The sequence below is a fragment of the Globicephala melas genome, chromosome 8 (assembly GCF_963455315.2).
Source record: "Globicephala melas chromosome 8, mGloMel1.2, whole genome shotgun sequence".
Lineage (NCBI taxonomy): Eukaryota > Metazoa > Chordata > Mammalia > Artiodactyla > Delphinidae > Globicephala > Globicephala melas.
In genome coordinates, this window is record NC_083321.1 from 2,151,421 (window position 1) to 2,265,848 (window position 114,428).

Genomic DNA, 114,428 nt, shown 5'->3' on the forward strand with positions numbered 1-114,428 from the left:
AAGAGGTGACGTTGAGGTGGGCCCCTCGGGGAATAGTAAGGGTAACAGGCACTGTGCCCTGGACCCGCATCAACCCCTCCTGCGTTCATCTCGTCCTGAGTCAGGGCCCTAAATACTACCTCGATGCAGAAGACGCCCTGTGGTACCCCCAGCTCAGACCCCACGCTCCTGCACCTGTGTGTGACCCACGTCTCCACCCCCTCGAGCACTGAGCCCCAGCAGGTTCTCCCCTCAAGATCCCACACTCACACCCTGGTTCCTTCCCGGCTGACGGACACCACCCAGACACTCCGTCAGCTGCTCCTTTCCCGGCTTTGCAGACTCTCCCGCTCTGCTGCCACCTTCTACCCAAGTCCACGTCCCCCCTCTCAGGACTGCAGAAGTGTCTCTACACTGGCCCACCCCCTTTGGTCCCTGATCAGCTAGAGGTTCCTTCTAGAACAGAAGAGCTTAGGACCCTGCCACAGCTCCACGGCACGCAGAGCCAGCCTACGTGCTTGCAATCTGTGTGTCATTTCCTTATGCGTCCCACGTATTGGGTTCTGTCTGCCCTCTCCCACACACGCAGACCCACGTGCACACACACACGCCTGTACACGCCCGTGTTGCAGCCCATCGCCAGGCAGTGGGTGTGTGGTGGTGGTAGGGGGGACTCCAGCCCTCTGGATCCTGCCAGCTCATCCTTAGGACTCTGCAGAGGTGTCACCTCCTCTGAGAAGCCCTCCTCCCCAGCCCTGCTCAGATAAGCCTCACCCAGAAGAACTTCAGCAAGTTTCTCTGAGAGGCTGTGAGTGCCCCGGGGCTGGGAGTGGGTCCAGGGGGAGTGCAGTTGCAGGGCTAGGAGAGCACTTTTCCCACACTCCCTGGGACCAGGAAGCTCCCTGCCCACAGAGCCTGTTCTGACAGATACTTAGGCTGGATCCCATTGCTTCTGCTCCAACCAGTTCCACGCCACCCGTAGGCCCTGCGTGACGCAGGGAGAGGTGAGTAACCAGCCCCTTCCTGCCCACCCCGCGCATCTGGACTGAAGTCTTCCTCCACCTCAGGCCCACTCCCCCTGCAGACTTAGGACCCCCTAGCCCCTCCCTGAAAGGCCCCACAGCAGGCCTGGGGCTTCTGCTGGACTTTGGCCTGCCCTCCCGGGCCCTGCAGGGGCGGCTCCGAGGCTGCCTGGCCCTCCTGTCTCAGGCTTCTCGACCCTGAAGTTAGAAAACTGGTGAGCTGTGGTTAGCACACGGCAGAGGGGATGTTGGTTTTGACGCTTGGCCTGGCTCTGGGCTGCAGGGCAGGTGGTGGAGTAGCAGAGTCCTGCACGGGCATCTGGTTACTCATCTGCGAAATCGTGCCTGGACCCAAGGGGGAGTCTGTGTGCCCCCCGGGGGGCTCCGGCAGGGGCTCTGGCTGGCTGCAAGGGGGCCCCGCCCGGTCCCGCGGAGGGACAGCGTGAAGCCATGTGAACCTGCATATCGTGGGGCTCTGATGGCCTTGAGCAAGCAGGTGAGGTCGCCGCAGAGTGAAATGAGGAAAACCAGCGTCTCAGGAACTCCCAGCAGCCTCCTGCTCTGGGGGGGAGGGGGGGAGGGGCCCAGGAGCGGTTCCCAGAAACGCTCTTCTCTCCCTGCCCCTCCTCTGGGTCTCTTTGCAGACCCTAGGCTGGGGGCAAGCCGGGGGGGGGGGGGGCAAGGCAAGCATTGCCCCCACCCCTCCCCTTACCTCCACCCCTCCCCCTCCCATCCTTCTTCCCAGCCTGTCTCGAGTCCCTCCGTCCCTCCCCCTCCCCACCCTGCCCACCACAAGCCCGGACCGGACACCAGTACTGCTCGAGAGATCTGAGTTCCCGCCTCCTCCGAGGGCCTGGGAGAAAAGCTGGAGGGAGCCGGTCCCGGCAAAGCCGGGCCGGGGAGGGAGCAGGCGGCGTAGGGTCCGGGGCCGCGGAGTGGGGCGGGGCCCTCGGGGGGCGTGTCAGGTTTGGCCAATGAGAGTGCGGAGGCCGGGAGGGGGCGGGGGTCAGCCTCTGGGACGGGGCGGGGGGGGGAGTTCATCCCTGGAGGATGGGTGTCCCAGGTCCCCCGGAGAGGGCGGGTGCCCGAGCCCTGCTCCGGATGGGCCAGGCCGGAGCTCACCCAGGAGGGCTCGCCTCACCAGGACGGTGCCCAAGCTGACCCCTACGAAGGCAGGTACCCGAGCTCGCTCCAGCAGGGCGGCCCCTGACCCACACCCCGCGCCGTGTCGAGCCCCTGCCAGCCGGGTGCCCCTGACCCGCTGCTCTCAGCCTCTGGCCCGCTCCCCGCCAAGCTCCTCGCACCCCGGGTCCCCTCCTTGGAGTCACCGCATCCCCACCCCTGGCCCAGGCTCTGAAGGCCGCCCTTTGGCCCAACCGTACAGCCGGGTGTTCATCTGGCAAAAACTGGAGGCCTCCGTGGAACCGCGGAATCTGGCGCCAGCCGATGGGGGTGGGGGGAGCAGACAGGGCCCTGCTGCCGGAGGTGAGGCGGAGCTGCCCTGCCTGGGGGCCTGCGAGGCTGAGCCGTCGCCCACCGCCACCCCCAGGCCACTCCAGAAGCCCCTCTGGTTCTGGCTGGGCAAAGTAGGCCGCACTCTGACAGCCGCTGCGTACTGGCGGCGGGAGGGTGCACCGTGGGCCTGAAGATCCCGCAGACCCCCAGCGTAGAGGCCCAGCCAGCCCCGTAACCACAGGAGCCACCTACCTGAGCCGCAGTCGGCAACCACTCTGGGCCTCTGTTTCCCTCTAAAAATGGGGCACTGAGACCAGCCCATGCTGGAGGGGAGGGTCCCTGTCTCCGGTTCCATGGTGGCTGTGTGCCCAGAGACCCAGAGTTGTCTGTCGTGGAGGGGGAGAGCCACTTGTGGTCTTCTCCAAGAGCCAGATGGGCCCTAGGTCGCACGGCGAGGGGCTGGAGATGCCCCGTCCGGCATCCCCGTCCTCTCCCACGGGCCCTCTCGGGGCCGCCTGCCTCCTGCCCCATGACTCAGCACCTTTGCCCAGCACAGCAGGACTTTTGCCCCCTGCCCGCTCCTCCAGCCTCCTGTTCAGATCCCTACGGGGTCTCCCAGCAACGCCTGCCCAGGATGCGGGAAGTCAGGGCCTCCAGGGGCCAGGGCTGGTCCCCCAGCAGGACTGGCACTCTGGACCTGTCCCGGGTCATGTTGCTCGTGTACGTGCTGGCAGCCCTGGAGCTCGCCTGCCTCTTCATGCAGTTCTCAGTCATGCCAGTGAGTACCCCTCCACAGGCAGCCTGGCCACCGGCGTGCCCTCGCCGCCCCTCTCACCTTCCATCTCTGCCCTGGTAACGGCCGGGGGTCGGGCCTCATGCTGCCCAGGCTCCTCGCGCTGGGGACCCCTTGCCATGCTGGAGCTAAGTTAAGGCACCTGGGAACTACGCCCCTGGACGGCCCCCTTCAGCACGTCCTGCGCTCCGGCTGCACCACCAGCTGTCCCCATGACAGCCCCCACCCCCCGCACGGCTGCCCTAGCGCGTACCTCCCGCCCCGCCTGGGGGCATTTGCCCTACGGATCTGCCACCCCGACACCTGCTCAGCTCACTTTCTAGTCCCACTCAGGCCTCTGCTCAGGTCTCCTCCGGGGCGGGGCCCTCCCTCCAACACCTGCCAGGTACCCGGGGTCACTTGCCCTCCCGTCCTGGCTGGTCCGTCCGCATGCAGCTTGCCCACACCCCACGTTGTACTTCATGGCATTAGATTATTTCTGTCTCTCCAACCAGGATGTGAGGGCAGGACTGATCCAGCTCATTCTATGCCGCCTCCCTGGGTCTGGAATTCTGCCTGGCCATAGCTGCCCCTTGGTTTAAGTGGCCATTGTGGCTTGCTGGGCCCGGACACCCACCCTCCTCCTCCGTGCACTCTTGTTTATTCATTCAACACCGCCCTGTGGGGTCTCACCCTCCTGGGGCAAGAGCACCCAGGGGACTTTGGAAGACCCAGAGCCCCAGAGATCCTTATCTGTCTGGTCCGGGTGGGACCATGGCACTAACCGCTGGCCACTCACCAGGAGATTCTGATGAGCAGCCTGGGCCCGGGGATCTGGGTGGGAGGGGGTATTGCCTTTGTCACAATTCCGGCCTTGGCAGGGCTCCCTGGCCAGACAGTGAGCCCAACTCCCCCACTTCCCAAGCCCAGCTCACTTCCACCGAATGGCTTGGTCTGAGCCCTTTCTCCTCTCCTTGGCAGCCAGGTACCTTGCTGTCCTCATCATAACATGGGTGACGGCCATCCCTCCCTTGGAGAGTTGGCGCTGGGGCAATGAGAGAACAGTTGAAATCCTTAGCACGCGGGACACAGAGCAGCTGCTGGTGCCACCTCTCCTCCCACTGGCTCTCCCAAGAGAGGCATGTGTTTGTTCAACCAATGCTCGCAGGTACTCTGAGCACCTGGTCTCAGAACTCTGAATACCGCAGACTGCAAAGTGCACCCCTGCCGCTGGTGGTCCTGGGCGTTGGTGACACCCACCGGCAGTAAACAGTGCATAGTTAGACTGTGCTGCAGGAAGGGCACTGGGGGTGCCGAGGAATGTGGCAGGTTCGGGGTCAGCAGGGCCTCCCTGAGAAGGCGACCCTGAGCGAAGCCTTAAAAGAGACATGGGAGTGAGCTAGCCAGTGCAAAGGCCGTGGGGCAGTAGTGGGACAAGTGCTGGAGAGGGGAGAAGGAGCTGAGCCCAGGAGCTGCTGATGGATGGGATACAGGTGTGCGAGAAATGGGGGGCTCAGGGATGACACTGCGGATTTGGACCTGAGCCCTTGGAAGGGTGGAAGCATCAACGGTGGAGCAGAGGAGCTGGTCTTGGAGGGAGACCGGGAGTCAGTTCTCGACGTGCTGAGCTCCAGGTGCTTTTAGACACCACGTGCAGAGCCAGAGTAGCATGGGATTTGCCGTTGCCCATCTGAGGTGAACCCCAAAGAGGGGAAGGAGGGGCCCGCAACTGCCTGCACTGAGTACCGAGTCCCTGGAGCCTGGACCCAAAGCCCCTGTTGGGCTCCCCGCTACAAGATAAGGTTACCCCAGGGCCGCTGAGTGCCAGGGCCACGGGTCCCCCCATGTGCACTGCGGAGTGGTCAGAGCCAGACCCTCAACCCCCTCCCACCCTGCTCAGGGCTACCCCTCCTACGCCCTGCCCATGGAGGACCCCAGATTGCAGATGCTGGGGTCCTTCCGGGCCCTTCCCATGGACCCCGCCTATGTTTCAGTACCTGTCCCGGAGGCTGGGCCTGGACTCTGTTGCCTTCGGCTACCAGCAGACCATCTTTGGCGTGCTTCAGCTGTTGGGCGGGCCCGTGTTTGGCAGGTACCATGGGGCAGGGAAGTTTGGGGGCCCTCACCCCATGATGATCCAGGCCCACCCTTTGGAGGTCACGGCCTGGGTTATGCCAGGTTCCCAAACCTCACACTGGGCCCCACTAGAGAGACGGCAGCCGCTGCTTCATGGACGGCCAGCCCGCAGCACAGAGCGGCTTTAGTCCCTTTAAGACTGGGTTAAGCCCCTGCTCCCAGGGTATCTCCACCCCTAACTTCCACGAATTCTGGTTTGTGGCCAGACCCAGAGAGAGGATTTAATTGGTGAGACCCTCATGGCTATAAATGCCCCGCCCCACTGAGCCGGGGGGTCCCACCAGCAACTTTTCTGGAAAAGAATATTCTGGGGACTGGAACCCCCCAGACTCCCGCTAGCCTCAGCGGGGGCGCTGGGCTCAGGGACGTGACAGCAGACATCCTCTTGCAAAGCCTGCCATGGACAGATCAACGTGGCAGGAGTCAGATTTCTAGAGTTACTCCACAGAAAAGAAGGGTCTCCAGACCCGGTAGCATCGGACAGAGCAGAGCCCCGGGGTGGGGGGAGGGGCGGTTTCCCAGGCTTCAGCCTGGGAAGCGCTTTCTGTAAAATAAGCACGTGCCCTTGGTACATTTGCATCCCACGAGTTACTCACACAGGCGTGGGAATGGCCGTGTGGGTCAGACCCCCCCGAGGTCACTGAAAACTGTCCCACTGGAAGGATGGAGAAACAGGCCCTGAGAGGAGGCAGCCCAGCAGCCCAGCAGGGCCCTGGGCGCCCCCGCCCACCCTTGCAGCACCGGGCCTCCCTGATCAGCCCCGTGGGGGCACTGCGGCCCGGTTCCCCGGCAGTCCCAAGGGGTTGTTGTGGGGCCGAGGAGCGGGAAGCCTGCCTCACACCTGTGAGGGTCACAGGTGTGGGGCCCCCAGGTTCGCAGACCAGCGCGGGGCGCGGGCAGCGTTCACGCTCTCCTTCCTGGCGTCCTCAGCGCTCTACCTGCTCCTGGCTGCCGCCTGCAGCCCGGCCCTGCCCGGCGTGCCCTTACTCTTTGCCTCGCGCCTGCCCGGCGCCCTCATGCACACGCTGCCAGGTAGGGCCAGGTAGGGCGCCTTCCGGCCTGCTGGAGGACTATGGGTGGGGGGCGGGAACGGGTCGGAATAGCCAGGGCCAAGGGTGGGACCGGAGGGAGGCGGGAGAGCTTGGTGTGGGCGTGGCCTGAGCCAGGGGTTGGGGCGGAGACCACTCCCAGGGTGCCGGTCTAGTCTGGAGAACAGGACCGGGATGGAGGGGTGATGCGGGGGCGTAGCCCGCGGAAGGGGGCAGGTCCGAGGTGAGGAATAATGGGGTGTGGCCTGTGCCGCGACCAGGGTGGGGAGCACGCGGCCTGGGGGCACGTCGGGGTCCCGCGGGTGATGTGGGGGGTGGCTGGGGGTGGGGGCAGGTCAGAGGAGTGGAGTGGTGTGAGGGCGTGGCCTGTGGCTTGGGTCTGGGGTGCGGGGATGGCGAGGTGTGGCCTGGGTCCGTAGGCCACAAGACGGTGGGCGAGGGGGCCGCGCTTGTCAGCACCCCCGTCCCACCCCGTAGCCGCCCAGATGGCCATCACGGACCTGTCTGCGCCTGAGGAGCGGCCCGCGGCCCTGGGCCGGTTGGGTCTGTGCTTCGGCGTTGGCGTCATCTTCGGCTCCCTGCTCGGCGGGACCCTGAGCAGCACGTGCGGGTGAGTGTCCGGGGCGGGGACCCGGTCGTGGGGGGGGGGTGGGCGGGCCGTCGAGGCGGTATGTGGGTACGGGTCAGGACGGCCAAGGCTGGGTCGGTTGTGCGCCGCGCTCCGGCCCTCAGCCCAGCCCCGCCACTTCTCCAGGCCTTTGTTTCCCCATGTGCACGCTGAGCGGGTGGGGTCCATGGGAGGGTGACCTGCAGGAACCTACAGCTGGGGGTGGCCATCCGGGGCGTGGCCTTGCGGTGGGCGGGGTCCGAGGGCTTAGCTAGGAGCGGTGGGCAGGGCCCCCGGCGACGCGGCCCACAGGGGGCAGTGCAGCCAGCAAATGAGGGAGTGGCCAGCAGGGGGCAGTGCGGTCGGCAGACGTGAACGTGGCCAGCAGGGGGCAGCGCGGCCGGCAGACGGGCGTGGCCAGCAGTGGCGTTGCGGCCGGAAGACGTGGGCGGGGCGGCCGGCTGGGGGCGCCGTCGCCGCATGCTGCAGCCGCACCAGGTCCGTGCGCTCGGGCTGCTCATTCCTGGGAGGTCCCACGCTGAACCTAAAGGAACCAGACGGCAGGCCTTGGGGGCGGGGTGATGGTGCCATCACCTCCCTGCGATGGGGATGCTGTGGGCAGCCAGACCCCTTGCCTCCGGAAGGAGCGAGGGTGGCTTGCGGGGATAAAAAGCTAGCGTGTGTGAACTAAAGGTCTCTATTGCCCTCACCACCCCCCCCCGAGTTTTGCGCACCCAGGGGTCCGGGGGCTAAACTCAACTCCTGCCCAGCGTCCTGAGAGCCTGTGGGCGGCAGCTCTCACATGTGGTCTGCAGAGTGGACCCCATTCCAGGGACAGACCCTGCAGTGGGGCTGCACAGAGCCGTCTGTTCCAGTGGCCCTAGGCGTGCATACCCTTGGACTTAGGACACCTGGCCCTGGAGAGGCCTTGCCTGGCCAGGGAGGAAGCTTCTGCTGCTTCCCCCTATGCTGCCCCACCCCCGTTCCTCCCCCAGGTGCTCCGACACCCACTCAAAACCAGCTTCCTACATAGGAATGGACTTTGCACCTTACCTTCATTCAGGCCCAAGACCTTGGTTTTGCTCTGGGGATCCAGGTGCCCGGCCCAGCTGTGGGTGGAGGCCCTGTGCCAGCTGGTGCCCCGCCCACCCTGCCTGGGCCTGGATGAGCTGCCCTGGGCCTCCATTCAGGCGAGGAGCCTTCCTGCTGTCTGAACCACACATGCATGCACTCAGCATGAGGCCAGCACCTGGCCCTGCATCTTGAATGACCCTATGCCGGGGCCCCTGGGGGCCTTAGTTTCCCCAGGTTCCCTGAGTGCCCCCAGACCAGCCCCAGACTTGAGAGCCGATGATGGCTGAGCCCCAGGGATTGGGGGACAGGAGGGCACAGTGGCCTTGTCAAGGCAGCTCCCTCTCTCGAGGGAGGTCTGTTCAAGGCCTCCGCCCCCCACCCCTCCCCATCATTTCCTCAGAGCTGGGTTGGGGGTGGCCGGCTCTGCTAAGTGCTGTGAGCAGGAGGGTGGGGTGCAGAGGGCAGGACTGCTTCATTCATTTCCCCCTCGATGTTTATTGAACACCTATTAAGTGCCCCTGGGATTCCAGGTTCTGGGATACAGTGGTGAACGCGACAGGCGAGTCCTCAGATGAAATGAACGTGATGTGTATTCCTATAACGTCAGGCTGGAGGACATCTGGGGAGGCAAAGAGATAGCAAGTGCAAAGGCCCTGAGGTTGGGGAAGCGAGAAGACCCGTGTGGCTGGAGTGGAGGAGAAGGGGTGGGCAGTGGGTCAGGCCATGGAGCCCTGGGAGGCATGAGCAGGGGCAGGGGATGAGCTGGCTGCTGTGTCGAGAATGTGGAGGCTAGGGCCACCTCAGGGAGACCAGAGAGGTGGCTACTGAATCAGTCCAGGTGGGAGAGGACGGCAGGGGGACAAGGGATGGCCGTGGTGGGGAGAGGGCAGGGGCAGGTTCTGGCTTGGTTTTGCTGATGGCTGGGGTGTAAGTGTGAACTCAAGGCCGTGCCCAGACTCCGGGGCTGGCCCTGGGGGAGTCGAGGGCCTTGCTGAGATCTGAGCTACCAGGGTGCCGGCAGGAGTTGGGTCTCCGTCAGGATGAGTGTGTGCTCAGCACACACTTGAAGGAACCCCAGAGTGGGTGGCTGGGCGGGGGAGTCTGAGCTGGAGGACAGTGGGGCTGTGTCCTCGAGTGGGTGGCTTCTTAGCGCTGGGAACTGCTTAAGATGGAGGCTGGTGCCCAGCACTTCATGTTAGAAGCCGGGGATCGGGAAAAGGTACCAGGAGGACCAGAAGGGAGGGCGATCCAGGGAGATATCCAGGCGTGTGGGTCAAGGATGGGACCCTGCGCCCGTGACGGATTCCGCCTGAACCAGGGCTGTCTCTCTCCATGTGCGATGAGGGCGGAACCTGCTTTGGTAGATGGACCAGGGTCAGGAGAAAGAGGACCTCTGTCCCCAGGGAGGAAAGAAAGAGGGTCAGCGGCTGCAGAGTAAGGAGGGGCACCAGGGGCGTGAGGAGGGTGCTGGGAAGGGAGCGACGACGCAGAGAGGAGCCCCGCTAGCTGCCCCGCACAACAGGGCTTTCAGCGCCCAGACTTGGAGTTCACCTCCCAGCTCAGCCACCTGCTACTGTGGGCCATGGGCAACCTTCCTCACCTTGCCAGCGCCCCTCCCGCCCCCCCACCACCACACACAGAGGCCTCCTCTGGCCAGCCCCACCGCACGTTCCCTCCTGCCCTCTGCTCCAGCCCAGCTGCTGACCCAGAAGGCACTCTCACTTCCCTCTCCCTCCCAGTAGCCTCCAGATTCACCCCCACCCCTGCCCTCACCTTCCTGAGCATCCCACTAGCTTCCCTTCTTTCATCCCAAGATCTAAGGCGCTGTGTACACTTCCTTAGACAGGTGGGGAGACCGAGGCCCCGGAGAGGGTAAGACTCCCCCATGGAGCTCCCAGTCTCCATCCGAGGCCCGGGGAAGGGGGGCTCCGGGACCCCGATGCCCCATCTCCCTTGTCCAGCCTCTCTGCTGGCCCACGGCCTGCTCTACCTCTTGGCAAGGCCCAGGCAAGATGTAAAGGCCACACTCCCGCCCCCCCGTTCTTCAATCAAAACTGAGGCACGGTGTGAGGTCTCCCTGCCCACCTCCACCCCGGCCCCCTAAAGGCCCCTGAAGTCCCCAGCCGTGCCCCACCCCCTGCTGGGAAGCAGGTGGAAGGAGGAAGCGGCCTCGGCTGCCCTGGGCTGGGTAGTGGTATAACTGGTTTGGGCCCAGTCTGGAGCTCAGGGCTGGGAGGCCTAGCTCCCATGGAGGACCCAGACCTGGGTCCTGAGTCATTTAGCAGGTGAGGGGGCAGCTCTGTGACTCATGTCCCCGAGCCTGGTGCCTCACAGCCTGGGGAGGCCTCTATCATCCCCTCCCCCAAGTGGGCCGTTTGCCTCTGGGGTGGGCGGCACCAGCCTGCTAAGCCCGCCAGAGTTGGGTCCCGGGTCGAGGGTGCTCAGGGATTTGAGAAGTGGGGGCCACCTGTCAGACGCCACTGATGGTGAAGTCAGACAGAGCCCAGGCCTGATGGCTGGACTTAGTGTGTGTGGGGGGGTCTTTGCAGGACCCCCTGCTCCTCTGAGCACTGAGGTGCTGCACACAGGCCACAGGTACAGCTGGGCCCGCAGTCCAGCCCCCAAAGGCTCTGTCCCCCGGAGGTGGCCCACCAGGGTAGCCGCTCCTTTAGGTCCAGCCACAGACCCTTGAGGTCAGGCAAACCGGGGCCTCAGTGTCACCGGCTGGCCCTCCTGGGCACTAACTGGCCGGCGTGTGGCCCCGCTCTGACTGCAGCCGTGCGCCGCACCCAGCAGGCCCTGGTGACTCGGCTGGTGTGACCCCGCTGCTTGTCTGGAGGCCTGGGGGGAGCCAGTCGACCCGAGAACCGTATCTCGGCCCTTGGTCCGGGCGAGGGAATGGGAAACCCTTATCCTGCTGACGGAAGGTTTCCGCCCCAGTGACACGGCAGTGTCCCTGGAGTTAATGAGTAGACATCGAGGGCTGCCCTGAGCGGCTCTGGGACGGGGTGACTCACGGGTCACCCAGGCTGCCTACCCCACTTGGTGCTGGAGGTGGCTCACCGAGGGTGCGCGGGGCCTCCTGGGTGACCCTCCACCCGAGGGTGTGGAGGTGTCCCCCCATCCCGGGGCTCGCGCCGCCCCTGCAGACAGAACCCGGGTGTTTCAGGCACTAGGAGGTCCATGGACAGGGCACAAATGGCTGAGAGCAGTGGGGCTGGGAACCTCAGCCTAGACCTGTCAGCTGGACAGTGTTCCGGGCAGAGGGGAAGCCCGTGCAAAGGCCCCGGGGCAGGAAGGAGGTTGGGGCTTGCCTGGAGGCCTGTGTGGGCAGATGCTCAGGGGACACAGAGGACTGCAGAAGGTTAGGCCGGACACAGCGTTAGGGCCTCTTTCTGGGACTCGGAAACCAGAGGGGGGCTGACGTCCCACAAGATGGGGTGGACCCACAAGGCGTCCATTTTCAGACACCGTCTAGCCACAGGGCCAGGGACTGTGGATCAGGGGAGGCAGGGGGACTTCTCCCCCGCAAGCTCAGGCTGGATGCCTGGTGCCTCTCAGGATCCCCGCACGGCCAGGCTTCCCATGAAGCCAGCTGACCCCAGCCTGCCCTTCAGTTTGGACAGGACAGGGGTACGCAGCCCGGGAGGCCCTGAGCCCCACCTACACCCAGGCCTGGGGACCTTGGCCGAGTGCCATCCCCTCTGGGAGCCCCGGAGCACGCGGGGAGGGAGGGCAGCTCCAGCTGCAGGAGGAGTTGTCCCCTCCAAGCCGGGCAGGAGAGGGACGGCGTCAGGCTCAGAGTCCGCACTGGGTGGGCAGATGGCCAGGCCTGCCACCCTCCTGATAACGTCACGTCGGCAACTTCCGGGACCTCGAGATAAGGATGAAAGTGGCGTCTGTGTCCGCTGCCATTTGACCAGCGCCGGTGGCAGCCGTGGTCAGTTCCAGAGGCCTCCCATCGGCGGGACTCGGGGTGGGCTGCCTCCAGGCTGTCCCGGCCTTGGCGTGGGACAGGGGGTCCCGGGAGGGTGACCCCTGTGAGTCTAGCCCTCATTTGCATCTGAGGAAAGGAGGTCACCCAGCAGGGTAGCTACAGAGAAGGGACAGAGAATTCGGGTGCCCTGAGTCTGGTCTGGGGCCCTTTCAGGGTGTCCATGGGTCCATCCGTCCAGTCTCCCATCCACGCATTCAACCAAAAATAAAAGGGGGTGGGTAGACAAAGACACACTAACAGTGCCTGCCTCATGGTCAGTGCCCAGTTTGTAAAAACAGTCCAGTGAGCCAGTGGACAGGTGGCCCAGAGCCCCATCCTGCGCGATTGGCGTCCCAGAGGTCCCCAGGGCCAGAGGCAGACTCTGGGGGTGGGCTGACTGGAGGCCCCCGGGGAGGGGCTCCCGAGCTGTGTCTCGGACGACAGAGCAGCAGTGGGTAGGGGCACGAGGCTGGAGGGCGTCCCCACCGAGAAGGCCCCCGTGTGGGACCCGGGGCTGCCACGCTTTCCTGCCGTCTGTCCACTTTCCTTTCTGCCATTTTGTCTGGGGGAGTCGGAGAGCACTGTGGGTGGGGAAGGACACCCAAGCCTCCCCTGGGGCAGCTGTGAGCCCCGACGCCCTCCCGGGGCCCCCGAGGGTCCCCGTGTCCCCTTCGGTTCACTGGCCGCCACACAGGGACAGGAGAGATCTCTGGAGAAGGGGCCTGGCTCCCTGCCACCGCCCCTCACTTGTCACCAGCCTCCCAAAATAGCCATCTAAGCGGCCGCCTCTGCTCTCACGCACTTCCGGGGCATCTGGCAAAGAAAGCTGGTTTTGTCCCTGCCCAGGCCGGCCCGGAGCAGTGACGTGCGGGCCTGTGAGGCCACAGTCCTGAAGAAAGGGCCCCTCTCTCTGACGGTGGCCTGTGGGGCCCGTGCCCGGCCTCATGCCTCCCCTGGGTCCAAGCAGAGCCCTCACTCTGGGGTCCAGTGCCCTCTGACCCTTCCCACCTGGCAGCCAATGGACTCGCCCACTTGTCCGGAACCCCTGCCGCCAGAAAGCCCAAATGTCCAGCATCCTGGGCAGTGGGTATCGGCTTGGGGGCCAGAGATGGGCCCGTCTGGGAGGGGAGAGGTCGGTGGCACGTGCAGACTGGACAGTGCCGGCTGCAGCACTGACCAGCTGTGTGAGCCCGGAAACAAGGGGCTGCCGAGGCCCATTCTCTGGTGCTGGAGTCCCCACTGGCTTCCCTGCCTGGGGTTCCCGCAGGAGCCATGCACGTGTATGTGTGCAGGTGCGTGCGCGTGTGTGCACCTGTGGTGGAGTGGGGGCGGGGGAGTCCTCTCTTTGAACTTGGAGGAAGGTCACAGGCAGCTTGTGGCTGCCTCACGTGAAAGTGCGGAGGGAGTCTCCCACGACACTGACAAGGTCTGGGGCAGGACTTTTTTCGTCCATTTAGTCCACGCTCTGATGCCCACTGGGGTCTCGGCACAGGGTCCCACCCAGGCCCACCTGCCCTCGGGGGCGGATACTGGCCCTGGAGTGGAGCAAGCCCTTCTCAGAGGACAGGGCACCCACTGGGGAAGAGGGGCAGGGCCTCACAGAAAGGGCCTTTGCAGGATGTATAGGAGTTTTCCGTGCTTCAGAGGGGCAGGGTGTTCGGCTGTGCACAGGTCTGGCGGTCGAAGCAGCCCGGCTCAGTATGAATCTTCTGTTTCACTCTTTGTCTTCCTCCAGCCCTCAGGGGGAAACGGTGACAATCAGAGGGGCCGGGCCCCAGTGCCTTTGTCCCCAGGTGACACGGGCTGCCTGGAGCTGGAGGCCGAGGTCTGCCCGTGCGGTCCAGAGAGGTCGAGGGCTGAGTTTCCATGTAGTGACTCATGGAGGGGAAATGCTCCCTCAGAAGTGACAGCTGAGTGCCTGAGTCACGACCCTTGGTGCCGCTGTGGGCAGGCGGGAAGGCACCCTGAGGGCTGTGTCCTAGGTTTATCGGGGGGCCAAACGCCCCCCTACCCCATGGGCCCAGCCTGCCCCGCCCCCTCCAGGAAGTGGTGGTGGGGTGCTCCTGAGGCCCCCTAAGTGCAGGCCTGCCCTCCCCCAGGAGGGGAAAGAGGCATGACAATGCCCAGGACGCAGATGGGGCTGCAGGGGGTCCCACAGTCTTCCACGTGGGTGCGTGGAGCTGAGATTCTAACCCAAGCCCCGGCCCACCGGGCACGTCAGCCCGGGTCTCTCCGGCCCCTCTGGGCACCCTGGCCCCAGTGCCATCTGGCATTTTGCTCACCGCGAGCCAGCACCCTACCTCACCTGAGTCACTGAGGGCAATGGTCACTTTCTCAGCTGCCCTCCTCCACCCCAGGCGGCCCCTCCAGTCCCACCAGAGGCCGGAGGACTGAGGGTTCTGGGGACGGGGCCCTGTCCCCCGGGAGCCTCAGTCTCCTGCTCCACAGGGTGGGGAGGACCCTTGGCGCTGCCAGGGTTGTCTGGGGAGCATCCTCCCTGCTGGTTCCAATTCCGCGGAACACAGCCCCCAGGCCTCTAACACCCCTGTCCAAGCCGGGAGCAGTGGGTGCACGCCACACAGCAGCCTGGTCCTTCGGGGGCCTTTCTCACCCCTCAGCAGCCTGGGAGCCAAACGTCCCCTGGAGAATCGCCACCCGCCCCAGGCCCCTGCCCAGCCCTTCTGGGGCTCGCGTTCTGGCTCCCACTGCCACCCATGCTCAGAGGCCGCCAGGACGCGTATGCTGTGTCCACAGCCCGAGGGTCGGGAAGGCAAGAGCTTCCTGTTTCTTCATCCATCACCTCATTGATGTGCCCTGAGGGTCCCGTGGCCTGGCCTCCAGTTCGAAGCCTGCGAGGACATGAGTGGGGGGGGTTTGAGCTGTTCTCAGCTGTCAGAGCCTGAGTGGGACTGAAGGGGCAGGCGGGGGAGATGCCGCAGGTGACACCTGTGCCCTGGGGCCTGAGCCCTGTGTGACCACAACTGTCGCTCACAGGATTCAGTGTCCGGTCATCGTGGCTCTTGTGGTCAGCCTCCTGGGAGCCGTCCTCAGCCTCACCTGCATCCCCACCAGCACCAAAGGGGCCAGCGCCCATGCCCAGGCTGCCCTGCCAGGTAAGCTGGGCAGACACACCCCACAGATGCACACAAGTAGCCCCACCAGGTACATCCCGCTGGGTCTGCCCTACCGGACACACCTCACTGCTTACACCCCACCGGGTATGCCGCTTCCGGATGCCTGGCCAGTGTGAAGTGTGAGCCCTCCCCTCCCGCCAGCCGGCACCCTGGACCTCAGGCTAGGCCTCCCCCAGCCCAGCCCACCCTTCAGGGAGGCTTTGCCGAGACCACGATGTGCCAAAGCATTGCCGGTGGCTTCTCACCCGCGGGGGCAGAGGGCTGAGCTCCAGGCAATGGGCCTGGGGCACTCGGGGCCACTCAAGCCCTCTTTTCTTCCTTGGGCCCCTCCAGGACGCTGGGCATCTCCCAGCTTCGGACACCACTGGAGCTGAGCCTGGAAAGGACCAGGAGGGGCCTGGGAGGGGGCGGGCATGGCGAACCAGGATCCCGAGGCCCAGAGCAGTCGGTCACTGTGCTGTATGGGGGGACGTGAGGGTGCCGGCTTCAGGAGCTCAGCTCCCGGGGCGGGGTGCCGAGGCGGGGGGCAGAGCACAGTCAGGTTAGAGCTTGTGGGCTCAATGTGCCTCCCAGGCCCCACGAGGAGAGGTCAGGGCTCGAGAGGGGGGTCCCCTCCAGGGTGTCCCAGCCCAGCCACTTTGGCCTGGCACAGAGTGGGACCCCATGCCTCCTGGCCAGGTGACCGAGAGCTCTGGAGAGACCCACCTGGGACAGGAGGCCCCTGAGCCCTGGCTGTGATGGGACAGCCCAGAAAGAGGCAAGAGGGAGGGCCTGGGTGGGGGCCTAGCCTGCAAAGAGACAGAGGAAAAGGGCCGAGGCGTAGGAGCACCTGGGAGAGGCAAGCAGGGGGGCACCGCCGCACCCAGCTGGGAGGCTATGACGAGGCACCCAAGTGGCCTCCGGATCAGGGTAAGGTGGCCGCTCCTGGCCGACGGCTGCCTCACCAGCCTTGCCATGCCGTCGCCCAGAGCCAGGGCCAGGCAGGCAGCAGCTGCCCGGTCATGCGGGTTTGGGGAGTGAGAGCCTCCACCACTTGGAGCCCGGGTCCAGGCCAGGCTGCCCCCTGAATTCAGAGGTCCCCAGGGTCAGCAGGGCCCGAGGCCCAGTCCTGAGTGTGATGAGCTGCCCGGGGCTCACCGGGCGGGGCTGGTGGGAGGCACGCTGAGCACGAGCTCACATCCCCAGTGGGTGTGGGGCGCCGGGCAGCCGGAGTGCTTCCTCCGCACCCAGTGGGCCCTGGGGCGCGGGCTGTCCGGTGCTACCGTGGCCTCTCCGGGTGCCTCAGGGAAACCCAAGGCCAGCGTGTTTGACCTGAAGGCCATCACCTGCCTGCTGCTGCAGCCCGGCGTCCTGCCGGTGTTTCTGGTCAAGGTCATCTGCGGCTTCCCCTCAGGTGAGTCCCGGCCGCCTGGCCAGCGTCCAGAGCCCGGTGCGGCTGAGAATTCGGGGCTGCGGAGACGGAGGTCTGCAGCCCGCGCGTCACCCCTTCGCTCTGCCCTGTGTCCCACGCTCCGAGACTCCACTGGGCCCTGTCCAGTCACATCTGTCCCAGAGAGGGTGACAGCCCACTGGGTCACGCAGATGTGGCTGCACAGGCCAGGAGGAGGAAGAAGTGAGGTTCTCCGTCCTTCCCTCCTGCCCCCCAGGGCCCTGCTCGGGCCCCAGTTACCCCTGCTCTACAGAAGGTCTCACTGCCCCGGCCTGTGGCTTCCAGGGTCTCTCAGGACAGTCCGGGAGGTGGGAAAGACGGTACGTCTGCAGGTGGACGCGCACATTCTCGGTGGAACTGAGGGCCTCCCTGACCACAGTCGTGCCCAGTGGCGACCGCTCTGAGCCCCCATCTGGGGTCCTCCAACCAGGGGAGCAGTGCAGAGGACAAGTCAGCAAGGCAGGGTTGACAGGCGCTCAGGTGCCCCCACACTGGCGCTAAAGGGTTAGTCCCTCAGCCCAGGAAGCTCTCTGTCCAGGCAAACTGGGCAACCCCCCGCCCAGCTCCATCTGTGACTCAGGATGGCGCAGTGGGGCACAGTGACGGGAACCCAGGTCACCGACGTCAGTTCTGGGGCCAAATCCTCCTACATTATCAGCCCAGGGTCCCCCATCTCCCAGCCTCCACCCCCAGACAGCCTTGGGCTGTGGCCACCCTGTGCATGGGGCAGCTTCCGGCACCTTCCTGTTCACGGCCCACAGCAGCCGCATGGGGTGGACCTGCCAGGGACAACCTCGGAGAAGGTTCACGTTGGTCTTCCCTGAGCCGGTCACCGCGGCCAAGCCCCTGGCACCGTGATGGTCACCCGACGGGGGGAGCAGGTGTGGGCACAGCTGCGCAGCCCTGACCCCTCACCCCTGACCCCCCACCTCGCCCAGGGCTCTTCATGGTCATGTTCTCCCTCATCTCCATGGACTTCTTTCAGCTGGAGGCCGCCCAGGCCGGCTACCTCATGTCCTTCTTCAGGGTCCTCCAGATGGTGAGTGGATGCTGGGCGCACAGGGTGGGCGGGGGTTCGGCACCCCACGCTCTGTGGGCTCCCTGCCCTCCCAGGGTCCTCTGGGCAGTCGGCCTGTGTTGGGGTCCCAGGACCTCACAGACCACCGGCACCCGGTTTCTCCGCGGCGCAGGTGCCGTCCTGCATGCCCGCCTTTCGGGTGTTGCATCCACACCTTAGCTTCTGGCTTGTTCTCCTCTCCCTGCTCGCGGCTCCCACGCCTGGGTCTGTCTGCCCGCCCATCTGCCTGGAGGTCCCGTCTGAGAGGGGAGAGGGGAGACTCATCCGCAGTGGAGGCTGGCGAGCCCTTGGCCTCCCATTGGGAAACACTGCGGAGGCCCATGGTCCGCCGCGTGTCCATCTGGGCGCCGGCGGTGGACAGGTCGGGAAGGGGGCAGACCCCAGTGGTGGGGCGCGTTACAAGGAGAATGGCCGGGCTCTGCGTCCCGCCCGCCTGCCCGCCGGTCGCGTGAGCATGGCGGGGACAGGTGGCGACATGCAGCCGCCACCCGGGACATCTGCCTGACAGCCGGAGCGCAGGAGGGGCTATTCCGGGACCTGCCTGGGCGGGGGAGAGAGCTCACGCTCTCCGGAAGCGGGTGGCATTCCCAGCACCTCCAGGCCATCTGCTGCCCGTGCCTCTGGGCCCAGGACTGGTCTAGACTCTGGTTCTAAAATAGCCACTCCTGGGAGGGGCTGGCCCCCCACCCCACCGTGGGCCAAGAGGGCCTAGCTGGGTAGGCTGGGAAGTGGCAGCCTGGTGGAGGAAAAGAGAGAAACAGAAAGCAACGGCAACGATAACAGTGCTCTAAATCGGGGGCCACTGGCGCTTCCTTCTAAACGGCTGCTCCTGCCTGCCTGGGACCAGAGCACCAGCCTGAGCTTGTCCTGGGCTCCCCGGGACCAGGAGGCCAAGCCTATACCCTGGCTGAAGCCGGCAGACCCCTCGAGGCCCTCAGGGACAGACCCTGGTAGCCTCTGGCCTGGTCAGGCATGAGGGTGGGCCTGCCCGAGACGGACCCGGGCTTCAGCACCTGTGAGGATGGTGGTGGACGGGGTTGGAGAGCAGCGGTGGGATTCGGGAAAGTGCCTGGGGGTGGGGGGCTGGGGACCCCAACACAGGCCGACCGGGTGGAGGAGCCTGGGGAGGGCAGGGAGCCCACGGAGCGGTGTGGGGTGCCAGGCCCCAGGCCCTAAGTCCAGCGGAGGGAAGGTGGAGGTGGCTGAGGGCCTGAGATGCGTCTGCAGGGGAGGCCCAAGCCGCCTTCGTCGGGTGCCTCCCTCCCCGCCCCGCCAGGGTAGAGCTGGGCACCGAGGGTCCGGGGAGGCGGCCCCGCCGCGGGGTGAACCATGCCTCCCACCTGGTCCCCCACAGCTGCTCTTGCACCTGCTGCTTCCGTTGCAGACCATTTCCCGCCCCACCTGAGGTGTGGTTGCCGCCGGATCCCAAGGGCGATCCCCCCACCAGCACCCCCTTCCAGCCCCCTGGGTACAGGGATCGTTGGGGTTGGGGTCTCAGGGGGTGGCAGCCCGGATGGTCCTAACACGAGGGCATGGTGGTCACCCTTCCCCCGGGGGGCTGGCAGCCCTCTGTCCCTCTAGGAGCCTCCTGCGAGGGCCCCCCCTCGGCCTTCATCTGGGCCCCAGGCACAGCACCGCTGCAGTGATAGGGAGCGTCCGTCGTATGGGGTGGGGGAGACGGAGGCAAGCCCCCAACCACTGGCGCATCTGGTGTGTCAGGGGCGACAAAACCTCAAAGGAGAATCAGGGCCCTTGGAGGGGCAGACATGCTGCTTCAGATGGGGTAAGGGTTGGGGTTAGGGTTAGGGCTGGTCGGCTCTCCACTGGCCCATGGAGAGGCTTGGAGGGAGAGAACTTCAGACAGGGAGGGGCTGCAGGTGCAAAGGCCCTGGGGTGGCTGGGCCGGCCTGAGGGGAGAAGACTGCCCCCTGAAGACGTGTGGGGCATGGTCTGCAAGGCCAAGAAGGACCCAGATTTACTCAGATTTACTCGAAGTGGGTGGGACCATTTGGAGGCTGGATGTGGTCTTACTAGCCCCCTGCTGGGGAACTGGGTGCTTGTGGCCGACGTGACCTCCGGGGAGGTGGAGGTGGCTCGGGCCAGGGCAGCGGGGAGCAGGACAGGTGAGCAGACAGGGTCTCCAGATGGGAGGGTTGGGAGAAAGTGAAATTTCTGGTGTGCTTGGTAGCTCTAGTTTCATGTAATAACACGTAAGGCACGAAAGCTTCGGCTTTGTTTAAGTTAATGGGAAAATGGAAAGACGACCCCAGTCCATTAGGGTCCTGGTCTCTGGCTCTGTATGAAAAGCTGAGGCAGGTTGAAATCTCCCTCCTGGCTTGGTGGTTTCCTCTCAGGGTGCAGGGCACTACAAGACACTTGCCAAGTAGATCTTCCCTTTAAACAAACGAAAACGAAGACAAGCAAGTGTGAGAGTAGGATTTTTTTTTTTTTAAAGAAGGACATCTTTGGTGCTCCTTTGAGACAGTTTCGTTTTGCCAGGCAGGCAGCTCGGAGTGGCCCGTCCTGTTCCGCAGGGGTGGGCCCGCCCCGTCACAGGGCGCAGCCCCGGCCTGACCCCAGCCCCAGGGGGTGCTGCTCTAAACCCACTGTGCCCCGGGCACTTCCTGTCTGCCTGGTGGAGGTGGCAGGGGACCAGGTAGGGAGCCTCCCCCTGGCCTGGGGATGGCCGAGGGCTGGGTTTGCCCTCTGAGTCACATCCGCAGCGTCAAGGGTGTCCCTGCTCTGGGCGGTTCCTCCCACCCCCACGAGGGCAGGAAGGGGAGCCTTAACCTTAACCTGGCTCCTGGCTGGCTGACCCTGGGGCCGGGGGAGGGGGCTGCGGCCAGGAGGACAGAGCTGGGAGTGGAGGGCGGAGCAACAGTGGGGGTTATCTGGGGAGACTGGTTGCCCCCTGCTTACCTGCCCAGGCTCAGGACAGGTCCACCGCCCTGGGCTCCAGCCCAGCCCCACTCCTGGCCAGCTCTGGGACCTCAGGCAAGTGCCATCCACCCTCTGGGCCTCAGTTTACCCAGTTGTAACTGGAGCTGTGGCCTCCTGAGATGTGGAGGACACAGGGCTCCTGGCCCAGTCCCTGGCCCCAGTTGACAGTAGCTGGTGTGCCCGCCTGCTGGGGCCAGGCCTCCATAGGGCCAGCTGGGAGGGCGACCCCACATGGGCACCAGGGCTCTGAGCTCGGGTCCCAATCCAGCCCCCCTCTCCTCTGTGCCCTGGTCTCCCCATCTGTGAATGGGGCAGGTCCCACCTCCCAGAGGAGACAGCCAAAGAGGGGGCTGAGGACGAGTGATTGGCCAGGATGGGGCACATGGGGGCCAGGTGACACGGTAGGGGGCTTCCCAGGGCCCCAAGGGTCCCCAGGGTTGGAGTCGGGGCCACACTGGGAGCATTTTTCTATCAAAGAAGCTTTTTGCACCGTAAGCCATGGCCTCCCCCACCCCCATCAGGAGTGAACCGGTCGTTTGATTAAAATATGTTTATCACGCCTGAAACTGCAGAGATTAGTTTTGAATGTGGACTCGGACCTCTGAGTGGCTGGCTATGCATGTGTGTGTGCGCGCAGGTGCATGTACGTGTGCGTGCATGTATGTGCGTGCACGTGCGTGGGTGTGTGCGTGCATGCGGGTGCACGCGTGTGCGTGAGAGGTGCCCAGGCTGCTGGCCCCGTCTCCCCTGGGACTTTGAGGCCATCGTGGGTACCACAGGCTCACCCCTGTGCCCTGCGCCTGGCGCCTGCTGTGGCTGGTGGCAGTGGCCCCAGGGGCTGCAGGTGGTGGGGGAGGTCCCGCGGCTGGCCGCAGCCCAGCCCCCTCCGCAGGCCCGGCTGCACCCACCTCCACCCTCTCGCCCTCACCTAGGTCTTCCAGGGCCTGGTCATCGGGCGGCTTAGCAGCCGCTTCTCCGAGGGAGCCCTGCTCCGGGCCAGCGTGCTGGCGTTCAGCGTGGTGGGACTGGCCATGGTGAGAGCTCCCGCCTCTGGCTGCCCCGCAAAGAGCAGGGTCCCAGGCCTGCTCCCCTGACCCTCTGCCGGTGCCCAGTTTGCACTTGAGCCCCTGGGCCCCCTGGCCCCCTCTACCCCAACCCAGGTCACCTCAGTGGGACCTCAGGGATGGGCAGTTCCACCCTGGTCCCACGAGGCCCTGCAAGGCCCCCGTGACCGTGACCCTGCTCTGCCCCTTGGCAGGCGCTGATGGCCAATGTCTTCCACTTGTGCCTGCTCATGCCCGGCCTGGTCTTCAGCCTGTGTGCCCTCAACGTGGTCACCGACAGCATGCTGACCAATGCCGTCTCGGCCTCAGACACGGGTGAGGGCAGCATCCCGGGCCGGGTGACGGACAAGCCCTGGGGAGACCCCGGCCCTCCTCTCTGGGAAGCTTGCTGAGCAGTTTCGGGCAAAGCAGCTGCCCTAATGTGGGACCTGCCTGGACTCAGTGGGCAGGATGGGGATGGTGGGCTGCAAGAGGGCTCAGGAGAGAATCCTGCCCACCACCCAGTCCAACTAGACCCAGCCAACCCTGCACCAGGCCCTGCTGATCAGCCCAGGGCCAGGCCTGGGGGAGGGGAGGAGGGCTTCCTGGAGGTGGCGTCTGGCTTGGCTCTGAAGCATGGGCAGAGAATGGCTAGAGGCCAGAGGGGGTGGCTAGCATGGGGAGCACCTCCTGTTCCCTCCCTGCGCACGGGATGTGCAGGTGCCTCCTGAGTGAACGAGTGAGGGAGTGAGTGCTGCCCCCGGGCCACCCAGTGAGACTCAGGCGCCCCCAGAGGTGGACCTGCAGTCCCCCAACTCTGCACCTGGCCTTCTTTCTTGAGGCCAAGGAGTCTCCCATCCAGACTGGGGGTCCCTGGGCCCGATGCTGCCCAGGCTTCTGCCCCCGTGCTGCCCCGGGCATGGTGCAGGTCAAGGTGAAGGGCTCCTGTGGGCCGGTTGAAGTCTAAGACCTCCCTCCCTGGCAGCAGGGCCAGAAAGTTCAGGGCCCTGGCTGACCCTCCGTCCATCTACCTGCCTGTCTGGGAAGGTCAGACTGAGGTCTAGAGGCCCTGATGAAAATGGGGAGGCTGCTGGGCAAGGCCTCTTCTCAGGACTGCCTTGGGGACCCCAAGGCCGGCCAGACCTGCGGCTCTGTGGTCCTGGGAGACTAGACTGGTCCTGGAGGGTCCCGGAGGCTGTGGGCTGGCAGGTGTGAGAGGCCAGGAGGAGAGAGGAGGGGAGCAAGGCCTGGAGAGATGAGGGCAGGGCCTGAGCGGGAGGAGGGCGGAGCCTGAGAGGGAGGAAGGCGGGGCAGATCCAGTCCACCAGGGCCCCATGTGCCAGAGGCACCATCCCTCAGCTTGGAAGGAGCCAGAAGCCGGTTCCCAGCACCAGCCTGGGAACCGGAAACCACAGAGGGGGCGGTAATTGCTCCCTGGTGTCTGCAGGGCATGTGGGCGTCGGGAGAGGCTGCTCTGAAGGAGAGAGGGCATGTGGGCGTCGGGAGAGGCTGGCCACGCCCAGCTGACCCAAGGGCAGGGCTTTCCAGCTCCCAGAGCGAGGGCTGTGAAGCCCCTGGAGCCTGGGGCCCTCGGGGCAGACGGCAGTGTTGACAGGAGCCACACGCTTGGTGGTCCTCATAGGGCACAGCTGACAAGAGGGGTGTGGAGGTAGGGGTGTCAGGTAAGAGGGGTGCAGGCAGCCAGGCGAGCCCGGGAAGTGGGTGCAGAGAAGCAGGTGCGGGCCCTTCGAGGGCCCCGAAGCCCCTCCCCCACCCCGGGGGGAGTTCCCTGCAGTCCACGTGAGGGCGGGAGCCAGGTGACTGGGGTGTGTGGTGGCCCAGCCCCCACCGCGGTGCTTCGGGAGGCCCCTGGCTGGGATGCCACCTCTCAGGCAGGCCTGGTGCGGGGGGGGCCTGGCCCACAACCTGGGGCCCTGTTCCCAGGCTCCTCCTGTGCTTGGGAACTTTCTGGAGCAGGGCAGAGGCTCAGATCCCCATCCGAGAGGGCCCCGTGCTCCCCCTGCATGGCTGGGGGGTCTGCAGGGAGGGAGTGGGGGGGGGCTGGAGGGCGGCGGGGGAGACAGGGAGGCTGTAGCTGTGTCAAGGCCCTGGGCGGCTGGGGCAGTGATGCTGAGAGACCCTCCCCTCCCCCGCCGTAGGAACCATGCTGGGCCTCTGCGCCTCTGTGCAGCCACTGACCAGAACCCTGGGGCCCACCCTGGGAGGCCTCCTGTACCACCGCTTCGGAGTCCCCGTTTTCGGCCACGTGCAGCTCGCCGTCAACTTCCTCATGCTGCTGGTCCTCTGGAGGCAGCCTGTGCCCCCAAAGATGGACAAAGCCTGGTGACCGTGGCCCCCAGGCACAGACTGGCAATAAACTCCCTTAGGACCTCTTCCAGGCTGATTTCTATCAGTTGGGCAGGGGGCCTGGGGACGAGGGCAGGATGGAGCCTTGGATGCTGGAGGGCTTCCTGGAGGAGAGGGCCTGCAGCTGTGCCCCAGGGCTCCAGGGAGAGCAGAATCACCCAAGTTCATCCCAGTGGGAGGTGGGTCCTGCCCCCGGAGTCCGCCACCAAGGCCAGTGAGGAGTACCCCCTGCTGCCACCCAGACAGCTCTGCCCACGACGTCCCCAGAGACAGGGAGCTCCGTGCTCACCCCTTCACACCCCCCACCCCACACCAACCCCCGGCCTGGGGTCGAGCACGTGCTGCCCGCACACCCTCCTCAGCCCTTGAAATTGCTTCCACTCGTGAACAGAAAGAGGACACGGTTGTTTGAAAAGATCAGGACTTTTGAGGCTTGGGAGGAGATCTAGGAAAAGAACCCTCATTTCACTGTTGGGGAGCCCCGTGGGGAGGACCAGGCATCCAGGCTTGAGCACTGGAGAGCTGTGCCTCCCCCTCCCCCCGCCTCCCAGCTCAGGTGCTGCAGAGAAGGGGTACCAGACGCAGGGAGGCCAGCAGGCTGCCGTGCCCCATGACCAGTATGGAAAGGACAACCTTGTCAGGTGTCTACAGACGCCCTTGAGACCAGGAAGGCTACCCCTCCCCCACAGGCTGCCTGTAAAAGAAGCTGTTCAACTCAGAAACCCCAACCTCAGAACTTCACGCCCCGACTGGAGGGGCCTCAGAGAGCCAGGGTCCGCCCACCCTCCCGGCCCGAGGGCTCAGGCCGGACCCTGCCTCCACTTGAGCCCGCCAGGAACTGGGGTCCCACCCGCTGACTTTGGTCATTCACCCAGAGGGTCTGGTGGGAGGGGTCTCCAGGGTAGGGCAGCATGGGGGCGCACCCTGGGGTTGGTCTTTTCCACTCTCTGAAGGAGCCCCCTCCCCATTTGCACAGGGGCTTCACAGTGCTGTTCAGGAGAAAATTCATGGCAGGAATGGTTTCTTCTCTGGACCCAGCACCCAGGCTCCTGCAGGCCTCCCAGCAGAGGGACAGCCCCTCCCCAGTCTGACCCCTGCCACCCGGTTAGGAGGCCTGTGATGGTGCCCCCCCCCCATCAAGGGTAAGTGACTGACATTAGGGCCCAATTTTGGTCCTTCACTCCCCTCACCTCTGCCCCCCACACCTGGCTCCCTCCAGCCACAAAGGTGAAATGAAGGTCCCCTGGCTAGGCCAGGATCAGCGTCCTGTCCCTTTCTTCCATCCTAGGCTGCTTCATCACCCACAGCCCTTCCAGGTGGAGGGGCACACCTCCCCTCCGGAGCCTGGGGGTTTGGGGGCCACCCTGGATGCACAGGGTCCCAGCGGGCAGGAAGGGCAGAAGCTGCCCGCTTGTCAGGACCTCAGGCCTCCCCATCCTGATGTCACATCCTGGGCCACTCGGAGGCCTCAGCTTCCTGCCACGCCGGCAGAAATGGTGCAGGCCTGTCTCCCGTTGGCCCAGAAGCACTGCCCACCTTGCTGGCCCCGCACATCAGGCACTGGCTGGCAGCATGTTAAGAGGAGTGCGGCCGGTGGGCAGCCAGAGGCCTGAAGGCTTCCTTTCAGGGGGCTGGGCAGGGGCGGGAGGGGGCACCTAGGGTCGGGTACCCCACCGAGGGCCGGAGCAGCTCAGATGGGGGAGGCGTGATGACCTCACAGGGGCATTTTGTGAGTGGCTTCCGGGAGCAAGCCGGGGCCCTGTCCTCCCCATTCCACACCCGGGAGCGGAAGTCAGGGCCACTCCCAGGGCACTTCCCCGCCTCCAGCGATGGTGCGGCCAGGGTCCGGCGGATAACGGTGTTCATTCAAAGAGCATTTCCTTGCCCTTCGGACACCTGGGGTGGCCGCTCCCCCCAACTAACACACACTGAATGAAGGGGCCACCCACTCGCCTCCCGCAGGAAGCTCACTGCACCACACCGGCTGGTAGAAAAGAGAACAAGTCAGGTAATTTATTTGGAATGGACACATTGATTACACACACACATATATATATATATATATATATATATATATATATACACACACATATATATACACACATATATATATGTATATATATTAAGACAGATGGTTTTAACACAAATACCATCAAAATAAATACATAGATAGTCCAATAATTTAATGCACCCGCACAGCGGGGGCGAGGCTCTGCGGCTCCGCACGGGAGGGTCCTTCTCTGCCGGGCAGGACGCAGCCCCAGCCTTTGTCCTCGCCGTGGTCAGTGGCTGGGCGCCGCCGGGGCTTCTGCCGCTCCGGACATTCCCTGAGCTCCTGCCGGCGCGGCCCGCGTCCGGCCCGACTCGTCCAGTGTGTGGTTCCTGTGGGGAGAGCGGGGAGGTTCAGGGAGCTGTGCCCGAGCCCGGTGGCTGAGCGAGCCGGAGTCCAGCCAGTGGGTCTCCCAAGGCCCGGACACGGAAGGCGCAAGCGACGGCTCCTGCCGCGCGCCCCAGCCGCGCCGCGTTGGCGAGGCCCCCAGTCCGCTCTCGACAGCGTGCCCTAGACAGAGCAGGACCTCCCCCCGACGTCCGAGGTCGACATCATCCTCCCCGAGGACCGCGTCCAGCGGGCGGGCGGGCGGCACTCACCGCGGCGGCGCTCAGGGCGCGCGGGCCGTCCCGGCCTCGGGCTGCCCGACGGGCGCGGCGCGCTCCTGGCGGCTGCGGAAGTCCTCCAGGGCGCGGCGGTTCTGGAAGTCGATGAGCGCCAGTGTGATGGCCGCGTTCCAGCAGCTCTCGCCCGCGCAGCGGAAGTCGATCTCCTTGCGGTCGGTGGTGACGATGGTGAAATAGACGTACTTGCCCGTACGCTCCACGCAGTCCACCTTGAGGATGGAGTGGAAGCGCAGCTCCTTGGGGCGCGCGCCGGGACCGGTGGGGAACAGGCTCAGGCAGTCAGGGGTGAGCACGCCGCGCTTCTTCTTCCACAGCTGGAACAAGCTGTCGCTGCGCTTCTCCAGCTCGCCCTCGCGCAACACCTCCCCGGGGGTCTTCATGTCGGCCGGGTGCAGCTCGCAGAAGCGAAGGCGCTCCGGTGGTGGCGGCCTCTGCAATGCGCCCCGGTGCCCGGGCGCCGTCTTTATAGCGGCCCCGCCCCACGCGCTCCGTCCGGCACGCCCCGGGCACGCCCCCTCTCGGCCACGCCCCGCGCCCCCTTCCCGGGCCCAGCCCGCCCCGCTCCCCCCAGCCTGGCCACCCCGGGGCTGCGCGCCGCACCCTCACCCCGGGTCGCCGTGGTCGCCCCCCCTTCCCCTTGTCTGCAGCCCGTTCCCCCGGCGCCCCAGATCCGTGGCCCCGTGGGGCGACTCAATGTCCCCCACCCCGCCCCGGACGCCGGCCCCACGGAGGAATGCGCTGCGGCCCGCCCTGCCCGCGGTGACTCACTGCCGGGGAGCCGCGGGAAGCGCCCGAGGCCGGGGACAGCCCGGGGCGCGGTGACGGCGGGACTCAGACCTCCACCCTCCAGGCGCCCCGACACCCAGCCCTGCCGCTCGTGGGGCAGATGCAGTCGCCGCCCCAGTTCCTCCCAGGACCCCGGGGAGACCCTTCGGTGGCCCTGCCCCAGCCGGCCTTATCTCCCATCTTGCCACCCGCCGGCCGGCGCGCCTGGGACGACCTGCCCTCTTCCCCCTGGGTCGTCGGGCCGACCGGGAGAGCAGGTGTTCTGAACTTCAGTTTTCTCTTCTGTAAAACGGGGGACGATGACACTTGTTGGATTAGGCAACGCACGGAAAATGCTAGAACAGCTCCCCTTAGTGTTCAGTAAGTGTGAGGGCCGCTCCCAGCTCCCTTCCCGGGGGCCTGTCCCGCTCCCTGGGCCCTCCTGGCGGCTGTACGTGGGGGGAGGGAGGACGCACCGGCGAACCCGCCAGAGGTGCTGGGAGCCGAGGGGGCGCGGAGCGCGCTGGTGCGTGGGGGGGCAGAGGGGCCTTCGGCCTGGGCCGGGCCGGGGGCGGCTGAGTCATGCCCTGCCAGCAGGACAAGTCTTTTTATTTACCCTCTTCCTTTTTTTTTTTTTACCCTCTTCCTTTAAAGGGTTTAACAGGAAGTGATCGCTGGCTCCTCCAGGGTTCCCGGGGGGCGGGGGGGGTGGCGGCAGAAGGGAATCTACGGGGGCCCCAGCCGCTCCGGGGCCAGCACCTTCCAACACCCCGCCGGGCTGTGACCTGGGCAGGTGGTGCAAAGCAAGGGGAGCAAGGAGGGCACGAGTCCGTTGGGGCTGTGAGAGCCACGCCCCCTCCTGGTGCAAGATGGAAACGCAGGTACCCTGGTTCAAAAAGTATTAATGATATTTTCAGGACTGTGACGGCAGAGCATAAAGCCAATGTGGGACCTTCTGGGTGCGGCCCGTCCGGCCGGCCGTGGAGCCAACCCTGCCCCACCTGCCCCCGCTCTGCGGCCTTGGGCAAGTCCCAACCCTGGCCCTTCAGGGTCACCGTGAGGAATAAGGTGCACCACTGGCTCAGATGAGTGGCTTGGGCCAGGCCTCTGCAGATGGACACACCCACCTGTGCGTCCAGGGCAACTGTCAGCGGTGTGGCAGAGGGCAGGGGGTGCCCAGGACTCTGGCCTGTGGGAGGGAGCACAGGACAAGCATAGGGATGCTGGTCAGTGTTGGGGGGAGGGGCGGAGCTGGAATCGGCAGGCCCGTGGGGTGGCAGGCCAGAGGGTGAAGGGAGCACAGGGTGGGTGGGTGGGGAGACAGATCTCCCCTCAAGACAACACAGGGCAGACTTATAAGGGGGTGAGCTCCCCATCACTACAGGCATCCCAGCAGAGCTGGTAAAGGGGATTCCAGCATCAGGCAGGGTGAGACTGCTGACCCGCCTTCCCGCAGGCTCTCTGTCCTGAGGGGGCCCTGGGCTGTCGGGGCCACGGGAGAGGCAGCCCAGGGGCCAGGCTGCTGCCTCTAGGAAGCCACTGTGAGCCCCCTGGGTGTCCAGCGCTCTGCCGGGACCCGTCCAAGGCCCACCAGCCCGTTTCCCCCACCCGGGGGCCAGTCATTGGAACCTCAGGGCCAGGCAAACCACAGACACTCAGCACTGCTTAAGCACCTACTGTGTGCCTGTAAGCCTGGCTGGTGCTAGGACCCCGAGGAGAGGGGAGAGGGGAGAAGCCCTGCCTGCCCTGGGGAGTACGGGCTTGGGGGTGGGCAAGAGGACAGCTTGGAGGTCTCCATGGGGAGGGCGGGGTGCCACAGGGGGATTCCCAAGGAGCCCAGGTGAGCGAGGCCCAAGGTGGGCATTCTTCCAGCCCCATTTCACAGACGTGGTAGCGGAGGCCCCAGGGAGGGCGGGGCAAGAGAGACAGGAAGGGATGTGAGAGGTCTTGAAAACCAGGTGAGGCCAGGTGAGCTGCACTTCGCCATGCCCACCCAGCGCTCCTCTCTTTGTCCCCAACAGCCAGGCCTTTCTGGGGAGAGTCAGTCGGTGACCAATGACCTGCGGGGGGGGGGGTGGTCTGAGAGGTAGGCGTCCACGGGAGCTGGGAAAGCAGGTCACAGGGGGTGGGGAGCCCACTGCCACTCTCCCCGGAGGATGGGGATGGGCTGGTGGAAATCCCCCCCAGGCAGCTTCACCACCAACGCCCCTGCCCCGGGGGGCCTGGAAACCCCTCCAGCCAGAGGCCCGTGGGCCGCCTGGCCAAACCAGCAGGAACCCAGAGCAAGGAGGGGACCCTGTCCCCACGCCTGAAGCAGGCCCGTCTGAGGGTCCCTCTGGAACATGAGGAGGAAGCAAAGCGCTGACCTTGCAACCCCAGCGAAGGTCTCTCGGGGAGACACCCCTGAGCCATTTGATAGCTAGGAGCCCAGAGGACCCACCAGGCTGGCTTCCTGCAGGGGACCGAGGCCCCCAGTGCGGATGTGGGCTGCGGCCCATCAGGGCGCCAGGCCAGGTTGGTGCTGGGGAGGGAGGAGCCCCAGACTGAGGGTCAGGGGCCTGGCACCCTCGGGGAGGCCCGTGTGGGCCCTGCTTTCTTCCTCAGGGTCACCCCATGAGGGGGGGGGGGCGCTGGGTTGCTTTCTTGGTGTTTGCAAGGAACGGGTGGGGCTCCTCAGAGAAGTTAAGTGGCTCAGCAGAGGTCACCCAGCCCGCCAGTAGAATTCAGATCCGTCCTATTGCATCCCGCGCCTGGGGGCAGGAACCAGCCTCTGCCTGAAGGGCTGAGCAGGTTCTGGGTTGGGGATGTTCGGTAGACGGGGAGGGGCCAGCGCGGGGCCTCGCCTCGAGACAGTGGCGTCAGAGAGCATAGGTCTGAGCCAAGTTTACTAATATTTATCCAAGGGCTGCATCCGGGATTCACGCGGAGCCTGAGGAGACCCCCACCCCCCGTCCCACCAGGCAGACGAGACTGGTCCCCAGACATCCGGCTGGGGACACCTGTCATCCCTTCCAGCTGGGTGAGGATGTCAGGCAGCTGGGGCAGAGAGAGGACACCTCTTCGAAACTCCCCGAGTGAGGTCATTTCCCCAGCGGTGACGAGGCCAGGCCCTCCAGGCTCTGGCCCAACCAGCCTGGCGAAAGGAAGATGAGGAAGCTGTGCATCACGGCAGCCCCTGTGCCTGGGGCTCTTCCTGTGAGTGGCAGTGCTCAGGGACAGCCCTGAGGACAGGTCCCCTGCTCCCCTGCCTGGAAGACACCCCCCCACCTCTTGCCTCTTCCAGGAAGCCTTCTGGGATTGCCGGGGCACACCCTCGGGCCTGCTCCCACCAACCACGTGACTGCCAGGCCTTGGAGTTCCATTGCCTGCTCCATGCAAGCCTGGGGAGGGCCGGGGGCAGCGGGGGACGGGGAGGCCCCAGCTGCCTGGAGTTGCAGCACCTGAGAAGTGGCCTGATGTCACCTGACCTGAGCCCCACATAGCCCATTGGCCGTGGCCTGTGACTCAGGCCTGCCCTCAGTCCCTCTCCCCAAAGCTGCAGCCTGGGAAAAGTGAGAGGTCCAAGGGCGGGAGGCAGGCCGCCTGTCCCCACCTGGTTTCAGGCTCTCACTGTCAGCCTGGCCTTGGTCTCTCAGGTTCATCCCTCTGTCTGGCTCCCTGAGCCCCTCAGCTGGAGTCCGCCAGGCAGGCCCCACCTCACAAGGCGCTGGGGATCGAATGAGAAACAGTGACACACCACCCAGAGCGCCTTTACTTCTTGGGTCCTAGCAAGCGCCCATTCATCCCTCAGTACCCTGCTCAGAAGTCACTACCAGCTCCTAAAATGCAGTGACAATGTCTTGGTCTTTGGGGCTCTCAGGGCCCAGCCCAGGCACTCGCGAAGTGTTTTTGGAAATGACTGGGCCTAAAAAGCATCTACCTCCCTGTCCAAGAGACCCAGCTCTCTGCTCAGAGCAACTGATGTCGGTGGAGACTGTTTGCTTGTCTGTGAAACCAGAACACCTTGGGGCGGGGTGGGGGGGTCTGGTGGCGGGGACAGGGCCAGGCTGGTCCAGGCCTGGGGGAGCTGAGAGGAGGGGCCTCTCCCATCATCACAGAATGCGGAGCGGGTAGGGGAGCCAGCTGTCATTCCTGTCACTCAGCAGAGACTGCCCAGGGCCTGGTTCACGGGGACAAGGGACCTTTCTGGAATCTCGGATGAATGTATGAACAAAATACAGGACAGGGGGGAGGGCGAGTGGGCAAGGCATGGCCGCCACCTTCTGGACGGTACTCAGCCCTTGCAGCTGCCTGGGCTGCGTCATCACAGGACATCTTGCTCCCGCCCACCCTGACCCCAGAGTCTGTGCAGCAGGTCTGGGGGGGGACCCTGTCATGTGTATTTTTGTTTTCTCTTTTCGGTCATGTGTATTTTTTTTTTTCCTTGAAGATTTATTTGTTTATTTATTTAGGCCGTGCTGCGCAGCATGCGGGATCTTAGTTCCCCAACCAGGGATCGAACCTGTGCCCCCTGCAGTGGAAGCACGGAGTCTCAACCACCGGACCGCCAGGGAAGTCCCTGTCATGTGTATTGTAATCAAGTTCTTCACTACTTTAAACATTTACCAAAATAGTTACCAATTGTTGACATAAAAAGTAAAAACTGGCTGAAATGATTTCAAAGCTCTATTTCAAAGTTCTGAGTGCTCCTCTCTCGCGACCCCACCTCAGGTCCACTCTTGATGCGGTTAAGTGACCTTCGATCCTTTTTACTGGGTTGGCCGAAGTGTTCGTTTTTTTCCGTGAGATGGCTCTGATAGCGCTCAGTTGTCTTTAACTGTATTCAAAACAATTTTGTTAGGTTGTATTGTGACAGCTATCATATCAGCGTGCATTTAAAAAACTTATCAAAATTGGTGAATTTTTCTGTAGCCATTTTAATACGGGAGATGGAAGAAAAACAACATTTCCGGCATATTATGCTTTATTATTTCAAGAAAGGTAAAAACGCAACTGAAAGGCATAAAATGATTTGTGCAGTGTATGGAGACGGTGCTGTGACTGATCGAACGTGTCAAAAGTGGTCTGTGAAGTTTCCTGCTGGTGATTTCTCACTGGACGATGCTCCATGGTCAGGTAGACACGTTGAAGTGGAGAGCGATCGAGACATTAATTTAGAACAAATCAATGTTACACCACGCGGGAGATAGCCGACATACTCAAAATACGCCGACATACTCAAAATACCCAAATCAAGCGCTGAAAATCATTTGCACCAGCTTGGTTATGTGAATCGCTTTGATGTTTGGGTCCCACATAAGTTAAGCGAAGAAAACCTTGACCGTATTTCCGCATGCAGTTCTCTACATAAACGTAACGAAAACGTTCCGTTTTTAAAACAAGTTGTGACGGGCGATGAAAAGTGGATACTGTACGATAACGTGGAACGGAAGAGATCGTGGGGCAGGCGAAATGAACCACCACCAACCACACCGAAGGCCGGTCTTCATCCAAAGAAGGTGATGTTGTGTATAGGGTGGGATTGGAAGGGAGTCCTCTATTATGAGCTCCTTGCAGAACGCCAAACGATTAATTCCAACAGATACTGCTCTCAATTGATGAAAAGTGTCCAAGAAGCTCTGATTCATCCACTTTATTCACCAGACACTGCCCCTTCGGATTTCCATTTATTTCGGTCTTTACAAAATTCCCTTAATGGAAAAAAATTTCAATTCATTAGAAGACTGTAAAAGGCACCTGGAATAGATAAAAAGTTTGGGGAAGATGGAATTATGAAGTTGCCTGAAAAACGGCAGAAGGTAAATGGAACGAAAGGGTGAATATGTTGTTCAATAAAGTTCTTGGTGAAAATGAAAAATGTGTTTTTACTTAAAAACCAAAAGAACTTTTTGGCCAACCCAATAAAAAATGCATTGGCGTTTCCTCAAAAAAATTAAGAATAGCATTATCATGTGATCCAGCAATTCCACTTCCAGGTCTGTCCCCAAAAGAAGCGAGCAGAGACTTGAGATGGTTGCACACCCGTGTTCACAGCAGCCAAAGGCGGAAGCACGTGCCCGTCCGTGGACGAACGGATACACAAAACGTGGTCCATGTACACAATGGAGTATTACTCAGCCTTAAAAAGGAAGGAAATCGTGACGCAGGCTACAATGTGGATGAGCCTTGGGGACATTTCACATCAGTGAAATAAGCCAGACATAGAAGGACAAGTTCTGTCTGATTCCACTCACACGAGGTCCCTGGAGTCGTCAAATCCATAGAGACAGGAAGCAGGACGTTGGGGGCCGGGGGCTGGGGGAGGGGAGAGGAGTGAGTGTTTCATGGGGACAGAGTGTCCGTTTGGGAAGGTGGAAAGTTCTGGAGACGGATGGTGGGGATGGCTGTCCAATATCGTGAATGAACTTAATGCCACTGAGCTGGCTAAGCTGCTAGAAATGGTTAAGATGCTAAATTGTATGTAACGTGTATCCTAGCACAACTTAGAAAATGTGAATATCCACGTCTGCAGACACGAGCTTGCGTTTTTAATCTGTTTGATAGAAAGGGGGACAGGTCTTGTTTTCTTCTAGGTCGTGGGTGTCCCCCATGAGTCCGCCTCCCTTCCACCGGCCACACTCTCATCTAATCACCTCCTGTGCTGGGCCTCAGGCTGCAGTTCCTGTGGGCAATGTTGCCGGAGTGTCTGTGTGCCGCTGACCATACCCATATGTGCAGCGTTTCACCAGGGCAGCCGGGAGGACATGAGTTGCTGAGTTAAACGTGTCACAACTCGGACAAGATTGCCTGCCAACCCATTTACAGCCCTCCTGGCAGTCAGGGTGCCCGTTTCCCCAAAGCTGGCCGAACAATGAATGCTCTGTATGACCAATTGTGGCCCAAAACGGGGTCCAGTCTCCAGGGGCGTTTCTCTGAGCCCCATGTGTCTGCCGTCTTTGCTCTTCACATGCTTGTGTCTGTCTGAACAGCTTCTGTAGGGGGTGACGGTGGCCCTCCCCCAACAGATGTGTCCGTCTTCATCCCAGAACCTGTGAATGTGACCTTATACAGTAAAAGAGTGAATAGGGTCCCACTCACATGAGGTCCCCAGAGTTGCCATTCACAGAGGCAGGAAGTAGACAGTGGGGGCTGGGGGAGGGGAGGGGCGTGAGTGTTTAACGGGGACAGAGCGTCAGTTTGAGAAGATGGGAAGTTCTGGAGATGGATGGAGGTGATGACCTTATATGGCAAAAGATGCGATTAAATTCATGACCTTGAGAGGAGGAGCTGCTCCTGGATTATCGAGGGGCCTGAATGCCAGCACACGTGTCCTCATCAGAGACACAGGAGAAGAGGAGGCCACGTGACAACAGAGAGAAGCTGGCGGGACGCGGCCACAGCCCAGAGATGCCTGGAGCCCCAGAAGCTGGAAAGGGCAGGAGCACCCTTCCCGAGAGCCACTGGAGGAGCGTGGCCCTGCCAACACCTTGGTTTTGGATTTCTGGCCTCCAGAACCGTAAAAGTGTAAGTTTCTGTTTGCTTTAAGCCATCCAGCTTGTGGTCAGTTGCAGCAGCCCCTGGACACTGATACAGCCCCTAGGGAGTCCGGTGCTGCGCCTGCCCCGCCCTCCCATCCACACCTTCTCACCCTCTCCTGGGCCTGCAGCCCAGTCTGATGGCAGATGGGGACCGGACAAGAGTGATGGGGTCGTTAGCTGACCGTGGGTGGTAAGGTCCAGGCTTCCCAGGGACCACCGGTGAGCTCTGAGCTGGGTTTTCAAGGATGAGTAGGAGTTCTCCACATCACCTGGTTTCCCCAGGCATAGACAAGGAGACGGAGCTCCTCGGATGTCTGGAATCCAGATGGAAGTACTTCCTGGCCAGGAGGGGAGCCAGAGGCCAGGAGAGCAGGTTTGGGATGTTCAGAGGGGCCTGAGCCGGTGGGACCTGGTTAGGGGGTCCCCTCGGCCCCTCCTCTGGGTAGAGACTGTGCTTTCTTTGGACAATCAGCCCCTCACCAGGCACCGCAGTCTCGGGGCTGGTCTCTGCCCGTGGCCCCTCCCATCCACCAGCCCCATCCTGGCCCCCCACCCATGAGCTGCTGAGAGGCTGGGCGTCCTGGCCCAGGGTCTCCAGGCCCCCCTACACACCACCCCAGGTATCTCATGCTCTGAACAGTGTCCCCTTGTGCCTCCCACTTTGCAGGCCAGAGGCCGGGCACTCTCTTCCCTGCTTCCTGAAGTCCACCCTCCTGCTTCTGTACCACCACCCGCCCGCCGGCGCAACTCCTGTCCCAGCCTCTAGCCCGGCTGCCTGTGGCCATCTGCACGAGTGTTCTGGGGCTACTGTAACAAATGACCACACGCTGTGAAGAACACAGGTCTATTACCTTCCAGTTCTGGAGATCAGATAGGCTGTGCTGAAAGCCTGAGGAAAGACCCCGGCCCAGCCCCTTCCTCAGGGCCAGTCTCCTCCCATCGTCCTTGGAGCCCCTCAGCCCTGCCCTGTGACGGGACCCCAAGGACCGGGCCTGGGGGTGCCTCTCACGGTTCCCTCCCCCACTTCCACTGCAGAGCTGGGAAAGGTGACCTCTCTGGGTCACAGCCTGGGGGCTGGGCTCCATCCTCTACTTGGTTCTCCTCCTTCTCAGGAGGTCAGGGTCCTGGTCCCTGGGAGGGCAGCTCCAGGAGCTCTGCTGGGACCTTCCAGCCCCCTGCCAAAAACGGGGCCATGGTAGAAGAGCCCAGACTACGCTGGCCCAGTGCCTGCCCGTCCCCCGAGACGCACGCTCCAGGCTCGCTGAGGCCCAGAGCTCCCAACTGGCAGGCACTGGGGAGGTGGCGTGGGCAGCCCTACCCGTGCCCGGGGTCGGAGTAGGAGGGCGGCTCTGGCCTCACGCGTAGGCTTCCTCTCCCGTAGCCCCAGGGTGGCAAGTGATGGGTCTCCTCACAGCCCAGATGCGTGAGCCGGGAAGGCTGAGGGTTGGTGGACACCCCCAGACTTGCAGAGGGGCCCTGGAGAAAGCCCCCGGCCCGAGAGGGAAGCGCCCGCAGAGGGCGTGTCTGTGGGGTCTCCTGCCCCTGTCCTCCTGGGCCTGGGCAAGGTCCACAGACCCCACGAGCCTGGAGCCCAGCTGGGCCGGGCCAGGCCAGGCCTGTTAGGTTGCCATGGAAAGTCACATCCGGCCACCGCCCTGGAGCTGAGTCTGCGTGGCCAGGCTGGCTCAGTGACTGGCCGGGTGGAGACACCTCGGGGCGGACGGGGCTCCACCCAGGCATACCAAGTGACTTGGCCTCGGGGTGTGTGCGAGCCTCACCCTCCCGGCGGCCTGAGGAGGCAGGGCTGAAGGGGGTCTCCAGGGTCAGCGCCCAGCCCAGTGGGAATCCACAGACAGAGGGCCCCAGGCTCCGAGGCTGTGAGGCGGATCCCAGGCAGACAAGGTACCCGGAGAATCACACCAAGTTCAGAGGGACCGAAAGCTCAGCCAGGGCCGGGGAGGGGCTCTGGAGGTCCTGCTGTCGGGGGCCTGAATGGCTGGGTTTGAGGTCATGGGCTCCCGTCCCCCACGGGGCTCTGCCCTCTGAGCTTGGGGCTGGGAGGACGTGTCCGCCTCCACAGGAAGGAAGTTGCTCGGAAGGACTCGGAAGCAGGGGCCAAAAGCCCAGGTGTGGCTGCGCCGGGCAGGCCGTTGGCAGGGAGCCAGGGGCCACCCACGCTTGGGACAGTGCCCTCCAGCAGGGCCCCAGCCCCGGAGACAGCCCCTGCTGCAACCAGGGGCTTGGCTGGTGGCCAGGGGCTCCCTCAGGGTGCAGCTGGAGGTGGCCCCTCTCCCACCGGGCCTCTGCAGCCCACCCAGCGTTGCCCAGCCCACTGGGCACTCAGAGGCGGGGAGGGGGGGAGCAGTGCTGGGAGGTGTGGAGGAGACAGTCTGAGCAGAGGGCAGGTCAGAGGTCAGCAGCACTACCAAGACAGCCCAGCTGCCCACCTCTGGGGCAAGGCTTGGTGGGAACCCCACCCCACCCCCCACAGCCCCCACAAAAGCGCTCAGGGAGCAGAAGCCCAGCTTGGCCCGTGACAGCCTGGGCTTAAAGAAGGGAGCCCTTGGGCTTCCCTGGTGGCACAGCGGTTAAGAATCCACCTGCCAATGCAGGGGACACGGGTTTGCGCCCTGGTCCGGGAAGATCCCACATGCCACAGAGCAACTAAGCCCGTGAGCCACAACCACTGAGCCCACATGCCACAACTACTGAGTCCGCATGCCACAACTATTGAAGCCTGCACGCCTAGAGCCCGTGCTCCACAAGAGAAGCCACCGCAATGAGAAGCCCGCGCACAAGAGCAGCCCCTGCTAGCTGCAACTAGAGAAAGGCCTCGCAGCAACCAAGACCCAAGACAGCCCAAAATACATATATAAACAAATTTAGAAAAAAAGAAGGGAGCCCTTGGGCCTGGGGGGACTGCGGGGCCCTGGAAGGGGGGTCAGGTCTCTGCTTGGCCCCTGCCCCACCAAGTGGGAGCCATGGACCAGCAGAGCAGGCTGGCCACCGGGGGCGGAGGGGCCGGGAGGCTTTGTCGCCACCCCAGGCCCTAGGTGCCACAACTCCCAGCTCCTAAAGGGGAAAACCAGAGTTTTAAGTGGAATCTCCCCAACTTGTGGGGCTTTTGAAAAATCAGCCTCACTAAAGTATAATTCACATACGTAAAACCAAACGTCCCCACGTGAGGGACTTTGAGGAGTTTGACAAGCGAACACGCAACCCAGACAGCTCCCTGGGCAGCCCCAGGCCCGCCCCCAGGCAGCCGTGGTCACCTTGCGGCCTGGAAGGTTTGGAAGTCAGAGATACGTCGTGGAAGGCCCGCTCAGGTGATGCTTTCGAGAGCCCTGTGCTGCTGGGCTCCTATGGCCAAGGATTAGTCCATGTGGGGTATAGACACTGCTGCCGCCCCACCTTCAGGCAGGGAGCCCCTGCTCCCCAAGGCCGGGGCACTAGGCCACACGCCACCCGGAAGTCAGGATGCCGAGGCTGGCGGGGGTGGGGGGGACTCAGAACGGCAGCTGGGCCTGGAGTCGTCCCTGGTTTTTTTGGGTTTAATAAATTTATTCATTTTTGGTTGCACTGGGTCTTTGTTGCTGTGCGCAGGCTTTCTCTAGTTGCAGCGAGCAGGGGCTGCTCTTCATTGTGGTGCGCGGGCTTACTGCGGTGGCCTCTCTTGTTGTGGAGCACGGGCTCTAGGTGCGCAGGCTCAGCAGTTGTGCCACGAGGGCTCAGTAGTTGCGGCTCGCAGGCTCTGAAGTGCGGCTCAGTAGCTGTGGCACATGGGCTTAGTTGATCCGTGGCATGTGGGATCTTCCCAGACCAGGGCTCGAACCCGTGCCCCCCGCGTTGGCAGGCAGATTCTTAACCGCTGTGCGGCCAGGGAAGTCCCAGCCCTTTGGTTTTGAGCGTGTGTGACAGACAAGACCCAGGCCCTGTGGGAGAGGCATCGAACCAAGCCCTGCGGCCTGCGACAGAACAAGGGTGGCCTGGGGAGAGTAACCCAGGGAGGGGGGCAGGCAGGGGTGGCAGAGGCCACAGGAGAGGAGGTGGCCCCTCACGAGCAACGTGAAGGCCAGGCCCAGAGGGGGCCCCAAAGCAGGGTTGGGGAGGCCTGGTCATCAAAGCCCTCCCCTGCTTGCGGCAGTCCAGAGGCTCAGTGGGGACGGAGGCCAAGCAGGCAGGCAGTGCTGCAGTCCCGTGGTGACAGCAGCCTGGACCCCAGGAAGCTGCAGCTCCCAGGCAGAGCCGGCCACCAGGAGTGCCACCCTCCCGCTGCCTCCAGGCTGACGGCTCCGCGCAAACCTACTGGACGCTCCGTGACCTTCCAGCACAAGTGGCAAGGACTGATGGAGCCCTGGAGCCTGTGAGCACCCAGGGTGAGACAGGGCGCTCCGAGGCGCCGGAGGGTCCAACAGGAGGTGCATGGCTGTGGGGTCAGAGCCACAGCGCATGGCTGGGGAGGGCACGGCCTCAGGGCTTCGTGCTGCAGCCTTACCACCAAGTGTACCCAGAACAGCTGAGGGGCAGACTGAGGCCCCAGTGCCCCGGGCGAGCGTGGCACCCTCGCCCACCCTTCTTACCCATGGGGGAAATAAACCCGGTGCCACAATGTGAGCAATCTGAACACCCCTCCCTCTGCCCCCGTTTACACTGGTCTGACGTAAAACCACTGTGTCTGGTCACTACGTCACATGGCTGCCCACAGAGAACGCAGAAAGGGGTCCCCCAGGCACACAGCTCCTCTGACTGGGAACCCCCACGCAGCTGTGTTCACGCAGGTGTGCACTCACGCACAGGTGCGCTCCCCATACAGGTTCTGCTCCTCCAGCACATCCCAGAGGGCGTTCCCCATTGGCAGGCAGGTGCGCTTGTCCTCTGTGGCCACGAAGCCCACTGTGGACGTGGGACTTTTCTTTTTTTTAAATGTTTATTTGGCTGCATCGCGATCTTTTCATTTAGTCGCGGCACGCGGGCTCTTTCGCTGTGGTGCGCGGGCTTCTCTAGTTGGGGTGTGTGGGATCTTAGTTCCCCGACCAGGGATTGAACCTGCATCCCCTGCATTGCAAGGCGGATTCTTTTTGTTTTAGATATTGGGGGTAGGAAGTTTTTTTATTAATTAATTTATTTTTGCTGTGTTGGGTCTTCGTTTCTTTGCGAGGGCTTTCTCTAGTTGTGGCAAGCGGGGGCCACTCTTCATTGTAGTGTGCAGGCCTCTCACTATTGTGGCCTCTCGTTGCGGAGCACAGGCTCCAGGCGTGCAGGCTCAGTAGCTGTGGCATCCTCCCAGACCGGGGCTCGAACCCGTGTCCCCTGCATTAGCAGGTAGATTCTCAACCACTGCACCACCAGGGAAGCCCACAAGGTGGATTCTTAACCACTGGACCACCAGAGAAGTCCCTGGGTGTGGGACCTGACTCATCGTGTCTCCTGGGGGGTGAGGGAGGGCCTCCGCCACCCCCTGGCCATCTCAAACTGCGGCGGCACCTACCGTCCACCCGCTCGCACATGGGTGACACACGCCTCCTCTCCTGAAGCCCCAAAGACTGCTGGGTGGAGGTCCCAACAGTCTCCTCAGGCTCTCGTCACACCACCTGCCAAACCCTCACTGCCCCCGACCGATCGGCGAGAAGACAGCCAGCCTCTCACCTGACTCGCCAGCACCCTGCACGTGCCTGAGTGCAGGGTCACTGCCCTGGGCATGAACCCGGCACCGCCACCCGTTGGTGACAGTCAGGAGAGGGACAGGCGCTCCCGGCACTGAACTGTCCCCGCTCTCCCCCTGCAAGTTACCTACGCACGTCACTTTGTGCAACCGTATCTGACCCCATAGGTACTTGTCAACTCCGCTGTCCTAAATGCGGTCACTCTGAGGGCCCGGGGTCAGCAGGGATGGTAGCTCTGCTGGAGGCCTGAGGGGACTGGGTGGGGGGCGTGCAGGCCTCCGAGCACCCTCCAAGGATGGGGTTTTTGTTGCGTGTCTGCAGGAACGAGGCGCCCCTGGTGCCCCCGTCTCTTCTCGGTGGCCGTCGGGGCAGGCCCGGGAGAGGCTCACCACCGCCCACCTCTGGGGGGTCTGGACCCGGCTGGCCCGGGGGCCTCAGGAGTGGACGACGTTCTGGCCCTATGGTCGTCTTGGACACCCCGAAAGCATGTTTCTTTCTAAGCCTTGCTTGGCCCTTCTCGCGGCCCCCGGTGTGCTCTCTCTGACCGCTCCCGGGAGAAGCCAGCCCCGCCGGCAGGAGGCACCGGGCGAGCTGGGCACCGGCTTCTGTGCTGCATGCGGGTTGGGCCGATCCCCAGACGGGCAGCTGGAGCGAGAGCCCGGGCACCAGGTGTCTCCCCACTAATGAAGGGAAGCAGGCAGGGCACAAGCACCAGAAGAGCACCAGCGAGAAGACACGCCGAACGTGGCCATGGCGCAGGAAGTGTCCCTCCTGGAACCTTCTCGTGGGAAAGGTCCAGCCCCGCACACGTGGGGAAACGGCTCTGCCGGGGGAAGGCGCAGACGCTCTCTCGGGGCAGCAAAGGGCCCACCCGGGGACCCCAGACCCACCCCGACGGTGAAGTGGGCCTGCAGCCCTAACTCAAGATGGGCTTTAAAGCCTCAAAATCAAAACAGAAGACCAGGAGCCCGGAAGTCCCGGATCTGCCCACGCCCGGGGCTCCAGAGACCCGACCCGGCCTGGGAGGCTGCGCAACCACATCCGAGCCCCACCCGCCCCAAGTGCCCCAGCCCGCCGGGCCTCCTGCAATGAAGACACACACAGCGCTGGGCTCGCAGTTCACAACTTTAATAGAATATTCTAACTAGTCTGTACAAATTGAAAACACTGTATTCAGTTACAAACGTATCATAAGTAAGGCTGAGCAGTCTACAGCCTGGCCACAGCGTGGATGCCCCTGGGGCCAGAGGTCACACACTCGACACCCACATTCCAGCCAAGAACGGGTCGCTCGGAACCCAGGGCTTTTAAGACAAGGTGAATGTGAGGCTGAGAAACGGGAGCTACCGAGAAAGCAAGACATTTTACACACTACGTGGGAAAGCTGTACTCTCCTGCCCGAGCCCCTCCCCGCGAAGCCTGGCAAACCCTGGCTCTGCCCATAGCCCCACCCCACCCCCGTCCTCAGCGCCAAGCGTGGTCCGTGTGTCCCGAGAGCCAGCCCTGGCCCACGGCTGGCGGGAGGGAGGCCTTCTTCCATGCGGGCGGACCAACTCTTGCTCGGGGCACCGGGTCTCTGGTGCCCACAGGGTCTCAGAAATTCGAAGGACAGCTCACGTCCCAAGCCCTCACAAGCGTGAGAGAGAAATAAATACGAGATGAATCACACAAGCTCGCGCCTCAGGCTCAGTGGGCGCCGCGACCCTCACCCCAGCCCCGAGGAAAATAAAGCCAAAGGGCGAGTGGGGTGAGTGCCAACCCCGGCCGGCTCTCCCGAGACAACTGGAAACTGCATGTGGGTTTCTTCCAAAGAAACAGGAATCCCGTCTGATGGCGGGAGGGGTGAACTGGATCTACACGCCTTGGAACTGCGCCCTGGACACGGCCCCCGGCGTCAAGTGATCCGCCCCCACCCCACCGCCCCAGCGGTCTGCGAGGCCCTCCCTAAGGCAGGGCTGGGCGGGTCCACTGAGCTGCGCCCAAGGCCGTAGAGCGTGCTGCTGGAATTAAACCTCCTGTTTCTGAAATGCATCTGAGTTGCCACTGTACAGGTTAAGCAAAATAATAAAGTAAAAGGAGAAGTTAAAGTGAAAATCATGCACTTGAAAACAAGTTAGGCGTAAGCACTTGTCCACACGAGCGAGCGGCGCCTCACTGCTGCTTGCACTCCGAGGGCTGGCTGGGCTCCTTCTGTCAACGAGAGAGAACAAGACTTGTAGAGAACCGAGCAATTCCACCAACCAGGCATCTCCAACCAACAGCGAAAACAAAGACTCAAGTATTCACTCGTTCTTGCTGAAAACACGGCCACTACAAATACACTTTAAAAATAGTAACAAATAAGCAGCTAACTTCCCAGTAACAAGGTCACAGCGGGGCTGCCTCTCTCTGTATAAAGACATTCTAATTCTCAGCAGGAGGGTCTCCGGGTGAGGGAGGTCCTCGGGTGGCAGACAGTAATTAAACGCACAGCAGTGCCCTCGTTCCAAAGCTGGCAGGCGCCTCGGCTCTGGGGTGAGCAGGCGGGGAACAGCGCTGGCTCCCCTCCATCCCCGAGGTGAACAAGGCTGCGGGCGCTGCCTGGAGCACACCTGCCCCCAGGACGGGCCCTGAAGCAAAGCCCCTCCTGCCCTGGCCCGAGGCGCCCCGACAAAGGACGAGAGGCCACCAAGAACTCCACAGCCAGGCCCCAGTCCTCCCAGGAGCCCCCTCGGCTGGGAGTTCCGTCCTTTCAGAGAAGGCGCGAGCGAGACAAGGAGCGGACGCACTTCCGTGTGGTCGGCAGCTGCGTCTCCTGTCGCTGAAGCCCACTTAGCGACCCCATGAATGCTGTGTGGAGGACAAAAGCAGCCTGAGAGACAGGTAACCATTTCACCAGTACTTCTTAGCAAATGAATTTACTCGTCAGTAACCTATGGTCTTGGCTGTGAAGATGACATTACTCTGAATACAACTTGGCACATCTACGGAGTCTTAAGAAAAACCCGCACCACACAGTTCAGAAGAACCATCTGGGATAACACAACTGACACCTTGCATGGAATAAGCTGGGCTACAGGTCATTCCTTGGGAAACCACACCTAAGGGATGAACAAGCTGATGTGTAAAGGGTGCATACAGACAAAACAATAACCTGGGGCCCTGGGCTACGCTCCTTGTTGTAAGTGTAACAGCACAGGGACGAGCTGGGACTTCCAGGTCTGGCCCGGGTCTCGGCCCAGCACTGCCCAGCACTGGGCCAATGGCACCGGCCCATCACACGCTCACCGGAAACACTGCTGAAGAAAGAGCCTGGGCACCAAAACAAATACTCCGACCAGAAATCCTAGTTGAAAGAGACCTAACTCAAACTCTGTCGTCTCAAGGGGAGACCTGGAGGTGGCCCAGACTGTGCCCAGGGGGATCAGACGCCGGCCCCAGACTCGCTGGGGAGGCGCAGAGGTGCCCCAGGACTGGGACAGCACTGGCAGGGGCTGGGGCAGTGGCGTGCAGCCTTTTGTGGACAGGGGAGAAGTGTGTGGGTTTCCATCACTGGATCTGCAGAAAGGAAGGAGGTGGGAGAAGCTGAGGCTGAGGGAGTGGGTGGGACGGTGCCGTGGCCGTGGTATGGCGGGGCGGGCGGCACAGGGCGGCGGGCTTGCTGCTCTACATCCTCTGGGTAAATACATACGCAGGACGTACAGGACGCCATGAATGCAGAGCGGCACGCGGCTTACACTGTGCTGTCTCAGTGACATCACATCTATCTTTAACCAGGAGAAGACATCAATCATCTGTCTGTTGACAACGAACTCCTTCCCTGGGTGCTGAAGACTGCTAGAGGGAAGGGTCCTCGCCAAAACCAAGACCAGGACGGGCTGTTGTGAGGGTGGGAGCCGGGTGGGGACGCTGTGTTTAGACAGGAGGCAGAAGGTGGGGCTTGCCAGGCAGCAGAGGGTTGGGCTGTCACCAGCATCCCACCTCCCGAGGGCCACGTGCAGCCCAGCCTGGCACCAGCCCAGAAGCCTGGAGCCACGCATGTGAGCTTCATCACCGGGACACCACAGTTCCGGCCCGTGACAGAGGGCAGAGCAACACTGCACTAACCCGAGCGCCCTCTGCCCCACGGCAGGAAGCTGTTGGAAGCCCAGTCTCTCATGCTGCCACTCGTCAAGGGACGGGAGTCGGTGCTTCAAAGGCACAAACTAACAGTCAACACCCTGCCTGGTGGGGGCGGGCACTGAAAAGAAGGGCTTGCACTGCTGGTAGCAAGCACACGCCACCACCATGGCCTCAGGGCTGGGGGCCTGAGGCCTGAGCACCTGCCCAACAGCCCATGACACGACCCCCTCCACGGGGCGCCTGACGACACAGGCGAGACGGCACGGCTGTGGTTCTGCCACAGAAGAGTCCTCCTCGTCCAGAGGTTCAGGCTGGACCATTTATGGACGCTTCGCAGTCACGGGCAGGGTGGGGAGCAGTGGGGCTTCAGGCCAAACCAGCCTGGCTGACACGTTCTTCAGACACACAGGGCAGCAGGAATCAGACAGTAAGCAGACACAATTCTAAATGATCAGATCTGACCCTTTAAAACAGAAAAGATCCCAGGTGTACATTCACTTCATCTAATTAAAATGCTTCCTTTAGCCCAAGTCTGCCCACCTGCCCGTTAGTCTTCTAAGAAAGCCAGCCGCCCGAGTAAGACAGGAAGGCGATGGAGATGGACCCGCGAAGGCACGGGGCTCACAGACCCCCAGACCACGGCTCTGCGGTGCAGAGACACAGCTCTGCTCTCCCAGGAGCCGCTCCCACACCGCTGGCCTGCTTAGCTCAACGCGGGCAGCCCCTGCTCTCTCCTAGATGCTGACACTGCCGCCCTGGCTTCTCACAGGCTCTCCTGTTTGCACCCTCCTCCGTTGCCCCACAAAAGCCGACGGTGTCGTACGAGAGGGACTTCGTGACTGGGGCAGAGCTATGAGGACCCATGACCCCCAGAGGGGGACAGGGCGGCTCCTGGGACTTGCAACGCTCACCTGGACCTACAACAGGTCCTTTTCTTACTCGAGCAGTACACTCCTCAGCAACCTTGACAGACTTACTAGCGCTGATGTGAAACCTGGTGCCGGCAGCTTCTGAGAGAGAAGATCCTGGCGCATTCAAGTTACCCCTTTATTATCTATTGGTCTGCGTAGCACCTGAATTTAAAAAGTATAAACAAGCAACAGACACACGTCGAGAAGAATCACAGCAGGCAGCAGACCTCGTCCTGCTGAGGCCAGCATGGCTGGGGGACCTGTGCATCCTGGTCCCAGGGCCCTCTTGTTCTGTCCTCTTCCTGGGTGTGGGGGGTGTGGGGAGGGGGGCGGCAGCCCCATCACCAACAAAGCTTTCACACCAGTTACATCTCTGTTACTTGGTCAGCGACAAACACTGGGCTCAGCAAGTAGGAGCCAGACGTGGTTTCTGTCGGTTTTAAAAGCACACACGACAGACACCTCCACAAAAACACTGCTCTTCAGAAAGCCCTTGTCCAGGCCAGCACGTGCTGAGTGCGCCCGGACGCTCCACCGAGTCACGACAACATGGCATTGCTACAAAGCACAGACCAGAAGTTTGGAAGTTAGGAATGAATGGAATTCCACCTTACCTAGAAACGTATGAATGATTAACAGACAAAAATTACACCTAAATGGGGAAAAAAATTGAAAGGAACTGTCAGCATGAAAGAAAATGAAATGCACAAAATTATACAGGAGGAAAGAGCCACCATTTCTCATGATACAAAGGGCTGCAAAAGTATCGACCTTGAGATGGGAAACCTCAACACCCATCTGTACCTTTAATACCGCAACACTTCTTCCTGATCTTCCTGTGCTTGTACAGACTGTGATGTGACTGCGCCCCCTGAGGAGGTGCACATGGAGGAACAGAAGTGTCACGTCACGACCCCAGGGGACAGGACTAGGGCATTTCGACTGCACGTGGCTGACCCAGGGGCCCTCCTCAGGCACCTCGCCCACTCCCAGCCAACAGAACAGACCGAAGGCTTCACGAAGGCTTACTACTGACATGTCTCTACTTTCTGTTAAGCTATCTGTGATCACTTGGTGAGAATTCTCTAGAAAACCCAGACGTGAGAGGAGACAGAAGGTTTGGCAAGGGGAGAGAGAGGACGGACAACAGGAGGAAACAAGAAATGGGGAACAGAGCAGCCGCTGTCAGTGAGACAAGCGACCAGAGACAGGGCACCTGAGTCCAGCAGTGGACACTGTAACCAGCCATCTCTGCTCTAGAAGCCCCACCGTGAACGTGTGTATCAGCGCCCCCCAAGCGCAGAAGAACAGCCAGATACAGACACCTGGGACCGGGCACGGCGCGGTTCTATTATTACCCAACAGTGAAGGGCGATCCACTCAAGGCAGGGCCCTAGGCTCGCAGCTCAGGAACTGAGCACAGGTGCGCCGTCCATACGGCGACGCCCCAACAGACAGGCTGGCTTTGAAAACATGAACATGCCCGAGCCCACTCCCAGAGCAGTATCTATAAGGCACAGTGAGGATTTAAACCCACCATGAATTCTTCCCCAGAAGGAACTACTGCTGTAAGCATGCATTCATAGGAACATCTGGTGCTATAAAGTGATCAGACCCAGCTACACAACGACAGCTTAGTGCACGGTCCACTTCAGGCACAACGGGGGTAAACAAACAAACAAACAACATCTACTTAAATAGAGATAAAGATTCTACAATGCCAAGTAATGTTAGTATTCTGACAGCCTGTGATACATTTGGTCCTAAGAGTCAGGTGAACTATAAATTTCACGTGAGCAATTACAGCTTCAGGACAGCGTTAGAACAGTTCTGTATTTAAAATATGTGTCAAGTGGCAAAGTCCCTGATGTACGCTCATCTGAGTCCGTAAGTAAAAACTCAAGACAGGCGTAAAATTAATGGGACTGCCCACTCATCCTAATTGGTTGTTTTGTTTTTTGCAAAGCTTCCTAATTTATTTCAAATATCTGAGCTATCGAGACATGTCTTTTGAGTATTCTCAGCCCATGTACAATTGTAAAATTATGCCTACAACTCCATTATCCTATCATTAACAAAACAAAACAAGCCCCCCACCAAGTCCCGTCTCTGTACCTTTTCCAAAAACAAACACACAAAACAAAAAAGTTTATTCATGTTGTCAGTTAAATCATTATCTTAAAAGAATTAAAGTTATGGAATGTAAAGCTGCTCTACTGAACAAGTTTATACAAATAAGATATAGCTTGGGAAGGCAGTTTAGTACTCATACTTAACACTCAAATTATACACCAGGTGTCTAAACAGCTCCTCATCCAAGTATTTTCCTGGTGCATTTTAACTTTCCTAATTAGAGAATGACAGGTACATATTTGTAACACCACTACCTCAAAGTGGGCAACGTGTTTTAAAAGGTCCACAGTGTAGCATACACAGGCGTGGGAAGCCCCAAATAACTAACCTTGGGGTTAATTTCGGCATCGTCCTCATCTTCTCCCTCCTCATCACCTTCTAATTCCTGCATTGAAAGGAGTGAGAGCTAGTTGAACAGACAGGACTTAAGTTCTTGTGGATCCACCAGCCACAAATAAAGCAATACTCTGATTTTGAAGGAAAGCAATTACAATCATTGCTAGCCATACTTCTTTAAATCCCCTCCTTTGGACACTTCTTGTTCTAGCAAATAACCCTGAAATAAACATACTGCTGAAAAAGTGGATTTGGTTTGCTAAATGGTTATTTTCTAAGATGCATTTTCATAAGCCAACTGCAGGGTCAAACTGGACACTGCTACCCATCTGCCGTGTCTTTCCGTAGTATTCAATAGGGCTGAAAGCTTCAAAGGCAGCTTCCCACAAGACGAGTCTAAAGTGGTCCCCTGACTTCATAACCTTCATCCACTCAAACAGAGAAGGCCTAAAGCAACCTCGGGGAATGATGTCTCACGAAAACCATGTCTTACCTCCTCCTCTCCTTCCTCACCTTCTTCAAACTGAAAAGAAAGGAAACAGGTTTTTAGGTTTTGGTTTTTTTTTTTGCGGTACGCGGGCCTCTCACTGTTGTGGCCTCTCCCATTGCGGAGCACAGGCTCCGGACCCGCAGGCTCAGCGGCCATGGCTCACGGGCCCAGCCGCTCCGCAGCACGTGGGATCTTCCCGGACCGGGGCATGAACCTGTGTCCCCTGCATCAGCAGGCAGACTCTCAACCACTGCACCACCAGGGAAGCCCGTTTTTAGGTTTTATAAAGCGTGACCCAGGCAACCTGACCCAGACACAGCCCGTCAAACGCCCACAGGGGTATAGGGCCTAAGGAGAGCGGGAAGTGGCCTGGCCTCTCAGCAGAGGCCAGTCTGCCACCGGCACCTCTGTTCCAAGCCAGGGCCAGAACTGCGGGGCCGCTTGCTCACAAGCCCTGCCATGTTAATAGGATACCAGGTATCCGAAAACCACTCAAAACGAAGACTACGGATGGAGACGGGGTGAAGAAAGGAAACCGTTGGCTTGGGTGTGCGCTGGGTCCAACTGGGAAACTGGCTGATCTAAGCAAACCAGTAGCGTTAATTTTATCACATACTGGACTTTCAATGTCATTTTATAACTCGGACAAGGGGAAATCTTTAATCTGTATTTAGAAATGTAATAAAATCTTGGTGTGTAATCTTTAAAATAAGTCAGAAAAAGTGTGCATGGGAGAAACTCCAACAGTGTAGCTGAATGAACGTCTCAATTCAATGTCTTGTGTGTCCAAAGACACTGCTGGCCAGGCTCTCAGCCAAGTCCCGAATATCAGACTGCTGTCAAAAGCCAAACAGAACGAAATACCCCTCGTCCCTGGTGGCTGCATTGACACAGACACATGAAGGTTCAGCAAGCTTTCTCTTATAACCCTTTCTTCTTGGAGCCCCCGCCCCCCCCACTCGTCAGCAACGACTCAAAGGGAACTCAGAAGAGCGCAGTGCAGGCAGGGCCTGGTGCGCTCGGCCTGGGATCTGACCGTGTCTTGGCACCTTTTCCTCCAGGCCTCTGACAAAGAAGACCTTTCAGTGTCTTGCAGTCGACAAGACTCTCACTGCAGCATTTCAGGTCGCACTGGAACCAGTCTCACACAGGCTCAAGTGCCCATTTTCTGAGGTTCTAAGGCCATCATTTCACCCTGGCCCCGTCTTCTGAGCGAGCTCTGTGCGGGCATCTCACGCTCAGGCAGAGCAGAGGCTCCACAGTGGGGTGTGCAGCCCGTGGGACGAGTGAGGTGACCCACGTTGAGTGTGGAAGACGAAACCAGGACTCCTCCTCCGCCCACTTCACCCCATAACGATGCCCAGTGTCCACATCGTCCCTAGCGTGTCTGATGTCAGTGCACTCATCTCTGTCCCAGTACCACCGAGCCTCCTCTGCCAGGAGCCTGAGGAGCAGCTGGAGTGACGACCACCAGCCCCGGTCCAAGCGTGGGAACCGGCAGAGCTGGGGCTGCAGCAGACGCAGGCTGACGTGAGCCCCTGGACCACACTGCGCACCTGCGGTGCCTGCACCTGCGGTACCTGCACCAAAGGCATTATGAATGAGCATGGACACGGATGTTACAGGCAAACACACTGTATTGCTCACCAGGAGTTGCTATGCTGCCTATACTATAAATAAATATATATGAGCTGCTAATTAAGTTTTTAAACTGACGGGTGTATGATCAAAAAAGCTTGAGACCACTGGTCTAGAGCTGAGTTTCCCATTGTGTGTAGCCACTCGATCTTTTTTGGTCAAATTAGATAAATGCAAACCCTGGTTCCCCAGCCGCCAAGGGACGCACCTTCCATCTCCCAGCGTCACGTGGTGCCAGTCCTGCTGCAGCAGATGCGGCAGAGCACAGCTCCCTCATCACAGAAGGTGCGCTGGACAGCGCTGGTCCAGAATTTGCTGCATAACCAGCATTTCCTAAAACTTAAGTCTGAGCAACTACCTGAGCGCTAAGATGACCCCAAACTGCGCTGTGCTGTGTGTGTCCGTGTTCCCGGATTCCCACAAGTACCTCCCAGCCCGGGGATGGACAGGCCGCACCTGAGCAGCTCACCAGTGTCAGGCGATGTAGCCAGTACGCCCTGGGCTGGCCCACTCCCGCTGCGTGGGGGCCTTCAGCACAAAGGAGGGCACGAAGCAGCTCGGACCTGTCCAGCAGCCACAACAGACCTCGCCAGAAAGGAACCTCAGAGCACTCAACACAAGGGAGCAAACAGCACCTGAGCACACTTCCAGCAACACGCCACAGGACAGACCTTTATCTCCACACAACAAGAGGGCTCGTGGCAAACGGGCCTTGGTCACGATGGAGAACCATTTCAGGTGACAGCCCGGGGCAGCTGGCCAGGCTGTGCTCAGGGGTCCTGCTCCCAAGTTCTGACTGTGGGAGGGCGAGTTCCTTCAAGCAGAGGGGAAGGTGGCCTGCGCAGCCGGGCTGTTTTTCTGTGGAGTGTGGGGTTCTATTTCTTTGGGGTCGATAATGCCACATGCCAGCACGACTCGGCTCTGCTGGCCGTCGCTTGGTGAACAGGAGTTTCCTCGTGTTCAGAAGTCACCCAAAGCCACAGACCTCGTGTGCAGCAGCGAACCCCTGGGTCCTTAGAGGACATTCGGAAACAAGTCACTGGCCGGGCCCACGCGGGCGTGTGGTGCTCAGATGCCTCAGAGAGACCTGCTTCTCCTGCCTCTGCCATCTCCCTGCCCAGTCTATTTCCTCCAAACTCCAGAGGGCAGTGCCCCGTGGACCTGGTGGAGGATGTCATGAAAATCTCGGCTGGGCTTCCCAAGCCAGCACCCGCTCTGACCCCAGCGGCTCCCACAGGCCACCTACGTTGTCGTCGTCCTCTATGGCCTCCCCCGTGAAGTAGAGCACGGCGCGCGGCACGATCCGCTCACGGAAGAAGTGTCCAATCTCAAAGTCGGAGGCTAACGTGAATTCGGAGTCTTCATCCTGAGGGGAAAAGCGAAGTGCTAACTTGCTTCAGTGGGGTAAACATCACATTCCCTTGCCCATGCCTGACCCCCCACTTCCAGTGACTCGGCTTATAACGCACCCAGTGCGGGCACTGCTGGGTGACAGGCATCTCTGAGGTTAGGCCGCATTAAAGGAACCCTTGCAGCCAAATGGCAGGAAAGCGTAGGGCCCAGAGCCACATGTGCGCGGGGGTGAGGCTCAAGGAGACGCCTGCCCTCAGGTCCACCCGCGGCACGCGCGCTGCTATCCCACCCCCACGGTGCAGGGAATACAAATTCACCCTTGGTTTTTAGGCAGTAAGAACAGATTAAAAAGAAAGTAGCAAACTACTCAGGAAATAAGGACCTTAACAGCAAAACAACATATTTTTTTGATAATGACACACAACTTACCAGTGATTCTCCATCCCCTGATGCTAGAAAAAAAGACAGAACACATCTGCATTACATCGACAACCAAAGCCTTCTAAGGCCCACACAGGAAGCTCAGCTGACAAATAAAATGGAACAGCTCACTAGAAATTGCCTAAGCGTTGTGCCTCCCCTTGGCCGGCTCCCCACTCCCCCGCCTGCTGCAGGCTGAAGCTGTGGCCCCAGCACCGCTAGGCCCCCTTCCCTCTCCCCACCCCCAATCAAGGGCCAAAGGCCGGTACCCAGTAATGCTCACAGGCCCAGCTGGAGAAGGCCACTTTCAGAAGAGAATTTACAGACGTTTAAAGCATCAGCAGATGGAAAGGTGAACCGGCTGCCCAGACTGTGGCCGTTCAGGGCATTTTTGTTTTAAGCGGAGTTTTAACCCGTGTCCTACAAAACTACAAGCGACGCTTCGGTAGAGAAACAGGAAGCACTTTAAGGCTGTAAGTCCTCAGTGCGACCGAGGCGCTGCATCTCAGCTAGGCGGAAGCTGCATCCCTGCTTGCTTGCGAAGGGGAAGGAGAAGGTAGTGAGGAGCCGCTCCTCCCGCAAACACTGCAGCACGCAGGGCGACGTCACTCACCGACACCCACGGCAGAGGCCCGCGCTCCACACAAAAGGTGAGCTGAGATCCGGTTCCAGCACCCACGGCCCTACAGACCTCGGTGCCGAACTACAGCCCAACACGGAACCAGGAAGACACAGCCTTAAAACCACGCTCAGTGAAGCCCAGTGGCGCTTCGCCAGGCGTCGCGTCCCCTTTGCCGGGCTCACCCTGCCTTTGTGTCTTCCCTGTCGCCCCTCTGCTGCAAGGTCTGTCTCCGTGGCCAGCACAGACAGGGGCACGCGCCATCTCAGCCACGGCGGAGCGGGTGCTGGTGTGAGCACCCCTCCCCGTGGGCGGTGGGGGGCCCGAGCCTCGGCGTGTGAGAGCCCCACCTGCTGTTTAAGATGCAGGCTCGGGGCCTCTGGACTCGGGGGCGGCAACAGTCACAGCAGGGACTTCCTCACCTGACCTCTGGGCCAGTTTGTAGGAGTAAAGCCAAACAGGTTGCTGGACTAGCCATCTTTTACTTCCTTCATTTCAAAAAGCATTTCAGCAGTTTGGGTTTTTTTCCTTGACCACTCCATCACCCCTCCCCCACTGTCATCCTCTATTCCTTTTCACAGAGCATATCACTTGATATTATGTTTATTCAATTACTTTAAAAATAGTGATATACCATAAAATTCACCCACTTTAAGTATACAATCCAATGACTTCTCATACATTTTTAGACTTGTGCAACCACAATACAGTTTTAGAACCCCCAAAATCACCCCCCAATTCTTGAATCCACTTGATTCCATTTTAATTGTTATTATTTAAAACATCCAAAAAAGCCACTGAATTTAGGAATCAAAGCCCCTTTGCTTCACGGTGAATTCACACAGGAAGCCTCCCATATATGAGGCTCTGAAAGGGATCTTCCCGAAAAAGGAAATTTAAGAACTACATTTATGGCTGTTCTTGTCCCCAAAACTGATATACATCGGCATCTTCCAGGTTCGAAGACAAGTCACGGAAAATAGCCACAAGAGTGAAAGACAATGGACTGCATGGTGACGGGCAGCTTGGTAACTCGGCACAAGAGTCAGAGTGAAGACGGAAGCCACGCCGTGGCCCCGACAAACAACCCAAAGGGCCACCAATGACCTAGATCAGAGCCGACATTTATCTCCAACTGTTTTTTGTTCACGGAAAATAAAGAGAAAATGTTTTCCCCTCATATCCATATTTTAATGCTGCCAGCGGGTCTGGTCTTCGAATTCTCAGGATTAGGAAATTATGTAAAGACTTCCAAGTAATTTTCCTCAAAACCAGCGGCTGAGCCATTACTACTTCCATCTCTCTTTTACTGGAGGGTGGGAGCAGGGAGCAGAGAACAAGCGTCCAAGCTATGATTCTGTCCTAAGTCTGTGTTTGTCACAATATGTAAGTTCCCAAACCCCTGAGCTCTATACCAAGGCTCGAAGAAAAAACCAAAAACCCACCTGAGAGGGCGGGGAGAGGGAGGGGTGGGCCGACGCCCTGCGGGCTGTAGGGGTGGGAGCAGAGCAGCCACGCGGAGCCCTCCCCCTGGGGGCGGGGGCATGCAGCTCCGCCAGCTGCCCAGGCTCACCCTCCTGCCAGGACAGGCACCCGTGGGCCCGCCCGCACAGCCACGGCTCCGCCCCCCAACGCTCGCCAGAGGACCAGAACCGCCTTCCTGATGTTAACAGTCATTCTGTGTGTAACCTGGAGTCACCACCCAGCCCACTCACCTTTCAGCGGACTGAAGAAGTTGAAAAAGGAATCGTTGGGGACTTGTTTGGTGATTGTTCTGACGGTGCCTCGGCCCTTATGTTTCTGCTTTTTCTTGATGGTTTTGACTGTTACATTTTTTCCTTTCTTCCAGTCAATGGTACACCTACAGGGACAAGACCGTGATCACGGGGGTACACACTCCATGAGAAAAACTGGTCACACGTGTGTCCAGCAAGCAAATCACAGCTCTGTGCTTAACCCCAAAACAACTTAACAACCTGTGAGCGAGCACTCGGCACACGGTGAGCTCACGCGAAGGCCAGTGAAGGCGGAGGGCGCCGCCAGGCAGGCTGTCAGCGCGGCAGCTCCCGGAGCTGCCCAGCTTTAACCCCCAGACGTTTCGCAGGGGTCCTCCAACATTCTTCCCGTGACCACGCCCGCTCAAGGGCTTGTCACCTGCTGCCCCGTCGCAGACCCCACAGCGCACAGGAAGCCACCCACTCAGGCGCCTGAATTCTCCAGACAACTAGCTAAGCGAGTGGGACAAGTTGGAGAAAGCAAGCAGGTGGCTACCGCAAACACTGGTGACCGGAGCAAGACACAATGTTCCAAGTGTGCTGAGCGGCCCTTGGTGGGGACAGCACTCTGAATCACCCTGGACCAACAGGTAAGCCCTGGCAGTGTCTGAACAGCGTCTGCTCAAGGACATGCCTGGAAAGGCAGGCCTTCTCACCCGATGGCCTGGCCGTGGGAAACAATCTACACTACTCTGGCCATTTCAGTCTAGCAGGATTTTAAGAGAGTTCTGTATTACTCACACAGGGAGATTCATCAGGATAAGTACTTGGTTCAGTGAATAAGGATAACTGTTTCAATCAAGAATAAAACAATTTCCCAAACCGTCTCAAACCACCCAAGAGGAGTGAACTCCAAGCCACTCTCCCTGGTGGTCCGCAGGCTGCAATCACCAAGGCGCTCAGCCCTGAGGCCAACCACGCTCATGCTGCCTCACCGCGGTCAGTGCTGCGCTGCACTGACTCATTCATTCACTCGACAAATACCCGCTGAGAGCAATTTATCAGTTCAATGGTCACTGCTTCACTTCCGGTGACTGGAGATCCCAATGCCCTCATTAAAACGAGGAAATCGGGCCACCACCCCAAACCCTGGCCCACGTAACCACATGATACATTTCCCAGCGCCAGTCATCATATTCCCAGAGAGACACTTTAATCTCCATCTTTGTCTTTTGGGCTTTTAAACAGATTAAAGGCTTTCTGCTTTATCCCCAGCTTCCATCTCACTTGTGAAGTTGTACAACCACCTCCTGCTTTGGTTTCAGAAAAAGAAGTTGCAATGGCATTTCCTTACCCGTCACAGTCAACTATTTCAGGACCTTCAAAGGAAAAGGGATCGGCCTTATCTGGCTCTGACTTCATCTTGTACGTTTTTGTCAGGACTGAATTGGTAAAGTAGTCGTTGGATTCAAAGTGGAACTCTAATACAAAAGACTGGAAAAAAAGACAGAAACTGGGCTAAGCACCACTTAAAATCTATGACTAATTAGCGACCGACTTTATGAATCACACAGTACTTACTGGAACCCAGCTCTTCCCTAAGCATGACACCACAGGCAGAAACCATGACTGAAAAGCTCAACAGGTGTTGCCACATAAGAACTTGCTGACTGCAAAAGCACCAGCACAGAGTTAAAGCAGGGCAGCAGGCGGGCAAATACCCGTCACCCTTCGGGCCCCGCCACCTCCCCTCCCAGGGAGGACAAGCTCTCCTGAGGAGTGTGGCTTCTCCCTGCCGCCCCACCCTCCCTTCCCCGAGAGCACAGCAGGGCGGGGGTCTGGAGGCAGAAGGCGACAGCAGAACCCTGTCCCCCTCTCCTTTCTCTTGGGCAGAGCAGCTCCTTCTCTGCCGCGCAGCGAAAGGGCCAAGACTCCACGTGGGGAGAGAAGGGGAGGCACTGACTGGGCCTCTTCAAACCACACCAAGGACAAGTTCACCCTTCACTCACAAAGCACTCTTCAGACCTACAGACACGCACGGGAGGAATGGACAAACGGGTGTACAGAGCAGTAGTAACAAATCAGAAGATATTCGTGTGCACAGTAACAAAATAGATGAAAAATAAAATGAGACGCCCCCTTTCTGTGCAAAATGTCCAAAGAACACATGGTACTGGCAAGGGTTTTGGGAAGCCAGGGGCACTCATATACTGTAAAGGGCTTTGTGAAGGGCAATTTGGCAATATCAAAAAATTAACAAAATAAAAACCATTCTGGGAGCCAATAATTCTGTTCTGAGGAATGTGCCCTATTTCAGGAAGATACCTGGATGGATGCAGCAGCACGTGCAAAGATACTGACCTCAGCCCTTCTGACAAGACAACCGGGGAGTAAGCAACAGTCTAAGGGACCGGCGCTGGGTCTGGCCAGCCTCTGCCTGTCAGTGCTGCGCGATCCTGGGAAGCTATTCCACGTCCCTATGCTTTCGTGTCCTCACCTGCAAAATGGAATAAACAACCCTTTCTCTCCATGAGTTCACTTGAGGATTAATCTATGGAAGCACTTAGAACAGGGCCAGGTTTACAGGCATTACTTGCTAAATGTTAGCTATTTCTATTTTTATTGTAATGGTACAACCATCAGTTGAGAAAAAAATTAAGAAGACTAAAAACAAGCCACTTCCACAAGGGGAAGTGAAATAAGAACTCCCCCAAGAGGGGGAGGAGGAAGAGAAGGGCCACAAGGGCCTGGGAAGTACAGACACAAGTGGCCAAGAGGATTGGAGGCAGTCCTGTCAGTGTTCAGAAGGGATGGCAGGGATCTGGCCAGGTCTCCACTGACCCCTGCCAGCGTGGTGTGGGCTGGAGGGGAAGGGAGGTCAACACCCACAAGTCACTAGGCTGGCAAAACCAAAGTGCAGTGAGGACAGGAAGGCAGCTATGGGGAATCAGAACATCGGCGGAATCCCTCTCCACGGCTCTCCTGGACCTGACCCCAGGCCCCATAAACCCGATCTTTATCTTGGACTTCAGTCAGTGGAGACTGCTATTACTTGAGAACTGTTGAGGGTGGTGACCACAGATGTGGATGACCCACCTTGGGGACTGGGCTGGGCTAACGAATGGCACTGTTTTATTCCATCCTTCATTACGTCCATATAGATATGGACAGAATTATTTATCTTCCTCTCTCTCTCCCCATTTCCTTCTCCTGCCATTTCTCCAAACCAAGGGTGCTACTTCCTTTCTTCATATTTTCCTACTTTTCCTTCTTTCCCTAGGCCTCTGTTTAGTCAAGAATGAGTCAAACACAACTGGGGATGATTTAAAGAAAGTGTCTAACAGTCCAACAGAAAAGGGCCCAAGGACGAGGCGACCTCACTCACACCCCGCTACAGCCAAGTCAGCCATGAACATATGACAAATGCCCAGCCACACTCGCAATTAAGTGTAAAATTCCATCTCTTCTGCCCAGCAAAGTAAACACGGCTGCTACTGTCTTTGCCGACACTTGTGCTGAGCAGAGAGGAGGCGGTCCCCAGGCAATGCTGCCCATGTGGTCAAAGCAGACAACTCATGTCCAGGCAAACGACATACGGGGATTCTCTGGTACTGTTGCTGCAGTGCTGCTCTAAGCTTGAAATTATTTCAACATAGAAAGAAACCAAGAAATGTTATCATTACAAAAAGAAAAGTGTAAAAAGATACCACTAGCATCATCAGGAGTGTAAATTGAACCACCTTTGGGACTTATAAAGGTTTGTCTCCTTCGACCCAGTTATTATACACTAAAAGGAACCTAAACTGAGGAAATCATCAGAAATTTAAACAAAAGCCTGGGGCACAAGTAAGCTGATCATAACGCAACAATTTATAACGGGGTGGTAGTGGCAGTGGCATATTCTGGGGAATGTTGAACCTTTTTTTTTTTTTTTTTTTTTTTTGCGGTACGCGGGCCTCTCACCGCTGTGGCCTCTCCCGTTGCGGAGCACAGGCTCCGGACGCGCAGGCTCAGCGGCCATGGCTCACGGGCCCAGTCGCTCCGCGGCATGTGGGATCTTCCCGGACCGGGGCACGAACCTGCGTCCCCCACATCGGCAGGCGGACTCTCAACCACTGCACCACCACGGAAGCCCTGTTGAATCTTTTTACAGCCAACAGATGCAGCAACTATTTTCCACCCCGTAGGGCCTACGTGAGGTGAAGAGAGCAGTGCAACACTGTCCACACACTGGGATTCCACTTTGCTGAGGTACAAACATGGTGACCCTGGAGAGTGACCCTGGGGAGGGGCAAACACCCTGGCTGTGTTTCCCTCTGAAGTAAAGTGGTTTCATTTTATTTTCTTTAGACATTTTATTTATTTGTTGATTGACTGATTGATTGCTGCGTTGGGTCTCTGTTGCTGTGCGGGCTGTCTCTAGTTGCGGCGAGTGGGGGATGCTCTTGGTTGTGGTGCGCGGGCTTCTCATTGCGGTGGCTTCTCGTTGAGGAGCATAGGTTCTAGGCGCACAGGCTCAGTAGTTGTGGCACACGGGCTCAGTAGTTGTGGCCCGCGGGCCCTAGAGTGCAGGCTCAGTAGTTGTGGCACAGGGGCTCAGTAGTTGTGGCTCGCGGGCCCTAGAGAGCAGGCTCAGTAGTTGTGGCTCGCAGGCTCTAGAGCACAGGGTCAATAGTTGTGGCGTATGGGCTTAGTTGCTCCATGGCATGTGGGAACCTCCCGGACCAGGGCTCGAACCTGTGTCCCCTGTACTGGCAGGCAGGGAAGACCCCGTTTCATAACAATTTTAAAAAGTGCAGAGACTATGGGTAAATTCACTAAGCTGCTGACAGTTATCTCTAAAAGAGTGCACAGCGTTCTGTACACTTCTCTATACTTTCTAACTTTTCTTATGCAAGCACGTATGACTTTCACAATGACTTAGTCTACCACAGCTAGGGCTCCAGCCTGTCTATGGGCCACAGAAGAGACCAAGGAAAATATAAGACAGATGGGCTGAGGAAGAAAGGGAATGGACCAAGGAAATCATCAAACAGGTGCGTGCGTGTGTGCGCGTGCGCAACACACACACACACACACACACACACACACACACACACACACACACACACACAGAGGAAAACAGAATTCACACCCATCACAGCAAACTACAGCACTCTGCCACAGGAGGCCTCTAGGGGATGCTGTGGCCAAGCCTCGCACAGGTGAGGAGCGATTACTGGGAAGAAACTGACAAGAGGAAGGCGCTGCAATAACCTGGGTGCCGTAGGAAAGAAAGGGCTCCCTCAGCTACCAGAGTGACCCCCAACCTGTGAGCAGGCATCACTCTGGCTGGTGTCCACACCCCACCTGCTGCGGAGGGATGTGTGAATGTCACCTCCAGAGTGGAGCAGACCAGGAAAGGGACAGATACAGGTGTGTGTGCCCCCACCCCTTGCCCCCAGCAGGCATCACCCGCAGGCCAGGGTAGAGGGAATCCCGCTCACACTGCTCTGTGGTGGGGAAGTGGGAAGAGACCGGGCCTCAGCCCCACGGCCCTCAGGCACTGTGTCTTCAAAACCTGAAACCAAGAGCCACCAGGCAGGCAGTCAGTTGTGTGGTGCTGGAATTGCTGTGGCACTGGAATGGAACCCACCAGCCACAGGCAGACTGGGAGGTCACGAACAGTGCTCCCCGAGGACCCCAGCTCAGGCATCACCGTCTCAAGGCTGCTTCACAGAAAAGGACAGGCTGGCTTAGGTCAAACTCCCCTCACTAACTGGTAGGCAGCCTACGAGAGCAAGTATTCTGGATAGATGTGTTTCCAGACAAATCAAAGAGCAGGGAAACATTTTTTCAGTCTTATCTATCCGCAGTGATTCTTGAAGGTAAAACCTAGTACATTTCCTTCACTAGTATCTTGGATTTCTGTTAAAGTGCTGCTTATATTTGAATACGTACCAACCATCCTTTGCAGCCTGTTTTACATACATTCCACCCTCACAAACCTGGGAGACGCTTAGGAGAAGGAGGACATCGCCCCATCTGACAGAGGAAACAAACTAGCCCAGAAGCCACAGCATGGCACAGTGGAGGCCACGTCGGAGGAGTCCCCTCCTGTGCCTGACTCCTGCGCCTGCCCCCGAACAGCTGGTGGACTGAGTTACTGTCCGGCTGTGCACACTGCCGGGTGAGGCCCAGGGATGCAATGTGAGAACACACGTCGCACTCCAGTCACCCAGCAAGTGAATGGCCGGGTGTGGATTTCTGGCTCTAAGCCCTTTACCCTTAGTGGCCTGACCCTTTCTGACACCAGCCAGGAGTTCAAACAATCAGTACTCACCATAGGCTGTCCAGGGTCTGAAAATTTCACTTTGATGTCCTGCAGGTGCTTCAGGATTGGCTCATCATATTCCTAACCATGAAGAGAAGAAAAGAAAGTTCTGCTGAGCTTTTACAGACAACACACATGTTCGCACTGAGTCACTGTTGCACCTACTCCTAGACACTGGATACTTAGCCCTGTTGGAATTCTGTCCTTGTCACTCCCAGGAAGCCACCCAAATTTGTTCAGTCACTAGCAGTCTTAGGGTGGCAGCAATGAGGTGCCACCTTCGTCTGGCACGGAGCACTGGTAACCACCAATGCCAAGCCAGAAGGGCATCGCGCTCATTGCCAGGGGCAAGAGCCCTGACTGATTTCACAGCCCCACCAGCTGCCAGTATAGACAGGGTCGGAAATGCCGTCAATGAAGACTGCTGGTCCTCAGCATCTCCTAAGGGACAGAATCAGAAGAAATACCTGGACAAGCTACTGGCCTTGGCAGCCAGGTCCCCCGCTTAGGGCACGTGGTGATAAACAGCCCAAATCCAGCAACACACACAGTCAAGGACACTCACAAAGCAAGTCTGAGACCTAATGGCAGGCACTGTGGAAGAGCCTCTAACGATGGCTCTATGCCTTTACGAGTCATCGTCATGCAAACACGGAAGTTCACCAGGGCCTGTCGTTTGAGAAAGGCCAACTGAGAAAAACTCAGAAAAAAAAAAATCACAGGACCTGAAACCCAGTGACCACATACTCACGAGAGGTGCTTTATTTGTGAAACAGTCACTTCACCCTGGAAGTCTGGGGACTGGACCGGAAGGATTTCCTGAGGTTCCGCTGAGCCTGATAACTACCAACTTCCCAATTTTAAATTCTTTCTACATCACAAGCAGACCTCGTTTAATGCACTTCACTTTACTGTGCTTCACAGATATTTTGGTGGGGTTTTGGGGGGTTTTTTTGTTGTTGTTCTTGTTGCAAATTGAAGGTTTGTGACAACCCTGCGTTGTCAGACAATGGTTAGGATTTTTTAGCAACGAAGTATTTTTAAATTAAGGTACGTACATTTTTGAGACATAATGCTATCGCACACTTAGTAGATTACAGTATAGTGTAAACCTAACTTTTATGACGCACCGGGGAACCGAAAAATTCATGTGACCCACTTTAATGCTACGTTCACTTTATTGCAGGGGTCTGGAACCAAACCCACAATGTCTCCGAGTCTGCCTGCATAGAACAAACCCAAAAAAAAGCAGTAACAAAGGCACCTTCCAAGTCTCTAGACAGAAAGTTAAGTCCAAAGCAGTTTTCAAAGGCCACATCAGTCTGAGATGTCAAATCCTAAATTCTAGAGCCAGAAAACACTTGGCTCCGAGATCACGTGTATCAGTGACTGAGCACGTATGCCTAGTTCTAGAATCACCAAGGCGAATGTATCACCAGTATGTTTTCCAAATACACGGCACTGGGACCTTCAAGCCCACTGCAGTCAAGCTAGCAGCACCACGGGTGCCGCCCCATAGCCAGGAGACGGCCATGATGCTCTTGATCTCCTCCAACAACCTCATGCCTTGAGGGCCAAGGACCTTCTGTGGCCCAGACCACAACGCAAAGCCCTAAGTTAGCAGGCTCAAAACTCAGGGCCAACAGTGGAAGCAACTCAGGGACTGACTTAAAGCTGCTCTCCCTAAGTTTCAAAACTCTGCTTTTGGACCTATCTTGGCCACCACCAACAGAGAACCCAAGGACCTACAGCCAAACCCACCTTTGGGATTTAATGTCTGACCAAAATGGAACCTACTACCATTACTTGCTTCAGGTTATAAACAGCCCAAACCAGATTTCATCACTCTCTGCATACTACATGAGTACTCAAAAAATGGCACGTCTTTTTACAACCGTAAGACAAAAAGCAGCGAGACACTCTGTGGCATAAATACTGAAGCACTGATACTAAGACAGAGGTGCTGGGAGAACGGAAGAGACACCTCATTCAAGTACAGCTGACCGTACTTGAAACCAAAGAAATGCTACAGATGAAGCAGCAGCGCCATCCCTGGGTTACTAACTGGCTGGCCAGGCAACACCAGGAGCTAGGTCTCCCAATCAAGTCGCCTAACCAGCACCAAAAAGCCTACCTCGTGACACCCCTGCCACCACTCACAGTGTGCCCCCAACCTGCAGCATGGGCATCACCTGGGGGACACATCAGGAACCAAGATCCTCAGGCCCCACCCAGACCTGACTCAGAGCCTGCACTTCCACGAGACGTCCCAGTGACAGGCACACACACCCTTCTCCATCTGGTCTGCCGGCATGGGGATTTTCAACCCTTGGGGGTACATCGGAATCATGAGAGCTTCTACAAACACCTCAAACTCTCGCTGACCTGTGGGTGGGGAGGCACTGATGCTGCTATTTAGTTTTAAAAGTGGCCCAAGTGACTAACCTATAGGCAGGGTGAATCTGGTTCTAGCATATATTACTCAATTTTCCCAATAAATTTCTGGCTCATGGCATTCTAGTCTTCTAGTATTCTTGGTCTAGTATGCTTTCTTTCTTTTCTTTTTTTTGGCCATGCCACTCGGCTTATGGGATCTTAGTTCCTGAACCAAGGACTGAGCCCGGGCCCTGGCAGTAAAAGGGCCAAGTCCTAACCACTGGACCGCCGGGAATTCCCAACGGTCTAGTATTCTTAAACCGCACCTTTTCACATGAGACAAGAAAACACAGGCTATTGTTAAGTCATGTATTTTAAATGTTCCCCCCGTCTGGAAGGGGAGTAAGAAACGCATCCCCTCCACCTTTTCTTCAGTTCTGGCTTACAGATAAGCACTGAACAAGGCAGGCAGCAGACATAGCAACGCAGCAACTCTCTGGAACCATTCTGACTGCAGCTGTGAAACCTCTGCAAACTGCAGTAGAGCGAGCTAGCTGCACGCCACCTGTGGCCGTGCTCTGATATAAAAGCACTGTGCTGACCCGTCTGGAATAGGTCCAAATGCAGAGATGGCCCCCTCTGTGGACTTCTGAGCAGTACCTATTTCTGAATTCTGGAAACTTCTACCATAACTGAGCTCAGGGAAAGTCACATTTGTTACCTTTTAATTGGTTCACCATTTCATTAGAGAAAGCTCAACAAGGCAAGACAAAGAAAGTTTGACCATTCCCATTAAAAAAAAAAAAAAAGACTTTTTCAAGGAAAATGATTAGAAATTATTAGCAACTTGTTAAATACTTGTACAACTAGCAAGGCGGCACAATAGGTCCATTTCAAATTTCAAAAATCAATCAAAACAGAAGACTGCGTGCCAGCGAGCGTGCGCCTGTGTGTAAACGTGCTCATGGGTACATGTGTACACACACACGCACGCACGCACACTTCACCGCTCAGTATCAACTCCTCCACTCTCACCCCTCGCCCTCACGCTTCTCGCTTGTCCACATCACTGTGAGGTAGAGAAGGGTCTGGAATCTGTTAACAAGCTTCCTGGGGTGAGACAACAGACACTTTACAGGAGACAAAGCGACCCTAAGCTCGGCTGAGGTTCCGCGTGGCAGGCCTTTCCGTGAGGGCCGCTACACGAGGGCACACGGGGGCTCCAACTGCAGCCAGGCCTCCCGGGGACCCTGACTCCCCTGAGTTATGGTCACAGAAGGCACCTTTCCACCCACAGTCAACAACTGCTAGACATGCGGTTGAAAGTTCACAAATAAATAATGTCTTCTCTAAAGTGGGAATGTGCCTGTGTGCTTACCTGAACTAATTCACTTAGCATATCTACATTTCTGAAGATGGTAAACCAGAACTCTGGAATTCCTTTTGGGTTTGGCTCTTCTGCTGCTGCTGCTTCTTTTTCCGCTATGACTGCTTTATTTTTTATGTCTCCCTAGAAAAATAAGATGCAAAATTGGATACTTATCATGAAGCAACAACTTTACAAATAACTGAATGGCTTAATACAGACCATATTTTCAGAATCCCATGTAAACTTCTATCAAAAACCCTTGCTCTTTGAAACTGCATCTCCAAGACCACTGTGCCCATCACAGTTTCCAACGTCTCTGAGGAACAAAGCATTTAAGGCATTCCAGCCAGATGTAACTCCAGACCAAGGGGAAAAGAGCTGAAGAGCTGATACAATGCCCCCCTGACTTGGGGGGCGCTGGCTCGCTGTCCCTCCTGGGACAACCACCAGAGGGATACTCCAGGATCTCCAGCAACAAGAAACTGCCCCGCAAGCTGCACGTCCAATGATACGGAGATGTTGGGACAGAGGCACCATGCGCACATCAGGGGGGTGATGAGAAAGGCGATGTAGCCACGAGGAGGGCAGTCTTTTCTAACATCACAGGCCTGACATGTGATTCTTAGAAGGACATGATCACAAGGGGCTTTTTAAGTTAACAGGGGCAGATTTTCCTCGTACAATGAAGAACTGATTCACAACTATATTGATCCACAGGCATGGCTTCAACTACGCCAGATTCTACATGTTTTTAAAAGATCAGAAAGATGTATAGCTACCAAAACTAACATACACTTAAAAAAACAAAAACAAAAAAACCCCAGAAGTTTATACTATAGGATAGAAAAGCCACTCCCAAATGTAAAATCAGGTCAACAAAGTTCACCTTGTCGTTTTGGGACTTTCCGTGGCACTGGAATGATACCCATCACCAAAAAAAAGGCTGCAAGCAGGTGATGGACAGGACACATCACCAAAAGGACCATTTACCAATGTAAAGTGGTGAGATGCACTGGGGCTACTTCACTGTCACTGCTGGTCCCCGAGCAGGATGGCACGGATGTTTCCAGTATGCTCTCCCCACCACCGCCCACCCTCTAGTATCTGCCCTTCTACAGACACAGCTGTGCTCTCCTTGAGGGTTTTTGCTTTCTCTCGACTAAGACTTTTTCTGATGTTTTAATCTCCACTCCCCTGATCCCTTATCTCACTGTACCACTGTGCAGAGGTGCCACAGACGGCTGAAAAAGGGGACTGTGTCTGGCTCACCACATTAACTAACAGAACCAAGCCGTCCAGTTTCACTGTCATAAAGAAATCTAAACATCCTAAGGCTGAAGCCGCACCTACTGTTAGGAGCTCTTTTCTTTGTAAAAGAAAACCACCAGATTTCTTTTTTTTCCCCACCAGCCGCACTGCACGGGGTATCAGTTCCCCAGACCAGGGATTTAACCCAGGCCACAGCAGTGAAAGTGCAAAATCCTAACCACTAGATCACCACCCCAAACCATCTTATTTCTAACAGCATTGAAACGGAACACAAGTGGCGCTCATTAAAAAAACTTACGGCCAATTTGTCCTCCTCTTCGCTCTCACTGTGCCATTCGGATTCTGCGTCTGTCGGCTCGGCGTCACCAGTGATGAATTCCCTTCTCTAAGTAAAAACGAGATCTTCTTACCGTTACACTCAGTTACTCAGAAACTTGAGAGTAAAGACAGTGAAATTGTAAATAATGTGTATAAAAAGACTGAAAACTGGATGCTTTTATAGCTTAAGATTCTAAGTTTTGGGGCTTAAAGAATAACATACGGGGAAACATTCAAGATGGCAGAGGAGTAAGACGCGGAGATCACCTTCCTCTCCACAAAGACATCAAAAATACATCTACATATGGAACAACTCCTACAGAACACCTACTGAACGCTGGCAGAAGACCTCAGATTTCCCAAAAGGCAAGAAACTCCCCACGTACCTGGGTAGGGCAAAAGAAAAAAGGAAAAACAAAGACAAAAGAATAGGGACGGGACCTGCACCTCGGGGAGGGAGCCGTGAAGGAGGAAAGGTTTCCACACACTAGGAAGCCCCTTCGCGGGCGGAGACTGCGGGTGGCGGAGGGGGGAAGCTTCAGAGCCATGGAGGAGAGCGCAGCCACAGGGGTGCGGAGGGCAAAGCGGGGAGATTCCCTGCACAGAGGATCAGTGCCGACCAGCACTCACAAGCCCAAGAGGCTTGCCTGCTCACCGCCGGACGGGTGGGGGCTCCGGTCAGAGCCCAGGGAGAGGACTGGGGTTGGCTGCGTGAACACAGCCTGCAGGGGGCTAGTGCACCACAGCTAGCCGGGAGGGAGTCCGAGAAAAAGTCTGGACCTGCCTAAGAGGCAAGAAACCATTGTTTCGGGGTGCGCGAGGAGAGGGGATTCAGAGCACTGCCTAAGCGAGCTCCAGAGACGGCTGCGAGCCGCAGCTATCTGCGCGAACCCCAGAGACGGGCATGGGACGCAAAGGCTGCTGCTGCCACCAAGAAGCCTGTGTGCAAGCACAGGTCACTATCCACACCGTCCCTCCCGGGAGCCTGTGCAGCCCGCCACTGTCAGGGTCCTGTGATCCAGGGACAACTTCCCCGGAAGAACACACGGTGTGCCTCAGGCTATTGTAATGTCACCTCATATTCCGTATCCCTCCCTCTCCCCAGCCTGAGTGAGCCAGAGCCCCCTAATCAGCTGCTCCTTTAGCCCTGTCCTGTATGAGCTATACGCCCTCAGGCGACCTATATGCAGAGGCGAGGCCGATACAAAGCTGAACCCCGGGAGCTGTGCGAACAGAGAAGAGAAAGGGAAATCTCTCCCAGCAGCCTCAGGAGCAGCAGATTAAAGCTCCACTATCAACTTGATGTACCTGCATCTGTGGAATACCTGAACAGACAACAAATCATCCCAAAATTGAGGGGGTGGACTTTGGGAGCAACTGTACACTTGGGGTTTGCTTTCTGCATCTAATTTGTTTCTGGTTTTATGTTTATCTTAGTTTAGTATTTAGAGCTTATTATCATTGGTAGATTTGTTTATTCATTTGGTTGCTGTCTTCCTTCTTTTTTAATATATGTAGAGAGATATATATATATTTTTTCCTTTTTCCCTTCTTGTTAGTGTGTATGTGTATGTGCTTCTTTGTGTGATTTTGTCTGTATAGCTTTGCTTTTACCATTTGTCCTAGGGTTCTGTCTGTCCTTTTTTTTTTTAAAGTATAGATTTTAACGCATGCTATCATTGATGGATTTGTTTTTTGGTTTGGTTGCTCTCTTCTTTCTTGTTTTCTTCTTCTTTTTAAATTACTTTAAACATTTTTTTATTTTTAATAATTTATTTTTAATTTTAATAAATCGCTCTCTCTCTCTATCTCTCTCTTTCTTTTTCTTTCTTTTTTTCTCCCTTTTCTTCTGAGCCGTGTGGCTGTCAGGGTCTTGGTGCTCCAGCTGGGTGTCAGACCTGTGCCTCTGAGGTAGGAGGGTTCAGGACACTGGTCCACCAGAGACCTCACAGGCTCACGTAATGTCAAACGGCGAAAGCTCTCCCAGAGATCTCCAACTCAACGCTAAGGCCCACCTCCACTCAACGACCAGCAAGCTCCAGTGCTGGACACCCCATGCCAAACAACTAGCCGGACAGGAACACAACCCCACCCATCAGCAGAGAGGCTGCCCAAAATCATACTAAGTTCACACCACAAAACACACCACCAGACGTGGACCTGCCCACCAGAAAGACAAGATCCAGGCTCATCCACCAGAACACAGGCACCAGTCCCCTCCACCGCGAAGCCTACACAACGCACTGAACGAACCTTAGCCACTGGGGGCAGACACCAAAAACAACATGAACTACGAACCTGCAGCCTGCGAAAAGAAGACCCCAAACAGAGTAAGTTAAGCAAAATGAGAAGACAGAGGAATACACAGCAGATGAAGAAGGTAAAAACCCACCAGACCAAACAAATGATGAGGAAATAGCCAGTCTACCTGAAAAAAAATTCAGAGTAATGATAGTAAAAATGATCCAAAATCTTGGAAATAGAATGGGGAAAATACAAAAAATGTTTAACAAGGAACTAGAAGAACTAAAGAGCAAACAAACACTGATGAACAACACAATAAATGAAATTACAAATTCTCTAGAAGGAATCAATAGCAGAATAACTGAGGCAGAAGAACGGATAAGTGACCTGGAAGATAAAATAGTGGAAATAACTACTGCAGAGCAGAACAAAGAAAAAAGAATGAAAAGAATTGAGGACAGTCTCAGAGACCTCTGGGACAACATTAAACGCATCAACATTCGAATTATAGGGGTCCCAGAAGAAGAAGAGAAAAAGAACGAGACTGAGAAAATATTTGGAGAGATTATAGTTGAAAACTTCCCTAATATGGGGAAGGAAATAGTCAATCAAGTCCAGGAAGTGCAGAGTCCCATACAGGATAAACCCAAGGAGAAACACGCCAAGACACATATTAATCAAACTATCAGAAATTAAATACAAAGAAAAAATATTAAAAGCAGCAAGGGAAAAGCAACAAATAACATACAAGGGAATCCCCATAAGGTTAACAGCTGATCTTTCAGCAGAAACTCTGCAAGCCAGAAGGGAGTGGCAGGACATATTTAAAGTGATGAAAGAGGAAAACCTACAACCAAGATTACTCTTCCCGGCAAGGATCTCATTCAGATTTGACAGAGAAATTAAAACCTTTACAGACAAGCAAAAGCGAAGAGAATTCAGCACCACCAAACCAGCTTTACAACAAATGCTAAAAGAACTTCTCTAGGCATGAACACAAGAGAAGGAAAAGACCTACAATAACAAACCCAAAACAATTAAGAAAATGGTAATAGGAACATACATATTGATATCTACCTTAAATGTAAATGGATTAAATGCTCCAACCAAAAGACACAGACTGGTTGAATGGATATGAAAACAAGACCTGTATACATGCTGTCTACAAGAGACCCACTTCAGACCTAGGGACACATACAGACTGAAACTGAGGGGATGGAAAAAGATATTCCATGCAAATGGAAGCCAAAAGAAAGCAGGAGTAGCAATTCTCGTATCAGACAAAACAGACTTTAAAATAAAGACTATTACAAGAGACAAAGAAGAACACTACATAATGATCAAGGGATCAATCCAAGAAGATATAACAACTGTAAATACTTATGCACCCAACACAGGAGCACCTCAATACATAAGGCAAATGCTAACAGCCATAAAGGGGAAATCGACAGTAACACAATCACAGCAGGGGACTTTAACACCTCACTTTCACCAATGGACAGAAGATCATCCAAAATGAAAATAAATAAGGAAATACAAGCTTTAAATGATACATTAAACAAGATGGACTTGATATTTATAGGACATTCCATCCAAAAACAACAGAATACACTTTCATCTCAAGTGCTCATGGAACATTCTCCAGGATAGATCATATCTTGGGTCACAAATCAAGCCTTGGTAAATTTAAGAAAACTGAAATTATATCACGTATCTTTTCCAACCACAATGCTATGAGACTAGATATCAATTACAGGGAAAAATATGTAAAAAAACCCAAAATACATGGAGGCTAAACAATACGCTACTAAATAACCAAGAGATCACTGAAGAAATCAAAGAGGGAATAAAACAATAACTAGCAACAAATGACAATGAAAACACGACGACCCAAAACCTATGGGATGCAGCAAAAGCAGTTCTAAGAGGGAAGTTTATAGCAATAAAATCCTACCTCAAGAAACAAGAAACAGGGCTTCCCTGGTGGCACAGTGGTTGAGAGTCCGCCTGCTGATGCAGGGGACACAGGTTTGTGCCCCGGCCCGGGAAGATCCCACATGCCGCGGAGCGGCTGGGCCCGTGAGCCATGGCCGCTGAGCCTGCGCGTCCGGAGCCTGTGCTCCGCAACGGGCGAGGCCACAACAGTGAGAGGCCCGCGTACCACAAAAAAAAAAAAAAAAAAGAAAAAAGAAACAAGAAACATCTCAAATAAACAGCCAAACCTTACACCTAAAGCAATTAGACAAAGAACAAAAACCCCCCCAAAATTAGCAGAAGGAAAGAAATCATAAAGATCAGATCAGAAATAAATGAAAAAGAAATGAAGGAAACCATAGCAAAGATCAATAAAACTAAAAGCTGGTTCTCTGAGAAGATAAACAAACTTGTAAAACCATTAGCCAGACTCATCAAGAAAAAAAGGGAGAAGACTTAAATCAATAGAATTAGAAATGTAAAAGGAGAAGTAACAACTGACACTGCAGAAATACAAAGGATCATGAGAGATTACTACAAGCAACTCTATGCCAATAAAATGGACAACGTGGAAGAAATGGAAACGTTCTTAGAAAAGCACAACCTTCCGAGACTGTACCAGGATGAAATAGAAAATATAAACAGACCAATCACAAGCACTGAAATTGAAACTGTGATTTAAAATCTTCCAACAAACAAAAGCCCAGGACCAGATGGCTTCACATGCAAATTCCATCAAACATTTAGAGAAGAGCTAACACCTATCCTTCTCAAGCTCTTCCAAAATATAGCAGAGGGAGGAACACTCCTAAACTCATTCTACGAGGCCACCATAACCCTGATACCAAAACCAAACAAAGATGTCACAGAGAAAAAAAACTACAGGCCAATATCACTGATGAACATAGATGCAAAAATCCTGAACAAAATACTAGCAAACAATCCAACAGAACATTAAAAGGATCATACACCATGATCAAGTGGGGTTTATCCCAGGGATGCAAGGATTCTTCAATATATGCAAATCAATCAATGTGATAGACCATATTAACAAATTGAAGGAGAAAAACCATATGATCATCTCAATAGATGCAGACAAAGCTTTCAACAAAATTCAACACCCACTTTTGATAAAAACTCTCCAGAAAGTAGGCATAGAGGGAACTTAACTCAACATAATAAAGGCCATGTATGACAAACCCACAGCCAACATCATTCTCAATGGTGAAAAACTGAAACCATTTCCTCCAAGATCAGGAAAAAGACAAGGTTGTCCACTCTCACCATTATTCAACATAGCTTTGGAAGTTTTAGCTACATCAGAGAAGAAAAAGAAATAAAAGGAATCCAAACTGGAAAAGAAGAAGTAAAGCTGTCACTGTTTGCAGATGACGTGATACGATACGTAGAGAATCCAAAAGATGCTACCAGAGAACTACTAGAGCCAATCAATGAATTTGGTAAAGTGGCAGGATACAAAATTAATGCACAGAAATCTCTTGCATTCCTATACACTAGTGATGAAAAATCTGAAAGAGAAATTAAGGAAACACTCCCATTTACCACTGCAACAAAAAGAAGAAAATACCTAGGAATAAACCTACCAAATGAGACAAAAGACCTGTATGCAGAAAACTATAAGACGATGAAAGAAATTAAAGATGATACAAACAGATGGCGAGATATACTGTGTTCTTAGATTGGAAGAATCAACATTATTAAAATGACTATACTACCCAAAGTAATCTACAGATTCAATGCAATCCCTATCAAACTACCAATGGCGTTTTTCACAGAACTAGAACAAAAAATTTCACAATTTGTATGGAAACACAAAAGACCCCAAAGAGCCAAAGCAACCTTGAGAAAGAAAAACGGAGGTGGAGGAATCAGGCTCCCTGACTTCAGACTATACTACAAAGCTACAGTAATCAAGACAGTATGGTACTGGCACAGAATCAGAAATACAGATCAATGGAACAGGATAGAAAGCCCAGAGATAAACCCATGCACCTACGGTCACCTTGTTTTTGATAAAGGAGGCAAGAATATACAATGGAGAAAAGACAGCCTCTTCAGTAAGTGGTGCTGGGAAAACTGGACAGCTACATGTAAAAGAATGAAATTAGAACACTCCCTAACACCATACACAAAAATAAACTCAAAATGGATTAAAGACCTAAATGTAAGGCCAGACACTATCAAACTCTTACAGGAAAACATAGGCAGAACACTCTACGACATCAATCATAGCAAGATCCTTTTTGACCCACCTCCTAGAGAAATGAAAATAAAAACAAAAATAAAGAAATGGGACCTAATGAAACTTAAAAGCTTTTGCACAGCAAAGGAAAACATAAACAAGATGAAAAGACAACCCTCAGAATGTGAGAAAGTATTTGCAAATGAAGCAACTGACAAAGGATTAATCTCCAAAATTTACAAGCAGTACATGCAGCTCAATATCAAAAAAAACCAGGCTTCCCTGATGGCACAGTGGTTGAGAGTCCGCCTGCCGATGCAGGGGACATGGGTTCGTGCCCCAGTCCGGGAAGATCCCACATGCCGTGGAGCGGCTGGGCCCGTGAGCCATGGCCGCTGAGTTTGTGCTCTGCAACAGGAGAGGCCACAACAGTGAGAGGCCCGTGTACCGCAAAAAAAAACAAACAAAAAAAACAACCCAATCCAAAAATGGGCAGAAGACCTAAATAGATATTTCTCCAAAGAAGATATACAGATTGCCAACAAACACATGAAAGGATGCTCAACATCACTAATCATTAGAGAAATGCAAATCAAAACTACAATGAGGTATCACCTCACACCAGTCAAAATGGCCATCATCAAAAAATCTACAAACAATAAATGTGGAGAAAAGGGAACCCTCTTGCACTGTTGGTGGGAATGTAAATCGATACAGCCACTATGGAGAACAGCAAGGAGCTTCCTTAAAAAACTAAAAATAGAATTACCATACGACCCAGCAATTCCACTACCGGGCATATACCCTGAGAAAACCATAATTCAAAGAGCCATGTACCACAATGTTCACTGCAGCTCTATTTACAATAGCCAGGACATGGAAGCAATATAAGTGTCCATCGACAGATGAATGGATAAAGAAGATGTGGCACATATATACAATGGAACATCACTCAGCCATAAAAAGAAACGAAATTGAGTTATTTGTAGTGAGGTGGATAGACCTAGAGTCTGTCATACAGAGTGAAGTAAGTCAGAAAGAGAAAAACAAATACCGTATGCTAACACATATATATGGAATCTAAAAAAAAAATGGTTCCGAAGAACCTAGGGGCAGGACAGAAATAAAGACGCAGACATAGAGAATGGAGTTGAGGACACTGTGAGGGGGAAGGGTAAGCTGGGATGACGTGAGAGAGTGGCATGGACATATATACATTATGAAATGTAAAACAGATAGCTAGTGGGAAGCAGCCACATAGCACATGGAGATCAGCTCGGTGCTTTGTGTCCACCTAGAGGGGTGGGATAGGGAGGGTGGGAGGGAGAGGCAAGAGGGAGGAGATACGGGGATATATGTATAGCAGATTCACTTTGTTATACAGCAGAAACTAACACACCATTGTAAAGCAATTATACTCCAATGAAGATGTCAAAAAAAAAAAGAGTAACAGTCAATGATTCACTGGGTACATCTGGATGTTTTGCCTGAAGAACTTTCTGAAATATACTAATTAAGTTTACTAACAGAGTTCCCTACCTTGTCAAAGAGAGGCTGGTATAATGCTGCATACTTCCTTTCTAAGTCATGAACTTCTTCATAGAACTTGGCTTCTATATGAGCACATTTCACCTGAAGCTGTTTCAGTGCGTTGATTCTTCTTTTTACTGCTTTAGGTAAACTAAAAGAGAGGGAATAAAAAATAAAACATCCATATGCCTGCAAAATAAGGCGGCATGCTTATTTTTTACTAAAATAAATTAACATTAACATAGAATTAACACCCTTACCATGAAAACGAGCTCCTAAAAATCATTAAGGACAAACACCACCTCCCCGCCCCCCCACCAAAAGCAGGGCGGTGGCGGAGGAGGAAGCTGAAAGATAATTCACAAAAAATACAGGTAATGAAACACAGAAGAAAGGTCCAATCTCATGAAATAGCCAAAAGAATGTAAATTTAAAAGAACTGCTGTCTCTTCCTTACCAAATTGGCAATTAAAAAATAATTCCCAGGGGGGACTTCCCTGCAGTCCAGTGCTTAGGACTCTGCACTGTCACTGCTGAGGGCCTGGTTCAACCCCTGGTCGGGGAAGTAAGATCCCGCAAGCTTCGAGGTGCAGTCAAAAAATTTTTTTTAAATAAAAGAGAGAAGAAAATTTTAGAAATTCCCAGGTTTGATAAGGCTGAGGGCAGAGGCCCTCTAATTGACTCATCTTTCTTAAGGGTAAACAAGAACCTTGAAAATATTCTTTGCATCTACTTCTAAGAATTTATCCTAAGGAAATAACCAAATGTTTATGTGCTGGAGTGACCACTGATGTATTATTTGTAAAAGTGAAAGACTGGGAACAATGACAAGATGAGCAGGATTAAAACGGCCTGTCCACAACCGTGTCCTCAAGGAATACTCAGCACCACAGGACGAGCTCCTGCTGACACAGCAAGGGAAAAACCAGAGACGACAGAGACAAGGCGTGCATTCTAGTCTAGAGTCAGACAACTACCAGCTCCTTAGCCCTTTGATACTTTTTACCTTCTAAGAAACATTTTAGTTTGTATGCCTTACTTTTATAAATCAGAAGGGAAAAAACATTTTAAACCCATTAAAATCATTTGTTTAACCTGAAGTCCTGAGTCACAATCTGGAACAAAGAGCAGACTACTGCAGACTTCCCTGGTGGTGCAGTGGTTAGTTAAGACGCTGCTCTCCCAATGCAGGGGGCCCAGGTTCCATCGCTGGTCAGGAACTAGCTCCCACATGCTGCAACTAAGGAGCCCGCCTGCCGCAACTAAGACCCGGTGCAACCAAATAAATTAATTTTTTAAAAACAAGAGCAGACTCCTGGGCCCCACAAAGACCCACACTATCCCCCTTGGTGGGCCTGGGTCCTGCCCTCTGAGTCCTCCTCCACGTGGGCTGACTCCTCAAGGGCAGGGCTGGCATTAGTCTAATGGTATACAGTACCAGGCAGCTCCCAAGCACAGCACTGTTTAGAAAATACAGCCATCAAGGGGGACTGGTTCCAGAACCCTGTGAATATCAAAACCCATGGATGCCCAAGTCCCTTATATGAAATGGTATAGTGTTTGCACACTAAGCACATCCTCCCGTATACTATATATCAGCACTAGATTGCTTACCATACCTAATACAATGTAAATGTCATGTAAATAGTTGCTGGCGTGAGGCAAATTCAAGTTTTGCTTTCTGGAACTTTCTGGAAAAGTTTTCCCCCAATATTTTTGATCCACAGTTGGTTGAATCTGCAAATCTACAACCCAGGGAACCCGTGGATACAGAGGGTCAAGTGTAGTAGAAAAGCCTTGAATCACAAAGGACCCTGTCCTGGTATAATCATACCCACGGCAACCTCAGTTTGGACAAAGGTCCTTCACTACAGACTGCCAACTACAGAAACCGTTCTAGAACTACTGCTAGTTAGAGAACAAGGAAAAAGCAGAGTAAGAATTTAGTAACGCTGAATACATTAACATCTGTACTTCTTTTCTACGTTAATTACACAACCTAACGTTATTTCCTAACTTCCTAATCTTCCTAATGGAGTAAAAATACAAGGACCTCTAAGCCAACTGAACCCAGATATCCTCCCCAGCCAGCCTCCAGACAGTAAGAGGAACTACACACCATTCTTCTCCCCACAACAGGCACGTCACGTACAGCATGGAACGTGGAACTAATTCTATCGCACAAAACCTTGTTCCCCTCCCCCATTTCCTCTCAGTGAATGCCACCCACCCCATTCACCCAGTTTCTGAAGCCAGAAACTAGAAAGCACCACTTACACTCAGCTCTCCTACCTGCACCCAGCATCACCACACCCCACCTTCCCCACTAGGTCACCCCCCGGAAGAACCCTCTCTACGGGCAGAGCAGACCCCAAGCGTGCCCCCTCTGTGCCCCCTTGTCCCCAGCCCCGCGTGGGCCAGCCAGTGTGTGTGCGGGGTGACTCTCTGAGACGCAGCCGTGCACTGACCGGAGGAGGGAAGCCCGGAGCAGCTGAGGCCCCGAGACGAGCAGTCCAAGGGCCTGGAGGGTGGGCATCCTTACGGTGTTCACTGTGCAGTACAACAGAGACACAGATCTCGTCCAAATAAGCCACGTTTCGCTGTTGCAGGCTCACATAGGTGAGCCGGGCAGGACTGGGTCTCTTAGCGAACCAGGAGCCACCGTGAAGAGAAAGCACTGCCCCCATCTGCCTGTACCTCCGCCCCCTGCTGAGGCCCCAGTCCGCCTGCTCACGGGACCTGTGAAGGCCTCTCACCCTGCAGGCTGGCACCGTACACTCGCCCATAACTTGACACACCGCACTACCCTGGCCCTCACAGGCCTGTAGCCTCTACCAGGCTCTGACCCCAGCAGTCACCTTCGGGACCCCAGAGCCTGGCTCTCAGCAGGCAAGGTCTACTGAATGAAAAACATACTTATTCCTAGTCTAAGGAACCAGGAGAGGTTTATTCTCTGTCTCTTAAAGTTGCGTCGTCTCCCTCGCAGCATACTTACGTCTCGATGTAGCTCGAAGGAGTGTGGGAGACACTGTCAAGTCGTTCCTGTAAAGCTGCCAAAACTTGAGGATTCTGCATCACCTGGTCTGCGAGCTTTTCTATCAAGAGTTAAAAAGAAACAACATCTGTTTCAAAAACATTTACTTGTAAAGGCATTCGATCCTCCGTGTTAATCACTGAGGGGATGGTTACAAACACACCGGGGGTACCTGGAGAGTTCTGCTCCTCACCTTAGCGGCACAAGCCCCAGTCCCCTCCGAGGTCCGAGGACACTGTCACGTGCTAAGTTCAGGCAGTCTACCTCCCTTCCGGAAGCCGAGGACGGGGACAAGGTGCCCGTGGCTCAGGAAATCAGCGCGCACTTGTGCCCCAGCTCAGGAAAGCGCGACTCCCACCAGCTCCCTGGGGGCACCAGACCTTCCAGGCGCTCTCTGCCTCCACCTTCACCCACCCTGCCCTCCTGCCCAAACCCGCCTCCTCCCAGGAGCCCCCGCCCCTCTGCCCTGCGACCTCGACAGCTCACACACACTGTACCGACTCCTGAAGAACAAACACGACGCTGAGAGGGAAGTCAGCTGTGCCACAGACTGGTTCACACCTGGCTCGCGGCACAGGCTCTGTGTTGAAAAGATTCCCTCTCAGCGACACTGTATGGAAACCCAAACTTAGGGCCCTCACCCGACTCAAAAGGCAGCGCAGACCTAGAGTTCTCCCCCACCTTTTGTAAGACAGTGATGCGGGCAAGCTGAATACAACGTGTATGCACTCAATTTTACCTTTTAACTACAATCCCAATCATTAACATGAAGCACCGTGTATGTGTATAAAACACATGTAACTGTGTATATACAAAACTGCATGTAAATACTAAACATATACACACACACACATCGCTGGTTCTGGCCACGGAAAGGTCTAGAAATAATGGCAGACGGGATTTATATTTTGGTTTTTAAATCTCTGTCCCAACTAAAAGATACAGGCCTCCTTGCATAAATGTAGATTCCAGGTCTGGGGAAAGGAAAGTTCACGGGAAAATGGACCATCGCCTATGCCACAAAGCTACAGAGAACTCAAAATGGACGGGGACGCAGCAAAAGGACACAGAAGCCAGCTTACAGGGACCCCATTGGCAAATGGGACAATCTGCACACAAAAAAGAATAACGATGGACAGTGAGGGAAGATGGTGGAGTAGAAGTACGTGCGCTCACTCCCTCCTGCGAGGACACCAGAATCACAACTAACTGCTGAACAATGATCGACAGGAAGACACTGGAACTCACCAAAAAGACACCCCACATCCAAAGACAAAGGAGAAGCCACTATGAGATGGTAGGAGGGGTGCAATCACAGTAAAATCAAATCCCGTAACTGCTGGGTGGGTGACTCACAAACTGGAGAACACTTATACCACAGAAGTCCACCCACTGGAGGGAAGGTTCTGAGCCCCACGTCAGGCTTCCCAACCTGGGGATCCAGCAAGGGAAGGAGGAGTTCCTAGAGAATCAGACTTTGAAGGCTAGCGGGATTTGATTACAGGACTCTGACAGGACTGGGGGAAACAGAGACTCCACTCTTGGAGGGCACACACAAAGTAGTGTGCCCATCGGGACCCAGGGGAAGGAGCAGTGACCCCAGGGGAGACTGGACCAGACCTACCTGCTAGTGTTGGAGGGTCTCCTGCAGAGGTGGGGGATGGCTGTGGCTCACCAGGGGGACAAGGACACTGGCAGTAGAAGTTCTGGGAAGTACTCCTTGGGGTGAGCCCTCCCAGAGTCCACCATTAGCCCCACCAAAGAGCCTGGGTAGGCTCCAGTGTTGGGTCGCCTGAGGCCAAACAACCAACAGGAGGGAACCCAGCCCAACCCATCAGCAAACAAGCGGATTAACTGAGTTCTGCCCACCAGAGCAACACCCAGCTCTACCCACCACCAGTCCCTCCCATCAGGAAACTGGCACAAGCCTCTTAGATAGCCTCATCCACCAGAGGGCAGACAGCAGAAGCAAGAAGAACTACAATCCTGCAGCCTGTGGAACAAAAACCACATTCACAGAAAGACAGACAAGATGAAAAGGCAGAGGGCTATGTACCAGATGAAGGAACAAGATAAAACCCCAGAAAAACAACTAAATGAAGTGGAGATAGGCAACCTTCCAGAAGAAGAATTCAGAATAATGATAGTGAAGATGATCCAGGACCTCGGAAAAAGAATGGAGGCAAAGATGGAGGAGATGCAAGAAATGTTTAACAAAGATCTAGAACGATTAAAGAACAGAGATGAACAACACCATAACTGAAATGAAAAATACACTAGAAGGAATCAACAGCAGAATAACTGAGGCAGAAGAACAGATAAGTGACCTGGAAGACAGAATGGTGGAATTCACTGCTGCGGAACAGAATAAAGAAAAAAGAATGAAAAGAATGAAGACAGCCTAAGAGACCTCTGGGGCAACATTAAACGCAACAGCATTCGCATTATAGGGGTCCCAGAAGGAGAAGACAGACAGAAAGCACCCGAGAAAGTATTTGAAGAGATTATAGTTGAAAACTTCCCGAACATGGGAAAGGAAACAGCCACCGAAGTCCAGGAAGCACAGAGGGTCCCATACAGGATAAACTCAAGGAGAAATATGCCGAGACACACGGTAATCAAACTGGTAAAAATTAAAGACAAAAAAATTGACTGAAAGCAGCAAGGGAAAAACGACAAATAACATACAAGGAAACTCCCATAAGATTAACAGCTGATTTCTCAGCAGAAACTCTACAAGCCAGAAGGGAGTGGCATGATATATTTAAAGTGATGAAAGGGAAGAACCTACAACCAAGATTACTCTACCCCACAAGGATCTCACTCAGATTTGATAGAGAAATCAAAGGTTTTACAGACAAGCAAAAGCTAAGAGAATTCAGTACCACCAAACCAGCTCTACAACAATTGCTAAAGGAACTTCTCTAAGTGGGAAACACAAGAGAAGAAGAGGACCTACAAAAACAAACCCAAGACAATTAAGAAAATGGTAATAAGAACGTACATATCGATAATTACCTTAAACGTGAATGGATTAGATGCTCCAACCAAAAGACACAGGCTCGCTGAATAGATACAAAAACAAGACCCATATATATGCTGTCTACAAGAGACCCACTTCAGACCCAGGGACACATACAGACTGAAAGCGAGGGAATGGAAAAAGATATTCCATGCAAACAGAAATCAAAAGAAAGCTGGAGTAGCAATACTCATATCAGATAAAACAGACTTTAAAATAAAGAATGTTACAAGAGACAAGGAAGGACACTACATAATGATCAAGGGATTAATCCAAGAAGAAGATATAACAATTATATATGCACCTAACGTAGGAGCACCTCAATACATAAGGCAACTGCTAACAGCTATAAAAGAGGAAGTCGACAGTAACACAATAGTGGGGGAATTTAACACCTCACTTACACCAATGGACAGATCATCCAAACAGAAAATTAGTAAGTAAACACAAGCTTTAAACAACACAATAGACCGGATAGATTTTTTTTTTTTTTTTGCGGTACACGGGCCTCTCACTGTTGTGGCCTCTCCCGTTGCAGAGCACAGGCTCCAGACGCGCAGGCTCAGCGGCCATGGCTCACAGGCCCAGCTGCTCTGCGGCATGTGGGATCTTCCCGGACCGGGGCACAAACCCGTGTCCCCTGCATCGGCAGGCGGACTCTCAACCACTGCGCCACCAGAGAAGCCCGACCAGATAGATTTAATTGATATTTATAGGACATTCCATCCAAAAACAGCAGATTACACTTTCTTCTCAAGTGCTCATGGAATATTCTCCAGGACAGATCACATCTTAGGTCACAAATCAAACCTCAGTAAATTTAAGAAAATAGAAATCACATCAAGCATCTTTTCTGACCACAACACTATGAGATTAGAAATCAATTCCAGGGGGAAAAACGTAAAAAACACAAACACATGGAGGCTAAACAATACGTTACTAAACAACCAAGAGATCACTGAAGAAATCAAAGAGGAAATTAAAAAATACCAAGAGACAAATGGCAATGAAAACATGACAATCCAAAACCTATGGGATGCAGCAAAAGCAGTTCTAAGAGGGAAGTTTATAGCTATACAAGCCTACCTCAAGAAACAAGAAACATCTCAAATAAACAATCTAACCTCACACCTAAAGGAACCAGAGAAAGAAGAACAAACAAAACCCAAAGCTAGCAGAAGGAAAGAAATCATAAAGATCAGAGCAGAAATAAATGAAATAGAAATATAGAAAACAACAGCAAAGATCAATAAAACTAAAAGCTGGTTCTTTGAGAAGATAAAAAAAATTGGTAAACCATTAGCCAGACTCATCAAGAAAAAGAGGGAGAGTACTCAAATCAATAAAATTAGAAATGAAAAAGGAGAAGTTACAACAGACACCACAGAAATACAAAGCATCCTAAGAGACTACTACAAGCAACCCTATGCCAATAAAATGGACAACCTGGAAGAAATGGACAAATCCTTAGAGAGGTATAACCTTCCAAGACTGAACCAGGAAGAAATAGAAAATATGAACGGACCAATCACAAGTAATGAAATTGAAACTGTGATTAAAAATCTTCCAACAAACAAAAGTTCAGGACCAGATGGCTTCACGGGTGAATTCTATCAAACATTTAGAGAAGAGCTAACACCCATCCTTCTCAAACTCTTCCAAAAAACTGCAGAGGAAGGAACATGCCCAAACTCAATCTATGAGGCCATCACCGTCACCCTGATACCAAAAACAGACAAAGATACTACAAAAAAAGAAAATTACAGACCAATATCACTGATGAATATAGATGGAAAAATCCTCAACAATATACTAGCAAACAGAATCCAACAACACATTAAAAGGATCATACACCATGATCAAGTGGGATTTATCCCAGGGAAGCGAGGATTCTTCAATATAAGCAAATCAATCAATGTGATACACCACATTAACAAACTGAAGAATAAAAACCATTATGATCATCTCAATAGATGCAGAAAAAGCTTTTGACAAAATTCAACACCCATTTATGATAAAAACTCTCCAGAAAGTGGGCATAGAGGGAACTTACCTCAACATAATAAAGGCCATATATGACAAATCCACAGCAAACATCATTCTCAATGGTGAAAAACTGAAAGCATTTCCTCTAAGATCAGGAACAAGACAAGGATGTCCACTCTCACCACTATTATTCAACATAGTTTTGGAAGTCCTAGCCACGGCAATCAGAGAAGAAAAAGAAATAAAAGGAATACAAATTGGAAAAGAAGAAGTCAAACTGTCACTGTTTGCAGGTGACATGATACTATACATAGAGAATCCTAAAGATGCCACCAGAAAACTATTAGAGCTAATCAATGAATTTGGTAAAGTTGCAGGATACAAAATTAACGTACAGAAATCTCTTGCATTCCTATACACTAGTGATGAAAAATCTGAAAGAGAAATTAAGGAAACACTCCCATTTACCACTGCAACAAAAAGAAGAAAATACCTAGGAATAAACCTATCCAGGGGGACAAAAGACCTGTATGCACAAAACTATAAGACACTGATGAAAGAAATTAAAGGTGATACCAACAGATGGAGAGATATACCATGTTCTTGGATTGGAAGAATCAATATTGTGAAAATGACTATACTACCCAAAGCAATCTACAGATTCAATGCAATCCCTATCAAATTACCAATGGCATTTTTTATGGAACTGGAACAAATCATCTTAAAATTTGTATGGAGACACAAAAGACCCCAAAGAGCCAAAGCAGTTTTCAGGGGAAAAAAAGGAGCTGGAGGAATCAAACTCCTTGATTTTAGACTATACTACAAAGCTACAATAATCAAGACAATATGGTACTGGCACAAAAACAGAAACACAGATCAACGGAACAAGATAGAAAGCCCAGAGGTAAACCCATGCACCTATGGTCAACTAATCTATGACAAAGGAGGCAAGAATATACAATGGAGAAAAGACAGTCTCTTCAATAAGTGGTGCTGGGAAAACTGGACAGCTACATGTAAAAGAATGAAATTAGAATACCCCCTAACACCATACACACAAATAAACTCAAAATGGGTTAGAGACCTAAATGTAAGACCAGACACTATAAAACTCTTAGAAACATAGGAAGAACACTCTGACATAAATCACAGCAAGATCTTTTTCGATCCACTATTAACAAATGGGACCTAATGAAACTTAAAAGCTTTTGCTCAGCAAAGGAAACCATACACAAGACGAAAAGACAACCCTCAGAATGGGAGAAAATATTCGCAAACGAATCAAATGGACAAAGGATTAATCTCCAAAATATATAAACAGGTCATGCAGCTCAATATTAAAAAAACAAAGAACCCAATCCAAAAATGGGCAGAAGACCTAAATAGACATTTCTCCAAAGAAGACATACAGATGGCCAAGAAGCACATGAAAAGCTGCTCAACATCACTAATTATTAGAGAAATGCAAATCAAAACTACAATGAGGTATCACCTCACACCAGTTAGAATGGGCATCATCAGAACATCTACAAACAACAAGTGCTGGAGAGGGTGTAGAGAAAAGGGAACCCTCTTGCACTGTTGGTGGGGATGTAAATCGATACAGCCACTATGGAGAACAGTATGGAGGTTCCTTAAAAAACTAAAAATAGAATTACCATATGACCCAGCAATCCCAGTACTGGGCATATACCCAGAGAAAACCATAATTCAAAAAGACACATGCACCCCAGTGTTTGCTGCAGCACTATTTACAGTAGCCAGGACATGGAAGCAACCTAAGTGTCCATCGACAGATGAATGGATAAAGAAGATGTGGTACATATATACAATGGAGCATTACTCAGCCATAAAAAGGAACGAAATTGGGTCATTTGTAGAGATGTGGATGGATCTAGAGACTGTCATACAGAGTGAAGTCAGAAAGAGAAAAACAAATACTGTATATTAACAAATATATGTGGAACGTAGAAAAATGGTACAGATTAACTGGTTTGCAGGGCAGAAATTGAGACACAGATGTAGAGAACAAACGTATGGACACCAAGGGGGGAAGCGGCGGGGAGTGGGGCTGGTGGTGTGATGAATTGGGCGATTGGGATTGACATGTATACACTGATGTTTATAAAATGGATGACTAATAAGAACCTGCTGTATAAAATAATTAATTTATTAAAAAAAGAATAATGATGGCAAATGATTAAACACTGAATAAAAAGCTAATCCATGAGTCTATAGTAACATTAAAATGGGGTAGCGGGGGAATAGGGAAGTATTTCTTTAATAGATGTTAATATGTTAGATTGATAGGATTAGAAAAACACCCTTTGGTGACCACCAACGTCATCACGCATTCAGCAAGGATCATCAGTGGTGCCCGAATCCCTACGTAAGAGTCTTACGGAGAACAGGATTCCCGCAGGGTGCCCAACAGCTTCTTTACTCCAAGGACCCTAAGGGCAGAGACCGGCAGACACTGTCTTCACCACGTCAGCACTCTCGGGAGCCCCATCACAGGCCTAACTGCATTCCACTCCATCAGGTCGCCTATGTGCTTGTCTTGCCAAGACATCTACCCTGAATCTAGTGAGGAGAAAACCACGAGACCCATCCAGAGCATTCTACAAGACAGCTGGAGCACACAGCCTGCTGATGTGTCCCTGCGAGGAAGGGTAAAAAAGGTGGGGAGATAACTCTAGAATAAAGGGGACAGAACTAAACGTGATATGTGATCCTCGGCCAGCTCTGGATTTGAGTGTGGAGTATGGAGGTAAAAGAAATGCTGAGAAAACCAGGAGAATATGAACATGACTGTACATTAGCTAATAGTATTGGACCGACATTAAATTTCTTGGTTGTGGTAATGGCACTGTGGTTATGAGACTTTATCCTAGTTTTTAGGAAATTTATACTAAATTGTTTTAGGAAGAAAAAGCCAGAATATCCACAACTTGCTTTCAAACAGTTCAGAGGGAAAAACAAGCATAGATAAATACTTGAAAACGGAGGAAAGGGCCTTCCCTGGAGGCGCAACGGTTGAGAATCCACCTGCCAATGCAGGGGACATGGGTTCGAGCCCTGGTCCAGGAAGATCCTATATGCCATGGAACAACTAAGCCCGCGCACCACAGCTACTGAGCATGCGCTCTAGAGCCCGTGCTCCGCAACAAGAGAAGCCACTGCAATGAGAAGCCTGCGCACTGCAACGAAGAGCAGCCCCCGCTCGCTGCAACTAGAGAAAGCCCGTGCACAGCAACGAAGACCCGACGCAGCCAAAAATAAATAAATAAATGTATTAAAAAAAAAAAAAGAAAATGGAGGAAAAGTAATATATCTATGAATTTATGATCATATCAAAATAATATGATATCTGGGACGTGCTTCAGAATAATCACGGGAAGAGAAGTAAAGGCACAGGTGAAAAAAGCCTGAGCGCCTGGTAATCAGCGCTAACAGCGAGAGACGGCAGGTAGAGGTGCACTGTGCTATTCACTTGATTTCCGAGGTTTGAGTAGGAGCCTCCCTGCTCTGCACGCAAACTCTCCAACGGTTCACTTTCCCACGTGCAGTGAACTGACCTGTATTACTTGCATTTTTAGCAGCTTCCAAGGAATCTGAAGGAACCCCATCTGAAAAACTAAAACAATATATTGAAAAAGTATTACTCTAAAAAAAGTTTCACAGATAAATACCACAATGGTGTTTTTCTTATTTAACACATTAAGAGGTGTCTCCACAGTAACTTCAGATTTGAGCAGAAGACAACTACAGACACACACGTGTTACCTATGAAATACTTTCCTCACCGTTATTAAAAAAAACCACCTTGCCAAGCTGTTAGGACAGTGCCCACAGTGGTTCTGTGGGACAGCCACACAAAGTCTCTAAAAACGTAAAGGTTTTTAGTATCAATATATGACACACTTTTCACATCTAAAGCAAGTTCTTTATGGGCTCAAAAACACAGAGGGAAAAAAAGAGCCATCACCTGGAGCACCTAATGATGTTTACAGAAATAAGGCTTGCCTCTTGCTCACCAACTAAAATTTAAACTCCAATAAACAAAGTCCATTTTGGCTTACCTGTTATCTGCCATCTGAATGTTTTTATCTCCTACAAATTGAAAAAGAATTAACATTACTAAAAATTCACAGACAAAAAAATTTTCAAATGTACTCTTTTCACAGTGATTTTCAGTGGGGGATGAGGACCTCGTAAGGAGGGGCAAGAGGGACTGCTCTGGGGTGATGGAAATGTCAAGACCTTGAATGGGGTACTGGTTACTTGCATACACACACTTGTGAAAACTCATCAAATTAAAAACTTATACGTCTTTCAGTGCAAGCACATTTACTCATAAAAAATTTCTCTTGTTGGCACTAAAATGACCAGACTTCAGAATAAAGACAATTCATCAATTTTAACTTGCCTTATGTCTATAGTAAGTTTCAGAAACAGGAACATTTATTTATGCTAGACCAATTATTTTAGAGCAATTCAAAGAATTTACTGGTGCTCACATTGCCTTTCAAACCCTAACTCAGAATAATTTTAAAATTTTGTTTATTCTGTGTGTTCTACTACTTCTACACTGAAGATGCAGTACTTGTGTAAAAACATCATGTAATACACTCAATTATGATCCCACTTTTACAAGAGACATATAAAAAAAGATTATCTCCAGATTAGGTGACTTTCTACCTATAAATATTAAAGGTGGGTTCTAAGACATTTATGACTTAAACAGAACTTGATATTAGTACAATTTCAAATCCCTATCTAAATGCAGAGCTAAAAACAGTCAGGCTTGGTGATCACATTTCCTTAGTCCTAGATGTCGTAAATCCACTTCAGATGCCCCTCTGAGGGGTGGTTTCAAGCTGACAACTGGTCGATGACTCATTCTTAGGTATCTGAGCAAAGCCCAGACCCCTTCATCAGTGCTTCAGGGTCAAAGAGAACAATAACGCTTCAGTTAGGAAATACAGCTCCAAATGGAATGTATGAACTACGATTGTTTTAAGTGCATCTTTCTTAGGTAATTCTATTTCAAAATAAAACATTATAATTACTTTAAAAATTCGAAACACTACATAAATGTTACATTATCTTTTTCAAAAAGCTAAATGATTTAAGGAAACAAATGAAAATCAGGAGAGGAAAAACCCTCCAACGGTCCCCATCACCTTCTGCTGAGTCCAAAGTCACTCCACACAGAAACCCGAATTCCTACACCTCCCAGCTTAGCTCCTCCGCAATCTGCTGCATACATACAGCCGCACCCGGGCTATTCCCAAGCTTTATCTTTTTTTTTTTTAAATAAATAAATGTATTTATTTTTGGCCGCGTCGGTTCTTCGTTGCTGCGCGCGGGTTTTCTCTAGTTGCAGTGAGCGGGGACTACTCTTGGTTGCGGTGCGCGGCCTTCTCATTGCGGTTGCGTCTCTTCTTGCGGAGCACAGGCTCTAGGCACGCGGGCGTCAGTACTTGTGGCACGCGGGCTCAGTAGTTGTGGCTCGCGGGCTCTAGAGCGCAGGCTCAGTGGTTGTGGCGCACAGGCTTAGTTGCTCCGCGGCACGTGGGCTCTTCCTGGACCAGGGCTTGAACCCATCTCCCTTGCATTGGCAGGGGGATTCTTAACCACTGCACCACCAGGGAAGCCCGATTCCCAAGCTTATATTCCTGCTTTTTCATATATTACAAATGCAAAACATGAGACAGGCAGGTCTTCAAAATAACATCTGATGACAACATTTTAAGAGCTAATACACTTACCTTTTACCAGTTGTTAAATACTGAAGATTTCCCCCCGATATACTTCGGATAACATCTACATGAACACATCTTAGTTTACATGGCTTCCCATCCCAAGTAATTCTTTATATGGCAATAGTAGGATTGTGACTGTAGGATTTCTGGGTCAGAGAATAGGAATGGATACTGACACCTACTGCCAAACTGGTTACACACTGAAACCAACTACAATTTGGCTATGTAATTAAAGTCTCCATTGTCTAACAATTATGTCCACCAGCACCTTCTGTGTAGACCACACACACCAACTGCTCTCTCTTGCAGCAGCTGTCACTGCCAGCTTAACGGACAAAGTCCCGTTTTCCCCACCCAGTCAAGCCACACACCTAATTCCAACACCTTCTGTACTAGCAAGGTCCCCATGTGACAGGCAATTTCCCACAATTTATACCCACAGCAACTCTGGCAGGGAGGGTGCATCCCCAGTGCACAGGACACTGAGGATGGGAAGGGTGAGGTGACTAACCCAAGGTTACCTGGCTAGTAAGGTGTGGACTGGGGTCTCTTTCAACCTAAAAGAAAGGAGGTAAACTAAGGCAAACTCCAGTTACCAGAAATAGAGTTTATTTGGGAACAGCAGAGAAACTGCAATTCAGGACACACATACTGAAGCGAGCTACAGGTGAGTTCACTGAAGGCTTGGGGTGGGGTGCTTCTTTGGGCAAAGAGTGCAAAAGGGGAAAATCCAATTAGGGACCATGCAGCAAGTGGTTCCAAGATGCGGAGAAATTCCTGGCAGATGCTCACCGGTTGGAGGATAAATTTCGATCTCTCATAAGTCAAGCATTTATGGGAAATCAGTCCCACCATCTTTGTTTTCTGAGGGTACATGTTTTCTGAGGGTGCATGCACAAGAGAGTCTCCATTTCACATCCTTCCGTTCCATTTTAGATTAAAATCCTTTCACATCCCCCCTTTTGATTAAACTCTTTCACAAAAAGCACTGCTCATCAGTCTTACTGTGTGGGTATCTCACTTAGTCAGAGGCACCATTAGCTGCACGTGGATTATGGGTCTCTCGGAGCTGAGGAGGACCATCCTCAGATGTCTCATCCCACGGAAGAGGAAAACAGCAAGCAGATACTTGGCCTCATTTTAACAAAACAATTGAGAAATGGGGAACCTCAGTTATGTTCCTCTGACGTGGTCAGTTCAGTTTCCATGGTCAGCTGAGCTTCAGGATAAGCCTTTATTTTGTAGTTACATACAGGAAAAACAACTTTATTTTGTACACACACCTGGGAGAAAGACATTTGCCTGCTGATACAAAACAGGAGAAATTTAACCATGTGGATTATTCCCATGGCCAGAAGTCCAATTATAGCTACTGACTAGAATAAACTTCTCAACCTGTTTCCCCAGCTGCCTATATTTAATAGGTCAAAAATGGCCCAGGTCCCGGCGGTATGGCCTATTTCAGTTAATAGTTTGATATTATCTTCCATTATTTTTATTATTTTTTTTTAATTAATTTATTTTTGGCTGCGTTGGGTCTTCGTTGCTGCATGCGGGCTTTCTCTAGCTGTGGCAAGCAGGGTCTACTCTTTGTTGCAGTGCATGGGCTTCTCATTGCGGTGGCTTCTCTTGTTGCAGAGCACGGGCTCCAGGCGCACGGGCTTCAGTAGTTGTGGCACGTGGGCTTAGTTGCTCCGTGGCATGTGGGATCTTCCCGGACCAGGGCTCGAAACCGTGTCCCCTGCATTGGCAGGCAGATTCTTAACCACCGAGCCACCAGGGAAGCCCTCTTTCACTACTTTCAGTCTTGTGTTACTTTTCCCGATTTGTTAACATAAAAACAGCATTCTTGGGACTTCCCTGGTTAAGAACCAGGGAAGTCCCAAGACTTCTGAGCCTGCGCTCTAGAGCCACAACTACTGAGCCTGTGCTCTAGAGCCCGCAAGCCACAACTACGGAGCCCGTGTGCCACAACTCCTGAAGCCCACGCACCTAGAGCCCGTGCTCTGCAATGAGAAGCCACCGCTACGAGAACCCTGTGCACCGCAACGAATAGTAGCCCCTGCTCACCGCAACTAGAGAAAGCCCGCGTGCAGCAATGAAGACCCAACACATCCAAAAATAAATAAGTAAATAAATAAAATTTTAAAAAACAAAAAACCCCCCAGCATTCTTCCTCAAGCAGGGCACAGGTTCCCCCATGCTATGCAGTGTGGACGTTTAGGGCTCTGCAGTTTTGTAAGACAACTTCTGCTAGGCTGTCTACTTGGGTTTGTTGATATTCAAAAGCTCTGACATAAGCATTAAGGTAGCAGCCATGAATCTGATGAGATTCTTAACTGCCTTTTCAAGTTCTGCTACTCCAACTCAAGGGAAAAAGTCCAAAGGGCAAATCCCTTTCTATCTACCAGGAGCGTATCTGTAGGCATCCACCCAAAATTGTATCCATCCCAGCTACGATGTGCTCTCTCAAGACGGCAGGAGAAGGAACCCAGATTGGGCCCAAGGGCGATGGAAGGCAGGGTTTTCCCAACTCCAGCATCAGGAGTGAGGACAGGGCTCCAAGCGCCACTTCCCATTTAGGGCAAGTGTGGGGTATGCATTCCTTCCACACAGAAGGAAATAACCAGTGTTTTCTAAAGACAGGGTTTTTTCTTTTCCTGGAATAAAAGAGATCTCATGATCAAAATCAGTCATTTATCAACAACGCATGATAAGTGAGTGGTTCTGTTTAGCACCGTGAGGATAGTTAGAGGAATATCTTAAATTTCAATATATTTGGAGTAACAGGTGAGTTTGGTTACTGTGGGTGAGGTTCTGATGGAGGCTGGGGATCTGCCAGGGACAAGCTAGGGTGAATTAGTTCCTACCACTCAACAGATCTCTGTTCAGCTCCCCATGAGGCGCCACTGAAGAAAGCACATCAGCTTTCTACTCCCTGTATCGTTAAAATTTTCATCACTCCACCGAAGAGATACATGCTGGAGGAGACGTCAGTCTCCTAGATTCCAGTGGGGAATGAACCCATGGCCATCTGAATCACATACAAGTGTTACAAGGGTGCAGGAGGTAGCCTAGAGATTCACCAGTCCCATTAATGCTTCTGGAACACTGGAAAGCTTTTCGGTAAGAGTCCAGGCTTAAGTGAGAGGGATTCCTTTAGGGGTGGGGCACCCAATGGAATGCTGTAATGTCAGGTGCCAATTTAAGTATAGCCACAAAGATGCCAAAGGAAAACCTTGTATCTCTGCCAGACAGGTTTCACCACCCTTCTAAGGATAATGGCCAGGCCTCCAGTTCAGGTTCATCATCACCAGCAATCAGTAAGGTTGGTGGAATGAGAGTTCTTGTAAGGTGGGAGCAAAGGGGTGCATTACAGCCAAACTAGAGGGCGGCAAGGAGGCCAAAGAAAGGACAATTACAACTATAGCAGCATGACTTGGCTGAGTGATACAGAATTGGCTGAAACAGGTTTCACAGGCCTGGGCCGGATATCTCTGATCTCTGGAAAGCTGTCTGCTTCAGTCCTTAGAAATTCTTAGCTTTCAGTCTTGAGTTGGGCTGCAGGTCCACTCAGGTTTGGGGTCCTTTCTAAGATGGGACACATGAATCCAGAAGTCTAACTCTGGGAGCTTCGTGGCACAGGGATTAGTCAGTAACACCTGGTAGAAGTCCTTCCAGTGAGGGAGGAGGGAGTCTTTATGCATAGGTCTCTTCCAGTAGTTGAAGTCTCCAGGCTGTAAACTGACATCTTCATCCCCAGGGAGCACACTGCAGAAAGACTGCTCTACTACAGCACGATTACTCTCAATGGATCTTAGACCCCTGCAAAATGTGAAGTATGTAACCTTTTATTGTGGGGTCAAACAAAGCAGAGGCTAAATGCTTTGGCCATCCGTGACTATTTCGAAGGGTGAGAATTTATGAGTCCCAAATGTAGATCTAAGATTCAGAAGAACCAGAGCACTACTTTTGGCCAATGTATCTGGAGGGTTTCAACTAACTCAGCCAGCCAGCTCTTTACAATTACACTTGCATGAACCAGCCCTGAAGGCTGAGGATGATAAGCCTGATGGAAACCGCCCAGTGAAGTAGGTCCCCTGGAGTTCCAGGGGCGGGAGAGGTCCTCAAGTGGGAAGGATCTTTTCTACAAGGACTTTAGCTATGGAAGAGGGAGTCACCACTCTACATGGAAACGCTCGAGTCCGACATGAAAACCGTTACGAGAGCGTATTTATACCCATGAGTGGGGGCAACTGTATGAAATCCACCTGCAGAGCGTGAGCAGTCTGGTGCATTAAAATGTCCTGAGGCGGGACAAACAGGCTTCCTTGGGCTCAATGTATGACAAGTAGAACAAGCAAGACAAGTGCCTTTTGTGGTCTTGCTGGTGTTTCTCTATCAACACTGATTTATAAAGGTTACCCTTTTCTCAGTGGACCAATGGTTTAATCCATGTACAGTGGTCAATAAGGGAAGTTTTAGATTTTCTGGCAGAAACAGCTTATTACTGGGTTCAAACCAGAGCCCCTTTTCTTCATGGGTCCAACAGTCAGCCTTTCAGATTTCCAGTTGTGCTCTTCTCTTTCAGAGGCCAGCTGTTATCCTCCCCTGGCTAGTTCTCTTAGGTCTTTGCAGGGGGAAGAGCCTTTTGGACCATGACGGAGGTTTGGTCTATGGGTATCATAAAGGAAGTGTTTTTTTGCAGAGGTATCAGGGAGGTGGTTTCCTTTGGCTTCCAGTGAATCAGACTTGCAATGCCCAGGCCCTTTAATGATAGCTAGAGCTGCCGGCAGCAGTATGGTGTCCAACAGACTTTGGGCATAAGGGCCATGCTTAATTTTATCTCCACTGGGAGTAAGGAAACCCTGTTGTTTCCATAACATTCCAAAGCACTGCACCACTCTACAAAGGCATACTATCAGTAAAGAGGTGTGCTGTCTTGCCTTTGACTAAAATGCATGTTTGAGTGAGGGTATACAAGCAGACCTCCACGGTACTACATGTTTGGTGCCAGACTACTGCAGTAAAGCGAGTCACATGAACTTCCTGGTTTCCCAGTGCATATAAACGTTTACATTATATGGTAGTTTGTTGAGTGTGCGATAGCATTATATCTTAAAATACAATGTACATACCTTAATTTAAAAATACTTTATTGCTAAAAAGTGCTAACCATCATCTGAGTCTTCAGCGAGTTGTAGGAACGTCAAAGGTCACTGACCACAGATCACTATAACAAATACAATAATACTGTGAGAATTACCAAAATGTCACAGTCACATGAAGTGAGCAAATGCTGTTGGAAAAATGGCGCTGACCGGCGCTGACCGACGCTGACACAGGGTCGTCACAAACCTTCAATTTACCAAAAGACACAATATCTGCAAAGCACAACAAAATAAGGTATGCCTGTGTGATTCAGCTTGTTGACCTGAAGCAGCCAAAGTCAGGGCGGCAGCCTCAATAACTTCACAGCCCCAGCACAAAATTCACCATTTTCATTTTTCAGGTAAGAGCCATTAGTAAACCACATAAGATCAGGATTCATCAAGGAGGTTTCCTGTAAGTAGTCATGAGGTGTCATCATGGGAAGTCATGGGGAATTTTATCAGTGGAGGAGGGACGATAGGTTGCAGGGTTGAGACTGTTACACTGAATGGGAGTGATGCGGGCACAGCGAGTAAGAAGATTTCAAAGGGGTAAAATGGCTTGCTGAGAGGTGTTGAGTGTGGTGTGAACTCAAGAGAGCCTCAACGGTGTGAGGTGCAAAGATGGTAGCCTTTACTAAGAGGACAGCAGCAGGCATAGCTCTAAGCCATGCCATATGCTCAGGCCAGGGATCTAACCGTTGGGTGTAGTAACCCAGGGGTCAGTGATAGCCCCATATTTTGGGGTAAATATCCCGAGGGCATTCCCTTCCTTCTCATAAACAATAAGGAAAAGGGTAGCTGATAATTTGGGTATTCAAGGGTCGGTGGATTTATTAAACTTTCCTTCAAAGGCTAAACGATCTTGGTCATCCCAAAAAATGAGGTCAGGTATGCTGTTCTTTAGAAAGGCATATAGGGTGACTTCCCCAGTGGTCTAGTGGTTAAGACTCCAGGCTCCCACTGCAGGGGGCCCGAGTTCAATCCCTGGTCGGGGAACTAAGATCCCACGTGCCATGTGGCACGGCCAACAACAAAAGGGAGCATATGGGGGGCAGAATCATTAAAGAGAAGTTTGGAACCCAGTTGCAACAATAACCAGCTAGCCCAAGAAAACTCTGTAACTGACATTTGGTTTGGGGGTTTGGAGAGTTTAAAATGCCTTGAAGCCTATCGGGATCTAGGTGTAGTCTCCATTCTGAGATTAAATGTCCTAGATATCAAACATGAGTTTGGACAAATTGCAGTCTTTCCTTCAAGGCCTTATATCCCTTAATGGCTAAGATCTTTAACAGGTGAACAATGTCTCTGTGGAAATTTTGGGAGGGCGAGCAAAGAAGCAAATCATCTACATGTTACAGTAAGGTGGTGCCTCCAGAGAATTCTACGTCATTTAAGTCGCCTTTAAAATCTGTCAGAAGAGGAACCTCAGTAAAGCCCTGACGCATGACTGTCCAGGTATATTGTTGTCCTTCCCAGGTAAAGGCAAAAAGATATTGACTCTTTATCAACAGGAATACTAAAAAAACATACTGCCTAAGTCGACCACAGTGAAAAAGTTGCTTCCCGTAGAGATGAACACTGACAGCACGTGGGGATTACAGGTGACAGGGTGGCAAGGAATTACAATGCTGTTTATTGCCAAAGGTCCTGCACAAATCTCCCTCCTTGGCTGCTGGGTTTTTTACAGGTAAGACAGGGCTATTACAAAGACTAGTGCAAGGGACAAAGAGTCCTTCGGCCTTACCATCTTCTATGATAGAACTTATGTCCTGGAAGACTTCTTTATTTATAGGGTATTGTATGTCTTAATAGGAGAGGCACTATGAATTCTGCCTATGTCTGTTGAGGATTCTGCCCAAAGAGTGGGGGGGAGGGGTACCTGGTTAATAGTCGGTAAGTCCAAAGCTTGGTCTTTTTAGCTTTGCAATGTAATAAAGGCAAAAAGGGGTTTAATCTTCCTAAGTGTTGATTTGAACTGTTGATTTTGAGGGAAAAAGTGGCAGCATGCTATTTCTCCAGGAAATCTCATCCTAATACATGTATAGGAGCCACACTGCTGAGGAGAAATGGGTGTTTGTTTTGCAAAGGCCCCAGACAAAAAGGTATGGGCTGGGAAACAGGGACATGGTGCAGCGTGAGGTCCCCACTATTGGAACGTATGTAATACTGTGAGGAAGGAACTGTTTCGCTGTAGTTAGGCTGGGCGCTGACAGAGCAGCCCCTGTGCCAATTAATACTATAAGGAACTTGTCTCTGATCTGGAGAAGAGTCTTCCCCAGGCTATTTAATGGACGGACAGGGAACAGTCCCTGTGTGTCCTCTGAGTCACATCCTTGGGGTGGGTTTGGCTGTCGGTTCTTGGAGGGTTGCAAGTGTTTGGATTTCAATTTACAGCAATCCTTTTTCCAATGGCCAGATTTGCTTTGAGTCTCCATCTGCGGGAGTTGTCTTTCTTTTGGTGTCATCTTCTGGGGTACGAGCCAATTGAGTGGCCAAAGTGACAAGATCAGGGTAGACACTGTTTCCCATTCTATACAGGTTCTTTTGACTAACAGGGTGAGTCCTTGGTTAGATCATATACAAACGTGGAATTAAAAGCCACCTGGGTGGATTCGGCATCTGTGGGAAGCCTGAAATTTTCCTTGAAAACAATCTGGAGCCTGCTCTAACAGTTATGGACAGATACAGCAGGCTTTTGGGTGCATGCTTGAATCTTGTTCCAGTCCATGGACTAGGGGAAGACTCTAGGGATGGCTTCATGCAGGCTTCTGGCTGTACTGCCAGCCTGATCACATGAAAGGGCTGGTGGTTGGTTTCGTTTAAGCCTAAGAGATCGGACTTCCCTGGTGGTGCAGTGGTTGGGAATCTGCCTGCCAATGCAGGGGACACAGGGTCGAGCCCTGGTCTGGGAAGATCCCACATGCCGTGGAGCAACTAAGCCCGTGCACCACAACTACTGAGCCTGTGCTCCAGAGCCTGCGAGCCACGACTACTGAAGCCCGCATGCCACAACTACTGAAGGCCGCGCGCCTAGAGGCGTGCTCTGCAACAAGAGAAGCCACCGCAATGAAAAGCCCGCACACCGCAACGAAGAGCAGCCCCCGCTCACAGCAACGAAGACTCAACACAGCCAAAAATTAATTAATTAATTAAATAAAAATAAATAAATCAAAATTTAAATTGGGGGAGGGAGCCTAAGAGATGGTTCAGGGTTTTCTCAACTGGTTGTTTTAGTCCAGTGCTGGGCTTGACTTATTTTAGACAAGCATGTGGACTGTTTGATAGAGACTGGAGGGACCAAGCTGGTAAATCAGGGTTACGATACTGAATTCCTCACCAAATCTATGAGGATCCATGTTACCTTGGGAAAGTCCTTATAACCCCAAGCCCTTTTTTGTTTTTTTAAAGATATCCTTGATGTGGACCATTTTTAAAGTCCTTACTGAATTTGCTACAATACTGCTCCTGTCTTATGCTTTTTGGTTTTCTGGCCATGAGGCATGTAGGATCTTAGCTCGCCGACCAGGGGTAGAACTCGTGCCCCCTCTGCATGAAGGTGAAGTCTTAACCACTGGACCACCAGGGCAGTCCCTAGCCCTAAGCTTGACCTTTGCCCATGGGGTACAGGAAGTTTGCTATGGTTTAGCAGGATGCTCAGAAGGTCTAATTTTGAAAGGGAAGTTTTAATGGGCTTGGCAGGTGAGGGTTCAGTGACAGGAAAGAAAGGAAGTTCAGAGAGAGGGGAGGGATAAGGAGGCAGCAAAGATAGAGGTACAAAGGAGATGGAGCAGTAAGGGTAGGAGGGACCTCAGCTCACACCAAGAAAGAGGGCAGTGACATTTTAAAAATCCACCTTTAGCTGCTTATTTGCTTCAATTTGGAAACAGTATTTGGTAAGGAGGCCATTTTATAATCCTGAACCCATTTAGAAGCCTCCAGATAACAATTAAAATAACTACCCTATGTGGATGGTTTAATCTGGTAACCATGGTCTTCTAACTTGGTTCGGAGAAAAACAAGTTTGGGAACATAAAGGGTTTCTTGTAACGGCCACTGAAGTTCTAAGTTATCCTTAGTAAGACTGGTCCATTTAGTCAAAAATGTCTATGAGGAAAGATCATATAAAGATCAATAAAACACATCAGGTGGGACTTCCCTGGTGGCGCAATGGTTAAGAGTCCACCTGCCAACACAGGGGACACGGGTTCGATCCCTGGTCCGGGAAGATCCCACATGCCGTGGAGCAACTAAGCCCAAGTGCCACAACTACTGAGCCTGCGCTCTAGAGCCTGCGAGCCCCAACTACTGAGCCCACGTGCCACCTCTACTGAAGCCCGCGTGCCCTAGAGCCCGTGCTCTGTAACAAGAGAAGCCACCACATTGCAGTGAAGGGTAGCCCCCGCTCACCGCAACTAGAGAAAGCCCGCGCGCAGCAACGAAGACCCAATGCAGCCTAAAATTAATTAATTAATTAAAAAACACCTCAGAGGGACTCCCCTGGTGGCGCAGTGTTTAAAACTCCACGCTCCCAATGCAGGGGGCCCAGGTTCGATCCCTGCTCAGGGAACTAGATCCCACATGCATGCCACAACTAAGAGTTCACATGCCACAAATAAGGAGCCCACCTGCCGCAACTAAGACCCAGTGCAACCAAGTAAGTAAGTAAGTAAATAAATAAATAAATATTTAAAACAGCCAAACAAAAACACACCAGAGTTCCCGAAGGGAGCCACCTCTAAAACATTTAGATGATTGGTATCCCATTGTTGGATTCAGAACAAAAGAGTACTCGCCAGAAGGACAGTCTGTCCCTATCCAGATCCCAAATAAAGCCAGAGAGCTCAACCAAAACGAGGGAGCTTGAGATCCAAGAGGAGACTTGCCTAACCAAGTTACGGCAACTTGTGAAAGTGAAGAGCACAAAGGGCTCAAGTGTGGGTACCTTGCTCAACTCTGGGGGTTGCCACTCCTTGGTGGGTATCTCCTTTGGATCCCACTTCTGACACCATGTAATGGCAACCTAAAAGAAAGGAGGTAAACTGAGGCAAGCTCAAGTTACCAGAAATCGAGTTTATTTGGGAATAGCAGAAGAACTGCAATTTGGGACACGTTAAACTGCAGTGAGTGACAGGTGAGCCTGAAGGTTTAGGGCAGGTTGCTTTTACAGGCAAAGAGTGCAAAAGGGGAAAACCCAGTTAGGAGCCACGCAGCAAGTTCACTGACTTGAAGATGGAGAGAGATTCTTGGAAGACACTCACCGGTTATAGCATAAGTCTCAATCTTCTGTAAAGCAGGCAATTTTGGGAAATCAGTCTCACAGTCTTCAACTTTCATTTTCCTGAGGATGCATGCATGAGAGCTACCCGTTCATACCCTCTGGTTCCATTTTAGATTAAAATCCTTTCACATTTCAGATCCAGACCCTCTTGACCTTTCCCTACCCCCACCAACCACTTCACTTCCTGCCACCACTTCCACCTGCTCAATTCAAAATTACTGTTGCTGTTGTTGGAATAGATGACAATCAACAGCTCAGTCAGGGTCAGGATCCTGCAGTTCAGCAGCATTCCCAAGAAACCCACTGTCTAGAAGTAGAGTGTGAAGCCACTCCTTCTATCCTGTTCACTATGTAGTAGTCTCTGGGACCGAAACAGCCTCTGACATAATAAACACCTGGTGAACGAATAAACACTCTATTGCAGAATAGAGGCCAAAGACGTTCACTTTCCCACAGAATGACACCACTCCAATTTAAAAGATCCCATGGATACAATGATCCTATTTTCGGTGACATGATGACAAAGCAATTAAGTTAAACCCAACAAAACATTCTCTCCGCCCCCAAAAGGAGTTAAATCAAGGAAAGAAAAACAAACAAAATAATGAGTTTAAACAATAGAAAAGAAAATACTCTGAGGTCAAAACAACAACACAAACCCAGAAATCAATGTTTAAAGCAAAGCACACACACTATAAACAATATGGTTTTGATCCGGGTTTGAATCCCACCTCCATCATTTCCTAGCTGTGTAACCTCGGTTTCAACATCCATAAACTAGAAGGGACCTACCTGAGAGGCTGCTGTGAAGACGGAATTAAACACAGGAAGTGCCCAGTACACGATCTACTCCAGGTCTCTCTCCACTTTTATAACCGCTTACAAATCATCCTATCTATTGCTTGATATGAAACCAACAAATCGAGTTAGTTTAAACATTGCTACCCTTATCTAAGAAAAAATAATGTAGAGTGGTGACATATCACAAACAAGCTGGAGTTGTTACTCAAGTTTCACACCACAATTTATTCGCTTTTGTTTAGCAATCACTATCAAACAAAACTTTCTTAAAATAGAAAATTATAAGGAATTACCAAATTTGCAAGTGTGAGAAATATAACCATCCATTTGTTTTAAATGGTGGCATACTGCGTTTAATATTAATTTTATGAAACCACAGTCCCAAGCCTCATCAAAAGGGTCTCTTACTTCTAAAAGGCAATCAAGTTGACATATGAAAGGAATACCAGGCAAAAGAACATTCTAAAACTTCAAAAGAATACAGCTATTCAGTTTCCCTTCCAGGGTCAAAAACTTTGAGCCTATAATTCTAAATCTGGATTGACATGCAAATTTCCATGATTACACAAATGAATGTTTTGCTTTTATTTATATAAGCTACCTCACAATCCGATTTATGGATTAATTTATTTTTACCCCAAACAAAAAAATTTTCCTAGGGGAAAAAAATTTATTTTTGTAGCAAGTTATCCAATATAACTTTAAATTCTTAATTTTTAACTGAAAACATTTAGCCTACAGTTAGAGAGTAATCCTATAATTTCAAATTGGGCCACTCTCAAGAGACAAAGAAGGTGTAAATTGGGGAACATGGTCGCCCTTCACATAACCAAAACTTTTAATACATTTATTAGCTGTCTTAAGTCAGAGGTCCTCCATATCTTCCCATGAGATGATTAAAATTAATTTAAATGTAATCAACATGTTTCTGTTAAGACTTTAGAATTTCAATATAGTCTATAATACTTATTAAATTAGGGTGGCAGTTAAATGAACCCCACAGCATAATCATTTGGTTCACATAAAAGTCTGAGGGCTGGCGATCCCATCGTGGAGTCTGATCAGTCCCAGGGTACAGGTCCAAATCCTCCAGGAGTACCAGACCATACTTTGGCTTAGGACACATCAGAAAGGACAAAGAAGCCATTCATCTGCTCTAAGAAGGAATCAGGATATCCCCACAGGACATCCCAATGTCTCTACCCACAAAACCTGGCCACTACACAAAGCCCTAATCAGGAGATTCTTTATCCAGTCTCTGTCACTGCATTCCTTAGTACTGGGAGTTAATTGCGTTGGATTCAATATGCCAGCAGGTAAGTCAAAACATCTAAAATAAACAACCAGATAACTTATGTAAATAGCTGAAATAATGGAAAATGTCCTTGTAAATCAACAAACCCTTCAATATACTTGTAATCTCTCAAGAGTTAAAAAAAAAAAAGTGTTCAGATTCTAAACTCAAACCAGTGGTCTTAGAATTATGTTCTGATTTCAATCACGTGTAATGATTGATAATCTAATACATATGCACTTCTTCTTTTGCCACGATCGAAAAATCTATTTTAAAAATCACATATATTACATGTTTACAGATGAACTAAAGTGGCAAATAATTATTGCTGCTAAATGTTAGGTACATATGGGGGAATCACTACTTCTACATATGTTTGAAACTTTTTATTGTCATGTTTTTGAAAAAAGAATGGATGAATGATCCATCTCTGGCCTCCCACTGAAGAGTAAGTTCCATGAAGGCAGAGATCTATCTACTTGCTCAACGCAGCAGTCCCTGGGCCCAGCACAGGACTAGGCAGGAGACAGTGGCCAAGCAATCTGCTTCACCCATTCGCTCACCGCTGCTGAGTGATGATCTGCTCGTGTGTCACCTGTATACAGCATGGTGGTGTCAGGGACCCTAGGCACACCTTAGCCGCTCCTAAGAAGGTTCGGAAGACACACAGGAAGTCACATCTGCTTAGAAGATCGAATGGCCATGAGACAACGGTGGACTGTTTTTTCAGAAGCTTGCTAGAGACCAAGCCCTCAGTTTTCAGGAAGAAAGTAAAAAAGTTTCCCTTCTTTAACCAAAACAGTCTATTTTTACTCAAGGCACACTGGTTCTTCATCGTTATAGCTCCAATTTCCTCCTCCACTCTATTGTCCGCAATTCGTTAGTATATGACTGAATGAGTCAAATATTTGAAGGTTTTTCTTAATCCAAGGTCTGGTCACCTTGTCAGTAAGGCTTTACCCTCTCCACCCTATTTAAAACCCAAATCCCTATTCCTTCTCTCTACTTTTGTTTTCAAAAGCACCTACCACTGTCTAACTTGTTTGTCTCCCAGTGTGGAAATACTTGAGGGCAAGACCTTTTGTCTGTTTGTTCAGTGCAATAAAATACCCCAGTACCTAGAACTGTGCCTAGCAGAGAGATGGCATTCGTGGATGAACAGATGCCAAGCACTGAAAGCTACTTTGGATAACTGGGTAAACAAGTAACGTTTTAAATTACAATACTTACACCCTTTGCATGTATTTAAATTGTATAGTCGATCTTCCTACCACACCACACAACTATTACACAGAAATCATCTTCTCTTGTTTTTGAACAGGCTTTTTGGGATAATAATAAAATGCACAGTACATACACTAAAAAAAAAAAAAAAAAAAAAGTCCCACAGACCCAGAATGGAAGCACCTTTAATAACAGCTGACAGTATACTTTTAAGAGGAAATTTTCAAGGCTACACAGTGAGGGGCCAATATCAAAAGGTAAAGTTCATTAAGTGATCTTTTGTAGTTTTCTTACTACAGAAATACACTGCCTCTCCTGTTACTAAATACTCATGAAATTTAAAATTCAATGGCAAACAGTGTAAAGCAGCCCTGCTTTCTCTGAAGAGGGCAGGGTAGAAAACCAATGGCTGTCAAACAAAAACAAACCTACGTCGTCTGTTTTGAAAATTCCGTAACAGTCAAACATAAAATTCTTCACTACCCATTAATAAGGGTTGTGCTCAAGGAAAAATCTCACAATTGCAGTTTAGGAAGGCAAGTATTCACTGAACTAGGAGAAATTGTGTAAATTAAGCTAAGGCTGGAGGAGAGCAATTTCCTGCAATAATTCCGCACCAGCTACCTTCTACTTCTGAAACCATCCCAGTGGCAGACTAGTCAAACTAAGTAATATGAACCTTTTACTTTGGATGCCTAAACACCTTTACCTCTAGAAAACAGAACAGCACTCCTTAGACAGCAATCCCAGACCAACCTCCCAACGCTCCTCAATGCTGCCTTGATATTCAAAATGCCATCACTGGGAACACTGGTTCTAAGCAGTAATGGTTCTTCCCTGTTTCATACTGGTTGGTGGCCCTTAGGGCTTTGGGAATTTAAACCACCCTCGGCCTACAGATACTATTTATCAAAAAAAAACCACAAAAAAAAAAATCCCACAAAAAACAAACCAAAAAACCCCCCTGGGTTCTCCAATAAAACTTTTGGAAGTACAACATGAGCTTATCAGAACAGTTTTAAACCATTTTACAACTGTGGACAATGAACAGGAAAAGAAAAGCCGCTCTGAAAATAAGTAATTCGTAACTCTTATGACCCCACGCACGCATTTTCATTTGAGGTCACCTCCTCCTGATGCTAGAAGACTATCAACTGCTCAAAGAAAAAAGGAAAAGATTTCACTCTGAACCCTAGCTGGTCAGAGAACTGCAGATACAGGGAATTAATATGCTCTCAATATCAAGAGGTTGGTAAAAATCCTGACAGGTTAACGGCAACATTTTAACTAAAGATTCAAGTATGAATTCAGACTGTCACGTACTGATGAACACATCCCAACTCGAAGCACTCAATTTCTAAAAAATTTTGAACTGTCTCATACAGATTAAAATCTCTCAACTCAGAATATCATAGAAGGGTCTGATAATCTAAATGGTCAATTCACAAAGCTACAATGTCTGTAAACTTTTAGAGGACACAACCCTAAAGCACATGTATCCTTTCCAGAATTCAGTTTACTGAGATTATCAAACCAAGTGATAAAATCAGCTACTGCAAAGAATTCAATCAATTTCTCCAATCTCTATTCTCTATAGTATTTTCAAAAGTAATGCAAAAGTCACAAAAGCATTTAGATGTTATTTTATAATACAGAGGCACAAATAACCGCAGACATTCTGAATTAGTAACACGGGTCAACCAGGGAAAAAAAAGACTGTAAATGTATGTGTAATAACAGGTATTTAAGACAGCACTACAGCGTAGAAATTATTTATATAATTATAATTATTTTGAGAATAATTACTCTACCATGAGAAGAGGCCTCAAACTTCTAGTGAAAGTGTTCCTAAGTAAACTTGAAATGGTCACAATTCCTATACCTATTTTATCTATAAAACGAATCCCCTTTGTCACTATAATTCTATAAGAAATTAAGTTTTGTAATGGTATTTTTATTGACCAAGAGTCTTATCTTCAATCCTTCCAAATCTCAGAATAGAATACTTTACCTTCAAAACATGAAAGAAAAAACTTTCCTTGTCACAAAACAAAACAAAAAAAGGCAGCTAATAAATTGAGAAAATTCATTTTCTGGGGTTTCTTTTTCCTGTCAACTCTTAACAAGTTAACCACTAATAGATAACGCTAATTTTTAAGCCATCTCCCTCTACTTTAGTCACTCATTTAACCTTTTAAATATATCCCTACTCTATCACCACCTTTCTTTCTCGGAAGTTCATTTTACATTTGCATATCATTTATCCCTCTAGCTATTGTTAATCACCGTCTGAAATCATTTCCAGATTCTACTATGGGAAGCATTTAGCATTCTGTGGAATCACAGAATTCTGAGCTGGAAATGATCAACCAGCATCAGTGATGCTCAAAAACTAGACTTCAGTGAGGCTCAGCGCAATAACAAAAACAATTTATTAAAACTTCTCATCTCTTCTACAGAAACAGTAAAGCTGGGCAAAATTAAAACTGCCTGTATTTTAATCCAAGTTATGGATTAATCTTCCAGGGCCGCAAGCTTCCTGAGTGGTTAAACGGGAAAACAACAGTGCTTATCGCATAAGTTATTAGACTATTATGAAATGAGTCAACGCAGGCAGAGATTATCGGAGTCCCTGGTGTGCAGGACAGCTATTAATCACTTAGAGATACAGTTACTTCTACAGGAAGGCAGTAATTTTTGAAAAGACAACTTTTAAGTTCAACAACTCACTCTGAGAATTTTCACAAGCCTATTTTTATACTTTACAGCGACATGCAAGTAAAACAGAGGGGACATGTGAACCAAAGCCCTGCTGGCAGGTGAGTGCAGGAGCAACCCCGCCAGGAACCCGACACAGCCTTCTTCGGGGCCCAAAGGCTTCTTGCAGGACTCGGCTTATACAGACCGGGGATAACTGCGGACGGCGGGAAGTCTAATCATTAACAGAAAGCATTCGGAAAACACAGGATCGAGGGGGCGGGCGGGGGCGGGGGAGTGGCCCAGCAATCAGGTACAAACACACCGATGTGACTGCTGTCACCACCTCCGGACTAAGACGCGCAAGGCAACGTCCCATCCGTGACGCTCACGGACTTCTCGGACGGCCCCACTTCCCCGTCCGCAGGATGACGTTAAGCAGTAAAGTAGCGCAGACTCGGCGGCCACCCTGCCGGGCACGCCGGGCCCGTCCGGCTCCCGGCGCGTCCGTTAACGGCTGCGAGCGCACGTCGCCGCCCGTCCCCGACAACACCCAGGACCGTGTAAGGTCCTGGTGTCGCCCCGGCACACGCGGCAGCCTCACCCACCCGTCGGACGCGGGACCGGAGCCCGCTGCAGCCGCGGCTAACGGTCACTCAGCCCTGGGAAGGCTCCGGTTCCGAAAACAAAAGGCCCCTGGGCGGCTCCGCGTTCGCCCGGGTCCTCGCGGCTCGACCCGTGGCCTTAACCTTCCCGGGGACGCCGCGGGGCCGGCGGGCGGGAGCCGCGCGGGAACAAAGCTCTCCTGACCTTCAGGCCGCCGCGGGAGGGGCGGGGCGCGACACCTGCCGCCGCCGCCGCCGCCCGGCCCCGCCCGGCTCCCCGCGTGCCCCGGTCGCATCCGCGTCGCCCGCTCCCGCCCGCCCGCTCCCCACCGCCGCTCCGGGCGCTCCGGGCCCGGCCCCGCCCCTGCCGCCCCGGCCTCCCGAGATAGCGGCCCCGGGCCTCCTCCGCGGCTCCCACCGCCCCGGCCCCGGTCCCCGCCCCGCCGGCCGCCACTACCACCGTTACCCGGCCGAGCCTCGCGTCCGCACCTCACGCCTCCTGCGGCAGTGGCGGCGGCCGTCTGGGTTTCGCTCGCTCCGGGAGTGCGCCGCCGTGGCCGCCAACAACGCCGCCTCCCATTGGCTGAGTCTCCTGGCCCCGCCCTCCTCGAGCAAAGCGGGCTACGATTGGGAGGGCGCGGCGCAAGTCAACTACGCTTCGGCGCCGCCGGTGACGGCCAATCGGAGGCCGCCCAGGAGGCGCCGCGCTGAGCGGGGCTGAGACCCGCGGGCCGGATGCAAATAGGGATGTGTGACGTCAGCGTGGCGCGCGCCCGCGTTCCTTCCGCTCCTTTAAGGACCGGAGGCGCGCGGAGGTCACGTGTGGGGGAAGTGTTCTCTTCGGGCGCACCCCTTTTCCGGCCCCACACTCATCCCGGTCTGCGCAGCCCATTCCCCATCCCAACAGCCCACCCCGACCGATCACCCCCGCTCGGGCGCAGTCCACCCGCCGGCCTGTGCACCCCCCTTCCCCAGCCCCCCGTGGGACTGGGCGCTGTCTCGGGGCCCACCCACCTCCCGCGACCCCTGCCTCCCCCCCACCCCAGTTGAGTTCCAGCCCCAGGGACGCGCGCGCTGACCCCGCCGACCTCCGCGACCCCATGGCCTGGGCTTCCCCCCTCAAATCCCCGGGCTCGTGCTGCCTGCTGGTCTTGGCGCGTGGGGTCCCCTCTTCCTCCCCGACCCCATGCCGCGCACTCACGGGCTCTCCCGGGGCAGCGCCCAGGCCCGTGTCCCCAGCGTCTCAGCCCGGCTCGGGCCTAACAGACCCACCGGACAGAAGAAAGGGCCGGGCGGCTGGGGCCGGGGTACTGACCCCGGCCTCCCCACGTTACAGTTCCTGGAAAAGCGTTAATCTGAAAACCGCTTGAGTAAGACGACAGTTCGGTGGAAACCCACATCCGCCAGGCCCGGGCTTCTGAGAGTGTGTTTCTGGGCGCTATCTTCCGTTGAGGGGTCTTTGATTATTTTTGTCCGTTTCTTCAGAAACTTTCCTTTCTTTGAGCGCGGTCGCTTCTGAAACCCGTTCTAACTTTCATCAAGTTTGAAGGGGGCGGGGGGGAGGAGTTTGAAAGCATCCAGAGGCTCTTGTTGGATGGGGCTGTTAAGGACGTAACGTCAGTTAACCAGCCGCAGGGTGCCCAGCAGGTGCCCAGGTGGGACCCACACGGCGGGGACCAGCCTCTGCCCCGCATCTGTACTGAGAGGGCGTGTGTGGGATCCCTGCTTGCCTTACTTGGATTTTCTGACTTTTCTGTAGTGACCTTGTTTTGTTTTTGCTGAGGATGGGGCCGAGCTGGGGGAGGAGGCAATAAACTACGAAAAAAAAGAGCACCAGCATTTTCAAGTTTGGAGGTCTGTCCTCCTCCTGTTTACTAAAGGCGCATATCCACGAGGCCACTGTATCTGGCCCTGCCTGTCTGTTCCGGGGTTGGAGCAGGTGGTGCAGCACGCCGGCGCCAGTTGGGGGAGCAGCCTGTGTGCTGGCCACTGGGCCTGGCCCTTGGTGGAACGGCTGTAGTGGAGTAGTGGCCTCTCCCTGGGTCACTTCAGTGAGTTGGTGGGAAGGTGGGCGACATTGTCCACAGCCTTTCTGCAACAGGACTGAGAATGCTGTTTTAATTTCCTGTGGCTGCCACAACAAAGGGACACAAGCCGTGGGGCTTAGAAAGTACAACAGCATTGTGTTCTCTCACCGTTCTAGAGGCAGGAAGGCAGAAATCAAGGCGTTACAGGGCTGGGCTCCCTTCAGAGTCTCCAGGGGAGGGTCCTTCCTGCCTCTTCCAGCTTCTGGGAGCTCTGGGCCGTCTTGGGCTTGTGGCTGCATCACATGGCCTTCTCTGTGTCTCTATGGGTCCTCCCCCCACACACGCTGGTCAAGCCACAGCAGGAGTTTAATTGCTAAAGGATTGATGAAGTGACATTTTCCAATAAAGGGAGACGAAGATCATTTTATATATACTTTTTAAATTATTGGCTGCGTTGGGCCTTCGTTGCCGCGCGCGGGCTTTCTCTAGTTGCGGCGAGCGGGGGCTACTCTTCATTGCGGTGCGCGGGCTTCTCATTGCGGTGGCTTCTCCTGTTGCGGAGCATGGGCTCTAGAGCGCAGTCTCAGCAGTTGTGGCTCGCGGGCGTAGTTGCTCCGCGACGTGTGGGACCTTCCCGGCCCAGAGATCGAACCCGTGTCCTCTGCATTGTCAGGTGGATTCTCAACCACTGCACCACCAGGGAATTCCCCGTAGATCATTTTGAAAAATATTATAAGATCAGAATTACATTCAGGGCTCATGGGAAAGAATTGAGAAGTATTATCAGGAATCTTTTAAAAAGCGCAAAATATTTAACATGTGACCAAACAGCTCAAAATATCCCTACTCAAGTTCAGAAATACAATTATGTATTAGGAAAACATTACTCTCATTTTAGCCTGTTATAACAGGGTTAGTTGTTAATTAGTTCTGTGCTCCAAAAATGAATTATCTGAAACACTGTCTAATTACTATGCTCACAAGCTAAGCGAAGGAGTTTGTTTTGACATATGAAATCCAAAAATGGAAAGCATTACAAAGGAGGCAACTTATTAGTTACTGACACACTTCACTGCATTTGTGTTTAAAGATTCAAATACTACTTCTGCCTTAGGGTCCCTGGGTAACTTTTCATTGACTTTTGAGACGCTGGGTAATTTTACATGAAACTTGTTTTTTAACAACTGTTTTTATTTAGGACTTTTTAGTCCAAAGAGTTTTAGGTGCTAAGATGTAAACCTAAATTGCCACTGTCACCACTGAAATAATGAAGGGAAGATGAGATGTATGAATGTGGCATGGAGTCTATAGGAGGTAACAGATGAATCCATAGAAGCAGGTGAAGTGGCTTTCTCGAGGCCACGTTACTCTAGAAGCAAAACTGCCACTAGCTGAGTCTATTCCATTTGAAAAGTAAGTCATGACTCTGAATCTAAAGGATTCCCTGACTTTTCTTGCCGTTATTCTAATAATTACCTTGCAGATATTTTCTGTATGCACAGACTTTAATTTTAAACTACACGAGGGACTTCCCTGGCAGTCCAGTTGTTAAGACTCTGCACTTCCTCTGCAGGGGGCACGGGTTCGATCCCTGGTTGGGGAACTAAGATCCCACATGCCTCACAGCGTGGCCAAAAAAATTAAATAAATATAAACTACATGAGGCTAGGACCATAACAATTTTCCGGAACCCTTATTTTCCTATTTCACATCTGTATACATTCTTGTTAAAATGGGATTACTCGTTTTTCCCACTTCCTATAGTGCACTTCCAAAGAGTTTTGAGGTACCTCGGAACAAATACAATACTCTCGGTGTACAGTTAAGTGTCAATGATCATCCAAATTTTAGGTTTGATGAATAGTTCCTTCTTTGTGGTTACTCTTGCAGAGATCCCAAGACACAGAGCCTAGGGTGTGGAGCTTATGTTGATACTGGTTTTGCTGGTGGCTGCTTCCGGTTAAGGTTAAGACTTACTGATAACATGATCAGCAGAATAAACTATAGCAGGACAATAACAAAAATTATCAAGTGCAACCAGGACCATGCAACCCGTATGTGATATTAATACATTAGAGTGGAAATCGCAGCCGTCTGAAACCCAAACATTTAAACCTTCTAAGTCACTTATTCAGTAAGGTTTCATTCTTTAAAAATGTAGCATATAAATTCCTCTCCATACACTCAGGAAAGCAAATTAAAAAAAAAAAAGAGCACACAATTAGGGGACAAGTAGAAGTATAAAAGAAAGATGGGCTATTCAAGTCACTTTTTCACCCAAAGAACATAACAGGGCGACTTCCTAAGTTGATCTTACTCCCCAGGTATTTCTTTTTTTTTTTTTTTTTTTTTTTGCAGTACGCGGGCCTGTTACTGTTGTGGCCTCTCCCGCTGCGGAGCACAGGCTCCGGACGCGCAGGGTCAGCGGCCATGGCTCACGGGCCCAGACGCTCTGCGGCATGTGGGATCTTCCCGGACCGGGGCACGAACCCGTGTCCCCTGCATCGGCAGGCGGACTCTCAACCACTGCGCCACCAGGGAAGCCCCCCACCCCAGGTATTTCTTATAATGTCTTTTTAAATTTATTTAATTTTTTTTCCCATGCAACTTAGCCCCATAAAACCAAGCCAAATGATTCATCTGGGATTCAATGGGAAAAAAAGCGATGTGTTTCCTTATTAGAGGAAAATGTTCTGGTGGACTCACTTGCTAATGCTTTGTCGCTACATTGTATGTTAGGAGTGATTTAAAGTCTTGTCAAGGGTAACTTTCACCCTCCCTGCTGACATTGGGACCACTGTCCCTTGTAAATCATTAACCATCTACAGAGTCATCCTGTCCTGGATTTATGATCTTGAGAAAGACATTTACCTTCTTGGATATTAATTTCCTTATCTGCTAGAGGAGATAAGTGATCTTTTGGGTACCTTTTAGTGCTAACATTCTGTGATGCTAGGTTATACAGTTCAATGCAGGGAATGTATATAAAAACATTTTGCTCAATGAAAAATTACATAGTTGCATATTCTTATTCTCAGAGCCACTACCACCTCTTCTTACCTCATTCCCCAACCAGAGATTGAACCCATGCCCCCTGCAGTGGAAGCATGGAGTCTAAACCACTGGACAGCCAGGGAAGCCCTCTTGTGTCCTCTTCTTAAAAGGACACTCCAGTCACTGTCCTAGGGCCCACCTAATGGCCTCATCTTAACTTGATTACATTTGCAAAACCCCAATATCTGAATGTCACATGCCCAGGTTCCAGGAATTGGAGTTGAACCTGTAATTTGGAGGCTGCCATTCAGTCCACGTCGCACTAAGGCGGTGCCCCGGCAGTGGTCCTGGCCAGTAGGCCATGCAGCAGAGAGCAGGGGGAGAGGGGCAGGTGTTCCTGGGTCCAACCCCCCGGGGCCAAATCCTTGCTCTACCCGATTCCAGCCGGCAGGCCTGGCTGAGAGCCTGTGCCTCAGTTCCCCCATCTGTATAATGGGAACACTTAACAGCACCTGCTTCATGGGGCTGGGGGAGACTTGGAACAGCGCTGGTGAGCAGTCGCCTTGGTGCAGGTGTCTGTTCTGATGACCCCAGCCGCCTGGCACGGGCAGGGGACTCAGCACCTGAGGACACAGGGGCAGGGCGGGGAGTGGGTAACCTGCCCTTCAGTTCCTGCTCCCCAAGGCTTACCTCTCCTCCAAGGGCTCAGCCTGCATCCTGCCCCAGGTGATATCTGGTCCCTGGCAGCCCCAGGCCCTGGTGCTCAGTGGGGCCTGCACACTGAGTACGGGGCCACTCGGAGCCGCCCTTTGAGGGGCCAGAAGGGCTGACTCCTGGGTCTGCTTGTGGCCCAGACGCCACCTGGAGAAAGCAGGCCGGACCTGGGATGGTGGAGTCCACCTGTCCACACCTGTGGTCGTCCACGCCCCCTGGCCTGTCCCCTTCAGGGCTCTTACGGGTCTGGAGAAAGGCCCCTTTTGGGAGGTCGTGAACGATCTAAAACTCCTCTCTGTGCACATGTCCCTTTGTGGGCTCCTGCCATCATTTGGGTCCAGTCACCTCCTCTGAGGGGCCTTCCTTGAATATCCTGCCGCTGCCACCCCCGTGCTTATTACCATCAGGGCACCACTGCCAGCTTTCTTGACCACGGGCACTTGACGGGGAGCATGTTGATCCCCACCTCCTGCCCCATCCCCACCACTAGAAGGAGTGTATCAGGGAGGCTTCCAGGAGGAAGTGGTGTCCCAGCTGACACCTGAGAACCAGCAGGAGAGGCCAGGAGGGGAGCATAGCGCATTCCAGGACCTGCAAATAGCTCAGGGTGGCTCACGGCCCTAACGATAGCACGTGGGAGCCCCATCAGGAGGTGAGCCTGGGCAGGTGCCCCCAAGGTGATGCCTGGGCCAGGCTGCACGCCACGTCTTCATCTGCCCGTGGGCATGATGGGCGGGTGCCAGGCTCAGAGTGACGCCAGCATTGCCATCGCAAGCCCCCTCCCTGGGTCTGACGTCTTCTCGGTTCTCAGGCCCTGATTCCCAGATTCCCCAATGGAAACGGGAATAGGAGTCCCCTGCAGCTGGCCTCGTGCGGAGCGGCTCCTGGGAACCTGCACCACGTTCTATTCGTATCTGTTTTGAAATCAGGCAACAGTCCTCGCCTGCCTGCAGTCTGACTATATTTTCCTGCCACCCCCCCCCATTATAATCACAAGTGGATTTGTTTAAATGAGGCATTAAGTCATATTAAACGTGTTTGTCTGTTCAAGAGGCTGAAGGTACAAGGGTGGAGGTCCTGTTGGTTTCCTGGGGCCGTCACGACGAAGTGCGCTAAACCACACAGCTTGAACAACAGAAATGTGTTCTCTCCCAGCTCTGGAGAGTCGTGTCTGAAATCTAGTTGTAGGTAGGCCCCGCCCCCACCCCGGAGGCTATAGAGGAGGATCTCTCCTGCCTCTTCCAGATTCTGGGGGCTCCAGGTGTCCCCGGGCTCGTGGCCGCGTCCCTCCAGCCTCTGCCTCTGTCCTCACGTGGCCTGTCCCCGTGGCTGTCTCCTCTTCTTTCAAAGATACCGTTCATATTGGAGTTAGAGCCCACCCTACTCCAGTGGGATCTCATCTTAAGTAATTACATTTGCGAAGAGCCTCCTGTTTCCAGATTAGCTCACACTGTGGACTTCTGGGTGGACGTGGATTTGCGGGGTTGCATTGTTCAGTCCAGTACAACAGGGCAGCTGCTGCAGGTGTCCTTGAGTTTCTGGAGCCTCTACACGATGTGAAGGCTGAGGGGCTTGGGGGGTGGCCTCCCACTGCCCACCTCCCACTCAGGGATCTGCCCTCACCCTCCCAGGCCCCGGCAGCGTCCCCAGGGACCCGGGGCGAGTCGCCCGCCCTCCGGCAGCAGACCCACTGGCTGCCTGCGCTTCCTGCCTTGCCATATCAGCTTTAAAAACCCACTCCCAGGGGACTTCCCTGGCAACCCAGTGGTTAAGACTATGCGCTTCCACTGCAGAGAGTGCGGGTTCGATTCCTTGTTGGGGAACTAAGATCCCGCATGCTATGGGCCAAAAAAAAAAAAAAAAAGAAAGAAAGAAAAAACCACTCTCAGCATGTGGGGCCTTGTGTCTTTTTTTGTTGTTTTGGCTACTGTTCCCTGACCAGGGATTGAACCTGCGCCCCCTGCATTGGAAGGGCAGAGTCTTAACCACTGGAACACCAGGGAAGTCCCTCAAGACACGTTCATTCTGACAAACACCCAGGCTTTGCTGACACCGGAGCCTTTCAGTGGCGTCTCTTGCTCTGTGGGCGCGATCCTTTCTGACTACCCACTGACAGCAGAAGCACCAGCAAACGGATCTCCACTGGGCTGGTTCCTCCTCAACCAGGAGGGTCCCAGCTCTTCACGGGCTAAGGCCGCCCTCGTGCCCTTGGCTGGAGGTCACAGCCCGTCCTCCTGCCGCCCCATCCTCCACGCTGCCCGCCAGCACACTGGTGGCATTCTGCTGCCCAGCGTCCTTCCGTGATCCCTGCTGCCCCCAGTGAACTCAGAACGGGGCAGGCACAGCGGGCGTCAGTTCGTTGAAAAGTCCCCAGATGTGCTAAGTAAGACCAGGGCTGAGAGGTGCTGGGATTAGAACTCCAAGGCCCCTGGCCACCTCGTGGCTTTCGTTTTCCCACCGTCGTAACTTTGACGCCACCGGGCTCTGAGCTCACGCACACCTGTTAACAGCCCCTCTACGCAGGTCCCCAGCCTGGCTCGCCCTCTGGCCGTGGGGAACTCAGGGGGTTACCCTCCAGGGGTGGCCCTGCCCTCGGTTTCTGCTCCTTGTTCGGCCTGAGCTCCCCCCAGACTGAGCTCAGGAGGACGGGCGCCCCGTCTTCCTTCCCACCTGGAGACTGTGCCTCATCTCGGGGCCACTGAATGCTGGCAAGGCCTTGGCTGAGCAATGTCCCACCTCCAGAGGAGGAAATAGAGATGGGCTGGATGACTCCCTCAGCCCCCCAGCTCAAAAACGGCTAGCCCACAACCAACCTGGCCCTGGAGGGGCCCTGCCCCTCGCCTCTCGTGGGCACTGCTCAATGAGTAACCCCCGGGGCTGGCAGAAGAGAGGGAGCCCGGGGCCCCAGAAGCACCCGACATCCCTCCCCAGGGCGGTGGCCCCCAGGTCATGATGCTCTAATGACAAGGACACATGGAGACAGGAGGAAGAAGCAGATGACATCAGAAAATAGCCACCATCTATTCCGTGCGGAGAGGGCCGCTATCTGTAAACTCAGAAGGAAGGTGTCGGGAGCCTATCCCCAAACTGTTACAGGCTCGCTCTAGATGGCCTTAAGGGGACACTCCGTCGTTACTTTAGTCTGGTAATCTTCTGCATGATTCGATTTTTAAATCGTGAACCTGTGATTTTTTTAATAATGAAAACATGAAAGATTTCTCTTTGGGGAGAAGCACGAAGACAATTTTGGCTCTTACCGCTGGAAAGAGGTTTCATGCACACACGCAGAAGAAACTTTTTACAGGTGAACTGACATTTTACAAGTTAAAGGAGTTTTCCACCCCATCTTGTTCCAGAAGGTTCTGCTGCAGCCTGTAAGGTGCAAAGGCCGAATGCAAAGGGGACAGTGAGGACGTTCCTGACCAGGAGCCCCCAGGCCACCCCTTGCAGGTGCCGCGACCCACCCCGGTCGTCCACTAAAGACGAGAGGGTTTCCTGGCGGCATGTTTTAAGCAACACTTGATCACGAAGAGTCTGGAACACAGGAAGGTAGAGAGGATGACCTGGGGCACAGATAGACGCCGGCCACTCAGGTGTGACCAGAAGCATCTGTATTAATTTGCTTCATGAGTTTTCTTTGTTGAAGACTCAATTCCCACGCCACGTTGTCCCAAACCAAGGACATGTGTGGACACAACCGGCACGATCACACGAACAAAATTCACCAGATTCCTTAGCAGCACACTACGCCCATGCGCACGTGTCCCCAAACATCTCTGTGGCCGGCTTGTTCAAAGCTATCAAGGTTCATACACGGGAGGTGGTGGTTTTGTT

The 114,428-nt window shown here is 53.4% G+C and overlaps 3 protein-coding genes and 1 non-coding gene across 7 annotated transcripts; 1 reads left to right on the top strand and 3 right to left on the bottom strand.

The window, feature by feature from the left end:
• The first annotated feature begins 1,479 nt into the window (after positions 1-1,479).
• On the top strand, positions 1,480-24,041 carry SLC22A18 (solute carrier family 22 member 18). The gene is made up of 12 exons (XM_060304371.1): positions 1,480-1,497; positions 3,044-3,234; positions 5,223-5,320; positions 6,295-6,396; positions 6,891-7,023; positions 15,065-15,183; positions 16,490-16,597; positions 17,572-17,672; positions 20,215-20,367; positions 21,584-21,685; positions 21,910-22,030; positions 23,854-24,041. The coding sequence occupies exons 1-12, from the start codon at positions 1,480-1,482 to the stop codon at positions 24,039-24,041; spliced, it is 1,434 nt and encodes a 477-aa protein (XP_060160354.1).
• A 2,050-nt stretch (positions 24,042-26,091) lies between these two features.
• On the bottom strand, positions 26,092-27,160 carry PHLDA2 (pleckstrin homology like domain family A member 2). Its single transcript, XM_030833180.3, has 2 exons — positions 26,711-27,160; positions 26,092-26,443 (listed from the first exon to the last, which is right to left on the bottom strand). Exon 1 carries the CDS (start codon positions 27,115-27,117, stop codon positions 26,722-26,724), a length of 396 nt encoding a protein of 131 aa, XP_030689040.1. The 5' UTR covers positions 27,118-27,160; the 3' UTR covers positions 26,092-26,443; positions 26,711-26,721.
• Positions 27,161-41,794: 14,634 nt separating this feature from the next.
• On the bottom strand, positions 41,795-105,466 carry NAP1L4 (nucleosome assembly protein 1 like 4). Of its 4 annotated transcripts, XM_030833187.2 has the most exons (16): positions 105,349-105,466; positions 86,122-86,152; positions 85,618-85,676; positions 76,990-77,089; positions 74,004-74,145; positions 66,024-66,110; positions 64,466-64,597; positions 60,721-60,792; positions 55,753-55,892; positions 54,399-54,544; positions 52,074-52,096; positions 51,538-51,657; positions 48,657-48,686; positions 48,156-48,212; positions 46,309-46,346; positions 41,795-42,872 (listed from the first exon to the last, which is right to left on the bottom strand). In XM_030833187.2, exons 2-15 carry the CDS (start codon positions 86,133-86,135, stop codon positions 46,341-46,343), a joined length of 1,128 nt encoding a protein of 375 aa, XP_030689047.1. In that variant the 5' UTR covers positions 86,136-86,152; positions 105,349-105,466; the 3' UTR covers positions 41,795-42,872; positions 46,309-46,340. The 4 variants fall into 4 exon arrangements, with proteins under 4 accessions (XP_030689047.1, XP_030689045.1, XP_030689046.1 ...); XM_030833185.2 differs by lacking the exon at positions 46,309-46,346; XM_030833186.3 differs by lacking the exon at positions 46,309-46,346 and having other exon boundaries at positions 105,326-105,399.
• On the bottom strand, positions 59,944-60,070 carry LOC115840718 (small nucleolar RNA SNORA54). The gene has a single exon (XR_004034556.1). It is a non-coding gene; the product is annotated as a small nucleolar RNA SNORA54 (small nucleolar RNA).
• Positions 105,467-114,428: the final 8,962 nt, after the last annotated feature.

What these genes read in the sequence shown, in the direction of transcription:
- PHLDA2 (XM_030833180.3), bottom strand. Translation starts at nt 27,117, where the DNA reads ATGAAGACCCCCGGGGAGGTGTTGCGCGAGGGCGAGCTGGAGAAGCGC.
- NAP1L4 (XM_030833185.2), bottom strand. An exon ending in CCTTCGAGCTACATCGAGAC is followed by an intron (nt 74,146 to 76,989) that starts GTAAGTATGCTG and finishes CCTCTCTTTTAG; the next exon opens with TTTACCTAAAGCAGTAAAAA. An exon ending in ATGCCGAAATTAACCCCAAG is followed by an intron (nt 42,873 to 48,155) that starts GTTAGTTATTTG and finishes TCTCGTTGACAG; the next exon opens with AAGGAGCCCAGCCAGCCCTC.
- SLC22A18 (XM_060304371.1), top strand. An exon ending in GCGTGGTGGGACTGGCCATG is followed by an intron (nt 21,686 to 21,909) that starts GTGAGAGCTCCC and finishes GCCCCTTGGCAG; the next exon opens with GCGCTGATGGCCAATGTCTT. An exon ending in CGTCTCGGCCTCAGACACGG is followed by an intron (nt 22,031 to 23,853) that starts GTGAGGGCAGCA and finishes CCCCCGCCGTAG; the next exon opens with GAACCATGCTGGGCCTCTGC.